General features: G+C 47.4%; 3 protein-coding genes across 3 annotated transcripts; 2 read left to right on the top strand and 1 right to left on the bottom strand.

Moving 5' to 3' along the window:
• Positions 1-34,593: 34,593 nt before the first annotated feature.
• On the bottom strand, positions 34,594-37,456 carry LOC309601560 (proliferating cell nuclear antigen). Its single transcript, XM_082334624.1, has 6 exons — positions 37,190-37,456; positions 36,537-36,634; positions 36,043-36,110; positions 35,666-35,860; positions 35,239-35,362; positions 34,594-35,113 (listed from the first exon to the last, which is right to left on the bottom strand). The coding sequence occupies exons 1-6, from the start codon at positions 37,408-37,410 to the stop codon at positions 35,031-35,033; spliced, it is 789 nt and encodes a 262-aa protein (XP_082190750.1). The 5' UTR covers positions 37,411-37,456; the 3' UTR covers positions 34,594-35,030.
• A 748-nt stretch (positions 37,457-38,204) lies between these two features.
• On the top strand, positions 38,205-59,452 carry LOC309601550 (phosphatidate cytidylyltransferase 2). Its single transcript, XM_082334613.1, has 13 exons — positions 38,205-38,331; positions 49,924-50,066; positions 51,043-51,139; positions 51,550-51,647; positions 52,659-52,798; positions 53,220-53,278; positions 54,046-54,128; positions 54,997-55,084; positions 55,418-55,486; positions 56,124-56,276; positions 56,584-56,703; positions 57,320-57,423; positions 58,111-59,452. The coding sequence occupies exons 1-13, from the start codon at positions 38,269-38,271 to the stop codon at positions 58,250-58,252; spliced, it is 1,359 nt and encodes a 452-aa protein (XP_082190739.1). The 5' UTR covers positions 38,205-38,268; the 3' UTR covers positions 58,253-59,452.
• Positions 59,453-80,283: 20,831 nt separating this feature from the next.
• Positions 80,284-101,070, top strand: LOC309601532 (rho GTPase-activating protein 25-like; the record flags this gene model as incomplete). The annotated part of the gene is made up of 11 exons (XM_082334577.1): positions 80,284-80,650; positions 87,933-88,126; positions 90,362-90,449; positions 90,874-90,993; positions 93,629-93,836; positions 96,339-96,471; positions 97,441-97,514; positions 98,090-98,211; positions 98,966-99,165; positions 99,683-100,266; positions 100,860-101,070. Exons 1-11 carry the CDS (start codon positions 80,590-80,592, stop codon positions 101,068-101,070), a joined length of 1,995 nt encoding a protein of 664 aa, XP_082190703.1. The 5' UTR covers positions 80,284-80,589.
• Between the last annotated feature and the right edge of the window lie 6,419 nt (positions 101,071-107,489).

Here is a 107,489-nt window from a genome sequence, read left to right as displayed (position 1 = left end):
TCCTGCTTGACCAACCTGGTCTCCTTCTATGACAAGGTGACCCGCTTAGTGGATGAGGGGAAGGCTGTGGATGTTGTCTACTTGGACTTCAGTAAGGCCTTTGACACTGTCTCCCACAGCATTCTCCTGGAGAAGCTGGCTGCTCACGGCTTGGATGGGTGCACTCTGCGCTGGGTTAAAAACTGGCTGGACGGCCGAGCCCAGAGAGTGGTGGTGAATGGAGTCAAATCCAGTTGGCGGCCGGTCACCAGTGGTGTTCCCCAGGGCTCAGGGTTGGGGCCGGTCCTGTTCAATATCTTTATTGATGATCTGGATGAGGGGATGGAGTGCACCCTCAGTAAGTTTGCAGATGACACCAAGTTGGGTGGAAGTGTCGATCTGCTGGAGGGTAGGAAGGCCCTGCAGAGGGACCTGGACAGGCTGGATCGATGGGCCGGGGCCAACTGCATGAGGTTCAACAAGGCTCAGTGCCGGGTCCTGCACTTGGGTCACAACAACCCCATGCAACACTACAGGCTGGGGGAGGAGTGGCTGGAGAGCTGCCTGGCGGAAAAGGACCTGGGGGTGTTGGTCGACAGCCGCCTGAACATGAGCCAGCAGTGTGCCCAGGTGGCCAAGAAGGCCATCAGCATCCTGGCTTGTATCAGGAATAGTGAGGCCAGCAGGACCAGGGAGGTGATAGTGCCCCTGTACTGGGCACTGGTGAGGCCGCACCTCGAGTCCTGTGTTCAGTTTTGGGCCCCTCACTACAAGAAGGACATGGAGGTGCTGGAGCGTGTCCAGAGAAGGGCAAGGAAGCTGGTGAAGGGTCTGGAGCACAAGTCTTATGAGGAGCAGCTGAGGGAGCTGGGGCTGTTTAGTCTGGAGAAGAGGAGGCTGAGGGGAGACCTTATTGCTCTCTACAACTACCTGACAGGAGGCTGTAGTGAGGTGGGGGTCGGTCTCTTCTCCCAAGTAACAAGCGATAGGACGAGAGGAAATGGCCTCAAGCTGCGCCAGGGGAGGTTTAGGTTGGATATTAGGAAAAACTTCTTCACCGAAAGGGCAGTCAGGCACTGGCACAGGCTGCCCAGGGAAGTGGTTGAGTCTCCATCCCTGGAGGTATTTAAAAGAAGGGTAGCTGTGGTGCTTGAGGACATGGTTTAGTGGTGGACTTGGCAGTGATAGGTTAACGCTTGGACTCGATCTTTTCCAACCTTAACGATTCTATGATTCTATGAGTTTTGGTCACTAAGCATAGCTTGGTTTCCCATAGCCATGGGGAAAAATTAAGTCATTATTGCCATTAATGATTTTTAAGTTAAATCAGCACTACTTACTCTCTGCCCACATACTAAACAACTGTATGCAACCCTGCATTTGATTCCCACACATTAAGCCAACCAATTACTAATTTATTAATTTCACAACGAGCCTGGAAGTGTTTATAGAGACAGGCTTGTGTTTAACCAGACTTGCTAGTTAACTTCCCGTACTCATGCTTCAGGCAGGCTTAGGTGAAAGTGTTTACAGGCACAGCAGTCATGATCTACTTCCTCATAAATGTGCATTGGTACATCTCGCTCGCGGCTCGAGAAGATAACGTGATACCACAGGTTCCGTCCTCTGACTGCACAGGGACAGTTCGTAGAGACAGGACGTAACTAGGACCTGTTGAAACCCAGCTGACATCTAACCTGTACGTCATAGAACATGTTACCATGCAGAGACGCAAGATGCAATTTAGTCCCTTCGCTTTGAAGATTTTTCTCCATACGTAAGTGGTTAATTAAGAATGCGTTAAATATATACTAATGCATTAAATATCCCTACAAGCAACAAAACTGTTCAAGAAAGCTAAGTAATTCTTCTCCAACTGAAGTGACAGAAATGGAACAGTCCACTTAATACAGAACTGATTGCTCAGAAAAAGCAGAAAAAAATGATCATATTTTGACAGAGTTCACATTACTTATAATAATGTTTATGCCAATTATAGTTTATTGAAGGAAAGCTTTTTCTTTTCAGCAAGACATGCCTTTTACAAAAAAGTATTTTGGCAACATTTATTGGAATACTTTATTGTGATTTTTGCCAGTAAAACAACCTTTTTTTAGCCAATATACTGTGGTTTCAATGTTGTACCTTACTGGTTCCTTCATCTTCAGGGCTCTTTTGCAGATGTCTATATAGCACTAGTTTAAAAAAAAAAAAAAAAAAAAAATCGCAATTATTCTTACTTAATTGGCATAACTTAAAATGCAAGAATTCTTTGCTGCTGCTGTAGTCAGTACCCTGGAACTGACAGAAGCGATTTAATGAGGAACTTCTAATCAGGAACAGTTAACTTTGAAGAAGAAACAAAAGACTGATAAAGAGGAGTCTCCCGGTCACAGGGCTGAGAAGTTGCCACACAAGGATTAAGTCAGAGGATTGTTGGAGACACCTGGCCTGAGAGAAGAAACAGGAGGACACCACAAAACAGTCTAGCAAGGAACTACCAAGATAAGCAGGAGAAAACAAGGCCGCTGATAAAGCCGAAGAACCATGAGTGAACTATCCTAATTAACCCAGTAAAAACCACAGCTCCAGCAATGAAGCCCCCGGCCCAAGCAAAGACCCCTACCCACTGGGCATGCTCTGTAAGTTTAAAACACACTGTACCTTTAAGTGGAGACGAGGCTTGTGAGAACCAATAGAAGCAAGGATGAATAAGTGGAATTGTGAAAACACTGATAACAGCTACTCAGAATGTATAAAATGTCCCCGCATGTTAACCAAGGTGTGCTAGCTTTGTGGAGTTACCACCTAGCACCCATCTCCGCGCAGACGTGAAATAAATCGATATCTCGACTCTGTGTGTTATTCGGCTTTTTTGCACACCGGGTAAAAGAACCCTGCTTTTTTGGGACAACACTACTATTTGGAGTAGTATCATTTAGGCATACATTTTGCCCTCAAACAAAATTTTCCATTTGAATAATTAAGAGGAGAAAAGACCAATACAGATAGAGTCTCCTTTGAAGGTACCCACATGCTGTGCTGTCTCCATAATAAATCTATTACCTGCCATTCAACAAAACATTATCTGTCACAACAGCCTCCAGAACAAAAACAGTAATTAGATTCGGATCTTAATACACTCGGCACGCTGTTCTGCGGTCTACAATTCAGCAGGTTTAGAAAGCAAGGAACAGTACGCCTAAGCGAGATTAAAAATTGGGCCAATACTGATCATAAAATCTTTACCAAAACCAAACAGCCAAGGAGGAGAGCTCAGATAATACTTTGGGTTTAGGTTCATTTATACTAAGAAATTTAATAGAAGGCTTAATGGACAGATTTGCTTGATTTGATTGTGCCTTATTAGGCATCTTCATGAAAAGCATTAAATGTGTTTAATCCCTTCCAAAGAAGGGGAAGACTCATTAGCAATGGATGTTTACAAGTACCCAGGGCTCAAGATTACAGGAGTTCTTCCACTTCTGCAGAAGGGGCTTTTTAGATCTATGTTCTTACGAGAAGGATCACGTATCATCTCCGAAAGAGCTCAGGCTTCCACCCTTTGCTTTTTCTGATATTTGCAAACAAGACAGACAGACAATGAAAACGTCAGCTCGTTTGAAAGCCTGACTCGGAGCTGACTCAGTTTATAGACCTCAGTACGCAACTAGCAACCCGGAAAAACTCAAGCCGTAGGGCCAGTCAACACTAAAGATTATTATTTATACCAAGCCAGATTTTCTGTTTTCTATGTTCTGAAATGAATACAGTGCAAATTGAGCTGTTCCCATTCAATTTTCAGTTTCTGGCTAGAGCAAATAGATAGATACACTATCTTACTACAAGAAAAACACAACACTTGGGTATTAAAAAAAAAAAAAGCCACCCCCTTGTACATGTAATTTTTTTTGTTTGAGTTTTAAAAGCATCTACTAGTAAGTTGAAATAAACTACAGGTAACCAGTGTCTAACAGTCTGAATAAACCAGAACAGAGCCCTGTAAAATTATATTGATAATAGCTATTATGCTCAGCATAATCTCCCAAAATTCCGCACACAAAATTAAATGGTACCCATGTAAATACATACTTCCAAGATCAGCAAATGACTGATAACCGCTATTGTTCCCATATATGAAAGGTCACAGAACAGTATTAGAATATTGCTGTTATGTCTTGCAGTCTGATCCTACAGAATAGGGACCTGGAGCTCCAATTTCTTCCTTGTCAGTCTGAATCCCAATCATTCCTTTGGTTTGGCCTTTATACAATAAAATGCTCATCAGGAAACAGCACTCTCTAAGCTTTTATCAAAAACTCCAGTCTGTTAAAATATGACCAAGCAAATGCTTCGTGCATCAGAAACATCTAGCTCAACTTTCAGAAACAATTCATTTTGTATAAAACATGAAAAAGTTAAAAAAAAAAAAAGCGGCTATAACTTGTGAAGCAGCTGGTGCTTTCTAAAGCACATCATTTGCAAAAATAAGGATGTGTTTTCTTTGCTCAGGTATGGTAAGGGTCTGAATACAGGATTCTCCACACAAAGGGCAAGTAATAAACAGAGCAAAAATTGTAGAATTTATGAATTTATTTTCCTGACATTGGGATTCAAAGACTCCGTGGAAATTCAAACCTTACCACAGCACAGTCCATTAAGCACTATTAGCTCTGGGACACTTTGGTTTTATTCAGCCCACAAAATAAGAAAGAGGTTGCTAACTTTGCAGTGCAGCATTTTATTTCCATTCCAAGCTTCTAAATAAAAAGTGACAGTCATGACATGGAGTCACATGCCTATTTTTATGAGATACTCTATATGACCTTGAATACTGAGAAGAACATATCCACACTTTTTTCTTTAAAAGCACAACAAAACAGAGACACTAAGCTATATGCCTAAATACAAGACAATACAGGTTAAGTGATAAAAGGAACAAGGCCAGGAAAAAAAGAAACCCTTCTAGCACAGAAGTAGTGATCTAAAAAGAAAGTGTTCAATAACACTGTGCTTAATGGTAGACTCCAGCAGTCAAAGATTTCCAGCATTTCCTTCCCATTGCTAACACCAGGTCAAAAACGACATCCAGAGCACTAAAAGACTGGGATAAATTCACTAACGGCACATTAACCGCCTCATCATATAAACACAGCTAAGAGCAGGCTTAATAGACCAAGTGTTTAAGGCACCTTCCTATTAAAGCTTCCAAACTGCACTTTATTCTCTTAACTTTTACAGTCTTACAAGCGTACTAATAGCCAGCGTGCCACTAAAATAGGCCTTACTGCCCTAGGCTACCATTTCATGGCCACGCAAAATAAAAGTAAATCCAATTAAAACGTGTTGCTACATTTAGAGCCCAAACAACTCGAAGCATCCACACACGAGGTTAATGCCCAGGAATGTAAGTGCATAAACCCCCCCGAATTTGCTTTTTACTTACTTTCCTGCTATGCCATCACTGCTGTCTACCGTGCATTCTCAAAATGCTTCAGCCAACTGTTTGAATGACACAAGCACTGCAATAGCTTGATTTAAAAATAAATTCAGACAACAGATTTGGGGGACATGCAGCCATTCGAAATCTGTTTGGTGAGTCACTACATTTCAAAACAGTCAAAAACAAAATAATGGTGAGTTGATCTCTCCTTCACCATTTATACTAATTTGAGCCCATACTTGAAGCAATTTTAATCTAAAGCAAGCATAAAGGAAACGGGTGCCCAATTAAAACAGTGCCTTTTATCACAAAGGAGATAACAAGCAAATGCTGGCTAAATCCAAACACACATAAACAAGTTCAGTTATTGCTTTCATACCACACAGAGCCTAAAACTTAAAAAACACTCCCAGGTACTGTGCTGCTACTTACAGCTCCTCTAACACAATTATAACTGGACTAATCTGCTCACATCTGCTCTTAAAAACACAACTATCAGACAGAGCTTGTTTTCTCAGGCATTTTGCTAACACAAGTACAAAATCAAAACATCACTCATTCAGAGGAGAAAGATTTATCAGTCTCCATAATACACAAGCTAAAATCCAGCTATCCCATCATTCTAAGGTGCACGTGACACTCTTACCAATACACATCAATTTTATTACATGCTTAGTAACACAGGTTTTGGGGGAAGAATAAAATATCCTAACCGCTTGAATGTGGTAAGAAGAAATTCCCTTTCACCAGAATAGGACAAAGTTTATTCTCTCATGAAGCAGTTTTTTTTTAAATTAAAACAAACAAACAAACAAACAAAAACGTAAGACCAGACACTTGGATGGTAAGTGCATTCCCCTCCTGCCCTCCATAACCAGCACTTTCATCTTCTGGCCTGAGAACTGAGACACAAGGAGATTTAGATCACTGAATTTCTAATTATAAACCCGTTAAAAGACTAGTTTTACAATTACCTCAAGCCCAGCTATTCCTCTGCAAATAACAAAATGGAGTCGTCGGATAGGAACAAAAAGTATTTCAATACGTTCCCGCTGCGCAGGATGGAGACAACCAAAACGTGTGCTTTGGGACTCCCTCGCAACAGCCTGGCTGGGACCTCGGCGGCCAATTCATCCTTCCCACAACCAACCCAGAGTTTTCAAACCCCAAACGGCCCAACTCTACAGCCAAGAAAAGACTCACAGCTCTCTGCAGACCCAAGGCAAATGATGATTCACTATTTACTAGACTGATGACATCATTGAGTACCAAGAAATAAATTCATCAAACCTCTGAGAGAGCACTGAATTAGAAAACCATGGGAGATGCATAGCGCATCGCTAGGCACGCTGTATTTCTGATGCCATACACATTTTTATTGCTATGTTTGGCAATAAAAATTGCCAAGAGTAATGTTGAGTGCAAGGAATAAAACTAGAGCAGGAGATTTCTTAACTAGAAGACTAGTTCTCCCTCCTACTTCCTTTCCCCACCAAGTGCCAACGATGTTTCAACACCCCTTTCCCAAGGAGGTAATTCTACTCCTTTCATGGCCAAAATACCATGGCAAGAAATCCACATTTAGATTCATCTCTAATAGAAGAACATTCAAATAGCAGGCGTTTCCTTCCCATAACCTGAAAATGGCCAAATATCATCAGATTCTTTTTTGCCTTCAAATAAACACTGTCATAAGACGGCTCATAACAACTAAAAATATTTAGCCATAAAGAAAATACGCTTCCCAGTACTGACAGAAGTATTATGTGCAGTACCACGAAGTTAGCACAATGTCTTAATGCACTTCACCCCGGGAACGGCTAGAGAACATGGCAAATAACTTTCATTTTAAATGATTGATTTTATTCCTGCCTTACACTACTACATCAGGATGCTTCTCTCTTTACTCATCCTGACTGTCAATATTTTCTTCCTGCAGCTTTTAAGTAAAATAAAACACAATGTAACTGCTGTCAGACCGTTTCACAACCACTAAGGTTTCATAAATAAGAACACTTGATAGAAATAAATTTTTCCAGCAATACACGAACCATCACCTTCAATGGAAGAAAAACCATTCTGTGCAGCCATCTGCATTTTCTCTTGTAAGGATAAACGCATAAAGAAGGGTTCGAAAGTAAAATAAATCTATTGAAGAAATGGCCTACACGGCTTCACCAAGGGCAGATCGTGCCTGACAAATCTGGTGGCCTTCTACGATAAAGTGACCTGCTCGCTTGACATGGGGCGAGCGGTGGACGTTGTCTACCTGGACTTCTCCAAGGCTTTCGATACGGTTCCCCACGGCCTCCTCCTGGAGAAACTGATGCATTATGGCCTGGACAAGTGGTCTGTGCAGTGGGTGAGGAATTGGCTGGCAGGCCGCACCCAAAGGCTGGTGGTAAATGGCTCTTTTTCAAACCGGCAACCCGTCACAAGTGGGGTCCCCCAGGGATCAATATTGGGCCCAACACTATTCAATATCTTCATAAGTGATCTGGATAACGGGATCAAGTGTAGCCTGATGAAGTCTGCAGATGACACCAAATTGAGTGGGGAAGTAGACACTCTGGAAGGGAGAGCCACCCTGCAGGAAGATCTGGATAGGCTGGAAGAGTGGGCTAACAGGAACCTTATGAAGTTTAACAAGGACAAGTGTACGGTCCTGCACCTGGGAAAACATGATCCAGGAGTGCAGCTCAGACTGGGATCCACCTGGCTGGAGAGCAGCTCCGTGGAAAGGGACCCAGGGGTCCTGGTGGACAGGAAGCTCAACATGAGCGAACAGTGTGCTGCTGCGGCCAAGAGGGCCAATAGGATGCTGGGTTGCATCAAAAAGGGCATCGCCAGCAGAGATAAAGAAGTCATTATCCCTCTCTACTCGGCGCTTGTCAGGCCACACCTGGAATACTGTGTACAGTTCTGGTCCCCGCTATACAAAAAAGACGTGGACAGGCTGGAGGGGGTCCAGAGAAGGGCCACCGAGATGATCAAGGGTCTGGGAAGCCTGCTGTATGAGGATAGGCTGAGAGAGCTGGGCTTGTTCAGCCTTGAGAAAAGGAGGCTTAGAGGTGATCTCATCACCAGTACTTAAAGGGGAGCTACAAAGAAGATGGAGACTCCCTTTTTACAAGGAGTCCCATGGTGAGGACAAGGGCTAATGGGTACAAGTTACTCCCAGGGAGATTCCAATTGGACACGAGAGGTAAATTTTTCACAATGAGAACAGTCAACCATTGGAATAATCTCCCCAGGGAAGTGGTTGACTCCGCTACGCTGAACACGTTTAAGACTCAGCTGGACATGGTGCTGGGCCATCTCGTCTAGCTTGTGCTAGAAAGGTTGGACCAGATGATCCTTGAGGTCCCTTCCAACCTGGTATTCTATGATTCTATGATACTATTTTTCTTACGTGGTTCACACAAAGACACTGACAGGAACAGCTACAGCAGAACAAGGTCTTCCAAAAATCACCTTGCATGGGACACTGGTTTGTAACCTGCTATGAACTGGAAAAGCTCACGAAGGCGTGGGTGCCAGTTGACTTCCCCTTGTACGCACAAGGATCAGAAGAGGTTAACTGCTGCAGTTCAGATTAGGTCATTAGAGCAGCTTAACAGCCACTTCTGGAGGAATCCATACTGAAGATAGGTAAAGTTTCACCCATTTAGTTTTCAACGGTCTCCAATCAACCTAAACAGCACAACAAAGCCACTTCATGGCACAATAAGAAAGTCCATTATATTGAAGAAGTTGACAGATTTGGCTATACCAGGAAGAAAAAAAAAGCAACATACTGACAGAATCAAAGAAAGAAAACTCAACTTGGTTTAATTTAAAAACCTTTTAAATAGTAATTGCATACAAATGCAGTATCTTCTACAGAGTCTTCTAAACAAATGCAGGGAAAATCCACAGTCATAGTTTTCTGTTAGGAAAAAATAATCCTCAAACACTGCCATTATCTTAAGCTCCCCCTGAAGAAAATAGTCTCCAAACAAATAATACCAACAAAGACATGACTTTTATTTCTCCACTGGAATTCAACTCCCTATTAGCTTCAACTACAGAAGACAGAAATTCTCATATTAGCAGTCTTTAAAAGAAACCCATACACATACATCACTCGGTACGGCTTTAGGGATGTACACGCAGGTCTACCCGTGGCTCAGGGAAGGTAAGAGGCAGGTAAAAATTCTCCAAACATATCTGGCTTCAATATAAAAACAAGGCTTTTGTGGGCTAACCCTAAAAAGCTCCCTGACCTCACTACTGAGCAGCCATCCATACAGGGGTACCAGCACCACCGAGGGGTCACTGCAAGGCTGGGAGCACGCAGCCAGTGATGGATGGGGGCTGCTTAAATTGGTGCTGTCGCCAAAGGAAACATTCATCAACCTGCAGCCCAAATTATCCTACTATTTGTAAAGCCGTTTTTCCTTCAGATTTGTTTCTGTACTGAAGACGCAGAATGAGCCAGAGGCCCGTACTCAGAGAACCTTATTTCCATCCAGCTCCTTACATCTACTCAATGTGAGAGCCAGGTGCCTTGAGAAAGCAGTTCACCAAATCTAAGCCTAGCTAAGGGCAGGGCTTCCAGACAAGTGACAAATTGGGATGGATTTTAAACCATACGAATGCGGCCTATTAAGGAACAGCAGGAGCACAACCTGCCCTTGAGAATCGCAGTCCTTACCTCCTTCCCTTATCCCCAGGGCTCTGACAAGACATTTTCAACTCCTATTTCCATCTTTACTAAAGCCAAAGGCTTGTTTAAATCCATGATAAAAGTCTCAGGGCTTGTTTAACCTCATTGCTAGCCCAAGACTGAATTTCTTCCAGTGCATCTCCATGTTAATATTGCTCTAATTTCAAGCTATCTGGATCCTGACTCGAAGCTAGGAATAAGGTTGTAAGAGCTCATCAACTACTAATCCAATTGTTCTACATATCTCAAGGATTATTTTCCAGTTTACTAACCTGAGCTACTTGTTGCAATAATCCTTTATCTATAGTGAAATCATTAGGCAGATCAAGGTGTGCAGCGTTGTTAAGTCTAGCTCTGGCAGTGTGCAGCACATCAGTAGCTTATCACTCCAGTATTTGTTGTGCTTCTCTGCTAGGTTTTACAGCCTGTATCAAACTCCAGCTGCCAGTAAAACCACTATCCAAATCAGCTTTTTTTTTTTTTGTAAGCTTAAACTGGGTAATTTAAAGCTTGCTCAAGTATGGCAACAGTGCGCTGCAGTGAGGATACACGGACATATTAAGCTCCCTGTGAAAACGGAGCATTTGGTATTTTTATTTCAGCTGGTCAAGTTCAACAGCAACAGGGATCCCAGCATTTACCTGGCACTGAACTCATACTAAGAGAGTCAGCTACACAGGGCAAATGATAAGATGGAAAAAATTAACAGGCAAGGTCCTTACCTTGTCTTAAATACATCTGGGGATCTCCCTTTCCTGCCAGAATCTTCTCCTGGCTCTGCCTGCAGCTCCCTTTCGGGGTCAGCCCCTGCCTGCACTCACCTGGCGAGGTGAAGGGACACGCTGCATGGGACCCCAACCTGCCTTAAGCGTTTGCCTTCCCAGCCTACAAAATGACAACGACGGCTCCGAAATGAAAAAAGAGGAATGAAACTGTAAAAGCCTCTGCCTGCGTTCCCATCTTTTATGAAAAAAGGCAAAAGCTACTAACAACAGAAACACACATCATAGGTAGGTAGTCGTTATCTGTTAAGAAAACCTAATCGAAGACTTTCAACAAGCTTTGTTCGGGCATTTTTCTGCGCTACCTACATCACTTATTTCTACCCAAAATGTACCTTAAAACAAAAGAAAACCACGCACGATACTGAACGGGGCTCGCGAGTCAAAAACAGAAATCAGAAATATTTACTGCCTCGATCTGCACTGAAAAAAAAAAAGCAAACAAACAAATAAATAAATAATTAAAAAAAAAAACCTCAAAGCGTATCACGAGAACGGGATCAGACAAGAAAGCGAGCCCACCCCTTCAGGACCAGGGGAGAATTAACCTGCATTTCTCCATCCCATTTGCAAGCTTACAACTCTGCCACCCATTTTGTTTCAGATCAAAGAAAAAAATAATTAAAAAAAATAGATGACATCAATGGATCAAAGAAAATCCCCCACATGCACCCCCGCGGACAAACCCCCACCGGTGTCCGTGCCCCGCAGGGCCGGCGATCCCGCCGCAGGTGCCCACCTCAGGCACCCCCTCGGCCGCGGCCGCCCAGGCCATGCCCCAGGTAGGTGCCCCTGCCCCTTCCCCTCCGCCCAGCACCGGCTGGAGGCGACGCCGAGGCAGAAAACGCCAGCACGGAGAACATGGAAGGGTTTAAAATATAAATATAAAAGGGAGAGGAGGAGAGGTAGGGACGGCGCAGGAGCCGCGCGGCCAAGGTAAACCCCGGCCGGGCAGCCCCGACCCACCTTCCCCGGGAGGAGGAAGGGGCGAGCCCCGGGTGCGCTGGGGATGGAGGCCGGCTCTCAGGCGGCGGCGGGGGGCCGGGATGGAGGTGACAGCAGGCGGGAGGCGAGAGCAATGACCGCGGCGGGTTAAGGGGAGAGCGCCGCGGGGGAGGCGCCGACGAGACTTCCCTCAGGGCGGGCGAGCCGCGGCGCCTTGCCCGCGGGAGGAGGAGGACGGGCTCACCTGCCATAGCGGGCTGAGGGCGGCAATGGTGCTGGGGGTTGCGACTCCACTCCGCTCGGTCAGCAGCGAGGAGTGTGGCGGGGCCGGGGCCGCCCCGGCAGGCAGAGCACGGGGTGGGCCGGGCCCCGCTCCGCCCCCGACAAGATGGTGCCCGCCGCCCTCCCGCCCGCGCTTCTCCTCTCAGGGCCCGGCCGCCATGGCGGCCCCGGGGGCGGGCGGTTCAAGCGCTAGGACGGGCCGAGGGGGGCTCTCGGCCCCGCGGCGCGGCTCGGTGCCCCCGGGGCGCTTCGTCTGGGGGTGTGGAGTGTGTCTCTCCCCAGTCCCCGGGGAAAACGGCACTCGCCTGGTGTCAGCACAGGCTGCCCTCAGCCCTGGCCCTTTCAGGGGTTTGGTTGGGGATTTTTTTAGGGAAAAATCCAACTTTTATAATAGGAGAGTGAACTGGGGGGGGGGGGGGGGGGGGGGGGGGAAACAGGAAGGCTACAGAAGTTGAGCCCCCCCAAAAGATGACACCTCCACCACACACACATCCTGCTTCCTAAAATCTCACTTTTCTGAGATTTTCACAGTTTTATGGCTGGGGGGACGGGGCAAATCTGACATGATCCTGCACCAGCACATGGAGTTGGGTGTTTTCAGATATACCGCAGACATCTGCTGCTTCGATACCCCATACCAAAGATGGACGCCATCTCTCTCACATCCCTCTCTGCAAAACCTAAAATTCCTAATGGGTTTTGATAACGTTAACTTGCTTTAATTTGGCTTCTGCCCTTTCCAGTACATGCAGTTCTCGGACATGCTGAGAGGCAGCTGGCTCATGAAACCTTCTGCTGCTCAATGCTTTTCTGGGAAGCCACCTCTGGTAATTGCTAACTTTTCTCCCCCCAACGAAACCATGCTACAAACATGAGCCTGCTAATTTACAGTAGGTGTCCTTGAGATAATATTGACTGATGCTGAGCTTTCTCCCCCACCAGCCCCCTTCATTATTTAATTAAGGTGCATCATAGCTGTAAGTCAATAGGAAAGCCTGTGCTCCCTAGACCAGTGACACTAATTGTAATCCATTGCATCATTTTACCAAGACCTGCAATTCTTCGTTGATTTTTCAGGTCTTTGCCTTAATGGTTGCTGTTTGTGCAGAGTTCAGCTACCAGGAATGTTTACAGAGTATTTGTTCACCAGCTGTCTGACCCCTTCCATCCCACTGCCCCTATGAAGAGGGTTTCATCAGATCCCATTAAAACCCAGGAGCTTATTTTAAGACTGTAGACCCTACAAGGCCTCTGGAGCATTTGTGCTTCTTATCCTTGTGCATTTTTTCCACATTCACTGCAATACTCTCCTTGTTAAGCTTCTAAAAGGCTTTCAAATGAACCATGTGGAGAACTATATAGGACACGGATAAGTCACAACACACCTCTTCTGCTGCTCTACATTATGAATATTGAACCCTTAGCATTATTCAATACCTGGCCTTATCCCAAACATATACAGAATTAGTGCAGCTTTTAAATATTAATAGCCTTTGTTAGGGTAGAGGAGCGTGGAGCCATGATGTAAGGGACATTTTAGTAATGCAAGATTGATTGAGACTGCAGCAGTTTTGCTGTTGACAGGAGTTTGTACAGGAAGATGGATCGTATGTATTCAGTGATGCAGTCTCCCTGCGAGGACTTTCTGTGTCCAGAAATCATTGGCAAAGACACAGCTTTTTTTTTTTTTTTTTTTTTTTTAAGTGTTATAATTTTCTAACCTGCCCTCCCCTGGTGGAAGATGGCAGAGTGAAATACAGGTAATATGGCAAGAGATCTGCAAGTGGGAAGTTCAGACACGTGCATCAATCAGATTGAAATTTAACAGACAAAGAGACCTTGGGGTCATGATAATCCCAAGGACAAACAGGGGAAAGATGATAAAGGTGGATTTAGCGCTCCAAGAATTGAATTTGACATAGCTAGACCCCCTGGAACCACAGGCTCAAACCCAGCAAAGCATTTTTCAGGCCTTTGTTCCTCTTAAATAGATAAATTACCTTCCAGGTGGCCTTCCATGCTGTAAAGTTTCAGAAAATACCCTGGCATTTCACTCTTCAGGGAGCCAGAGCTCATTTTATGCCGTCACACTGTCCTGCTGTAGAAGTAAAAATAATTTTACTGTGATTATTAGCATATATAATTTCTGTTATTAAAACGTAGCAAAGAGCCATGAGGTATTTATGAAAACATTCAGTCGCTTTCTGCCTGAATGATTCACAGGACCATAAAAAAGTTGGAAGAATTGGAGACACAGGATATGCATGTGCATGTCCTTCATAACAGTGCTATCAAGAGAAATTAGCAGTCATTAATCATTTAGTGCGCAGACCTTCGAGATCCTAAAGGAGGAACCTTCCCTTTGTTCTTTTCTTTGCTACATCTACTCTAGATTATCTGAGCTCCTCAAAGCTCACTCAGGGATTTACCTGAACAGGTGAGGTGTTGCTGCCTCACAATAGAAGTCACAATAGAAGGCTTATTCCAGTCTTCCCAATTCAACCAGTGTAAAATACCTGTCCATCAAAAAATATATAGCCTGAATTCCTCCTGTAATTGCCTTAACTGGCCTAAATTCCTGTTAACGCTGACTTTCTTCAGCTAAAACTACAGTCTTGGAGTCCCAATTCCTCCCTCTGTTCTTTGTACTAATCAGTCATTGTGCTTGCTTTCATAATGCAGGATAAATATTATAGTATTAATGTAATCACAGTAGTAACAATTGGCGAGTGCATGAGCAAATAGTGCTTTGTGATATTTGCCAGCCTGAATCACTGCAACATCTCCACAACAGCGTGCAGGTAGGGACTTGATTTTGTGGTGAGGTTGTGCCCACGTGGAGCTAAAAGTCTCCATAAGGAGATATTGTTGTGGGACAGGCGAGCCTTTAGCCCAGGCTGTGTGTCCTTCTCTGCAGCCAGAAAACACAATGCTATTGCGATAGTCTGAGGTAACCTTTAATGAGTATGTTCCCCAACCATGCCAGCTTTGTTTTGTTTGTTTCTTCATGGCTTTGTGCAAATAAAATGGTAAGGACAAGACTACAGAAGGTCAGGGTTTTCTTGAGATGCAGCATGTACGTTACTGGCATAAATTTAAATGCTGAAATGTTTTTGGCTGGCATCTCTTCTGTTTACTCAAAATTTCCATTTTAAACCAAAGTGTTGCCTCAATTGGGATGTGAATCATTGATCTGAGTACAGGATCTCCAAAAGACCAAATCAAAACTTAATGATCCCTGGATATAAATGGATGTGGTTTTGGGTCTGGGATCCATAGCTCATTTCCAATTCCCTATATTGTTTTCTTGGTGTGTTTTTTTTGTTTGTTTGTTTTTAAACAACATAAAACAAGGAGATAAAAAAAGTTTGCCTCATATCAGATAAACAATATTTTATGTGAATCCCACAGATGGAGTCCAGGAGTTAAGAACAACCCAGCACGCAGGTATATGGATAACAGGAATATCTTTTACTGAATTACACAAAATAAAAATGAAACCCCTAGTATTTCAACAGCTGCCTAGGAGCTTCTCCTGGAGAAGCTGGCTGCACATGGCTTGGATAAGTGCACTCTGCACTGGGTTAAAAACTGGCTGGACGGCCGAGCCCAGAGAGGGGTGGTGAATGGAGTCAAATCCAGTTGGCGGCCGGTCACGAGTGGTGTTCCCCAGGGCTCAGTACTGGGGCCGGTCCTGTTCAATATCTTTATTGATGATCTGGATGAGGGGATGGAGTGCACCCTCAGTAAGTTTGCAGATGACACCAAGTTGGGTGGAAGTGTTGATCTGCTGGAGGGTAGGAAGGCCCTGCAGAGGGACCTGGACAGGCTGGATCGTTGGGCCAGGGCCAACTGCATGAGATTCAGCAAGGCTCAGTGCCAGGTCCTGCACTTGGGTCACAACAACCCCATGCAACGCTACAGGCTTGGGGAGGAGTGGCTGGAGAGCTGCCTGGCAGAAAAGGACCTGGGGGTGTTGGTTGACAGCCGCCTGAACATGAGCCAGCAGTGTGCCCAGGTGGCCAAGAAGGCCAATGGCATCCTGGCCTGTATCAGGAATAGTGTGGCCAGCAGGACCAGGGAGGTGATAGTGCCCCTGTACTGGGCACTGGTGAGGCCGCACCTCGAGTCCTGTGTTCAGTTTTGGGCCCCTCACTACAAGAAGGACATGGAGGTGCTGGAGCGTGGCCAAAGAAGGGCAATGAAGCTGGTGAAGGGTCTGGAGCACAAGTCTGGTGAGGAGTGGCTGAGGGAGCTGGGGCTGTTTAGTTTGGAGAAGAGGAGGCTGAGGGGAGACCTTATTGCTCTCTACAGCTACCTGACAGGAGGCTGTAGCGAGGTGGGGGTCGGTCTCTTCTCCCAAGTAACAAGTGACAGGACGAGAGGAAACGGCCTCAAGCTGCGCCAGGGGAGGTTTAGGTTGGATATTAGGAAAAACTTCTTCACCGAAAGGGCAGTCAGGCACTGGCACAGGCTGCCCAGGGAAGTGGTTGAGTCTCCATCCCTGGAGATATTTAAAAGAAGGGTAGCTGTGGTGCTTGAGGACATGGTTTAGTGATGGCCTTGGCAGTGGTAGGTTAACGGTTGGACTCGATGATCTTAAGGGTCTTTTCCAACCTTAACAATTCTATGATTCTATGAAAGAAAACTCCCCAAGAAAAGGCAGAAAAAGTTAGCAATTCACCACCAGTGATGTTTTTGCTGCTTCTTCTGGAATATGGAGTAGCAACTGTAAGGGGAAGAGAATGCTGAACTGGGCAGACCCTGGCTTTCTATTCTATAAGATAAAGAAAGCAAGAGTGAATAACCCTTCTTAAAAATGCTGTCTACCACCACCTAGTGGAAGACACCGCTTCAGGTTCCTTGACCTACATAAGTTTATAGTTTATCTTGGGGACAGTCATGACTTGATTGCTGTTCCTCCCCAATGCTATATGGAAATAGAGTTAGAAAGAAATAATTTTTTTGCTAAGAACTGTTTCTAAAACTGAACGACATACTTCCTGGTCTGTCATCTGAGCTAAATACTCAGTTTTGTCATCTGCAAAATGGAGGTAGGAAGACCCAGGAAGAATTTTATGAAGTTTAATTAGCGCAAAGTGCTCTTAATAGCAAATAGGGCTTTTAGTCCAAGGATCTCAGACTACTTTGGTCCAAATACTCAAATTACTGAGGCTTCAGTGAGCAGTCCAAGAGGCAGATGTACTGCTGTGCTTGCTGTATAGAAAGATAAATAGCAGGGGTTGCAAAGTTACAGTTGCCTGAACTCACATAATAAATCAATAGGTGAGCAGGAGAAAAAAAAAAAAAAAATCTGTATAGTTGCAGAATTGTTAGATCCCAGCTGCTTGTATCAAGATGGTTTTACCTCTGGTAGCTTTTGGAGAGAGAAGACCTTCCTTCACCTTTGTATATGCAAAATATTTTGTAAATGGAGACCAGATTCTGGCAGCCAGCACAGCACAAACAACCCAGAAGAGCTTCCTGTGCTTCTCAGACCACAGTGGCCACACGGTATTCATCCAAATGTTATCAGTGAACATAGGGAAGGAAGAGTAATAAAGAACACTTACAGTAACACTAACTCAACTGGACAGGTCGTGATTTGGATGAGAAGCTAATTTTCATGATGTTGCTATGTCTGGTACCTCAGGGGCTGAACCAAATAAATGAGATTTAACTTGCTGAGTCAGGAGGAAGGTCTGTATTTGGCAGAGGAAGGAAGAGATGGGCTTAGTCACCTCTCAGAGTTCATTCCCAGTCCTCTTTTCAAAAGCACGGCCCCTGAAACTAGCCAACGGAGAGTCTGTACATCTTGGGAAGATTGGGAGCAGGAGGGGGCCAGCAAAAAGGCATGCATTTACCCTCCCTGTTTTCTTTTTCTGCCAGGTTCCAGTTGCCAGTACTGCTGAATTGCTGGAGCCATGTATCCTGACTCTGAGATGTTGTGGCAGCAGAAAAGGCACTGCAAGAGCCCGTGGCTGACAGCTCCTGACATTTTTGCTTTGCCAGTGCACATTCACACTGGCGTTTTGCTTGCAGCTACCCGTCAGATGGAGCCTATGTCATTTGGAGATGACAAGCAGGAGACAAGCGGGGTTTTGCCACCTTGCATCAAGTTCATGCGTGGCTGTTGTTCAAAGCTGTGGCAATAAATGGCAGCTTCTGTTGACAGATGTGTACAGACAGGACCAGAGCAACTTGTTTCCACTTAATCTACTTCCAAAAAGGGTGTGGGCATGGTGCACAGAATTTTTAAGTCCATTAGAAGAATTTTGTAGCACAGAATAAAAACAGGTTTTCTTAAGCCACCTCCACTGGGAGTTCAAATGAAGGTCCTTTACTTTGCAAAGAACAGGCAGCAGCACCCTCGTGGTTGCTTACTCATATCTCAGCAGAGAAGTGATAGCAGAGAGAGAATCCCTGTTTTAACCTTTCATCACTTGAATCCACTTGCAAGCAATTCTGAAAGAACATCCACAATGTGCTTAGAGAGGAAGGATGGTCTTGCATGTGGTCATTACTTTTATCCGCTATCTCCCCACGACTCATTTAATGCCTCATGTGAGCATATAGTAACAAAAACACACAGTGATGTCAGGAATGATAGAAAAATGGTTGCTGCAGAATCAACCTCCTCTAGCAAGTGGCAAAAGACAAAATAATGAGCATGGTGCTGATGCACAAGATCGAAATATGCAGCACCACAACAAGCCCTCTACAAAGCTGCTTCTGAAATTGAACTGTCTGAATCACGCTTGGCAAACACCGGGAGTCGTCATGCACACACAGCTAGAAAAAGAACTCCCTGAGGCAGAGGGGAAACCTGGGCCCAAACCAAAGCTCAACGGACAACTCGAGAGCTGGAAACTGTGGCAATACTTTTCAGTTCTTTCTTTGCCCGACAGCCAAACTAACACTTGTCACAGGAGTGCAAACCAGGCAATTATAGCAAGCGTGGATGCCACAGGGCTGGACAGGCTCACTATTTATAGCTCCCTACCGACAGAGCTTTCCCACTGTGCGGCTGCACACAGGTTAAGGTACAGTCCAGGCCTTGAAGGGCTCACAGTCTAATTAAAAATAGAAAAAGGAAGGAGTAGCAGCCGCTTTTATGATGAGAGCCAAGACTCAGAGATGAAAGGATAAAAAGGAAGTCCACAGCAGAGCCTGGAACAATGAACTCCAACTTCTCCCCCACAAACTGACCTTTATTTTCTTAACTCCTTCCCTGCCTGAAGTGCCACCTCTCCGCGACTCATAATTAGTGCCAAACAGTCCAATACAGTGTCACTGAAGTGTTCTCGCAAGCTCTGGCCTGTCTTGCCACTGTTAAATTATTTTCCCTGCAGCAGAGGTGGGAGAAGGGATGTGCTCCTGCTCTTAACTCCCTCCTGAGACCTGGGCCCATGCCCCACTGACAGGGTGGGAAGCATCAGGGCAGGACAGCATCCCAGTGCGCTGACCCTGCTAAAGGGATGATAAACTCCCAGGAGCAGAGCAGGCTCTCAGCTTCAAGTGTTCAGTGTCTCAGCCAACTGCAGAAGCAAGGCAAAGATCGTTTCCTCTGTTTCATGGGGAGGATTAAAACATGAGCTGTTTGTAAATTGAACTTTAAAGTGTCTTAGCAATTTGAAATGCAGTCACTCAACAAAGAGAAACCTTTACAAATACATTTTTTGTATTTGAAGTTATAGGCCAGTGAATGGTCTCCTTTTAGCCATACATTTGAACTGGCCATGTTACAATCCTGCCTCTGTTCTCATGCAATGAAAGGCAGAGAGGATTCACTTGACCAGCAGTATACAGAGAAAATAAGACATTTGTCTAGAAAAGAACCACTCAAAATAGCAGTGAAGAAGTCGTGCTGCAACATGAACTGTTAAGAGTTGAGACAAGAAAAATGAACATTATAGGAGGTGGCAGACTTTTTCTAATGACATATTAATGAAAACAATTGCTAGAAAGTTATATGGTGATGCTAATTAGTATTTGTAGGTTTAAGGACCTGATCTCTTTCCCTTTTACACTAGATACACTACGTACATAAGAGTAAGAAATAATCCTTGCTGAGATGAGTTCTCAGCTTTCTTCAAGGATTCTTTCTAAATCCACCTGACTTCTCCTTTGCTAAACATGGCTTATAGCTCAGAAACTGATGGTTTTGCATGAGCAAACTCTCCCCTGGCAGCTGGGTTTTGGTCGATTGGTTTGACCACTTACGTTAAACATGATGCAACACGGTATGACAAACGCAAGCGAACATCAGGATGGAGTGCAATGGAAATGCTGCATCTTATCTGACAGGTCAGTGGGAGGGAGAGGAATTATTTGCCCTGGTAACAGCACATGGAAAAGCAGAGAGGCGGGGGGTAGGATGCATTTGCAAACATCTCGTGTTCCCTAAACTTTTTACAGCCCCTCATTAGACTTTGCAATGTCCTAAAGTAGACAGCTATTACTATATTCATTTTCCGTCTTTCCCCTCCTTCAAGAAGCTTTTCAAGCTGGGGAAAGAACCCAGAAGACCCGACTGCGGATATATTAATTTCCCAGCAAGACCATGTGTACCACGCATTTCCCACTGACAAGGAAAGAAAGGTTAAAACCTTGCATGACAGGTTAACAGCATGATTTGCAGCAACAGCTTAAATAAATGGTTGCAGGCACGAAAGACTAGCAGGCAGCTAATCCTTTAAAGACTTAAGAGCAGCTACTACTTCAGTCCAAGTAAATATTTCAAAATAAAGTTAGAAGTGACTAGTGGATTTTTTCCTATAACAGCCCAGGCTGAAATGGTGATTCCTCCACAGAACTCACGCTTTCAGTGCCAAAACTGCTATTTCACAGGAGCAGAAAGAATCCTCTCAAAGAAGATTCATTGCAATTTTGTTCCTTACTGTAATTGCAGCAGGACTGGAAAAGCTCTATGTGAATCTCATAGGTCCGTGTTACTGTCAGAGAGGCAAGCTCCAAGAGCAGCCTTTACGCTGCTCCAGAGACGGAGGGCAGCAGCATGGCTCAGTATCCAACACAAGTACAGTGTAGAGAAAGGAAATGTTTGCTTCCTGATTCTTGGCATAAGGAAGCTCTGTCTGTGCAGGCCACAAAGACAGACCTCCTAGTAATTGCCTTACTTCCAATTAAAAGAAGTTTCTTAACACCTTCCTAGACAGAGGTGAAAGCACAGAAGAAAAGGCCTCAAGGTAACAAGTACCTAACCAGCACAAACCAAGGTCTGCCTGAGCCTGGAGAAGCAAAACAGTCAATGAAATAACTTGGAAACAATGATTTCTAATCCACAATTAAGCTTCCCCCCCACACACACCTTGACCCTTGGCTCCATCTCAGAACAAAGCCAGTTCTCTTGGGTAGGGGGAATCTGCCATGGCCCGCTGAACTGTCTGGACTATTTTTAGTTAAATCCAGCATTCCTAAAAACCTCAAGCTGCTTGTGTATTAAGGAAGGAGAAAGGAAACACTGTGAACATGCACATCCACGTTTCACACGGGAGTGCAGAAGACAGCACGCCAGCTGCCTTGCAGCATGAAATCATAGCTGGGCTGAACGCGGAGCTCTAGGAAAAAGGTAAAGAACATTTCACCAGGTCGAGAAGGCAGAAAATGAAGGCAGGATTGCTGACTTCCCCAGGCTGGAAGAGGCAAACCCAAGGTCTCTGCTAGGGGTTGGGAGGCCAGAGAGATGTGAGGGCCAGGCAATTTGCACTTACCGGCTAAACAGATGAGCTGCAGCTCCAGAGTACAGCAATGAGAAAAGTGCCAAGTGGCAAGACAGGATCAGGCAAGGAGTCCTGGAGGTGCTCTGCAGGTAGAGATCTTGCTGGGAAGAGCAGGACAAACACCCCAAGGGAAGGGCCAGGAGAAAGCTTAAGGAGCAGTTTAGGGAGAGGCAGAAGATGTGAGGGACAGTTGTAGGAAAGGGCTGAGGCTTGGGACTTTTAAGGACTAGGCATGAGGGGGAGGAGTATGGCGAGAGCATGGAGAAACTCGTTTAGACCATGGCGTAACTGGAATGTAGCACAAATCTGATTAGAAGGGACAAAACTGTTGTGCCGAGTCATTTCTTCCTGCCCTGCAGGGTTTTTACGTCATCTTTTGTGCTAAGCAAAACCCATATTGCTGGAAGAGTAGCAGTACAGCACTGAGCCTCTCAGTGGCAAATGTTGCTGAATTTGGCTAATTGCAGTTGACAGAAAGCAAGCAAACCCCAACCGCAGGGGCTTGTCTAAGTGTGCCTGCATGATGGGTACCAGAAAAGCACTAGAGAGGCTCTTGCAGATTGTGCTGTTTGTTCAAAAAAAGCATTTGTTTTATGGCTGTATTTATAGCACAGGGTTTGCAGCCAGCGTGCTCCAAGTGAGTCATCACATTCTTTCTCCCTCATCTCCGCAGATGTTTTGCACAACTTCTGCTAAAATATTTTCAGCGCTAAGATCAGTAACCTGCTGGCCAGCCCCACCTCCCTACAAACACCCTGCTCTGCGGACAAACAGAAGAACATCCAGCCAGGCCTCGAGGATGAGGTTAAAAGAGTAAGAGGAAATACAAATCACTGCTGAGAAAAGATGAACAAGGAGTTAGAAACTCAAGTTCCCTCTTGCTACATCGCCACGGGACCAGCGATGGCCCTTGTTCTTCTCCCCATCCCATGAACTTCCATCAGCACAAGCACATGGAGAATCTCAGAGAAAAGGATCAACAGTGATACCAAAAAACACATATAGCGCAAGTAAAGTTGCTGCCTGGAGTACTTACACCCACTTTCCCAGGTTCGGGCCACAGCGCCTGCAGCTGCTCCCCTGTAGAAGGAATGACGTCTCTTCACAAGGCTCTTTATATGGACAGATGCAAAATCATGAGCCTGTAAAAAGCACAACATTGCTGGCTCCACAAGCCTTAAAACAAAGAAGAATTGAGAGATCAGGATAGGGTGATAAGCCCTTCAGGGCTGTGGCTTTACTTGGACTCAAAGCTCACACACAATCTCCAGGCTGGTGAAACACCTCACCACTCTGTCACTTCAAGCAACCTACAGAAGCACAATTTTTGCCTCTTCAAGAGTTTATTAGAACCATTTGCATAATGCTTTGGATAATTCTGGCTTTTCCTATTGCTCCTTTCCACTGCTGAGTTTATCTCCATCCCTCCTGTTTTTGCCATGAGCCCCTTTCAGGCAGGCATCCTTCTATAGGTTCTCCCAAAAGGGGCATTAGCTGTGACCTTGGAGATGCAGCATTGGATGCGATGCTTGCTGTAAACCCTCGCTGTCCTCAGCCTTATGCAGTGCCTGAGTTGGCAGAGACCACTGCATTGCTTTGAGCAGCATCTTTGGGTGTGAAGCCTCTCCTGGAAGCCCACCGAGGTCTCTCAGCCGGTGCATGGGCAGCAGGTTGACTCTTTAGCTCTGCACTCGAATGTCACCACTTGGTACAAGTCTGCTGCCTGACTTCCCTTCTCAAGGGAAACTGGCTGTGGGAAGTGTTAGAAAATTAATTACACGTGGCATCTTTGAGCCAGGAGCCACTGGTGGCCATCTCTCTCAGCTGGTGGCATTTGCACCACCAACAGTGGTAAGAAGCCTCCCGCAGAGGAGAGGAACAGGCCCCATTCTGCCTTGGGGAGCACAATATGCTATTAAAAGTGAGCCATTGCAAATGAGAAGCAGAGGAAGAGCCATTTTGGCTTTAGCATCAGTTTCCAGGGCTTGTAGTTAATGTCTGCAGCTACCCAAGACTGTTTCCACTGCTACCTTGTTTGTTCCCCCCAGTTTATTCACCTAGATGTTTCAAACAGCTTGTCTACATAAGGGAAGTTTCCTCTGATGTGAGGATGCTTGGGAACTTCAGTTAGCTTTGTTCACTCCAGACAGTCAAAAAAAATAAAATTAAGAGATTTACTTAAAATGAGTCTTTGCTTTTATAAATAATGCATTGGGGGGAATTCCTCTGGGACTGCTGGTAGCTCAGGCTAGAGGACTCTAGAATCACATTTCCAAGTGTCTTTCCAGCAACTTTATGGTATTAAGTACATAATCATATAAATACACCGTACAACAGCAATAGAAGAACATCACTGATCATACATGAATTCAAGCACTCAAACTAGAGGAAAAGCCTAAAATCTGGGTGCCTGTTCTTTCTCCAGAGCTTCCGTGCATAGTAATACCCCATCAGGCTATATAAACACTGACTATTTTTTTTTCTGAGACAGCTGCCTTGCCAAGTGCCCAGAATGGATGATGCTCAATAAAGGGAATAGCTATTCAGTATTATCCTCATTCATCAGTGTTCGTCCAGTGCCTTATTTGTCATTCAAGCCCTGCTCTAGAACCAGAAACTTCTTCACAGGCATTTTCTTATTACCCTCACCACTGTAGTGCATCAGTTGGTTCTCCCCAAACCCACAACACCCGTGATTTTACAGAAGGGGAACTGAGGAGCAGAGCCATTAACTGCGGGGTTCGGCAGCAGCATCTGGCACCTGGATAGGCACCTGAAGGATACAGCTACACAGTCAGCGAGTTCAGGGAAGGCAGCGAAGCAGCCAAGCCGGCCGTGGAAATCACGCATGCAGGTACACAGTGCAGCGGGAGTGGGATGAAAATTAAAAAGATCCTATTGTAATGTATCAGCACAGAGGCACCAAAACAACAGCAGATGGGCAACAGCCCCGTTTGGGAGCAAAGCTTCACCCTTATGTAATGTTTTAACAAATGAAAGAGCCAACAGCACCGATTACACTCAAACCTACACCAGAGCAGCACCACTGCTACAGTACAGACCGGGTTCAGAGCAACAAAGCGTTTGCAGTAAAATTTTCTAATATCTTGAAATAAATTTAAACTCATGCTATTTTGCAAGACAAAATTGAACCCTGGCTATTAGCTACAGTACAGCTAGACAATTAATAAACATTTGAACACCTAAAGACACATACTCTGGAGGAAAACCATGCTTAGAATGCAATGTGTTAACTCAAAGAATGAAGTCATCTGGATCTACATTTTTCCAGTGGTCAACATACCTTTTTTCTTTCCCAGAAGTCTCCTTTTTTCCAAATTAGATATAAAACAATCCCTGTAGAGAGGAAAATTTCCCTGTGGCCATCCCTCAGACAGCCAGCCCTGTGACCAATACAGTGTGGACTGTTCTTATTTATACACTGTGCTGCCTGAGGACTTTGCTTCTGTCAAATAAAAAAAAAGGTAATTTAGTTGCCTTTCCTCCAGAACTATCAGCATGTTCTTCTCCTATTCCCTACATTTACTTATCCTTTCAGTCCCCATGAGGCACACCTGACAATTCTGGAGTATCAGCACCAGCCTGCAAGCTGTATTCAAACAGACACTACTCCTGTTACGTTGCACAGCACAAGGAACTGGATATTTGGACCCCAAAACAAAGCAATTAGAAGTCTGGGGTCTTTCCACATTTAATAAGGACTGCATGCGAGGTTCAAAAAGCCAATCCCGACCTTCTGAAGCAGCATGTTTTCCTGCCGCACCCAGGGGATTCTGGATTGCCGCACTACAGAGGGCAATCCCAGGTCTGCCCCAAAGCCAGCTGAGGGTCCTGGAGAGCAGATGGAGCTGTTCCAAAGCTGCTGGCTCAGCAAAGCCTAATGCTGACTGGAGTGACTACATTAGCAATTGGAAGCAGTAGGCAACAGCAGATTCAGCTGAAGCCTTAATCTGGTTGCCCAGAACAGTTTTTAGTGCACGCTGAGATCTCCGACCGTGAAAAAGACAAGCTTAAGATTTGTACACAGAATATAGTGAAGTTTATTCATATTAAATACATCTACTTGTCACATACTTGCTCTCCAGGACAGAGTTCATTCCTACTTCAGGAGACAGTTTTTATTTTACATAAAATAGAGCTACCAGTCTGTTTTCCCTGAATAACATATCACTGAAACTAGCAAAACAATACAAATGGGATTTATTCAGTACAAACTATACAGAGACTTTCTTTTTACTGGTCTAGGGAGTTGTGCACAAGGACAAAATGATTCCAAATATGCATACAGGCAGCTGGAATTCAAGTGTCTCCAATATCCACACTAGTCAAAATCAAGATTTTTTGTATTTAGACACTTGAGTCCTGGTCCAGATTCCAATTCCTCTCCCTGTATCCACTTGGTTTGTTTAAAATAATAAGCAAAATCCAACAACAGTCCTTTTAAAGGATAAGCAGATTTTGCCAAAAGTAACAGTGGCGTGGGAAACAGCTTGCTTCTGAAGAATGTATTTGCTGAGTAAATAAGCTTGGTCAGTCTGACCAGAGGAGTTGCGTAGCAATGCACTATATGTAAGTTATTTCGTGCAAGTGCAGTTTTCCCCCTCTTGTACACAGGTATCTGACTTTGTTACTCCAGACAAGCACAGGACAAGTAGGTTGGAAGCATTTCTGATGGACAGAGAGCAAAAGGAGAATTCAACTATAGTGTTTGTCTGCAGAGGTAAACCTAATGATAACCACAATCTCACTGAAAACTAAAAATAAACTCTATAAAACAGTTGGAAAACAAATATCTTTGCTGCTGAAACTGGCTCATCTATTTTTGGAAAATTGCTAGAACTGCCTTGCCCAAGAAGAACTCCTTACAAGCAACCAGCATTATGTAACCAAAAAGAGGAAAAATACAACAAATCACATGTTCTTCCCACCTAATGTTGCAATCCTTTTGGTCAATTCCATGTTCGAGCCCCCACCCCCCCAACTGAAAAACCTGCAACACCTCAAAACCAGGAACTGGCATCTTGTGACTGATATACTTCATCTAGAATTTTACAGGCCCCCTTAATATCCAGGGTAACTAACAGCTCTTACTGCCAACCTAATTACAATGCAATTAAACACATTGTTCAATCATCAAAATCTGGGATATCATCATAGGAATAGCCACGGTAGCCTTTGGAAGCATAGTATGCAATACGCAGGTGGTAGAAGCCTGGGAGAAACACGAGGATCCCAATGATGAGCACGGGGATAGCACGGTCCGTTCCCTGCAGAGAAGAGAGATGCAAGTGCAGTAAGAAGAGATCTGGGGGAGTGTTGTCTTTCCTTTTTCTCAAGTCCTGCCTCAACTATTCATCCCCAAGGCCTGGCTAGCTAACAAAAAAATTAAAATTCATCTTAAATCAGAAATATCTCCATTTTCTTCAGCATGAGCTCTAAGTCCTCTCCCTGGCATCTCCTCCTTGCCATAGGAAACCCTCAAGTCAACTTCTCCTTTGGGTAGGAGGGGTGGCTCCTTCTAACAGTAATCACATTACAAAACTGCCAGCCACAGGCTGGGTGCTGCATGCTTGGCAGAGAGCGAGCTCTCCTATCTGTGCCTGGACTGCTTCCGATACAGCCAAAACGCTGCTGTTTCCACAACGATAAGCAGCAGCTGCCATCTGCAAAGCAATTCCGTACAGCACAAGGTAAAAGAAGTGTGCCAGAGAGGAGCACCAAGTCAACTGCAAACAACAGATCCCCTTTCAATGGATCATAAATACAGAGATATGAGAAAAGTGGTGCTGTGTCCTATATAGCCATCTGGTATCTCCTACAGAAGTCACCGGATGATCTTCACTAGAAGAGTGATCATCCCAGCATGAAGTTTTTCCAGGACAGCAAGCTGACCACTGCAGGGATGTAGCAGTCCCGATCCAATGTTGGGGGAGGTTTCGATACGATCCCAAGGACGAGATTAAGACACAAACGAGGTCAAATGCCGTACAACCTTTTGACTTTATTTTGGCGAACGAAGGGGTGAGGACCGGGTAGGGAGATGGGGGGGGGGGGAAGAAAAAGCAAAAAAGAGAGAGAGAAAAAGAGAGAAAAATAGAAAGAGCATGCTCAGGCGGGTGAGAAAAGAGCCACGTAGGGGAACTAGCTACCGCCACTCCGAGTCCAGCGTTGTCCTGTCGATCAAAGGTCCAGTCGGTCCAGCCTCTGTGTCCGCAGCAGCAGCTTCCAAGGAGTGCGAGAGGTAGGACGAGAAGAGAAAGAGAGGAGCAGAGGGCGAAGAGAGGCCTCAAAAGGCGCACGCGGTCCTTTTATAGGGCCATGCACATGCGCAGAACGGGTCTGCGTACGTGCAGTTTGCGCTTCTGCTTTTCGCGCCCTGGTCTCTGCGCAGGCGTGCGTACAGTCCATGGCCCCGCCTTTCCTGTCCTGGTCTCTGCATGGGCTGTGGTGGTTTCGTCGGGGGCTGGATGTCGGACCCAGAAGATGGCGGTAGAACGGCAATGTCGAGACAATTCTGGTTCCATAACAGTCCTCGACACCACCCCGTGGCTCGACGTTGCAGTCTTCACAGTGGTAGGAGAGGTGGGAAGGGAGAGAGGGGGAGAGAGGGGGAGCAGAGGGGGAGCAGAGGGGGAGCAGAGGGGGAGCAGAGGGGGAGCAGAGGGGGAGACAGAAGCAGAGAAAAAGGGGAGGTGTGGAGGAGAAAGGTGACATGGGACATGGTAAGAGAGTGCTCAATTGCAAACAAACAGGAACATTGTCCAATGTAAACACTCTTTTTCCTTAACCTTTCTAAGTTTAACAATGTTCAACTTCACAGAACAACCCTGAGAAATCCATTGCGCGAGGTAGTTCACCATTATAACAAGTACAGAACAACCAGTGAGTATGACATGGGTAGGAATATGCAATTTTTTTTAAATTTTTTTTTTTGAGGTCTAAACAATGGTTATTGTGGTGGGTTCTACCCAGATGAATGGCACGGATTTGTTTTATGCCCTCGGGTGAGGTGGTAGGTACGAACTGCATATTAGATACCACATGTCGTATTAGCTGAACAAAACAGGGTATTATACAGGGCAAAAACATTAAAGTGGCAAACGCACATAGCAAATATAACAGCAACTGTGTCACCCAGGGCGCCCCCGGCAGCCAGGACCATAGATTACCATTCCAACCGTTCCAGGTCTGGACGGGGACGTGGGCTATTTTTCTAATGCCTTTGGTTAATTGGAGGGCTACTTCGCCTACATCGTCTATTTCTAAACAACAGTTAGAGACATTTAATTTCCCACATACCCCTCCTTCTTCAGCCAGTAAATAATCTAAAACCATACGGTGTTGAAGGATTGCCGTGCGCATTTGTTGAGACTGTTGAGTTAAAAGATCTATAGCATTGGCGGTTTTATTGGTAACCATTTCTAAAACCGCTTGTAATCGGATTATACAGTTCAAATTATAGATTGGTTCCCTTGCCCCTGATATCGGTTCATCGGGGTTCCAGGTGGCAGGCCCGTAATGTTGGATTATTCTTTCAGGAGGCTGCTCATTTTCCACCCTATTTTTGTGTTCCACCTACGTTCACCTCAACAGCTCGCTTGCGGCAGGCAATCCTTCCATCTTCCAGATTATTGTACAATCTTATCCCCAACTGAGAGCCACCCGTTTGTGGAAGAAGGAAGAATAAAGGCCGGATAATTCCCACATAACAGACCCCTGACCAATGCGCTGGCAGTTGTTTATAGGCAGTATGTCCACAAATCCAATAATGGCCCCTTTTAGCTGCGGCCCCGTTGGCAAATGGCCCCGCCGCATCCTCGGGGAACTGGAAACACATTGTTTTATCGTTGCCCACGGGGCTAAAAAAGACGGTTGGGTTATTATTCATCCGGCCAGTGCAACACCAGGCCCCAAAGTTGTTTTTCCATTCACAGGTTTGCTTGTAGATGTGGTCCCTAGATTGTTGGAGAATCAACGTTTCATTTTTATTTGCCCAGTACCCTTTGAATCCTCGACTGCGTCAGGCACTATCAAGCCATGCCCATATGGAGATACCCCTATTTGCATTTGCCAACTTGTTCGTAAGAGTCCATTGGCACTTGCTTTCTCCCACATAGACCCCTCCCTTTTGAGTACGATTTAAACAATATTGCCCCACAGCAGGAAATTGAACTGGCCACGTTCCACTATCACCCCAAGTGTCATTCGTGGTATAATTACTCACAATTTGGGCTGGGGTGAGGGGTGTGGACGTCCACGGCCAACTTGACAGCCCCAGAGGTCCCCCACAAACCCAGCAATGACTTAAATTAAAAGCTCGGCTTACAGCTTTGGCTAACAATACCAATTCATTGTCCTTAAAGGGATCAAACGGGTCGGGGGAGGGTGAAGGAATTAGCCCTCTGCCGCTTTTTTGCCAATATTTGAAAGCAAAGTCAAACTGAGGTAGAACTTGTGTTTAAAACAAGATAGATATTCCAGAATAATATACATATTAACCAGCTCTCATTTTGCAAGGAGATCACACTTCCAGCAGGGAGATGTCTGAGGTCCAGCTATTTCTAGACAGGGACAGTAGCAAATAAACCCAAACCAGAACTAAACAAAGCAGCTTTTCAACCAGATGGATTTTTTTTTTGCAATAGATCCATTTTGAAAAAGAAAAACACCACTAGAAACTAGAATGAAATGGAGCTGTCATTCCTGAGACAGCTCAAGTCATGACTCAGAGGGAACATGACAAGGGGATGGAGTGGTTAGTGGATGAGGCAACCAAAAAAAACAGCAAGGAGCTAAAAAGTTTAGATCACTTGTCTGTCCAGCTGCAAGGGAGGCAGCATTCAGGGTAGAGCTTTTAGTTACGCCAGAGCCATACCCTGCAATTTCACCACACAGCTGAGCCCTGTGGTTTTGCTGCCAGCAGCAACAGTCCCGGGGAGAGGGGCAGAGCCAGCTTTCTTCTGCGCCTTGGAGCCCAACTTCTCAGGAGTTGAAGCCTGGATCTGACCTGCCAACACATCCCTGACTCACTGCGGAGCCATTTAACAGGGCCTGACAACTGCTCCCAGCAGGACCTATGTGTTAGGTGTCCGCTCGCCCGCAGCCTTGAACCTGCACTGCAGCCCAGGGCTACGATTCCCAGAAGTGAGGCAGAACATAGGCTTCCCACACTCTCCAACTTCCATAGCCTTTTTATTTTCTGAGAAAGTATGGAATAAAGAAAAAGTACCTATCCCAACTGTTCCAACAGGAAGGGACAAAGATGCTTTTTCCATAACACTATTTGGCATCTAAGGTAATAGCATCTCCTCAAAATATTTAGTCTCCACTTGAACTGAAATCCTTTGTCTCCCTCTTGCTAATCACTGGTACGTTCCCCTGCCATCAGGTTTGTTCCTCCTGCAGTAGATTTGACTTTTATAAAAAACCCAACACCCTCTGATCTTAAACCCCCCCACAGTCAAACCTTTAACTTGAACTTCTTGTTTTTTTTGTAGCAAACCCAGGCACAGACAAAACATTTTAGCCCCATCAATAATGGGAATATCACGCACCTACAGGGAGGTAACACTCACATCCTCAGCTCCTTACACATCTATGTTTTTCAGGTCACAGTACTCAAATACCCCCAAGGCTTCCCACATGCCCAAGGGGCAGATGTGCAGGAGGGGAAGAAGCCAGAAGAAATCAGCGCATCTGAAATGTGTCAGATTTCCTGACTCTGCCCCATTTTACTCTCAGGTACCACAGGACTTCTTAGTGACTGTCCCATTATTTACCAGGCTATTCCTAGTGGCTTCCTAGGAATTATTTCCTATTTACCACTTGCATAAGTTGTCCCGCCCTTCCCATTACCTTGCTTACCAACAACAAAGAGGCTATTAAGGACAAATGCAAAAAATACTCTCAGACTTCTAAGGGCCAGGTTCAAGTCCACTAAGCTTTACTCTCCGTGTGCTCTACATTGGTTCAAGATCATAAACAAGCTCAGTAGGGAACTACCCCAAAGCTGCAGGCTGCACTCCCTGCCTCATCCAGCTCCAAAACATTAATAAAAACAGTTACTTACTATCTGCTGATCTAAACCCATCTCTCCCACTGCCCCTTCTCTTCCACACTGCCCCAGCCACAGAGCAACCCAGGAAGTTTATTCCTGATAACAGTAATCTCCTTCCAGGTTATAGCAGCAGCCTCTTGCTGACTCAGCTCCATTCAGTTATTTTCAGCGTCACACTCCAGATCAGCAGCTGGAATCACAGCGTCCTTGGGCAGGCTGGCACAGAGCACATCCTGGTCACCCAGGCCCACGTCACACAAGACCCACCGGAGCTCATCTGTCATTTCAGGGCTGCATTTGTAGATGGTTTAGGAAAGCATGTTCATACACATCATACTTTATTTTAAAGTCAACTTTCTAAAGGATGATCTGGACATAATTAAACTGTCAGATACAGCACAGCCCTCCATTAGGGCTAAGTATGTGACAGACAAGCTATAGCCAGAAAATTATTTCTAGCACCTGATGTGTTAATACTGGTCCAGATGACACACAGCTGGGGATCTACTTCATCCAGCTGCTCCAAACAGGGAAACTGCAGGAATTGCAATGGTTCCAGTTCTTGTAAGTTAATAAAATACACACTGGATTTAGGGCCTGAAAAGCCTGATCTCCTTAAGTTTAAGAATTCTCTCTTCCCCCCCCCCCCCCTTCTTACTTATTTTCTCCTTGGTAAGAAAGTCTAAATATAAACTGTAAAGGCTCACTCTCAAACATGGAGAAACACATACAGCATTTACTAAGCCTCCCCAGTGTGTTTTTTTTTTTTAAAGGGAACATCTTAATTTTGATTATTTGGATATGGCAAAGTAAACATTCAGCTGCTTTAAGGATTTATCCAGAAAGCAGACAGTACGCAAGTCAAAACACAAGTGCATAGATACTTATGTTAAAGGATGTTTCTTACAACATGAGGCTACTCAATTTGGTCATTACAGCTGTAAAAATAAGCAATTAAACCATTTGGCTTATTTTTACAGTGTGTTTATGAGTAGAGTAGCACAAAAGAGTTTGGTAATCCCCACTGCAGCAGGAGGTTGCACCAAAAAAAAATCATCTGCTTCTATCACTAGCCCAGCTTTATGCACATTAAAACCAGAATCCTTCTCTATTTCAGCATCATGAATCTGAATCTTTTATTCTTTGCTGAAGCACATCCTTACTTGCTGTACTTGTGGGTACCACAACGGCAATCCAATCTGACAAGAATCACATTTGGAGTGAAAAAAGCCTCCTGGTTACCTAAGGTATCCACTACTACTGTTCTGGGCAATAACTCAAATTGCTGAGAAACTTTAGGGCACCTAAAGATCTTGCTTTTGAGGTGTTTTCTTAATGGTAAGCTTAATGGTAAGCAAGGTAAGACAGTTTGAGAATGGTAAGCAAGGTAAGACAGTTTGAGAATAAATAGGGTATGCTCTGGAGACACAGGACAAAGCTCAATATAGGAGCTGAAAATCATGCAGGGAGCTACCTGCATCACAGCAGAAGAAAACCAGTCTAAACCACCTCTACTAATAAAAGCAATGCTACTGCCAATGAAGAATCAAGGGCAGGGGCATTAAGAAATCCTGTCCCCCAGGCTTTCAACAGGGAAAAGTTTTATCACAATGGTAGCCATATCATTCTGACACAGCAGAATTTGTTTCTTAATCAGTACTACCACCTTGTGAAACTCTTCTGCTCAATCAGTTGGGTTTTCCAACTGTCAAATTTACAGGCAGTTTATGCTCAAGACACTCTTGTATTGCTGACTGGTGGGAAGTACACAGCCTCCTAAAAACATAGACATACCCACAGCACTTAAGAGCCTGTAAGTACTACTTACCACATAGCACTGATCAAGTCAACTGCATTGCTTTTCAGTGTTTCTTCATTTGTGACAAAGTGGAGTCACTGAGGTTCCAGACAGAGGGTAAGGATTTATGGCTAGCTGGTGCAATACAGTAAGTAAAGAAAAAACCTAGTAGCTGCCTGAAACTGTTTTCAAATCCTTTTTTCATGATCAAACCTTCAGGGTGAAACATTCTGTAAGCCTTATCTTCATCAACAATAAATATGAAGACGACCACAGATATCCTTGATTAAGAGAGGAGTTGCTGGTAGCACAGGTGAGTGCACTACACTTGTCAACAGAACCATGTAAAGTGTGAGACAGGCACCCAGTGAATGCAACATCCACAGACCTGTTGAGGAGTAGCTTAACATCAATAAGCCAGCAACAGTAGAGCTAAAAACCAGGAAGGGTTCACACAGCTTGCCATCAGACCAAGGAATTTTTAGTCACTACCACACCACAGCATGTGCCTGTACTTTCAGACTTCACCGAGAGCCAGAGCAACAGCTACAGGAACAGTCCCTGCTAGAGGCAGCTCTGGCTTCTGCTGAAGCTAATGCATTTTAAAGGAAAACCCATTTCATAAACCTCCTCTGCTTAAAGGAAACAGCATCACAGACCAATTAGTTATTCAAACTGTAACCACACCCCTCCATTTCAACACATCTAAGTGATCAAAGCAGAAGCAGGTAACTCCAGCACAAGAAAGCACAAGCTTGCCTGTTACAGTTCCTTTGAAAAAGGAACTAGGGTACATTAGCATGGTTTGACAAAGCAGACTCATCCATCCACATTTAAACAGGATAAAAACCATGACATTTTATTTTTGAAGCTGAAACTTGGAAAATGGAAATAAAGAATATATTGAACAGCAACCCTAGCCAACTACAGCTCCACAGGTGAAACTCCAGGAAACAATTTTTACTCAAGTTAAATATGGCACCCCTTCTCTAACACAAGTTGAGAGAAGTAAAATATTTCACCTTAAGACAGCATCTAAGAGATTATTGGAAGAACAGGAATAGACTAGAAGAAACAAAATTTCCTATTTCCAATGACACCAGTATAGCAAAACAGTCAGTTGAAAAATATTTACAGAGGTATCTACACAACATGCCTAACAGTGCTCACGGGGTGCTCCAATGCACTGAAATTGCTAACACCACCACTTCCTTCCCCAAGTCAGCTGTCCTCTCCGAAGAGCTGACCAGCTCTCCCCCCTCAGTCCTACTCCAATTAAGAGCCTTCTTGTTGGTCTTCGATCTTTGGAGCCAGGTAGTATTTTAAGTGTCCCATATCCGCAATCTTGTACTCCACAACTGGGAAAAAGAAAAAACAGTATTCAGAAGGCTCTTCAGAAAAGCCGTTCAGTCAAGAGTTCTTAATGCAGTTCTAACGTGGCAGCGTTCTACAAGATTTTTCAAGTAGAGCTGCTTCTACTTACCAAGAGGAACATCTGCAGACATGCTGAGCGTTACTGTCGGTGACAGGGGAGTGGCTTTGGTAAAAAAGTTCAAGTACCTCAGAGCAAAGGTCAATTGGACTGGTTCATTCATCTCTATTGTAACCTAGAAAACCATCAGCCAGGTTAGACTTCAAGAAATGCAATCTGCAGCAAGTTCTCTCAAATAATTCAGATATCTCATGCAAAGGCAGTCAGCGCTACTCCCTGCTCTTTCTGCTGAGCACTGCTTGCAGGCCCCGGGGGTAAGGACCTGAAGTTGGCAACGATTTGTTGACTCTAATCTGTAAACCAGAGAAATACATGATCCAATGACCCAGGTTTAGCCCCCAATAGGTCAGAGAATTAGTCATATTAGTAGAAGCCTCAACACTGAAGACACCACAGTAGCCATGAAGGCTTAACTTACAGCTTCTTCCTCTTTATCCACATTACTGGTCTGTGACAGCTTGATGTTTCCATTTCCCAGCTCTCCGTTAGCTGAAAATTTCACACCATCTTTTGCACAGGAGATGACAACTGCATCACCGATGTGGCTGAGATCTCTACAGATGCGTGCGAATTCAGCAGAAGGCATTTTCACTACACAACTGTATTCTTGTTCCTGCGAAGGAAGCGTCACAATCAAACTTCTACCAAGAAGCTTGGTGTAGTCACTACACTTGAGTTTATATAGTCTTTCCAAAAGAAGTTATGTTACAAGCTCAAACTCTAAGTCTAATGTGAACATGGGAAAACACACATTTCTAAGAGACAGCGTAGTCGGTCATTCAAGCCACTACTTACTGGAATTCCAAGCTGTTCCACATCAAGATCCATTAACTTCATCTCATAATCAGAAACCTTTTCCTGATCTAAGGAAACAAAGCATAGTTTGACCAAGTGTTTCCAAGAAGTTATCATCCTGAATTTAAGTTCCCCCCCCCCCCCCCCCCCGTAAAAACACCTCAATCATGACAATAAGATGCACCTTGTTTAATTAGAGCTAGAAATCTGATAGTGACCCAAACAGCCTTTTGTAGGCTGTAAGAGGACAGAAACCTCCCAAGGGCATCTGTATGTGGCCTAAGGAAGAGTCTTTCTCTTACAAAGAAAGTATTGATCAAGTTGATTAAGCTTACATTTCCAGACTGTTTCAAGAGTTTAAGCATCAAGTGACCCCTCCCATTTCTAAAGTATTTCTTCCTGCTTCCCTCTGTCCCAGCATCAGCTCGGTCTATGAATACTACCTAAAAAAAAAATATCACAGTAGCAACTTAGTTCCCAAATCTAACACTCACTTGGTGCTTCAAACACTAGAGCCAATGTATCCGCATTGTCTTCTGCTCGGAGAGTTATGATGTCTTCGTTTCCAGCACATTTCAGTATTTTGGACATGCTAGGGGGGAAAAGAGGTAGATCACTCACAAGATTACAAGTAGACAGCAGGAACACATGCCCATTGCCCACTACAGAGTATGAAAGCAAGGCTAGGAAGAAGCGGTCAGCACCCTCAGATGCAGCACAGGGAGCGGTGCAAGAGGAACAGAGCTCGGGCTCGAACCCCCGGCACATCCCGCTCTCAGGGCGGGAGAGCTCGGGCCGGGGCGGACGGCGAGGCGCCATGGCGGACGGCGCTCAGCCTCTCCTGCTCTCCCGCCAGGCTTTCCCGCCACAGCGCGCCGCGCGCTCAGCGCCGATAGTGACGTCACCGCACCGCGAAAAACGGCGCGAGAGCTCTGAGGAAAATTGGGGAAGGACTAAGATCTGAACGACCCCCACCCGCCCCAGGAGCCGCTCCCCAGGGACGGCGAGGGCAAAGGCGGCCCCTCGCCCCACATCCTCCCCTCACACACCCCCTTCCCCAGGGCCCGGCAGACCCCGCTCCCCTCAGCGGCTCAAGCCCACTCCCCCACCCCCGTCCCAGCGCCCGGAGAGACCCCGCCGCCACCACCTGGAGAGGTTGACACCCATAGCGATGTTGCGGTCGCAGCGGTAGGTGTCGAAGCCCTCGGAGCGCAGCGTCAGCTGCACCAGGGAGACGTGCGAGGAGTCCATGCTCTGCAGGCTGATGCCGCCCGAGCCCAGGTCCCAGCAGGCCTCGGTGATGAGGTCCTTGAGGGCCTCCAGCACCCGCTTAAGCACCGAGCCCTGCACCAGCCGCGCCTCGAACATCCTCGCAGCAGCGGCGAGCAACACAACACACCACACTAGAGTGCCACTGACCATCAACAGCCTTAGTCTGCCAAGCGCCCCTTTTATACCCTCCTCACGCCCCGCCCACCGCCGCACCGCAGCCAATCGCCAGCGGCCCTCCCCTCCCTCAGCGAAACCCTGTCCACGCTCACATGACAGGTGCCCCCTGCTCTCCGGCCAATCCCGGCGCTGCTCCTCCTCTTAATCCCGCCCCCTCGTCCGGCGGGAGCCAATCACCACGCGGGTTACACCCCCTCCGTGGCGCGAGCCCGCGTCCTACCTCGCCGTGCGGCCATGACCGGCGGGGCCTATCGGGGACGGCGACCCCGGGAGGCCGCGGTCGCCCCGCGCCCCGGCTGAGTGGGGGACTCCCTGATCCCTGCAGCCCGTCCTCCGCCTGCACCGCAGCGCCGGTGCCACACGCAGGGCCTGTCCGTAGGGATAGCTCGGCGCGCCTCTCCTCAGACGCTAGTTCCTGACAGGAACTCCAGGACTGAGTGAAAGCCAGCGACAATCTCCTCTTTAAGACAAATCCGTCACGATTCTGCCAGCGCCCGTGAACTTTCCCGAGCGCGATGCGACGTGGTCACCCACCCTCCCCCCGGCGGCACCTACGCAGTTACGCCCACCCATCATGGCGCCGGCGGGCACACATCCGGGCACACCTGGGCGGAGCCAGAGTTGGGCGAACCCCGCCCCCGCGTCCATCCCGCCCTGCCGATTGGTTGTAGTCGGCGCCCTGCCCTCGCTCGCCCCCTGGTGGCCGTGGCGGGGGGGTGCAGCGGCAGCGGTGCCGGAGCGGCGCAGAGCAGCAGCAGTGGCGGCTGCGGGGCCGGCATGAGCGAGCTGCGGCAGCGGCTCGGCCGGGAGCCCGGCGGGGCGCGGGAGCCCGAGGAGAAGGTGGGTGCGGGCCGCGGAGCGGAGCGGGGAGGCCGGGGAGCGGGGCGGCGGCGCTGGTGCCGCGCGGGGGATCGGCGGCGGGGGGGGGCGCGGGGCCTGCGGCGGGCCGGCTGCGCGGCCTGCAGAGCGCGGGGGTCCCTCCGCCTCCTCTCGCCGGGGCCGCTGCTGCGACCCCCGTCCCGCCCGCACCGCGCGCCTCCGGGGCCCCTCTCTTGGTTTATTTTACCCCCCGCCACACGCACCCCGGCAGCCCCAAACCGGCCCCGAACGAGCAAAGCCCGGCCCCGGGGGGGAGTTTCTGTCCGTGGCTGGGCAACCGGTCCCGGATCCCCCTTCCCAGGAGCGTGGAGATCTGGGCGTAAACTGGTTTTACGGGACATCTCCAGTGGGGGTGCAAAACCCCGCAGGTTCCCTTAGGGAAGGCTTTGGTATCTCGTAAGTCATCCCTAAGTAAATACCCCTCCCTGCAGTGGGGTGCCTGGTCTCCGTGGATAGTTTAATGAGGTTTAACGGTTGCATTTCTCCAAAGAAGAGCTGTGAAAAGAAAACCCGACTCTCTTTTCCTGTAACATTTCTTCTGTTCCAAACCCAAGCACAGTTGGATGCTCCGAGCTTGGCAGTTGCTCCGTGAGTCATGTTGTCACCCTTGTCGTCTTTGCTCCTGCCCCTCCCCAAAGAGGAAAGGAACAAGAGGAATAAGCAGTCAAGAAGAACTTTGTAAATAATATTTGCAGGGTCACAGAGAGCAAAAACTGGAGGGGAAAGTGGTTCTTCACTGCGTTGGTGTTTAATGCACGTATCTTGGCAGCAACCCCGTACTTGTCCATTTGCCCTTAGTAGCATCATACTGATGTTTCCTCTGTTAATACATGAAGTATGCAATTCAGAGAAGCATGAAATCATCAGGCAAAATATCTTTTGTAATTTAAATGTCACATTTAATGCTGTTTTGAATGCCAGTTTAACACCTGCTAGGAACTGCACAGTCAGGTTTGAGGAAGCTTTAGTGTTCTGATGTGATTAGAGAGGGAAGTGGGACAGAAAGTGCTGACAGCATCAAGAATGGGTTGCCTTGATGCAGATCTGAAGTTTCTGCCTTTTTTGTAGCTGTCCTGGTTTCAGCTGGGATAGAGTTAATTTTCTTCCTAGTAGCTGGTACAGTGCTGTGTTTTGGATTTAGGATGAGAATAATATTGATAACACACTGATGTTTTAGTTGTTGCTAAGCAGTGCTTACACCGGTCAAGGACTTTTCAGCTTCCCCTGCTCTGCCAGGTGCACAAGCAGCTGGGAGGGGGCACAGCCAGGACAGCTGGCCCAGCCTGGCCAAAGGGCTATGCCATACCGTATGGCGTCATGCCCAGTATATAAACTGGGGGAAGAAGAAGGAAGGGGGGACGTTCGGCGTGATGGCGTTTGTCTTCCCAAGTAACTGTTACACGTGATGGAGCCCTGCTTTCCTGGGGATGGCTGAGCACCTGCCTGCCCATGGGAAGGAGCGAATGAATGCCTTGTTTTGCTTTGCTTGCGTGCACAGCTTTTGTTTTACCTATTAAACTGTCTGTATCTCAACCCATGAGTTTTCTCACTTTTACTCTTCCGATTCTCTCCCCCATCCCATTGTGGGGGAGTGAGCGAGCGGCTGGGTGGTGCTTAGTTGCTGGCTGGGGTTAAACCATGACAGTAGCTTACATGAAGCTGTGTGACATCCAGATTTACTGACCTCTATTAAGAGAGCAAGAAGATGGCTCCTATTTTTTTGTTGTTGTGCATAGGGCAAAGCTGTTATTTTCTAGATAAGGATGTTTGTCTCAGTTCGAATTTACTTTGCAGCAGAAAATCTTCAGGGACTTTTATATTCCAGAACTTTTGTGGGAGTTGGAAGACGTCCCTCAGCAGCCTGGAAGGACTAGTACTGCTTAACTGGTATGCAAACAAACTCCCTCTGCCACACTGCGATCTTGCTTTAGCTACTTGTGATGTGTTCCTAAAGAAGGTCAGAGGGCTGCTATTTTGAGTGCAATCTTGTTACCTCCAGGCAAGTATGCTTTTTACATATAATGCGCCTTCTGAAGGGCTCCTCTGATAGTACCTTTGAGTCAAGGACTTGAAGTGTCCTTACTAGAGAGAGGGAACATGTATGTCATAGTGCTCATCCTACAGCAGCTCAAACGAATTGCAAGAGTAAAAAAAAAAAAAAAAAAAAAGAAAAAGAAAAGATGTTTCCAAGCAGTGAAGAACAGCTCCTCTGAGGTGCTGAACACAATGTCTCTTAACAATAGAAAGCAGTTATGGGAGGCAGAGAATTTCCCCAAACTGTTAAAATCAAGCCTGGTAGGAGGTTACCTGGTAACAGTAATCCTGCCATTAGTAAAACCCCACAGCATCGTGCTTTCCGTGGCAGCAGACCTCAGTGGCAGATTTTTCTTTCCTCCCCTGAGATCAAGCCATTGTGTTTTTAGTGCTCGGGAAACGCCTGGCAGAGCCTGGGAATAACATCGGTGTAAAGCCAACGCAGCAAAATTACCTGTGCGTGTCCTATTTATCAGTGGACCTTGCCTGCCCAGTGCGTTGCCTGCAGGTACAGCTGTTGAGAGGGGAGATTCCCATTTCTGCTTTGTCATTCAGTTAGCCTTGCCAAGAAAAATAATTTAGTAGCACATATTGTATTCTACAGAAACCCCTGTGTCTTCTGAAAAGAGCTCTTGGCATATTAAAAGAAACAAGTTGAAATGTAAACATCAAGGCTGGTTTTAAGATTAGACCCGGAAAGTTGTTATTTTGTACTTGCTCCCACTTTGCTGTTTTGATAATGGAAGGAGAGAGGCTGGTTTCACTTTCTGGCCCTCTAACCCTTGCACAATGTCGCAGCTTTGATGTTTTCCTCCCCGCTGGCACAGAGCAATGCTTATAGCTGAAACTGCTGCTTCAGTCGAGACCGTCGCGCCAGAACATTTTAAAATCGATTTTTGTTAAAACTGTTGTGCAACACACAATCTTCGTCTCAAAGGGAACAAGGCAGCATTTGTTTACTCTGATCAGTGAACTCCCTCTGATCTCTCCAGTGAAAAAACAGGGAAACTTGCACTGATGTTATTTGTGCTTGGTACCCATTTTCTTAGCCCAAAGGACGTAGATGCTGCTAACTATTCCTGTTAATGTGTAGGTATCTGAGATTAGATGATTGAAACAAGTTCTACTTGTTACCTTACAGATCCCATTCTCCCTTGGTCTTTGTAGGCTTGTTCCATTGCTTTGTAGACTCATTCATTATCTAAAACTAGAGGTCAATGCCTTCTCTCCTGTGTTGTGTGCATCCCATTAAATCACATTTTCTCTTCCAGCTTCCAAAGAGAACAGGAAAAGTGGAAAAGAAAATCATTTCACGATGCATGCAGATCTCCTGAGCACTTCTGCTGGTTTAATGGGATTCTAAAATCGTTTCTCAGTAGCGGTTTGTACTTTGTGTGACTCGACAGTGAGGACAGAGGGTTTTTTCCTTTTCTGTTCTTCTTTTGCTAGGACGTTGCACTACTGGTTGTCTGAAATCCAGGGGGAGTCTCGGACATCCCATGGCCTAGTCCCTGGAAGGGGAGGAGGGCAGGTCTATTTAGAGGCAGGCTTATCTGGGCTGCAGATCACACTGCTAAGTCACTCGTGGCTTTGTTTACCCACCCCGTTGTCACTGGCAGTCAGCGTCTTGCTGGAAAATACTGTCCCTTTTAGAGAGGTGGCAGCTGCAAGAGCAAATGGAAGCAGTCCCTGCGGCCGCTGTGCTGGCAGGCATTTTTGTGCAGTGGCCCATGCAGGTGAATTTTTCCACTGTGCAGCGTTCAGCACCTTGTTGCACCCACAGCAGCTAGGGATGCTCATTTCTTATGGGAAAAGGGGTGACGGTGATTGCAAGAGCGTTGCTTTGCAGATACGAGGTCTTGAAGTGCAGGCGTGAAGTGTGCAAGGGTGAAATGTTTCCGTTCAATGATGAGGACTCTTCTTCTTTCCAGCCTGGTTTTGCAGTGGACTGATGATGTGACTTTTTATCTGGCTACATCTGTACCGTGTGGTTCTGGGATCTGGGAGCTTACTGAGTTTCCTCTTGCCACTGCAGCGGTCTGTCCTCGCTCCCGACCGCGTCTTGTTATTGTGTACAGTAAGGTCAGTATAGCGCAGGGTGATGGAGGCGGGCTGTGGCTCATCCGTGGCTCCCGACGGATATTCATGCTGTCTCTGACCCCGCCATTGCAGGTTGAGGTCAGGGCTCTTGCTCAGTGCTCAGACGAGCTGTTCTGTACGCGAATGGTATCTCTGCTTGCACTTCCAAAGCCGTGTTCGTGCAATGATATGCGGGGGGTGATTCTTGTGAATGGAGGGACGTTTGGTGCTGAGAAGAGGGACGTTGTGATGTTTACGTTTCTCTTCCCAGCGGGGAGAAAAACTAAGGACTGATTGTGCTGTCCATCAACCGCATACCACATATTAGGTGGCAAGAAAACTGTTTTATCCTCCTGCCTGCTTTAGATGAGCAGTGATGTGTACCAGGGGTAGACTACCCTTGGAGATAAAACCCTTAGGAAACCAACTTACATGAAGATGCAGTGTTTCCAAGCAAATCCATATTTCCTTTCTGAAAAAAAAAGCATACTGCTACTTTTCTTTGTATTGGCCAGGACGCATCTGCAGGAATTTGGGACAGAAAATTATTACTGTGCCTGTCAATAGCTGTATTGTTTTCCCCCAAAATGTGGTCTGTGTTAGCATGTGTCCCTCCTGGTGATCTGCGTCACCTGAGTTTTCTCTGATTTATGTTTTCAAGGATTATAAAGGACCATGAAGATTCATAGGCTTCTCTTTAGAAGAAGTCGTGTGATAGTCTGTAGGTTTATGATGATAGCTGTGACTTCAGAAAACTACTGATTTGGGTTCATCAGGATTACATCTAAATGTACTGGTCCAAGTCCTACATGGCTCCTTTCCTTGATTAGTTCAAATAAAGCCAACGGGATTGACTGGTAGAGAAATGTGAACATGATTGTGGTGCCACCTTATAGTCAGCAAATTAAATAGACTGGTAAGATTTTTTTCCGATTAGGTTTTAGAAAAATATGTTTAACTCCAGAGGAATTGAGGGTCAGAAGCCATCGGCCTTGGCGTGATGCAAGGTCTCATTTCGGAGAACAAAAATAGACTTTTCCTGCACAAACCTTGTGATGCGAATAGTGTACCCGTTGCTGCAGAGCTGTTTGTTCTTCCTCTTGTTTCTCACAGCTCTTCCAAATAACAACAGATCAAAATGTCTGTGCAGAATCGTGCAGATGCAGCTCCAAGCTGGGGCAGCCTCTTTCAGACACTGGTTCCAAGAGGTGCTTAGGAGCTTTGCTTTCTTGTTTCTGTAAGTGTTTCTCTGTCTCTGCAGGGACAACAAAGTCTGCCGGTTCGGTAAATGCCACGATAGCAGAGGGATGCCGGTTAGATCCAGGAGAACCCAGCACTGAAGTCTGTCTCCAAAATATCTCTGTCACGTGTTTCAGAGGGGGAGGCAGGTTCCTTTCTTAGCGGTAGGAAATTCTGGGGGAATGCCAGAGCCAGCAACCTGTATTTTTGTGCTCTTTTGTATACAATAGCTTCTCAAAAGGACTTGGAGCCTGATGCATTTACCTTCTTGATTTCCTGGAATAAACAGACCCCGGTGTGGGTGCTGTGTTGGGGGCCAGGCAGAGGATTAGCTTGTGCTGAGTGAGTCACAGGGATTTGCGACTTCGCATGAATCATATTTGCTGACACTGAGATCAGGCTCTTTTATCAGATTGTTGTTCTGCGAAATGCAAACTGTGCATACCTCCGATCATGTCCCACTGGCGAGCTGAGCTTGCTTGTGTTCAAAACAAAGCGGGCAGCTTTCAGAACATGAGACGGCCATGGGAGTTTTCTTAGTTGTTTCAGCCACTATGCAAACATTTTTGCTCTTTGTGATGTTATCTGCCAATGGTTTCCATTTTTAGGCATGCCCTAATTTCTGTGCCTGCTTTCAACTGGAATATGTTTTTTTTGGGATGAGGAAGGGAGTCCCATATAAGCATAAATGAAAACTGAACTTTGTTTTTTTGAGACAACAAATTAAGCAGTCACCACTAGATGCCAGCTTGGTGGAATATCTTGATGGAGGGACATAAGAAACTTGAATTTAATTGCCCTGCAGATAACTTCACAGCCCAAGAAGTTCAAGCACTTTCCCCTAGACCAGCACCACTTGCCCACTTGCAAAAAGCCAGTGCTTTTTTGGGACCTTAGTACAAATCAAGCCTGGATGCTTGTTTGCTTCTTCCTTCTAGTGTTAATGGTCTCCAGACTTGCCTCTCTTGTTTCACCCTTCTGAGCTTGTAAACCTCTAAAAGAGAATATCCTGTAATTAGGGAGTAACGGGACAATTTTTTGCCTTGATGTCACCTTGGTGGATCTCCCTGAGGTGGGGTTGGCTGTGGCATGGCAGCCGCCGGAGAGAGGCCACTGGGTTTGTAGCCATTTGACTAATTATATTCACCTTGATCCTGCAAATGTGCTCAGAGGTCAGAATAGTAGAGGCTTTAGTACAGTTGGTCCCTGTTGTTCTAGCTGTCAATTTTATTGCCTCAAAAAGGAACTATATTTTTCTCTTTAGCAGTGTATTACCATTTTCCGTCACAGCTTTTTGTTAAAATCTGGCAGGAAGTCTAAATAAAACAGCCTTGCTTCAAGAAAGGTGCACAAATAATGGGATTTCTTGAACTAATTTAATCTACCAGCATTGAATACTTAACTGTACCTTCGTATTGGGCAGAAGATTTTTGGCAGGGAGATAGCTGACTTGTTTCTATGACAACTGAGATCATGTCATGGATACTTGGGCAAAAAAAAAGAGTGCTCACAGCTTCCGCTGCAAGAAAGCCATTTAAAATGCGAGCACAAATTTCTTACCACATGCTTGCAGGAGTTAAGTTGTTTAAAGAAAGCTAAGACAACTCATTTCTCCGTGTATCTTTCTTTAGGGTGATAAAATATTTGTTCACAAATGTTCCTTAGATCTTCTGATTTCAAAAATACAACAAGCAAGTAGGTACCTGGCTTGTGTCCTCTGTCTGCTCTGGTTCATCAGTCAGGAGAAACAGACCTCGCAGAGATCTGTGGGTTTTACTCTCTCCTCATCATGACTTGTGTAGAAAGGAATGAGTTAGGATAAAATGTACGTTGCTATCTTGATTTTATTCCCGCATTACTTATTCCCTTGATTCTTTAAGAAGCCTTCAATATAGAGATGATAAATTGCAGAAGGAGCACTGGGCTTGCCTACGGTGCTGGACAGGCAGATTTGCACAAAAAAGAGCCCTTCAATTTATTAACTCCATGTTGGTAACAAAAGCCAGTAAAAGCTACAGCATCTGATTGTGTTTTAATAGACTTAATGCTTACCTGTAAAAGAAATGGAAAAATAAAGCCAGATTCCAAGGTAACTGGAGGGAAAGTTTGCTTTGCTGTTAGTAAGGGGTTTTGTTTCCCGGCTCTGCCTCATGCACGTAGATTTCTAACATCCTGGCACGCGTTTGCACTGAGTGCTCTGCCCTCCTGCCTGGGAGGAGAGAGGCAGAGGGAATATCAATGACTGAACTAACGGGAAAAATTGGTGAGAGAGAGGTGTGGTAAGAGAATATGGAATTAATACAGCTGGAGACAGCTATGTCCCAGTGCAGGAGCACTAGTGGAAAGTGGTGCGATTGCTGAAAGGTCATGGGGCTGCGTTTTCATTTGTCTGGGCAGCATCTGGTTCAATGAGACCCTGCAAGATGGAAGCTTTTAGGTACCAGTGTCGTGCTGTGTTAGTTGCTACCTCAAAGTCATAGTTGGTTCAGGCACAATCAGATGTATGTGAGGATCAGCCTGTGGCTAAATAGCTTCGATTTTAGGAAGAACCTAAACAACAACCAAAAAAAGGCAGAAAAAAGGTCCATGGAAAGGTAAAGGAGAGAGTATGGTCCAGTGGCTAGGAAAGGAGACAAGTCATGATTTCTGGGTTAACTTGCTGCAAGTCTGCGTCTCTCCAGGATTTTGTTTCAAGGTCAGAAATAGGAGAAAACAGCACAGAAGAGGCATCAGAAACCTGCTGTTTCTTAGGGGAGCAGCAGAATTGGTGACAAAATACCATCTATTAGAGCCAGCCTCCCTGAAATGCTGTTTGTACTGGCATTGCGGGACACAGTTTGCAGTCCGTGGCTTAACACAGCCCAAACCTGCCCCTTGCAGTCACAAGCTCTTTGCAGAAGCACTGACTCTGTAATGAGCTTAAATTTTCACCGGCGATAGCCCTCGGCGAGCATCACTCACTGTCGTCTGTGCCGGTTTGCACTCTTTGCTTGCTGCCGCAAGCTGCTTTGCGGAAAGCGTTGCTATCTGATGATTATCCTTTGGGGACGGGGATCTGTCTGGCTCGGTTGGAGGACTAGCGAGATAGCAGTGGAAACGTGCGGGAGGGTGTTACCAAGGCAATGCCACAGCTGGATTAAGTAGCCCAGACCAGGGCGCATCGCGCTCAGGCTTAAACAAGTTATTTAGCACCCCGCTCAGCTGCTTAAACTGGTGATTTGTAGGCTGATGGTTGCAATTTGCATAAAAGGTATAAAAATAGTGTCAATCACTGAGTCCTCTCCATAGCCTATATCTGGCACAATGTCCTATATAATCTCAACATTCCATTTCGGAGAGAGATCTAAGTAGGGAGAAGAGCTGATTCCCGATGCTGCTCAGTTGTTTTCAACATGAAGATGTTAAAATGTATGTTAGCCCTCACTTTGACTGGCGATTTCTTCCATCGGTTAAATTGTTTTTTTCCACCTCCCATCAGGCTTAAATTGAGCAAGCAAGATGTGACAGGAGTGAGTCCTACATTTAATGTTGAACCCTAACAACGTCCCTTTATCTTGACAAACCTCTTCGTTGCCTTCTTTGTACTCTCTGGAAATAACATGGCAATGTTTGTTGGAGCTGTGGGGATTGCGTGTCTGTTGCACAACCTCTCCTATTCCCACTGCTGAGGATGAAGTGGGGAACAGCAGGATGCGTGCGCCGTTGGACTGATCCAGTGAGGCTTTGCTCCTGCTCTTGGAGACCAAAACACTTTGCAGCACAAGGATTGGTTTGGCGTTGCACTGAAATCAGTGGGTCAGGTAACTGGTGATGTGGTTTACATCAATTTAGCTGCAATGTCGGTGTCAGTGCAAGAAATCATTGGCTGGGCTATGGCAGAGATCGGGACTGCCCATTCCAGCAGCTGTGAGATTAGCTTGGTTGCAGCATCAAATTCCTCTGTCTCTTGAGCTATGCAGTTGCTCTCATCCTTCATGTTCTTGGCCAGGAGTGGAAGTGAGGAAGGCATCAAGTGCTCTTTCCCTTTCTTTTGGTCTCTGAGCGCTTTGCGAAACTTCTGATCCTCTGGGCTACAGGCAAGGAATAATTTGCCTGCTTTGCACTTAGCCCTGCAATGTTAGTGCTTTGGGGAATAAAACGCAGGGATGCTGGCTTGGATCTGCTTCCTCGTTTCAATGCCTAGTCCTTTTATCGCATGGCTGGCAAGCTGTGACCTGTATGAGATTGACTGCATTAGAAATCTGCTTGAGGTTTTTGGGTTTAGCCTATACAGATGATGGTGGTTGCCCTGAGTACCTAAGCACTTCCTTGCCCATTTGATTTGAATCAGTCACATTAATTTTTCTTTTTTAGAAATGTGCAACAAGAGAAGAAAAGCCCCCATTTCCTAAAGGTAATCTAGAAGACCAGAAGGAGAAACTGCATTTGGTCAGGCTGGAGCCAAAGCTTTTCTCTGTTATTTAGATTGCTCACAGGGGAATTCTTCAGAGAATCCTTTTCGTGGAGAAAGCATAGAGAAAGCATTGCAGTGGGAGACATAGACTGTAGCTAAATACAGTGCACTGATTTCCCAAAACCTGCTCAAGAACAGGGCCCCTGACCTGTGCTCTGCTATAGGATGCCAAACTCATGGTCTTCAGGGAGTTTTATCATTTCCAGTCTTTTTGCCTGTTACCATTTGCAGCTGCCTTGTGGATTTGATCTTTTGTGTGTTCCCAGCTAAATGGCACTAAACCTCTCTGAAGTCCGAGGGACAAGTGGATGTTACAGGTCAGTTAAAAAACAGCTGAAAAAAAAGCCAAGTTGCATTTCTTTGCCAGCTCTCCCAACCCACGTGAGTGCTGGCAGAGGTGTTTGGTTTTGCTTTCCTCATCCTTCCCAGTCGATGGGAATGGAAAGAAGTGAGCGTGGAGCAAGGTGAGGAAGAGGTGACGCAGGGTGCAACTGGTGCGATGGCCGGTGCTTCGCTTGTCCCCAGAAGACATCTCTGACAACACCTTCATATTTTTAGCTGCTTCCACCTGATGGTATCTAGCTGTCCTTGTCCACCAAACCCATCCCAGCGAATGCTTGTTTTGGTGGGGGTCCCCCCTCTCCGAGCACAGGGCAGCGCTGCCTGGGAGCCCAAAGGGATGAAGTCGCTTTGTTTGCAGAGCTCCCAGCGTTTGTCAGCTTGGCTCCCTCCTTGCTTTTCCTGCAAACATGCTCTCTTTTTCCAGGAGTTCTAAAATAGCCCATGGTCTGAGGCCAAATGCATGGGCTCTGCCTTGCCTGATGCATGAGCACTCCCCAGGGAGCGGTGTTTTCCTTCCTTGCTTCAAGGACTGAGGAGCAGGATGAAGCTCTGCTGCTGAAATGAGGGGCAAAATGTGGAGGTTTGGATTTGTTCTCTGTTCAGGAGCTGGATCAGAGGAAAAACTGCTGCTGGAGAGAGGGCATGGGACTGCCTGGGAGCCAGGAGGTCGTTTGTAATCCTTTTTCCATCACTGGCCTGTTGCAGAGCCTTCAGTAACCTCCTGCCTCACCTGTATTTTTTTACCCTCTAAATACAGGACTTTGCTCTGAGCTGAGTGCTGGAGCAGTACAAGGGGTGAGGAAAGCATGTGTATTTCTTTCCAGTACATCAGGTTTCTTCTGTGGCCAGAGAGGATGGTTGGGCCTGAGCGATAAGCCATGCTCTTCCTCTTCAGCTATTTGAGGATGGGCTTGGTGTTATTTTTAGTGCCCGCATATAAAGTCAGCACTTGAAAAGTCTGTCTGGAAGCCTTGAGCCTGTCTACTTGGAGGCCTGCCTTTCTGTCTAATTTGGGCAATGTTGCATACTTGGAGACCTGCCTGGGGATTGGGAGACCTTGTAAAAATCCCTGCTAACAAGCCTGTGTCCCTTAAGCACTTGCTGCACTTGGAGATACTTATTAATCAACTGCAAGGCGTCTTTAACTGTTCAGAGGGAGCAGATCCTTTTCTGTAGCTGCTGCTGAGACTGATGGGTAAACCCCATCGTGCAGGTCACCTGAAACACTTGATGTTGTTTCTCATGGGTGTAACCCCATGTAATACCCAGAATATTTTCTTTTCCTCTTTATCTCATTTATGCAGAAGCAAGTGGTGGTAGGTGTTGCATCCAGTGGGCTGGTCTGAGTTTCTTCAAAGAGTGCCAGCACTGTGTCTAGTAAAGCTTTGTCTCTCTTTAACTTGCAGGAGTCAGAGTCTGAGAACAAGCTGGATGGAGAGACAGCATCAGATAGTGAAAGCAAATCTGAATTTGGAGGATCGCCCCTGGTGCCGACATCAGATGACACTCCAGAAGTCCTGAACAGAGCGCTCTCCAACCTGTCCTCAAGGTAGCACTCACTGAGCATCGTTCCCCTCTGCTGCCAGGGCCCCCGCATCTTCACTGTGGCCTTCCTAGCCCCAGCAGCATGGCGGTGGCCGCTGGAAGCTGAATAAGCAGCTCTTGGAAGCGTGCCCCCGAGGCCACAGGAAACAGAAGATGACAGTGATGCTAGCGGGGAGAGCAGAGTGCAGCGCTCAGGGCTGCTGTGCGTGGGAGAGGACCGGTGGCAGAGGAGTGCTGTGGGAGGGCCGCCTCGCTGCGTGCTTGGTCTTGGCAGGTGAAAAGAGGCCTGGGTGGGGCAGAAGACACTTGCATTTAGCTTTGACAGCACTCTCAGCAAAGACTTCAACTGCAATGGTTTTTAACCACTAGTGTGACCTACTTCTGCAGGAATGCATGAGAAAAGCATGCTGATAAGGACAAGATTTAAGAACAAACCAGGAACGTTCTCTACAGATTGCTTTGGGGGAAAAGCATATTATTCCTGTCACGGGAGAAAGTGTCTTTCCTGGGTGTGCTGTGAGGATGGGAGAGGCTCAAGGCAGGATCTGTTGGAGAGTAGCGAGGGTACAACGTGCCAGGGCCCATGTCTCCTCTTGAAAAGGAGTGCAGAGAGGGGTAATATGGTCCCCATTTTATTTGAACTTATCATGCGGCTTGTCCAAGGTGTGGGAAACCTGTAGCAGAACAGGAACAGATGCTCTCCTGTCCCGTTTCAGTGCCCTTGGAGATGCTCTGCACCTGGCTAATGCTTTCTGCATTTAGTGAAGTTCATAGCAGGGAAGACTGAGCTGAGCTGTAGCCTTGCAGCTGCTGCAACCAGGCCTTCATCAGTGGATCAAGGTCTCTCTGCAGCACTGAAAGGAAACTTGGGGTTTCCAGGGCTCAGTTTCCATCCTGTGATGTGCAGAGAGCAGAAATGCTGTCATGCTTCTTTGCTTTGTTTTGACTTTCTCTAACATCTTTCCTTCTCTATGGCCTAGATGGAAGAATTGGTGGGTAAGAGGCATCCTCACGCTGGCAATGATCACCTTCTTCTTCATCATCATCTACTTGGGACCCATGGTCTTAATGACGATAGTAAGTGCTCCAGAGAGATGCCCTGACATTCAGAGTGATAAGGGGGAAGGCTGCTGGGACCATTGCTGGGGTGGGCAGCTCAGGGCCTCATATTTTAGAGGTCCTTATTCAGCTTGCTGGATTTCTCTCTCCATGGAGAAAGCCTGGAAGGAATCTTTGACCGCCTGCCCTGGCAGTCAGCATTTGGCTGCAATTGAAACTAATACAAGGGGTTGTTAGAAACCTCCTACAGAGGAAAGGGGAGGGCAAAACAACATGGTGAGCTTCCCATGTTGGATTAGGAGACTCCTGCCAGACTGATAGTGACTGCTTAGGTACCTTTTGCTCTGCCCATGCATGTTTTTTATCTCCTTGAGGAAAGAGATGTTTAACCAACATGTATTACAGCTTCTGGATGTCTTTTTGTGCAGGTGATGTGTGTCCAGATCAAATGTTTCCATGAGATTATCACTATTGGCTATAATGTGTACCACTCATATGACTTGCCCTGGTTCAGGACGCTCAGCTGGTGAGTAGAATCATAGAATCATGGAATCGTTTAGGTTGGAAAAGACCTTTAAGATCATCGAGTCCAACTGTCAACCTATCACTGCCAAGTCCACCACTAAACCATGTCCTCGAGCACCACAGCTACCCTTCTTTTAAATACCTCCAGGGATGGGGACTCAACCACTTCCCTGGGCAGCCTGTGCCAGGGCCTGACTACCCTTTCAGTGAAGAAGTTTTTCCTAATATCCAACCTAAACTCGAGGTGCAGCCTCACCAGTGCCAAGTACAGGGGCTGCTCCCCTCCCCGGGCTTGTGTGCAGCAGTAACGCTTCATCTCATTGCAGACAGGCAGCAAGGAGATCATCTGGCTACCTCCAAACCAGAGACCAGGGGATTGCTGTGTGTTGACCAGTGTTATGTGTTAGCAGCTCTTGTAAACGAAAAACCCCCACAAATCTTGATAGATCGATATCTTGAAAGAGCCTGTATTGATAAAGTTTGTCCTGTTGTTAATGAAGCGCAGAGATTTGAATCCCATGATCTGTGCAAGGGACAGCATTGACAGGCGTCACCACTTAGAGATGGACATGGTTGCTTGGCTGGGATGGCAGTTTTTAGGTGGTTGTGAAACAGGGCTGAAGGTTGGGACATAGGGGCTGGGGAAGAGGGCAGGAGCAATGCTTTCAGGAAGCACGGAGCGTGTACTTGGAGCGTGTACTTTTAGGATGCACAAGCTCGCAGAGGCCTGTTGAGGAGTGCCACCTAAAGGCAGAAAGTCCTTGTGCATCAGAAGGCCAAAACCGAACCTGGATGGTGTGATCCATCACGAAGTGGAGCTGAGTGATGCAGCCACTAGTTTAAATGAAGGTGACATTTCTAAACTGGGGGAAATAAAGTTCTGGCTGTCACTTGAAGATAGCCTGTTTGCAGTGTACCAGGACAATGTAAAAACCTTAGGGATCAGTCACTTTGTGTGTTTCTCCAGAAGCCTTTTAGGGCTCCTGCTAATGAGCATCTGCATCCTTCACAGGTACTTCCTGCTCTGCGTAAACTACTTTTTCTATGGTGAGACTGTGACAGATTATTTCTTCACCCTGGTTCAGAGAGAGGAGCCCCTGCGAATTCTCAGCAAATACCACCGCTTCATTTCTTTCGCGCTATACTTAATAGGTAGAGACCACATTTTCTGTTGGTTAATCTTGTCTGGGCTGGAGGGAAGAAATTTCCTTGAACTACTCTTGTCCCGAGTATTGTGTCCAATGCAGTATCTGTAGCAAGTTATCTCTGCTCTTCAGTGATTCTGTAACTTGGTTGCATGGTTAGAGTAGTGGTGGCAAATCTCTTACATGAGGCTCTGTAGAAGAAAACTCCCTAATCTGTGTGGGACAGCCAGGCTTGATTGTTCATCTGTCCAAGTGCTGCTTGTAGGCAAAGGTATTTTGTGACTTCCAAAGTAATGCATTTTTCCACTCCACATTGCTGCTTTACTCAAATAAAGAACCTAAGGAGCTAGGCAATGTCATGGAAAAAAAGTATTTCTTACTGTTGAAGATACATTCCCACCATTTACTTTCCTTCTGTCTCTCATCAGGTTTCTGCATGTTTGTCTTGAGTCTGGTGAAGAAACACTATCGCCTCCAGTTCTACATGGTAAGGTTAAATGCAGGGCCTGGCTGCCCCCAGTTGGAGGCAGAAGAATGAATAGTGTAGGCTGCTTGAAAATGTTGTGTAGAGGAATACGTGTCAGTAGATGCTTCTGTGCTGGTTGTGCACTGTAACGCTGCCTGGAAGAAAAGTTACTGTGAGCAGACTGTATTTTTAGGAAGGTGGCTCTGACCGAATTTCCCTGCAAACATGTATTGTCTTCTCTCTGCTCTTGTGGATGCTGTTAAGAAACTTTCTGCAAGCTGAGAGGACTGCACAAGGCTATTTGACTCTTGTACTGAGGGTAGATGGCCACCAGGGTTAATTGGCTATGTGCCCCTTTTCCCAAACATCAGTAAGGCATTGCTCATGTTTGACTGTTGATGCAGCTAGTTTTGCTTTCCAATATATTCAGCACACAGGGATATGGCTTGGATATCTGTCAGTCTTCTGCTCTTATATAGTCAGAAGGCTGAGTGAGATGTATGGGATAGGGGTGGGCTAAAGAGCATTTGGTCCAGCAGAAGTCTTCCCAATGAAGGTCACCTCTTCAGCTCTTGAGCTGAAGAACATGCCCATAAATTACTGCGGGTGACTGTTCCCTGCTCTTCATGACTCTTGGTGTTTGCCATGGTGAAGGTGCATGCTAGAAATGCACATGTGCATGAGCCGTTCTCTGTCTGAGAGGTAGCTAACAGCATCTGATTTCTGCCAGCGATGCGTACGGGCAGGGTCTCTAGGCAGGCTGGACTGCATGCTGTCTTCTCTTCCAGTTTGGATGGACCCATGTGACGTTGCTAATTGTTGTTACCCAGTCGCACCTCATCATTCACAACCTGTTTGAAGGAATGATATGGTGAGTTGCTGTGTGTTCTGAGTTGCTTTGATTTCTGCAGCCTGAAACGAATGACCGGGTTTTGAGTTAAAACTGTTCTTTTAAAAAAAACGGTGGCCAAGGAGAAGGTGCTTCCTGTGAGGGACCAACCTGTTCAGAATAGAAAAGCAAAAGACTGAGTGATACCTCAGCAACTTAGGACTTGCTTTGTGCTACTTGAGCAGTATAGAGAGTTGTTGTAAAGAAGCATCTGAAAATTGCTGTGGGGTGCAGGGACCTTTCAGGCAGTGCTAGGCCTGTGTGGATGCTTGCTCTTTATACCCACATCTAGCAAATGGATGGGAAAGTGCTGCTCGGCACTTGATTTGGGGCAATGCTGTCAGCATAATGGTAAAAGCAGCACTGTGAAAGGAAGGCGATTGCAACCCGCCACCTTACTCTGGCTGCTGTGCAGAGGGGAAGCCCCTTTGGTGGTCTTTCCAAAACCAGCAGGGCCAGGAACTAATTTTGGCCACTTTAAGATTGCGTGTTCCTCTGCGTGCCACAACCAGCCCAGAATGCTTTGGGAGCAGCCTGCTTACAGCTAAATGCAGCCTCTTTGGGGGGGGAAAGGGGGTGACTATCTAACAGCGCATCACGTGTGGCAAAAGAAAATGTGCTTAAAACAGGCCATTCTGGGTACCTGACCTGCTTTTTAGTCCAGAGCACTAGAGTAATCCCCCAGATTTTCCTCGGAGCTTCAAGTGGTTGCTCCTTGCATTGCATTGGAGGGGGAGACGTTGATGTGATGGCACTGCAAAGCATCTTATGAAGGCACTGCTTATTTAGTTAAGTCTTGGAATTGTCTGATCTTGGCACTTTCCAGTGGTTTGATTCTTCTCCCATCTAGGTTCATCGTCCCAATTTCCTGTGTGATCTGCAATGACATCATGGCGTACATGTTCGGGTTCTTCTTCGGCCGCACCCCACTCATCAAGGTTCGTAACACTTTGGTGGACAAAACATGCGTTTTGGCTTCTTTGAGTCTTAGTCCTGTGTTCCCTCATCTCCAGTTTTGTGTCTTTTTGTGCATCTGAAGCAAGCCTCCAAATTAAACTTGGTGTGCGTCCCGATCTTCGAGGCTGTGAAGTGAAATGAACCATTTCAGACTGAGATGTTAGTGTCAGGTTCTGACCAAACACTTATTTGTTGGTTGTTGGCACCAATTTTTATTTGCCTCAGCAATTCACGAGCGAAGAAAGGCTGCATAGGTGTGCAGTGGTGTGCGGAGATGTACAGTTTGTAATTCTCCCTCTCTCTCTCTCTGGCAGCTGTCCCCAAAGAAGACCTGGGAGGGTTTTATTGGAGGATTTTTTGCCACCGTTTTGTTTGGATTGCTGGTAAGTAGCAATCATAGTTCTTATTTCATTGGCCTTTTCCCTTCATAGGGTGACAGAGTTTTGTCTAAAAAATGCAGTCAAGCTTTAAGCTCTTGTCAGAGACACATTTTCCTTACTGACCAGGATTTGAACTGGTCCATGGCTGTGCTTTGTGCTGTCTGCAGATCCTGCAGATGGAGGAAGTTTTTAGTCCCTGTTAGATCCTGTGACATGTTCGTTACAGTAATTGTCCTTGAAACTTTCTCCTGCTGCTGTTGGATGAATGCTGTGTGTCTTTTCAAGGGCTGTGTGGGGAATTCAGTGCTCTTGAAATATTCTTATCTGTTTTTATGGTGATCTCTGTCTGGTTGTTTCCTTCCTCTCAGCCAAGTGGTGCAGCCTATCTCAGCCTGTTCGTACTGGGCTCTGATCACTGCTTGCTGAACAGATGCACTTACTGAACGAAAATGCTTACTCTGCCTTTAGCCAATTACTGCTTCTCAGGAGAGTAATCTTCTTAATGAAGCTGGGAGTGTGGCTCCCTCGTCACCATGCCTCCTTGAGTGGCCTTTTCCCTTGAGACTGGCTCTGCCACATTGCTCAGGAAAATATTAATCCTGCTTTCTCTTGCCGTGTCTCTTTTTCTCTCTCCTTGAAGCTGTCCTATGTGATGTCTGGGTACCGGTGCTTCACCTGTCCGGTGGAGTTCAACAACGACACCAACAGCTTCACAGTGGACTGTGAGCCATCCGAGCTGTTCCAGCTACAGGAGTACAACATCCCCTTGGTGCTGCAGTCTGTGGTGGGCTGGGTAGGACTCTCTCTGTTTATTGGATCTCACTTATTGGGATAGGAACACCAAGAAAAGAGATCAGGGCTTTATTTTGATGGTCTTTGAAGGAACATGACAAGGGATGATGGTACATCCAGAAAAAGGGGGAATTTAGTGGTGCTCCATGTTGCTTGAAGGCCCAAAGGAAGTGTCCCAAGTCTGGTGGGACATTAATCCACTTGAAAACCAACTGGTCTAAAGCCTGGAGAGCACAGAAAGAGGGGCAAGCGATGGACAGTGCTATTCTCGTTGCAAATCCCTCTCTGACATGTTTTCCTTTCTGCAGAAGACAGTCCGGATGTACCCCTTCCAAATCCACAGCATCGCACTGTCTACTTTCGCCTCCCTCATTGGGCCGTTTGGAGGCTTCTTTGCTAGTGGATTTAAGAGGGCCTTCAAAATCAAGGTGAGGATGGTCAAGGTAATTTACATTTTAGAAAGGAAAGACTAAATGGTTGCTACCCCTCTAACCAGTCCCTGTGCTCCAAGGAGTGGCAGGCTGTGAGCTTTGGGAAGGGAGAGAAGGTTTCTTCAGTCACAGATAAAATGCTGGAGCAGGATCTAGTTTTTTTGACTGAATGGGGAGAGATGTTAAAATTTCAACTGTGATATTCTAAACCCTGCTTTGGTGCAGAACTTGAGGTAGAGGAAGAAAGACCCAGTCAGGAAATTTTGTAATCTGAGGCTTCCCTTGATGTCTTGCAGGCTGTTTTTACGTATAAACAGTCTGTGTTTGGTTAAGAAGCCTTGAAAGGCAAGACAGCGTTGCAAGAGATAAACATTAGCCTTCCTTGACCTTTGAGTGACAGATCTGAGTTAAGCCTTGATGTCCCTCAGGCTTCATAAAGGAGAAACTTTTAAAACCAGGGAGAGATTAAACAAAATGTCTTCTTAGTCTGACTTTTATCTTCTGGGAAGAATTAGAGCAAGGGTATGAGTGTCGTGCATAGAGGTACATAAGCAAGTACCTCTTATAATGGGCATTTGAGATTGCTAAATACAATCCCTTCTGCTTTGCACAGGACTTCGCCAACACAATCCCAGGGCACGGAGGTATCATGGACCGCTTTGACTGTCAGTACCTGATGGCTACCTTTGTTAACGTGTACATCGCAAGCTTTATCAGGTATTTATTGCTTTGCAGTGAAGTTTGGGGGTCCTGTCAAACTCAAGTAACGTACAGGCTTGTAATAAGAGACAGTTGTTATCCCCGTTAGATTAACATCTAAAAATACAAGACAAAGAAAGAGAGGAAATGGAGGCTTGAAGAAGGGAAGCATCTTTTAGCAGGTTCATGCAGAGCTGGAAACACAACCCCCATTTCCCAAAGTCTGTTATTCCAGTCCCTCTGAAACTCCTCCATGTCCCTTCTGCATCCCTGTGAATCTTGAGCAGGGTTTCCAGAACTGAACAAACAGAAAAATCCAGTTTTGTAGCATTAACAAGTATTCTGTAGCCAAGCATAGAAGAAAGCCTGTAAGTGCATAAAAGATGTACTGAAGGAGCTGAGGTACTGTCTCTATGTGGCTGCTTTGATTTTTGAGGGGGAGCATCTGCTGATAATGGAAGATGCACAACCCTTTTGAAACAGATGGGTTTGGGGTGGTGTTTTTGTTTACAGTTCAGCATCCTGTGCCTTTTGAATCCATTTTCACATCTCAAATGGAGTTAAGCTCCCTGGGTAGAACTGGTAAAGGAATGGGCAACAGGGCTCTTACTTTCAGCCTGTTATTTTGATGAAATTGCACTTGGGTTCCCAGATCACTGAGATTTAGCAATGTGACTCATTAATAATGATGCTTTTGTGTTTCAGAGGTCCTAACCCAAGCAAACTGATCCAGCAGTTCTTAACCTTGCGGCCAGATCAGCAGCTCCACATCTTCAACACGCTAAAAGCACACCTTGTTGACAAGGGTATGTTAGGTACTTTGGAGGACGCACAGACAGCCGGGTGATTGGAACAGGACTGAAAACAGACAAGCCTCCTCGAGGAAATTCCTGGCTTGCCTGATTTAAGACAATAACAAGGCCTCATTTCACTGTAATTTTTCTTCCTTTCTTGGTAAATGTTTGCATTTGTGGGTTTTTTTAATAATATATTTATATAGCTTTGGTTTAAATGAGCAAATCTTGGGTTTGTAGCTGAAAAGGAGTTAAAGCTTGGAAGGACTCTTGGGTGAAGTAGGAGGGTATGACTGTCCTCGTGGTCTGTTCTTAACCTTCGATGCATGTGGGCAGAGCTGAACTTTTCCTGTGAGTGTGTTTATGCAGGGAATACACAAAGTGTTGTCCGTACAACCGCCTCTGCGAGTGGGAGCCAGCAGGGAAGGCGAAGCCGTGCAGCTCCCCTGACCGTTGTGCCAGGCTGCGTTCACGCTGGCAACTCTGGGGACCATCATTTTCTCCAGTGGGAACTGTGAATGCAATGTCAGTTTTCCCAGAAAGCCACGTTTATGCCTGTGTGCAGTCTCCTTGCAGACTGCAAGGTGAGCACAAGGCTCCGTTAATTGGAAGAGGATCGTGTACTAATCCAGCCATGCTTCCTCTGCCCAGCCAGGCATGTGCATCTATTTTCACTTGCTGTTTTTTGCAGTGCCTCTCACATTCCCCCCTTATGGCTGATATTTTGGCAAATAAGACTTTTATAACTGATTAAACCAGAAAGACTGGGGACAAGGAGTCAAGAAACTGGTAGTTGCTTGTGGGAATGTGGGAGGTTCAAATTGCTTCAAAACTGAATCAGGTAAATAGGTTTTAAAGAACATTGAAGTTTTATTGAGTAATTCCTGCCAAGTAAGAACAACCCTTTAAATAATTTGGTTCATTTTTCCTCTATCAAATAACCTTTAAGAAACACTGAACCACACTTTTTCATTTCTCGTTGGTTGGAAACTCCGCACTGGGATATTTTAACTAAATTGGAGAGCAGTTTCCAACTTGTTTTTTTTTCTGAAGTTTGCTGGTTGGGGCTCCAGCACCCTGCTGGTGCTGTCAGCTGGGTATTTTGTTTTTCTTTCAGGGATCATGTCTATCACCTGTTTATTACTTGAGTTCTAGATGTCATGCTGCTGAGTTTACCACGGTCTGTGTTGCATTTCAGTCTGGGTTCATTTACCTGCAGGCTTCTGTCCTGCTTTGCTTACTAAATCTTGTCATAAATAGTTTGTACTTAATAGTTGCAAGTTTTATCTAAGTACTTTCCTTTATTTTGTCATACTTTTTTATTATTTAAAAATGAGAGCCCTAAAGATTGTAAAACTTTTTTTTTTTTGTGATCAGATAGTGAAAATATCCCTGGTTTACACCTTATGCAATGTTCCCAAACACAAGGTGACTCTGATTTTACTTCTTTCCATAGTTTGTGCATGGGAGAGAGAAACTTTACCTTACTTTAACCTGGGGAACAAGTGACAGGGAAAGATAATGTTGTCCCATGTACTACCCCAAAGGCATATTTTGAGTCAGTATAAACATTGATTTTCTGTCCCCTTCCAATCTCAAGGGCTCAAGTTAAGGCGATTATCTCAGCCTTCTGTGCAGATGTATTCTGTGGCAATGGGCGGGCTTCTATCTCCTTCTGGTGAGTTACTACTGCGTACCCGGCCCTCCTTTGTCCATTCAGCACGAAGCTGCTGCCATCTGTAAAAAGTTCCAAGTCAGCATTCTTTAAAGGTTCATCTTTCAGGTCTGGTCTGCTTGCATAGACCTGCTCCATGGTAGCTAAGCAATCATGTTGCAAAGGCTCCTGTTCTGCAGCAGGCAGTAGGGTAGCTGGATTTAACAACGACACTACTTGAAGAGTGATGTCATCTTGTTCTAGAAGGGTGGCCTGGTATTTAGCCAGTCTGCTCGGGGATATCCAGTGGTGTCCCTTTTGGTCTAGGATGGTAGCCACTGCATGCGGGACAAAACCGGTGATAGGCTGTCCCAGCGTCAGCTTACGAGCTGCTTCAATCAACTGAGCAGTGGCTGCCACGGCACACAGACAGGCAGGCCATCCTTTACTTACTTCATCTAATTGCCTTGAGAAGTAAGCAACCGGCCTTTTCCAACTGCCAAGGGTCTGCGTTAGGACTCCCAGTGGCACCTGCTGCCTTTCATTTACATACAGCTGAAAGGGCTTGGCCATATCAGGTAGGCCCAGGGCAGGGGCTCCCATTAGTGCCTTTTTAATATCATTGAAACCCTTCCGGCATTCAGGGGTCCATTCTAGCAGTTCTGGACCTGTGATAGCAGCATATAAAGGTTTGGCCATAAGTCCAAAATTAGGGATCCATATTCGGCACCATCTGGCCATTCCTAGGAACCCCCTTAGTTCTTTCTTGGATTTAGGGACTGCAATTCAACATATTGCCGCCTCCTGTTCTGCTCCCAACTCCCGTCGTCCTCTGGAGGTTTCAAAGCCCAAGTACTGAACCTTTTCTTTAGTGATTTGGGTCTTCTGTTTGGAGATTCTATATCCTGCCAGTCCCAAGAAATCCAACAGATCGATAGTGGCTTTCAAACAGTCCTCTTTTCTATCTGCACCAATCAGTATATCATCAACATATTGCAGCAATGTTATATTTTGATTGTTTCCTTGCCACAGTTCCAATTCTTTTACCAGCACGTTACCAAACATGGTAGGGCTGTTCTTAAATCCTTGCGGAAGTACGGTCCAGCACAGCTGTACTTTTCTCCCCATCCTTGGGCTCTCCCATTCAAATGCGAAGAGCATTTGACTCTGTTCATCAATTGGGATACAAAAGAAGGCATCCTTTAGATCTAATACAGTAAAATGAACATTAGTCTCTGGCATGGAGGTGAGCAGAGTATAGGGGTTTGGCACCACAGGATGTACATCTACTGTAATATGGTTTATTTCACTCAGATCCTGAACCAGTCTATATTCCTGTGACCTGGGTTTCTTTACAGGTAATATAGGAGTGTTAAATCCTGATTGACATTCTCTTAATAGTCCGTGCTTTAGAAAGGTGTTGATTCTTCTTCTTCCGTCAGTAGGCAAATTTGAGCCTTCCATGCCATCTCCTGAGGAATATGTAACTGGACAGAATTTTTAGAGAAGGTAACTTGAGCATTTAATTTGCATAAGAGGTCTCTCCCCAATAACGGTATGGGACATTCTGGCATATAGAGGAATTCATGTGTTAATTTGGTATTTCCAATTGTATACTCCATTGGTTTTAGAAGCGGTTTTAAAGTGCATTTTCCCATTGCCCCAATAATCGGTATGTAAGTTTTACTCAATGGCCCTTTACAACTAGTAACTACTGAATAGGTAGCTCCACTATCCACTAAAAAAATCTATAGTTTCGCCCCCCAGCCTGACTGGAACCAGGGGATCGGCTGAGGAAATTTCTAAATTAGTATTATCCTCCCCCAGTCCTCTTCAGTCTTCATCCAAGTTTCCCAACAGGATTCAATCGGCTTCCTTCGTGTTCCTTGATCCACTTCATTTCGATTAGGGCATTCATTCTTCCAATGTCCTTCCTGTCTACATATCGCACATTGATTTGGTCTCAGCGGGGACCATTCTGGCAGGGCACGTCCCCGCCCCATACCACTCCATCTGCCCCTCCCTCTCGTGCTGTTCCCATTTATTGCCGCTGCTAATAGGGATGCCTGCATTTTCATTCTGCTCTGACTTTCCTTCTTCTCTTTCCCCTCCCTATTGTTGTATACCTTGTATGCTATCTCTATTAATTGCGAAACCGGCATAGCTCCCGCACCATCTACTTTCTGCAATTTTTTCCTTATATCCTGAACTGACTGTCCTATAAACAGCATATTAAACAGTCTGATTCATTTCATCATCCGGATCCAAATCTGTCCGTTTCCTAGCTACTTCACACAATCTCTCATAAAAAGCTGACAGACTTTCCTCTGATCCCTGCCATACATCATATAACTGGGACATATTTTTCAGTTTTGGCACTCGCTGCACTCCAAACAATATTAATTGTTGATATTGCTTTAACTGAGCTCTTCTTCCTCCCCCCCCCCCCGTATTAGGATCCCATTCTGGATCCGTCTTAGGCATATAGTTCATCTTAGGCATGTAGTTCTTGGGATCTCCCTGTCTGTCCCTCCTTCCCCCCTCCTCCCTAGCTTTGTCCATAACCATCCTTTTCTCTTCAGCCTTAGAAGAGCCTGCATATCTTCCCAGTTTGGATTATGAGTCAGCAAAATAGTTTCCAAAAGCTGGTGCATCCCCTCAGGGTTCTCCTGGTATGAGCCAACAGATTGTTTCCAATTTAACAAGTCTGAGGTGGTGAATGGGACATGCACAAAAACCGTCTGCCCTTCCACCCCCACCGCCTGTCTCAGTGGAGCTTGTACCATGGGTTGTTGTCCCCATGTTCTACTAGATATTGGGCTAAAATTTTCATCCTTGTCCCCACCAGTTGCCCCTTTCAAATTTTTGTCCTGAGTGGGTAGCACAGCAGTTGTACATTCTCTGCCTCATCAGAATCGCCAATACATTTTTTTCTCATTCACACAGTTTCCACCACAACCGTTATTCTTATCCTTTTTTGTTTCTTCTGCCAAAGCATATATTCCACTACTATCCATATTTATTAGCTTACATTTCTTGTGGATATACCATTTATTATGCAGAGCAAAGAACAAATCTACATATGGCACCTTATCCCATTCTTCCATTTTTCTACAAAATAACATCAGTTGCAAGATGGTATTATATTTCAAAGATCCATTCTCTGGCCATTTCTCCCCATCATCCAAAACATACATAGGCCACCACTGTCTACAATATCTTTGCAATTTTTCTTTAGTTAATGGGTCCCCACCAAACTTATTCTAATACTTCAGGATGCATCCGAGAGGGGAACAAGGAGAAATCTCATTGGAAGTAGTCGTTCCCATATTGTTAGAAAAGAATTTCTTTACCCACGATTTCATACACTCAGCTCCGACCCTCTGTCGGCAAAGGCGAAAGACCCCTTCCTTCACCACACATCTATGTGTAGAAACGTAAAAAAAGAAATAAACCGACCACTCACTAATAGACTATTCCCCATTTTTCCCCCGTACAAATATCTCTTTTATGCGTTGCACCTTTGTGTCACTTACCGCCCGACAGTGGAGAGGAGCCGGAGGAGTCCCCGATCAACAGGTCGGTGTGCGCTGGAGTCCTTCTCTGTCCGCTTCTCCTCTGTCGGGACCGGCAAGACGATCCAGGCAAGGCTCTACGGCTGTCCCATCTGGGTCGCCAGAAAATGTTGTCCCAAAAAGCAGGGTCCGATACCCAGTGTGCAGTGACCAATTCACACACTGAGTTGAGATATTTGTTTATTATCCCTTTTGCGCATAAAGGGGTGCTAGGGGGTAAGTCCACAAAGCTAGCACACCTCAGTGTACCAGTTGTCCATATTTATACACTTCCCGTTTATGCAACAACCTAAGGCTTATCAGTTGTTTCTTTTTCTTTTCATCCCTTTTGCTGATTCTCCCACCAATTTTATCTTAGTACTTTTTATTTAGAATAACGACTCTCATCCGTCTGTAACGACCCTTGATTCTTATCAGGCTATGATGACTCTTATCAGTTAGTAATCATTTTCGAGTATTCCTAAGATAAGCAATAGTTAGTCATCAATAATACAGAAGTACATTGCTGTTTTCAAACAGTTGCTGACATCTTATACACAGACACCCCCCCGTATGGAGACATGTACATGCTGCAAGCTAGCTAAGCATCGACAGAAAATAAAACACCTGAAAATACTGCGTAGTTCATATTCCATATTCTGATTCTGCCATTGCTTTCATTTACCCTGAGTGAGCGAGAGTGTGTAAATACATTAACAGATATCAACCCCTCTCTTACATTTCTATAGGACTCTCTCTGTGTGGTAAGCTCTGCTTCATCTCCCTAAGCAGGAACCAGGGGCAGAAGGTTGTGCCCATTGTACTGCAAACACAGGTATTTGATCGAAAGCACAGATTGCGGAGAAGAAGGGTTTGTTTCCACAAAGTATTTTCAGCATGGTGCTGGCAAAGTTGCTGGCTTCTGGCGGGAGTCAGGACTGCTACGATGGCGGAGACAGTTCAGGATTGCACTGGGTTAACACCAGTGGTGTACACAGAGGCTTTGCTGGACTAGTTGTGGAGACCGTTCCCTTCCAGCTTGAATTAGGCAGGGATTTATTTTCTGTCGACTTAGAGGATATTGGTCCAAGCCCCTAATTTGAAAATTGGAGGGGAGAATTAAGGTGCTTCCATCTTGCTTTGCCCAGGGAGAATATTTGGTCTGCGTTTCATGACAGTTTGGCTGGGTTTAGCTAGGCAAAGTGAGGGCATCTGCAAGGAATACCTGGACTAGGAATACGTGTGGAAGTGACAGCGTTTTGTGTAGTCCCTGAAAAGTAGTTTGCCCTGTGGGGTCAGACAAGCTGGTGCTTTTCTGGATTCTCCCTGCCCATTGCCAACATCTGCTAAAATCCCTTGTAGTGCATTGTTGGGTCATCAGAAGAAGCTATAGTGTTGATAAATATTACAAAAGTGTACTGCTCTTTCTATTAAGAATTTTTTCATACGGGTCTCTAGTCTCCTGCTCATCTTGCTTTAAACCTTTTGTACCTCTTTAGTTGTAATTAGTGGGACAAAAATCAAATGCAAAGCTTTTCTGCATGCTTTTAATTTGAAGTATCATTTGGGCCTTTTTGAAGGGTGTAGTGCTGGATGTGGACACTGGAGGGCAAAGCAGTTGCATTTAGTGGCTTCCTAGGGCTGGGAGAGAAGGAGCAGCAATAATGTGTGCGGGTGGCTTTCCTGATGAGCTCGCAGCTTTATTCTTGCTTCCTTCCTGACTGGAAGCTAGCAAATGTGATGCCAATCTACAAGAAGGGTTGGAAGGAGGATCCGGGGAACTACAGGCCTGTCAGCCTGACCTTGGTGCCAGGAAAGGTCATGGAGCAGATCATCTTGAGTGCCATTATGCAGCAAGTGTGGGACAACCGAGGGATCGGGCCCAGCCAGCATGGGTTTATGGAAGGGAGGTCCTGTTTCACTAACTTGGTCTCCTTCTATGACAAGGTGACCCGCTTAGTGGATGAGGGGAAGGCTGTGGATGTTGTCTACTTGGACTTCAGTAAGGCCTTTGACACTGTCTCCCACAGCATTCTCCTGGAGAAGCTGGCTGCTCATGGCTTGGATGGGTGCTCTCTGCGCTGGGTTAAAAACTGGCTGGATGGCCGAGCCCAGAGAGGGGTGGTGAATGGAGTCAAATCCAGTTGGTGGCCGGTCACCAGTGGTGTTCCCCAGGGCTCAGGGTTGGGGCCGGTCCTGTTCAATATCTTTATCGATGATCTGGATGAGGGGATCGAGTGCACCCTCAGTAAGTTTGCAGATGACACCAAGTTGGGTGGAAGTGTTGATCTGCTGGAGGGTAGGAAGGCCCTGCAGAGGGACCTGGACAGGCTGGATCGATGGGCCGGGGCCAATTGTACGAGGTTCAGCAAGGCTCAGTGCCGGGTCCTGCACTTGGGTCACAACAACCCCATGCAACACTACAGGCTGGGGGAGGAGTGGCTGGAGAGCTGCCTGGCAGAAAAGGACCTGGGGGTGTTGGTTGACAGCCGCCTGAACATGAGCCAGCAGTGTGCCCAGGTGGCCAAGAGGGCCAATGGCATCCTGGCTTGTATCAGGAATAGCGTGGCCAGCAGGACCAGGGAGGTGATAGTGCCCCTGTACTGGGCACTGGTGAGGCCGCACCTCGAGTCCTGTGTTCAGTTTTGGGCCCCTCACTACAAGAAGGACATGGAGGTGCTGGAGCGTGTCCAGAAGAGGGCAACGAAGCTGGGGAAGGGTCTGGAGCACAAGTCTTATGAGGAGCGGCTGAGGGAGCTGGGGCTGTTTAGCCTGGAGAAGAGGAGGCTGAGGGGAGACCTTATTGCTCTCTACAACTACCTGACAGGAGGCTGTTGCGAGGTGGGGGTCGGTCTCTTCTCCCTAGTAACAAGTGACAGGACGAGAGGAAACGGCCTCAAGCTGCGCCAGGGGAGGTTTAGGTTAGACATTAGGAAAAACTTCTTCACCGAAAGGGTGGTCAAGCATTGGAACAGGCTGCCCAGGGAAGTGGTTGAGTCTCCATCCCTGGAGGTATTTAAAGAACAGATAGATATGGTGCTTGAGGACATGGTTTAGTGGTGGACTTGGCAGTGCTAGGTTAACGGTTGGACTCGATGATCTTAAGGGTCCTTTCCAACCATGACGATTCTATGATTCTATGATTCCCAGCAGTGCAGTGAAAGGGTGGACTTCCAAGCCTGTTTTGATCCTGAAGGGTAAAGCTACATGGAAAGGATTTAGCATCCTGCACTGAAGTTTAGTAAACTGAATGGGAACAGTGCATCCATTTGAGAAGTGGAGGAGGAAGATGGGGGTTGTTAAGATTATTTGCAAGCTGGACAGCTGATCTTGCTGAGAAATACTGGTGAGCACCGTAGCATGTCCTCCATCAGGCTGAGAGCTGTGGCTGGCAAACCCACTTCCACAGCGCTGGTGTGAATATATGTGACAGTACTGCTCAGCTCTTGGCGACAGCATGCTGTCTGGGGGAGCGTTGGTGGGTTTTCCCCATCAGCCCAGCCCCTGTGAGGGGCTTTAGTTTGCTGTAGATATTTCAAGTTAGACTTAGAAAGTTAGAGGAAAAGAAAAGCTGACGTTACCAGCTCTGGCTGTCCCTAAAGGAGTTAAGTCTGATGCCGAGGGACGTGTAGCAAGACACATTGCACCTCTTTTCATTGCATTAAGCCCTGCAGGACCTTGGTCATGCTGCAGCTCTCCCAAGAATTTAGGTTTGGAGGGAGGCTGATGTAGCTAGTGCTGCTGGAGGGGCCAAACTGACACCAGCAATGTCTAGGTATGGTGGTGCGGGGATGCTCACGTAAAGTTTCTCCAGCTGCAGGGCTCGAGCTCAGCATTACACAATAGTTTTTGTTCACCGTGGGCTCTGCAACCGGACAAGTTCCTCCTGCTTGTGCCCAGCAAGAGGGAAATAACTGTGAGAGCAGACCAGCAAGGGGGCAGGTACTGTATCAGCCAGCGTGTGTGCTTGGACCAGAAGGAAGAGAAAAGTAGGATTTGGCTAATGCGAAGCTTACGAGTGTGTTACTGCTGCCTGGCAGGGGACAGGCTGGTATGGAAACCACCTCTTCACAAGCAGTCACTGCTTTTCCAGTTGGAGCAGTCAGAGAGGGATGTGAGCATATTTAATGAGCAAAGGGATAGTATGTGGCTAGAAAGCTGCTTTTGCATAGCGTGAGAATCATAGAATCATAGAATGCTTTGGGATGGAAGGGACCTTTAAAGGTCATCTAGTCCATCCCCCCTGCAATGGGCAGGGACATCTACAACCAGATCAGGTTGCTCACAGCCCCATCCAGCCTGGCCTTGAATGTTTCCAAGGATGGGGCATCTACCACCTCTCTGGGCAACCTGTTCCAGAGTTTCACCACCCTCATCATGAAAAATTTTTTCCTTGTGTTCAGTCTAAATCTACCCTCCTTTAGTTTAAAACCATTACCCCTTGTCCTGTTGCAGCAGGCCCTGCTAAAAAGTCTGTCCCCATCTTTCTTGTAGGCCCCCTTTAAGTATTGGAAGGCTGCAATAAGGTCTCCCCGCAGCCTTCTCTTCTCCAGGCTGAACAACCCCAGCTCTTTCAGCCTTTCTTCATAGGAGAGGTGTTCCAGCCCTCTGATCATTTTTGTGGCCTCCTCTGGACCCTCTCCAACAGGTCCATGTCTTTCCTGTACTGAGGACCCCAGAGCTGGATGCAGGGCTCCAGGTGGGGTCTCACCAGAGCAGAGTAGAGGGGCAGAATCCCCTCCCTCGCCCTGCTGGCCACGCTGCTTTGGATGCAGCCCAGGATACAGTTGGCTTTCTGGGCTGCGAGAGCACATTGCTGGCTCATGTCCAGCTTTTCATCCACCAGCACCCCCAAGTCCTTCTCCGCAGGGCTGCTCTCAATCCCTTCATCCCCCAGCCTGTACTGATACTGGGGATTGCCCCGACCCAGGTGCAGGACCTTGCACTTGTCCTTGTTGAACCTCATGAGGTTCGCAAGGACCCACCTCTCCAGCCTGTCCAGGTCCCTCTGAATGGCATCCCGTCCCTCAGGTGTGTCAACTGCACCACTCAGCTTGGTGTCATCTGCAAACTTGCTGAGGGTGCACTCGATCCCGCTGTCTATGTCATGAAGATATTGAACAGCACTGGTCCCAGTATGGACCCCTGAGGGACACCACTCGTCACTGATCTCCATCCGGACATCAAGCCATTGACCACTACCCTCTGGATGCGACCATCCAGCCAATTAGCTATCCACCGAACAGTCCGCCCATCAAATCCATATCCTTCCAAATTAGAGAGGAGGATGTTGTGGGGGACCGTGTCAAAGGCCTTACAGAAGTCCAGATAGATGGCATCTGTAGCTCTTCCCTCGTCCACTGATGTAGTTGCTCCATCATAGAAGGCCACTAGGTTGGTCAGGCAGGACTTGCCCTTGGTGAAGCTGTGCTGGCTGTCTCGAATCACCTCCCTGTCCTCCATGTGCTTTAGCATAGCTTCTAGGAGGATCTGTTCCATGATCTTCCCAGGCACAGAGGTGAGGCTGACAGATCATAGAATCATAGAATACCAGGTTGGAAGGGACCTCAAGGATCATCTGGTCCAACCTTTCTAGCACAAGCTAGACGAGATGGCCCAGCACCATGTCCAGCTGAGTCTTAAACGTGTTCAGCGTAGCGGAGTCAACCACTTCCCTGGGGAGATTATTCCAATGGTTGACTGTTCTCATTGTGAAAAATTTACCTCTCGTGTCCAATTGGAATCTCCCTGGGAGTAACTTGTACCCATTAGCCCTTGTCCTCACCATGTGACTCCTTGTAAAAAGGCAGTCTCCATCTTCTTTGTAGCTCCCCTTTAAGTACTGGTGATGAGATCACCTCTAAGCCTCCTTTTCTCAAGGCTGAACAAGCCCAGCTCTCTCAGCCTATCCTCATACAGCAGGCTTCCCAGACCCTTGATCATCTCGGTGGCCCTTCTCTGGACCCCCTCCAGCCTGTCCACGTCTTTTTTGTATAGCGGGGACCAGAACTGTACACAGTATTCCAGGTGTGGCCTGACAAGCGCCGAGTAGAGAGGGATAATGACTTCTTTATCTCTGCTGGCGATGCCCTTTTTGATGCAACCCAGCATCCTATTGGCCCTCTTGGCCGCAGCAGCACACTGTTCGCTCATGTTGAGCTTCCTGTCCACCAGGACCCCTGGGTCCCTTTCCACGGAGCTGCTCTCCAGCCAGGTGGATCCCAGTCTGAGCTGCACTCCTGGATCATGTTTTCCCAGGTGCAGGACCGTACACTTGTCCTTGTTAAACTTCATAAGGTTCCTGTTAGCCCACTCTTCCAGCCTATCCAGATCTTCCTGCAGGGTGGCTCTCCCTTCCAGAGTGTCTACTTCCCCACTCAATTTGGTGTCATCTGCAGACTTCATCAGGCTACACTTAATCCCGTTATCCAGATCACTTATGAAGATATTGAATAGTGTTGGGCCCAATATTGATCCCTGGGGGACCCCACTCGTGACAGGTTGCCGGTTTGAAAAAGAGCCATTTACCACCAGCCTTTGGGTGCGGCCTGCCAGCCAATTCCTCACCCACTGCACAGACCACTTGTCCAGGCCATAATGCATCAGTTTCTCCAGGAGGAGGCCGTGGGGAACCGTATCGAAAGCCTTGGAGAAGTCCAGGTAGACAACGTCCACCGCTCGCCCCATGTCAAGCGAGCAGGTCACTTTATCGTAGAAGGCCACCAGATTTGTCAGGCACAATCTGCCCTTGGTGAAGCCGTGTTGGCTTTTCCCAATCACGTGCTTCATTTGACTCGTGATGGCCCCCAGGAGGATCCGTACCGTGACTTTCCCGGGGATTGAAGTAAGACTGATGGGCCTATAATTACCCAGATCCTCCCTTGAGCCCTTCTTGTCGATAGGGGTAACATTTCCCTTCCTCCAGTCCTCTGGGACATCCCCCGATCTCCACGACTTCTCGAAGATTATGGAGAGTGGCCCCGCAATGACATCAGCCAGCTCTCTCAACACCCTCGGGTGGATGGCGTCAGGGCTCATCGATTTGTAGGGGTCAAGCTCCTGTAATAATTCACGTACTAACTCCTTCTTCACTGATGGTGGGTCTATGTTTGGATCATCCTGGATTTTCGTTCCCAACGCCTGGGGTCCAACAGTGTTGGTAAAGACAGAGGTGAAGAAAGTGTTGAGAACCTCTGCCTTTTCAGCACTGTTGGTGACTGATTCACCTCTCCTGTTTAACAGTGGGCCTAGGTTTTCCTTCTGTTTCTGCTTGCAACTTACATACTGGAAGAACCCTTTCTTGTGATTTTTGACATCTCTGGCCAGTTCCAATTCAAGCTGAGCTTTCACTTTTCTAACTGCATCTCTGCACGCTCTGGCAATGCCCTTGTAGTTCTCAGTGGACAATCTTCCACTTCTCCATCTCTGGTACGCATCTCTCTTGGTTTTAAGCAGACCCAGGAGCTCGTGGTTGAGCCAAGGGGGCCTCTTGCTCTGCTTACTTCCCTTTCTTTTATAGGGGATAAACTGGTTTTGTGCTTCCAAGGGAGCATTCTTGAAGAACTCCCAACACTCGCTGGCTCCTTTATCGTCCATGGAAGCTTCCCACGGAATCCCTCCCAACTGAGCTCTGAGCAAGCTGAAGTTTGCTCTTCTAAAATCTAAAACCCTTGTCTTGGTGCTAACCTTCAGCATGCTCAGCTGGATCCCAAACTCCACGGTATTGTGATCACTGCAGCCAAGGTTGTTACTGACCGAGATATTACAAAGCAGGTTTTCTTGGTTTGTGAATAGCAAGTCCAGCAGTGCCTCATTCCTGGTTGGCACATCTAACATTTGTAAGAGGAAACAGTCCCCTACGCATTCTAGGAACTTGATGGATGACATGCGAGCTGCTGTATTGTTCTTCCAGCAAATGTCTGGGTAGTTGAAGTCACCCATGAGAACCAGGTTCTGTTGACCAGAAGCTTGACTTAGTGTCCCAAATATTGCTTCATCGGCTTTATCATCGTGGTTTGGGGGTCTGTAGCAGATGCCCACTGTAAGGTCCTGCTTGGAGACGACCCCTCTGATTTTAACCCAGAGGCATTCAATAGAGCACTCACAATCACTATATTTGACTTCAATATGTTTGAGGTTTTCCTTAATATAGAGCGCGACTCCTCCATCTCTTCTTCCCTGCCTGTCTTTGCGAAACAGCCTATAACCGTCCATCGCGATTCCTCAGTCATGTGAGTTGTCCCACCATGTCTCAGTTACTCCTATGGTATCATAACCTCCTGACTGGGCACGGAGCTCCAGTTCCTCCTGTTTGTTTCCCAGACTGTGTGCATTTGTATACATACACTTGAGGTGGTTGCTCTTCTGGTTCACATCTTGGGAGACAGCTAAGGAACATTTGTTGCCGCACTGGTTGGCCTGACTTACTCCCCAGTTGGATGTGGTGGCATGAGCATTTCTGTTTTGGACCCCACCCCCTGAGTCCTTCAGTTTAAAGCCTGCCTCACCAAGTTAGCCAGCCTGTTGCTGAAGATTCCCTTGCCCCTTCTAGACAGGTGGATTCCGTCCCTCCCTAACATGTTATAGTCATCGAAGAACACCTCATTGTCGTAAAAGCCAAAACCCTCACGACGGCACCAGCCACGTAGCCAGGAGTTGATATGCATTATGTGCCTATTTCTGGCTACCCCCTTCCCTCGAACTGGCAAGATGGAAGAAAAGATAACTTGGGCACCAATGATTTTCACTTGCACCCTCAGGGCTTGAAAGTCTTCCTTGATTTTACCCAGGTTTCGGCTTTCGGTGTCGTTCATGCCTACATGAAATAGTAACAATGGATAGTAGTCCGTTCTCTTGATGAGTTGTGGCACCCTCTCGGCCATGTCTCAAACCTTAGCTCTCAGAAGGCAGCATACCTCTCGTGACTCCCTGTCAGGTTGGCAGATGGGTGCCTCAGTACCCTTCAACAGAGAGTCACCCACTACGAGCATTCGTCGTTTCTTTTTACGGCAACACTGAGTGTTGCTGGTACAGTTTCCCCTTGCAGGGGGCTTTGCAGACCTTGCTCATGGGTGTCCTCAGCTGTTAAGGCTTCATATCTGTTTCTGATTGTGATGGTGGAGGGTGCAGGTTGATGTGGAGTCCTGCTTTTGTGAGTCACCAGGATCCAAGGTGCCTCATTCTCGGTGGTGTCCACCACAGGAACATGGCTCTGAAGCCACCTGTCTGTCTCCTCTAATACTCCGCGGCCTTTTAACTGTTTCCTGCAGTTCAGCCACCTGAGGTAACAGATCATCGACCTGTGCGCACCTTATGCAGATACTTACCTCTTCATCAGGAGAAGGGTTTGGGCACTTGCTGCAACCTACCGCCTGTACTGATGTTTCTTTTCTTACCAGATCTGTCTGGGTGGATGCATCAGATGTCTCAGGGGCTTTCTCTGTAGGAACAGTGGTTTTAGCCCTGAGGTGAGTGCCCACCATTTTGCCAGAGGCCTAGAGCATTTCCCTGGGCTGTAGACCTACAAGCAGGTTGCAGAGCCCTCCCTGCTCGAACTGCCGCGCAAACTGCTGCGCCACGCCCTTCTGACGTGCCACGCCCTGGTCACTCGCGCTCCCTAGGGGTCGTTTAAATCTCCCGCCATTGCTCCTGGCAACACCCCTGCCGCGTCAGTCGTGTGTCAGCCTCACTCACGAGAGCTGCCGGCTCCTGACGGGTCCCTCTGCTCGCCCTCGGGTTTCCCCGATAGTTCCCAGGGTCCTCCTTTTTACCCTTTTTAAAAATGGGTGCAATGTTTCCCTTTTTCCAGTCCCCAGGGACTTCACCTGACTGCCATGACTGTTCAAATATCATGGAGAGTGGCTTGGCAACTACATCAGCCAATTCCCTCAGGACTCTGGGATACATCTCATCGGGACTTATGTACGTTCAGGTTCCTCAGGTGGTCACGAACCTGATCTTCTCTTACAGTGGGAGGATCTCTGCCCTCCCGATCCCCATCAAATGGCCCATTGACTCATGAGGTGTGAGGAGAGAGGTTGCCAGTGAAGACTAAGGCGAAAAAGTTGTTGAGTACCTCAGCCTTCTCCTCGTCTGTTGTTACCAGCTTGACACTTCTGCTCATCGAAGGGGGTACGCTTTCCTTAACCATCCTTTTCTGGTTGACGTACCTGTAGAAGCCCCTCTTATTATTCTTTGCGTCCCTCGCCAGGTTCAGCTCCAGCCACGCCTTGGCCTTCCTGATCCCATCCCTACACATCTGGGCAGCATCCCTGTACTCTTCCCAGGATACCAGTCCCTTCTTCCACTGCCTGTGCATTCTCTTCTTGCTCTGTAGTTTGACCCACAGGTCATGGCTCAGCCATGCCGGCCTCTTCCCTTCCTTGCCTGATTTCCTGCACCTGGGGATCGAGAGCTCTTGTGCCCTATGGAAAGCATCCTTGAAGACCTGCCAGCTCTGTTCTGCTCCCTTGTCCCTGAGGGCCATTTCCCAGGGGGTCCTGTTGATTAACTCCTTGAAGAGCTGGAAGTTTGCTTTCCTAAAATTCAGGGTTCTGACTATACTCTTCACCCGACCCTTACCTCTCCAGACTGTGAACTCTACCAGTGCATGATCACTGCAGCCGAGGCTGCCTCCAATCCTGACATCACAAATGAGCTCACTTGCATTGGTGACCACCAGGTCCAGTACTGCATCCCCTCTGGTAGGGCTATCTATTACCTAGCTTAGGAAATTGTCATCTATGCACTCCAGGAGTCTCCTGGATTGCCTACCGCCTGCCGTGTTACTTTCCCAGCAGATGTTGGGGCGGTTGAAATCCCCCAGCAGGACAAGAGCCTGTGAGCACGAAGCTTCCTGTGGCTGGAGAAAAAAGGCTTCATCAATAGTCTCCCCTTGATCAGGCGGCCTGTAGTAGACCCCAACCACAAGGTTCCCTTTGTTGCCTCAGTCTCTAATTCTTACCCATAAGCTTTCAACCTGCCTGTGGCTATTCTTCAAGGACACTTCTTCACATTCTATCCATTTCTTGATGTAGAGGGCAACCCCTCCACCCCTCCTACTTTGCCTGTCCCTTCTGAACAGCCTATAGCCTTCGATAGCCGCACTCCAGTCATGGGATTCGTCCCACCAAGTTTCAGTGATGGCAGCTAGGTCATAACTTTCTAGCAGCACGGTAGCTTCCAGCTCCTCCTGTTTGTTGCCCATGCTGCGTGCATTGGTGTAGAGGCACTTCAGCTGGGCTGTCGTCTGTGTCACCTTCTTGGAGGAACACCCCTTGGTTCCCTTGAGGAATTTCTCTGATATTTCCCTGTTGGCTCCTATTACCTCAAGAGTCCCCTGCTCATCCCCGTAAGACTTCGACTGTGCTGCGGTGTCTCCAGCACGCCTCAGATCAACAGGCTGAGGGTCCCTGCTAGCATCCCATCCCCCGCTAGTACCCTGTCCCTCTAACCATGGTGTGCCATCCCACCCCTTATCACAGGCAAACCTGATATCGACCCCCTCCCCCTTCAAATCTAGTTTAAAGCCCTGTCAACGAGCCCCGCAAGCTCCTGAGCAAAGACCCTCTTCCCCCTTTGAGAAAGGTGAATCCCGTCGGATGCCAGCAAGCGTGGTGCCGTGTAGGCCAGCCCATTGTTGAAAAACCCAAAACTGTGACGTTGACACCAGCCACGGAGCCATGTATTAATGGACTGGATCTGTTTGTTCCTTTCAATGTTCCTGCCCGCAACTGGAAGGAGGGAAGAAAAAATAACCTGTGCTCCCGATTCCCTCACCAACCGTCCCAAGGCCCTGAAGTCTCTCTTGATGGCTTTTGGACTACGGGTTGCAGCTTCCTCTCCACCTACATGGAAGGTCAATAACAGGTAGTAGTCCGAGGGCCGTACCAGGCTGGGAAGTTTCCTGGTGATGTCCTTAACCCGGGCTCCAGGGAGGCAGCAGACTTCCCTTTGAGGAGGGGTTGCCCGGCATATTGGACCCTCTGTCCCCTTCAGAAGGGAGTCACCTACAGCTATAACCCTTCTTTCCTTCCTCGTGGAGGTGGTCGTGATACAGGGGGTAGGCCTTTCTGACCTTGGTGGCACCTCTGGTGCAGGTGGACTGTCATCCACATCATCCATGGACTGGCTTTCCACATCCAGAGCCTCATACCTGTTGTACAGAGGCGCCTGGGAAGGCAAGCTGGGAAAGGAAGGGGTTCGCCTGCCGCCCCGAGCATGGACTTGCCTCCATTCACTCCTTTCCTTTAGGCTACTGCCTTCAGCCTGGTGGGGGAAGGATACAGGATCCCCTTGATCTTGTTTTTTTTCTGGTGGCTGTTCCTGTTTCTGTCTCAGGGAGGGCAGAGCACGGGTCCACCAGTCTATCTCTTTCTCAGCCTCCCTGATGCTCCTTAACCTTTCTACTTCCTCTCGTAGCTCTGCCACCAAGCTGAGCAGATCACCCACCTGGTCACACCTCACACAGCTGTTCTCACTACTGCCAACTGTTACCAGTGAAAGGCTCTGGCACTCCCTGCAGCTTGAGACCTGGACGGCTGCATGGTTTGTTGGGAGCACAGTTTGGGTTGCCACATCCATTCTGGTGGTTGTAGAGGACATGGCCTTCTGCTGGGTGGAGACCATAGCTGAGCTCCTTCTGAGAGGGTGATGACCACAGGCTGAACTTACCTTTTGAGCTGGCAGAGCTCCAGCACCCTACCTGCGCAAACTGCCGCACCGTGCTCCCTAGGGGCGGTTGAAATCTCTCGCGGTTGCTCCTGGCTACGCCCCCCGCCGCGTCAGCCTCGCTCGTGAGAGCTGGCGGCTCCCGGCGCGGGTCCCAGCACGTCCGCGGGTTTCCCAGGCTCCAGGAACCCCCCCTTAGCCTCGTCGCCTCGCGCTCAGCCGCGGAACTTACCGTTGCCGCCGTTGTGCTCCTCGCTGACTGAGAAGCTGGCTGTCCTGGTGAGGTGACTAAATGTTCATGACATTTGTTTGCTGGTGGGTGATTCAGCAATACAGATCGGATGCTGGTTTGCTCCACAGCCTGAGCACGCACGGCTGGGCTAGGTCTGTGTAGACAAGCTCTTGGCATGCTCTGATAGGAATTCGCTTCTCCAAGACTGGTTGTAGCCCAAATTAGTTTGCAGATCGGATGCACAGCCAGACCGTGGTCTGCAGTGCTCAGCGAAACATCAAAACCTAGTTTCTGCATACGGTGTCATGTCCTGTGCCGATCAGCATGTATTATGTAGATATTCGGGGTGATGGGCTCAGGAGTCTGCTGGCACTGATCTGAAGGGGCAGCCATTGCCTAGGGTTTATGGTACCCTGTGCAGCTCATGAAGCTGGAAATCCCATAGCATCAGCTAACACTTGGCACCAGGCTGTGAAATGCCAGTATCTTATATTCCAAGGCATGTGTCCCGTTTCCCATGTGTGCAGTGAGTTCCCCCGGCCATGGCCGCAGTGGGATCCTGGCATCTCTTCCTTCCCCGCCTCCTCTGACCGGCTTTGTACAATGTGAGGAGGGCAAAGCTGTGTCGAAAGCATCTGTACGGCCCATCCAGACCCTCCCGGGGACAGGCGTTTGTCACAAAAAGCATCGCGTGAAAGCTCCTGTGGTTCCTGCCCTCTGTAACCAGCTCCGGAGTTGCATTTTGTACTACTGTAATCTGTGTGCTCCTGTTCTCCAGACCTGATGTGTGTCTACCATCTGCTTCTTTCTCTGTGCATTGTTCTTTTGATTACTGTTTTAGCTACACTTGTAGAGTTGCCTTTCTTTGACCGAATGTCTGAATGTGATATATTGTATATTTTAAAGTATTTACCCTATTTATATACTATATGTTACTGTTAAATAAATACAAGTTCCATTATCTGTAGTGGGGTTTTATTCCGCGCTGTCGGCAAGCAGGGGAGATGCTGCAAACCTCCTTTCTGTGCTCTGTAAGGCAGATCAGTCTGTTTCAAACTCAGATTCCCCCATTCCTTGCCCCGTAGCTCTCCTTCCTCGGGGATCTTCCTAAGAGCAGACCTGATTGTGGCAAAGAGGCGCGTGGAGGCCGCAGATGGGCTGAGCACACAGGCAGGATTGGACCATCCATGTCCTGTGTGAGGGACACAGACGGCTGCATTTCCAGGGTGGTTTGTAGTGGAAGCTGTGATCAGATCATACAGGCCCATCTTCATCAAAGGTGAGGGAAGTGTTGGCACCGCTGCACCCTGCAAATCAGCTCATTTTACCCTAAAGATTTCACTGGGAATGTGAAAAATTGTTGGAATTCCACTTAGCATAAATTACTGCTTCATTTCAGCCGTTTCCCCTGACTTGTGTGGAGTTAGGACAGCCGCATCCTTCTGTTTACCCAGCAAAACATACTATTTTTAGCTCTCATGTTATTTTGACTGTTTTGACTTATCAGCGAAGCCAAACCAACCATCAGCAGCCCTCTTTTTGCTTCCTGTCACACTGTGTGGGCATTTTCAGACAAATTAATCCTCCAACAACAACAGAAATATGATGCCCTCTCTTTCTCTATAGCAACCTTGCAAAATTACTCTAAAGCCCCAAATCTCGCATTGCAACACATTGCCCTCGGAGGAGTCGGCCAGTTAAGCAGAAAATTGCTGAGCAGCACCGTGCAATGTTCAGCAGTCCTATGAAGCAATTAGATGCCATTACCGAGAGGTCTTGAAACATCCCTCGGTGTTAAATCTTTTGGAAAACGGACTATGAAATCTCTCGGCAAGCTGCTGAGCTGGCCGGCAGCAGGGCAGTGTGCGTGCCCGTGCCTCGCGGTGAGTCAGGCACATCATCTGACGGCCTCTGCAGCCGGCGTATCTGCATCGCTGCTCGCGTCTCGGCTGTTCCGCTGAAGATCCCTCCGTTTTTCTCCCCATTCTGTGCCAATTTAATTAAATCAAACATCGAAAACTGCAAATTCACAGTGGAAATCTGGCGCTAGCTGTGCTCCATACCCAGAAAGACAGTAAGCCTCAAACCAAGGCTGCCTCTGAGCGAGCAGGTCTCACGCAAGCCTCTGTCCAGGCACATTTTCCATGAGCTCCTGATAGAAGAGAGATGTAAAAACAAAACAAACAACTTTATGGGCTGAGTTTTGCCCTTTTTAAGTTCCCCATGCGCATTCGGTTCAGGAACAGGCTGCCCAGCTTGATTGCTAAAAACACCACCCCAGTCTTGTGATGTCCTCTCCCAAACCCGGAGGCAGCCAGCAGGTACCTGATGGGAGCAAGCAGGAGGCAGCCGAAACAGCTCTCTGGGTGCTTGCGAAGGGCTGTTTTGGGGTGCCAGAGAGGGCTGAGCTGCTGCAGTGTAGCCACACAGCGTTGGGCTTAATTGCACGATTTTGGGCTAAAACGCTTGCTGTTTCCTTTCTCGAGGAGGGGAAAGTGCCGTGTGACATCCTGTTCGCACAGGCAGGTGGGGAAAGGCGGCTGTTCACAGCCTGCTGCCAGGCTTTCGTAAAAAGAAACAGGTTGAAGAGAAAAAAAGAATCAAAATGCATGTTTCCCTAGAGCTCCTATAGCTTTCTGCAGACATTATTAAGAAGAGGAAAAAATGATGCTAAATTCAGGGCTCATTCAGTGTCCGTTGCTTGGGGCCCAGCAGAAACGGCGTTAATTCAGGCAGTTTGGGTCCAAAGCAGGCTATGGGGGTTAATCTAGTTCAGGCTTGGGTACGTGCTGGGCTGCTCCGTTGCGATAGCACAGCTTTCCACGCCGTCATGTTCCCTGGGGTTTCGGCAGCGGAATATGTGAGCTGGGGATCTCTGAGCTGGCTCTAGTCACTGCTCAGAGCAACAAATCCATTTTTCAGCTGTGATTAACCCAAATTAGCCCACCAGGGTCCACCCTGGCTGCGCTGCAACTGGGCAGTCAGCGCAGGCTCCAGCTCCTTCCCTGAGAGGCACATCCTCAATTTATGCTACAGCGATAAGAAAAAAGCCTTTGCAAGCAGCTCGGTGCTGGTGCATCCCAGGCATGATGGCTGGGCTGCAAATCGGAACGGGAACCGATGGCCGCATCCTCTTTCAGCTGCCTGCGCTCCCCACGTCGCTGTTTCTGCTTCTGTTCAGGGCAACTTCCCTCTCCGCAGGGCCTGGGCTTTCCCAGTATCGGGGGGAAACAGGGCTGGAGCCCCCTGTTAGCCCTTTGGGGCACGCTGCCATGTCTTGCAGCTGCCCTCGCTGCTTTTTGCTCCACTTGGGTGTTTGTGAATGCAACAACCCTTCCTTGCATTTATCCTGTGTCTCGCGAGCTGCATCTCAGTTTAATTGCGTTGCAGTCTGCTTTGCGGATGCACAGCCCTTTCTTTGGAGGAAAACCAGCATTAAATGACACGGAACAGGATACGCTCACTGTTGTGAGCAGGGAAAGGGGCTTTGCTTGATCTGGCGGTCCTGGTGGAGTCTGTGCCCACGTCCCCTGGCCCTCACTGCTCTGATACCCACAGCCTTTCCTCCAAGAGCAGCCTCATTTCATCCCCATTTTGCTCGTCCTGCTGTTACAAAGTGGGTATAAAAACCTTAAATCAGCTGTGGGGACTATTCAGCAGTTGCAATAAGAAAATGCAAAAGACACCCACGTCGCCCAGGCTGTGCACACGGGGATGCGTTAGGACATTCAGAGACGCCATCCTGTGGCATTTGGCCGTGGCCACCTGAGCCACAGCCTGCTCTGCTTTGCTACTGAGCAAAACATTTCCCGAAACTCCGTGCTGGGCTGCGTCCTTCAGCGAGCACTTTTCTAGTGCACCAACGGCACCGAGAAGGACACCCACTTCCTCAAATGCAACGAGCAGCGTGCGGAGAGCAACCCCGGGCAGCCACATTTCGGTGCAGGCTGGGGCCAAGCTGTTGCGGCTCCGCATCAGCCAAAGGGGATAGCAAAAAGTGGAGCAAAAAAGGCGGCATCACCTCGGCATCGTCGGGGAAGCAAGACGAGAGCTTTGCAGGAAAGCAGGGCAGGAAAGTACTTTTATGGGGTTGTTCACAGCCGCTCTCAGAGAAGGGAGGAGGAAGTACGTTGGCAAATCAACCCTTGCCGAGCCGTCGCTCTTCGTGGCGGGGATCGCACCCTGGGTGCAGGATCCCCACGGGACTATCAGAGCTTCGTTTCAGCCCATCTCCTAAGCAAACCCCCTTTGAAAAAAAAAAAAAGCCCCTCCTGATCCAAAATGTCCCTCAAGCTGCCACGGAACTGGGATTTCAACCTGAAAATGGATGCTGCAAAAATAGGTACCGTGACTGTTTCTTTATGCCCTTCTGTTTCTGCTTCAGCCTTTCAGGTGCAAGCCGGGTCTGCCGGGGTGCCTGTGGCCAAGCCCAGCTGCAATTTCGGCTACAGCCCAGACCCAAACCTGCTTCTGGCCTTGGTGGGGGGACCTGGCCCCCAGCTACCGCTTTCGAGACAGCAGATGGTTTGCAAATGATATGCAAGAAGTGATTTGCAAAGTTGTCACTGCAGGATGCTGTGGGAGCACGGCCAGGGCTGTGGCTCTGGGGCTGGAGCAGCAGCTGTCTCGGTAGGGTGGGGAACTGGGGGATCTGGCAGCGTGGGGCTGCTGCCCACCTAAAATCCAGGTTTGGGGGGGATTTAAACCACACGGGCTCATTCTGTTGGCGCAAGCCTTGCAGGAGGTGAAGTGCAGGCCAAGGGGCGGACGGAGCTGTGCAGGCTGGAGGAAGCAATCTCACTCTTGATCAGGTTTCTTCACCCACCCTGATGTCATTGGTTTCCTCTCACCGATGGTAAAGAGCCCTTTGATGCCCATGCCGGGCTCTGTGCCGCAGGATGGCTTCACTGTGTGATTTCCTGACTTATCTCCTGCCTCTGCCCAGGCTTTGCACGGCTCTCCTCCGCCATGGGATCTATCTCCAGCATGAGAACCACTTGAGAATGCCTTTGGGAAGGAGTGAGGGATCCCAACGGCGGGCTCTGTGGCCAAAATACCATGGCGGAGCCAATGCCTACTTTTGGGTCAAGAAATCAGGGAGGGGATTTGGGGGCGAGGATGCTGTGGTCGAGGAAGGGGCACTGAGGCAAAGGCCCTCCATGGTCCTGGCACTGGTGCCAAAACATGGTCAAGGCACGCATTGGCAACTTGGTTCCTCCCTGAAGCAAAGAGATTTGACCAAGCCAGTCTCTGCGGTGCTGAGCTCTTCCTCCCTGCACCTTGTGTCAGCTTGCAAGGTTGTCCTGGCTGGATTTTCTTGCAAAGGCAATTTGGACTTCTATCCGAAGCTCCCACCCATTGGGGTGGCCAAACCATTTGCTTCACACAAGGCCCCAAAAGAAGCACTGCTAGTCCCCGGCAGCTGCCACTGGGGCTGGGCTTGGCGATGCACAGCAATGTGCAGGATGAGAAAAAAGGAGAGCTTACCGCCTTTGGAAGAAGGGGCAGGTGACTCAGGGGGATTACAAGGATGTTGTGAGGATATGCAGGGAGAAGATCAGAAAGGCGAAGGCGCAGCTGGAACTTAAACTGGCCACCGCTGTTAAAGACAACAAAAAAAGTTTTTATAAATATATCAGTGACAAAAGGAGGGCCAGGGAGAATCTCCCTCCTTTGTTGGATGCAGAAGGTAACCTTGCCACGAAGGAAGAGGAGAAGGCAGAGGTACTTAATGCCTTCTTTGCCTCAGTCTTTAATAGTCAAGCTAGTCATCCTCAGGTTTTTCAGGCCCCTGAGCTGGGAGATGGAGATGGGAAGCAGAGTGAAGTCCCAGTTGTCGAAGAGGTGGCAGTCACTGACCTGCTCCTCCACCTGGATGCGCACAAGTCCATGGGGCCAGATGGGGTCCCCCCGAGGATACTGAGGGAGCTGGCAGAGGAGCTGGCCAAGCCACTCTCCATCATTTATCAGCAGTCCTGGTCAACCGGGGAGGTCCCAGCTGACTGGAAGCTAGCAAATGTGATGCCAATCTACAAGAAGGGTCGGAAGGAGGATCCAGGGAACAACAGGCCTGTCAGCCTGACCTTGGTGCCAGGGAAGGTCATGGAGCAGATCATCCTGAGTGCCATCATGTGGCACATGTGGGACAACCGGGGGATCAGGCCCAGCCAGCATGGGTTCATGAAAGGGAGATCCTGTTTCACTAACCTGGTCTCCTATGACAAGGTGACCCACTTAGTGGATGAGGGGAAGGCTGTGGATGTTGTCTACTTGGACTTCAGTAAGGCCTTTGACACTGTCTCCCACAGCATTCTCCTGGAGAAGCTGGCTGCTCATGGCTTGGATGGGTGCACTCTACGCTGGGTTAAAAACTGGCTGGACGGCCGAGCCCAGAGAGGGGTGGTGAATGGAGTCAAATCCAGTTGGCGGCCGGTCACGAGTGGTGTTCCCCAGGGCTCAGGGTTGGGGCCGGTCCTGTTCAATATCTTTATCGATGATCTGGATGAGGGGATCGAGTGCACCCTCAGTAAGTTTGCAGATGACACCAAGTTGGGTGGAAGTGTCGATCTGCTGGAGGGTAGGAAGGCCCTGCAGAGGGACCTGGACAGGCTGGATTGTTGGGCCGGGGCCAACTGCATGAGGTTCAACAAGGCTCAGTGCCAGGTCCTGCACTTGGGTCACAACAACCCCATGCAACGCCACAGGCTGGGGGAGGAGTGGCTGGAGAGCTGCCTGGCAGAAAAGGACCTGGGGGTGCTGGTTGACAGCCGGCTGAACATGAGCCAGCAGTGTGCCCAGGTGGCCAAGAGGGCCAATGGCATCCTGGCTTGTATCAGGAATAGTGAGGCCAGCAGGACCAGGGAGGTGATAGTGCCCCTGTACTGGGCACTGGTGAGGCCGCACCTCGAGTCCTGTGTTCGGTTTTGGGCCCCTCGCTACAAGAAGGACATGGAGGTGCTGGAGCGTGGCCAGAGAAGGGCAAGGAAGCTGGTGAAGGGTCTAGAGCACAAGTCTTATGAGGAGCAGCTGAGGGAGCTGGGGCTGTTTAGCCTGGAGAAGAGGAGGCTGAGGGGAGACCTTATTGCTCTCTACAACTACCTGACAGGAGGCTGTTGCGAGGTGGGGGTCGGTCTCTTCTCCCTAGTAACGAGTGACAGGACGAGAGGAAACGGCCTCAAGTTGTGCCAGGGGAGGTTTAGGTTGGATATTAGGAAAAACTTCTTCACCGAAAGGGCAGTCAGGCATTGGAACAGGCTGCCCAGGGAAGTGGTTGAGTCTCCATCCCTGGAGGTATTTAAAGAACAGATAGATATGGTGCTCGAGGACATGGTATAGATGGACTTGGCAGTGATAGGTTAACGGTTGGACTCGATGATCTTAAGGGTCCTTTCCAACCTTAACCATTCTATGATTCTATGATTCTATGACCCCAGGTGGTCCAGAAGCTTGCGGGCAGGCAGAGGAAACAGTGCCATCACCTGCACTCATCAGTTTGCAGGACAGCGGTGGAAAAATCCTCACGTAGTTATAGAAGCATCCTGGATTTCTGCATTGCCCATCCTTAGGATAATTAATTTTTTTTTTGGCACAGAGGCTGCGGAGCGTTGATAAATTCAATCGATAGTGCAGAAAAAAAGGCCAGGGGACACTGAGCCTGCTGGCTGCTGGGAAGCAGAGAGGGTGGAGATGGGACACAGGCTTGAACCTGTGTTCTTACCAGGAATTGCTTTTTTTCAAGAAAATCTGCTTGTGAGGAAATCCTGGGTGCTTTTTGCAGCTTGCGGCTGCTGCAAGCCCATGAGATGAGGGGGGTGTGTGTGTGCAGAGACCTGAGCGCTGGGGCACAGCTCGGTGCATCAACTCTTCTCATGCTTTGGGGTTTCTGGCTGCGGGGACCAGACACTGCTGTCTTCAAGGGTGCAGCAGGGATGTGACTTGCTTGTGGAAAATATCTGCAAATTAGTCACCTCTGCCCTCGTTGGCTCCTCCCGGCTTCAGGACACTTCCCCCTCCTTGTCCCCAGCCATCACCATAGCACAAGCACCTTTTGTAAGCCCCAGGACAGTGCACTGGATCCTCTGTGCTTCCTCATGCTAAGAAAAATGCAAAGCTATTTATTTCAACATTGCAACACCTATTGTGGCACTTTTGCTTTTACTTTTTTTTATTGCCAGTACCTGACATCCCTCCTGTGAGGCAGGAGCAAAGGGGATGGCAGGGAGGGCTCTTGCCCAAGACAAGGATTTCGGGCAGGAGCCAGAGTTGATGTGGACACCACGGTGGCACCCAATGCAATTTCTCCTGCAAGTCACGCCTTGGCAGGGCTCCTCTTTTCAGGGAGCAGGCAGCAGGACATGGGCACCCTGCTACGGCTGGTCCCCAGGGCTGGAGGAAGAATGAGGATGTTTTGGAGGAAATATTCAGCTTCAGAGGCGGTTATCACAGGAAACGCTTCGGGGGGCACCGCATTTGCTCTTAGTGGTTCTTTCCTGCCCTGCGAGAGTGGCAAGGAGGAGCGGGGCCAAGTGCGGCAGGGATGTATTGGTGAAGGAGGAGACGATTGCAAGTGATGGACCACCCTGGTGAGAGCCAGGGAAAAAGCTTCGCCCCAGCCCCATGTAAAATTTTCAGCGGGTCATCTCATGTGAGCTGGGCATTGCACTGGCCACAAAAGGTAGAAACTTGGAAAAGTGGTAAGCAAGGGAGCCGCAGCCTTGGTAGTTCTGGTTTTGTGAATGCAGAAAACTTTCCACTGGGCAAAAATAGCCTCACTGTCTGCAAAGCCAAGCTCCCCACAGCAGCTCCCTCCCCACACCTCCACACGAGCCCTGCGGTGGGGACAGTGGTTGGGGAGTGCTCTCATCATGGGTAAGAAGGATCCTGCAAACTGTTATTTTGGCCTTAAATGAGCCCAAAGTACAGGGAGAGCTGTCTCGTGCAGAGGGAAAATACATCTGCACGTGCACATGTATGTGCATGAACATGGCTAAGCCATGGGTAAGCACAGGCCTCCGCTTGCACCTTGAGTCTGGTGTTTCAGGAGGGCTGATGCTAAAGAAAGGGGACCCAAGTGTACCCCTCTGAATGCACATTCCTTATGCACCTGGGAAAGGCTGCAAAGAGGGAGAGAATAAACCTTATTTCCAGCAAGAACTGGGCAATTTAAGCTCAAGGCTGAGAGCAGGGGGAACCCCTAGGTAGCAGTGCCTGCCGGGTCGCTTCGTTTCCATGGTGCAGAGCCCTGATGCAGCCATGATGGGCTTAGAGATTAGTATCTCTGATAAAAGGTAGTAAAACATTGCATTTTTCATAAAAGACACAATTTCTCCTTCCAAGACTTGTGCCGCTGGAATATCAGTGCTGCTGGGCTGAGCTGAGCTTTTTGGGGAAGGCTGAACACGCAGCTGATGGATGGAGATGCATCGCTGATCTCCACCCATTTGGGTGTGAGTATGGACCCTGCGAGCTGCATTGCAACAGCTTCACTTCAGATTAAGCCCTTGTGGTCATGGGTGCTTGGTACGGAGACCTCACTCTGCAAATGTTAGTGCTAATTAAACAGAGCGAATATCAGCATCTCTGTTTCATTGACGGGGAGATGAGGTCCTATGATCAGATAGGAGAACACACAGCAAAATTCAGGAAGGCACCAGAGTGCTGGCTCATGGGAGTGCTGTTTTCTGCAGAACGGGGCTAGTTTGGAGCCAGCCCACTCGGGATTTGCTCTTTGGCAACGGACTGTGGTTTCTGCAGAGCAAAGCGTTCGTGGGAGGCAGGCAGTGCCCTGCACCCGGTAGCCTCCATGCTCCACCCTTGTGGATCATTCCCCAAAAATCCTCGCCCCTGAGAAGTTGGCAGCAGCCACAAGACATGAAGGAACATGATTTAGGGAGAGGAGCAATGCTGCTCGTGAGCAGTTTGCTGAGAATCATATTAATATTTATGAGATTTGAGTAATGCAGATGTTTTGGCAAAGAGCAAAGAAGCTGCCTGGAGCTTGAAGTGCAATTTGGAAACTCTGTTTTGGTTTTTGCATCAGGGTAATCCTCAGTACCAGCATTTCTCAGGGGAGCTGGCTGGCAAATCCCTTTCAAAGGTCCTTGCTTACAACCACATCCTCTGCAGGGGGCATCCCACATCAGCAAGCATTGAGATACAAGCAGCATCCTCGCTGTGTTTCGAAGGCTGATTTTTGGATTCACGATCCTTTTTGATTTTCGGAAAGGGCTTTGCAGTCCTGTAACAGGTTTGTAGTGGAGAAGTGAGCTCAGAGTGCCCTACCCAAGCCTGGCTCCAGAGGGTGAAGGCAAAACACAGCAGGGTTTCTTGCTCCGGGGGATCTCAGAAGGGGAAGCTGGGCACACTCTTGAACTGCAGCACCCCTGACCTCTGAAGCAACTGCTAACTGCTCGGCACTGAGTGCAAAACGTTTTGTAGGCTCATGCTCCCTGTGGCCGTCTGTGCAGTGGGAGTACCTGCTCAGGTGTGAGATGCCCCCGGTCCCAAACATCACAAGGCAGCGGCAGGTGACGTTTAATTTTCTCCTTTTTTAAGCTTGTCCTGTGCACTCAGGTCCATGCCAGGATTCATCGACACTCATATCTAATGCAGCTTTTGCAGCTCTCTGCTCCACTGACTAGCTCAGGGGAAAAGTGGGCATCTGGGGGCAGAGATATGGGGCTGCCGCAGCTTCCCCCATCCCTCAGCATTGCACAACGCCTCCCTCATGGCCCTGGCTTGGCTTGAATGCCCTCTGCCAGCAAATGCTGCTGGGCTCAGGGGCCCGAATCCTGCACCACCCTCACTGCAGGACCCAGCCAGGTGCCATCAGCTCCATTTTAGCAGGGGAGATGTAAGACCTCAGGAAATCACCATATGCAGAGACCAGTGAAGCTGAATTCCCCTGGAGTCATATAATTATTTTTGCCCTGCGACCATAAATGCTAACTCTACCCAGCCAGGTTGGCGCTGGGGTCCTGCAGTGCCCGGTCCAGAGGCAAAAATCAAAGTGTCCTCTCTGGAAATGATCCCTCCCAGGGCATTTACTATCACAGAGGCATTTAGAGATGCCACAGGGCCATGCTGCCGGTCCCTGGCACAGGTCAGTGGCACCAGTGGGACTCATCTACGCAATGCAAACGGGAGACAGGGGATACTGCTCTGCCCAGCCAGTAAATCCACACTGGCATTTTTCCCCCCCTTGGAGACTTTCCAGCCTCATTGTATGAGGGCTGCCCCATTGGAAACATCAGGCAACGCTCTTCCAGAGCAAAACTGCAATTTCTAAACAGTTTGTTTTCAAGCCAGGCTGGGTCATTCTGCTGTCGCTGCTGCAGGCTGTTTGGGGTGGGTATAAAAAAAACCCCCACACTCCCATTAAAAAAAGCAGCTAATGATTTTCTTCTCACTTGCAAGACAATTACTCCCACGCAGGAAAAAGGAAGCACATACTGACAGATACTGCAGCCACTTCCTTCAGAAACTCTAGCCAGTTTGCTCAGCACAGGCAGAGGGGCAGAGAGCTGCTCTTGCTCTTGTAGCTTAAACAGGCCCCGGGGACGCAGGTCTGCTGGCAGCTCGTCCCCGTGCATCCCCGCCAGCCCGTCCCTCTCTTTCCTTGGCAGCCCGCTCCAAGAGCGTGATGAGCGGCGAGCCAGCGGGCGCCCGGCCAGCCTCCCCCAACCCACTGGAGCGGCCCCTGAAGATCGGCTGGCTGAAAAAGCAGCGCTCCATCGTCAAGAACTGGCAGCAGCGGTACTTCGTGCTTAAGGGCCAGCAGCTTTACTACTACAAGGACGAGGATGATGTCAAACCACAGGTAGGACGAGGCCACTGGGCTTTGCTGGTCCTCAGTCTCCCCCTTCTTGCAACTTTTTTCATAGGGAAATGGTTTGGGATGGGTTTGGAGTAGGATATTAAAGAGGTTTTCTGCCTTTGGGCAGTAACAGAGAAGAGAGATCCTGATCAGGATCATCTATGCACTTAAATTCTTAAAGTGCCTGCAAGCCCTGCTGGGGGCTTGGTCCCTCTGTGCCCAAGCAATGGGGTGCTGGAAAAAAAAACCAAAACAGTTACCAACTAGAAAGTTGCTATCATTCTCCAAGACAACAGAAACAGGCTGGGGAGAAAAAGAGGTCAGTGCACCACTGTTTTTGTGATGGCAGGTACAGCAATGGGTGCACAAGATGACGGGAGCTTTGAGAGAGGTTTCAGCCATGCCCTTGGTGGGAAAGGCATCTTATAGGATGCTTTTAGGAAAAAACAAGCAGGACTTTCAGCATAGCCTGGGTGTGAGGATCTGCCCAAGACAGACCTCACGGCAGGGCTGTGGGCTGGAGAGATGAGAGTGAAGGGCAGCTGCTTCCTTAGGACCTCTTGCCACGGGAAAGGGCAGCTGGAGGGATAAGGAAAGGAACTCTCTCCAGCCTCCGGGTTTGTATCCCATCCTGGCCCAGCCCCATCCTTTGCAGAAGGCTCAGTGGTGCAGATGCAGTTTGTGTTATTCGGCTGCCGCCCTGGTCCACCCTGCACGGCCAGAGGAAACCTGCCCCACTGCCTTTTCCTCTAAGGGAAAATGCTTGAAATCTGCTGAATGCTCCGGTGCATGTCAGTTCTGATGCTTTTTGAGATCCCCAGGAGGGCACAACGTGCACCCAACCCTTTGCACAAAACAGGAGTGTGATCACCCACTTGGGCATGATTTAAACATCTGCACCGGTGCCCAATGTCCGCAGCCCTCTGGCAGCATCATCCCATCTTCAGCCCCTCCGGGTTGTAACAAGTCCTCTGTCTCACCCGTATAAACTATTTTTCAGGGTATGCATTGTAGTACACTTGCCAGGAAGAAATCGGGTTGTTTTCCCAATTTATATGGATAACTTTTTAGTTTTTCAACCATTTTCTCCATACCATAACTTTTTGAATATCCACCATCTTTTCCTTGTTTTGAGAAATTTCAGGGAAAGGTCCTCCCCATTGCCAGAAAAACCATTCTCTGTACAAATTGTTGCTGGTAGCAAAACTAATCTCAAGATAGAAAACACTCATAAGGGGAAGGTGATCAGTAGATCCTCGGGGTGAAAGCACAGGGCTGAGCCCAGTGGGATCCAGGTCCTATTTCTGGCTTTACCCCATTTCAGGGGTGACTGGGAAGATCAGTCTCCCCAGGTGTAAATGGGATGTAGAAACAGAAAGTGCTGTAAAAGCTTATTGCTATGCATGGTGCTTTTGGCAGCTCTCGCCGTGACCCTGATGCACCATCCTGGGTCATTTTAAACCTCTCTGATCCCATCAGTGATTCTGACTGATACAGCTGCAATTCAGGCTTTTGGAACGCTGACGGTCCTCACTGCTTGCAGGAGCCCAATGGTTTTCAGGAGGCTGAAATCACCAAGAAACTTCATTTCTGTGGCACAGCCTCGTTTCCTGCCCGGGGAGGCCTCCGGTGCTGACTCACGCGCTCGCTCGGCCCCCACATGCTCCCCACCCATCCCCTCCAGTGGAGACTGAGTTGCCTGTGTTTGCCATGACAGCTGGAGAAAGGAAGGTCCAAAAGAAATGGCTGTTTTCCACTTTGCTTTTTTATTTGTCCTCCCTTTTTCTTCTTTTTCTCTACTCCTCTCCTGCAAACTTTGGGTTTGGATTTTGGATTTAAGTGATGCTGTGTTAAAGGAACAGTTTTCCTCCTCTGGTGCAGCAGAAACAGGGTGCTCCGGTGTTTTGCCAAGTCCCTTCTCCTTTGTACTTTCTTCTTCCACTCCCAACAAGAGTTAAAAAAAAAAAAACATGAGAAGGGAGGAAAAAATGGAAAGAGCAAAATAACCAGTTTTCTTATTCTGAGAATCACTTAATCAGAAAAAATGGCATTTAAGAAGTGTCCATCATTGTTTGAAAAGTAATTTTTAGCATATATATATTTATATAAAAAAGAGGCCACCAGGTCCTGCAATCTGTTTGAAAGAAGGACTTTGATCCTCAGTGCTGACACATGGTAGTGTCAGCCTCGCAGAGATGGGACACAGGTATTTGCAGCTCCTGCTCTGCTTTGTCCTAGGGTTGCCTGTCTCTCCAGGGAAGCACCATCAAGGAGGTGGCCAGCAACCCAGAGGAAGGAGGGAAATTTATCTTTGAAATCATCCCAGGTGAGGATGCTTCACTCCTCTTTGTTGCACGCTTTTGGGCTGGACTGTTCACCCAAAATCATTTGGGCAAGTCATTTTGCCAGTCGTTTTGCTCCCACTTCTTTTCAAGGTCCCCACAGCACTGCATTGCACATGAAAACTAATGTCTTGCTTTCAATATTCACATGTCAGGAGGAGGAGGGCCCTGTGTCAGTGCCCACGTCCCATGCTGAGAAGCCTTGCCAAGCTGCAACATTAAGCAGTTTCTGTTCCCTTCTTGCAGACCTTCAGCAAGGGTGAAATGTAAGAGCACTGCTTCATTTCACAGCCAAATAAACATTAATGGGGAAATTTGGAGCCAAAAGCATTTAGCAAAGAAAACAAGAAGAACGTGTGTTTTCTCCTCCAATCCTGTGTATAAATGATGATAAATGTTTTTTTGCAGGGGTCTCTGGAGACCAGAACCGGACAGGGCAGGACACCTGCGTGCTCATGGCTAATTCCCAGTCTGAGATGGAGGAATGGGTTAAATCCATCCGACGAGTGCTGGGGTCAGCGTCAGGAGGTAATGGGGAGAAGGGACAGCTCTTGGAGAGGCGATTTCCTACCATCTCCTCGTGCTCCGCAGTACTTTTGTGCAAGGTTTTCAAAGCTGGGCTCATAAATACTTGAAACTGGAAAACAGAGCTGTAATGTGACTGTAACTTGTAATGCCTTAGAAATGTACTCCTAGACCAGACCCTGCAGTGTTGGGTCTGCTGCAAACATGGGCAGTGTTAAGGAAATGGCAGCCAAGCATGAATGAAGATTTCTGGGCTGGTTTCAACCTCTTTTGCAAACTTTCTCATTGACTTATTGACTCCAGAAAATGTTGTTCTTGAAAACAACTCATATTCAGGGATAAAGCATTGAAAAATCTTGCCTTTCACCTGCCAGTTTCCTTGCTTTGCTTTCCTTCCAGCTTTTCTTGCTCAGCCCAGCCCTTCTGCCCCCATTTTCTCTGCAGAGTCTGCCTTGGCCATGCAATCGCCCTCCCCACACACAGACAAGGTTTGCGGAGACAGGATCCTTGCTCCCAGCCCCCTCGGGCATGCATTTATGCCATTACAAAATTGTGGTCAGGGAACTATAAAACATGAATCTATCAGAAAGGAGCACACTGTAAATTTGCCACCACAGGCGAAGCCCGCAAAGGAAGCAGCAAAGGTCATTCCAGCCACTTTTCCTATAAGGATGAACTCCTATAAGCAAGATCCACCAATGAAACAGGGCTGGGAATCTCTTTAGCTCTCTTCCAAAAGAGCACTAATCTGGATGGTCATCCTGAGCCTCTCCTCCCTCCCTCTGTGCTTTGCCCTGACTATTTATATAATTTTTAATAGGTTCCATGCCCTTCAGCTGTATAAGACAAGCATGATGGAGCTCTGGTCTCCCATAGCTCCTGTGTAAATATAAACCACAGCAGTTCGGAGGCAAGCAGGCGTTGTCAATTTGAGCTCTTTCGCTGTGACCCTACCATAGGCACAGATAAGCTTCACCTAGATGACAACACAGCTGGATTTTGTCTGCAACCCTGGTGTTTTCTGCCTCTAAACTGAAACATGCTGTGCCCTGGGGCAGGCAGCATTACTCATCTGAAATTAGGATTGCATGAGCCAGGAATTTTCAGGGCATTGCCCCACCTGGCTCTAATATTTAATAACAACTCCACATCTGATCCTTGCTTAAACTTAGGAGGCTGCCAGTTTCTTCCAGCTAGATAAAGTGACCTTATATGATAGAAAATGTAAATTTATAGTAGTACAGAGAGCCCTGAGGATAGCAGAGAAGTCAGATGCCATGGAGCTGCATTTTATGTAAATACACAGGTTAACGGATCCCAAAAATTCACGCTTTAGGGTTTTGGCTTCAATGCAAGCTGAGGCAACATGTGCTTTTAAAGCAACCCACTGTATGATGGAGGTTTTGGCAAGAGCCCACCTGGAAGCAGCCCCATATGACCCAGCTAGTTGTGAGCTTGTTGTACACCAAAAAGCAGAGCAGCTGCAAAGTATGAAGCAACAGCAAAAGCATCTCCAAAATCTGAGGGGTGCTGCAGGTCTGGCTGCCACCCTACAATGACAGCCACCTGCAGGTGGGCTGGCATGGGCATCGCATTGGCCCTGGGGAGGTATCCCCAAATTAACAAATCTGCCAGCCTGCAGATAAATAAGCAATTCATTATCAGCTACCAAAGCAGAGGGGCAAAAAAAGTTATTTGCCTTTACTGTGCACAATGACAGGTTTATATTCATTATTTAAAAGTGTAAGCAAGTCATAAATGAAAAATCCCCATGATCAGGCAGGTGCTGACAAGCCTCGCGGTTCCAGATGAGAGTGTTTACTTGCATTTTCCTGGTGTGGAAGATACACAGCAATTATTTCAGCCTTCAGAGCACGAGGTGAACACATTGCAGGCACCACCAGGGCAAAAATATGGTAGAGGACCATAGGACCTCTAATGGCAACATTAATATCCCAGAGCCAGTTCAAGTTGGGATTTGTCTGCTCTTACCATGCCCCAGGCTCCAAGGAGGAAGAGTTGGGATGCAGGCTGCTGCCTTCCCACCTTCGAGCTCTTCTTTTGCTGTGAGTTCAGGAGGAAAAAGCCATTGCTCCGAAGGAAAGGTACCACCCGCTGCAAAATACTGCTCTTCTTTGCACAGGGGAGTTTCTGGAGGGTGAGAGGAATGGGGAGGGGGAAGAAAAGCAACTAAATCAGTAAGACTTCCAGCCCCAAATCTCTGCAAGGCTGCTTTTCTTATTTCTTGGTGGTCTCCTGTGCTTTCTATATCCTTCAGGTAGGTGTAAGGAGCTTGCCTTCTCTCCCTGTGCCCTCGCATCAGCCTTTTTGCTGTTCCTGTCTCCCTCTGTATCAGCACCCTGCTCCAAGGCAGGCAAGCAGCATGGCAAAAAACAAGGCTCACTGCTTGGTTTTAATCATTTTGAGAACTGTTAATTATTTGGAGGAGGAACAAGGTTTCATTTTGCTATTACTTCTTTGGAAGAAGTTCTGCTTTCCCCCAGTTTGCAGACTTCTTGTAGCTCCTATGCTATCAGAAAAGCAGGTACTGCTGTGACATTTGCATGATGCACTTTGGCAGGTAATGTGCCTTTAGCAAAGTTTTTGGGCTCCTCTAACCTCTCTGTCCTTTCCCTAGTGGTGTTTGGCCAGCGCTTGGCAGAGACCATGGCCTATGAGCAGAAACTCGGGCAGCACCAGGTCCCCATCCTGGTACAGAAGTGTGCTGAGTTCATCCGGGAGCATGGTGTGAGTGAGGAGGGAATCTTCCGCCTCCCCGGCCAGGACAACCTGGTGAAACAGCTCAGGGATGCGTTCGATGCTGGGGAGAGGCCATCATTTGACCGGTAATGCTGGATTCCCCCTCTCCTACTCAACTAGATCTCATACACCCCAAACTCTGGGGAAAAGCAGCCCAGAGAGCCCAGCAATGCCCTGCAGGAAACGTGGACCCTCCAGAAGGGCTTGACAAAGAGAGAGGATTCAGCAGAAACCCCAAATGGAGGCAAAAGCAGAATCAGAGGGTGCTGAGATGAGATTTATGGAAATAAAGGAAAGCATTTAGGAAAATCCTGGCCCCGTGCAGCAATTATTATTTGCAGGAGCAGCCAAGGAAGGAGGCAAAGGGAAGAGCCTACATAGCCCATCAGCTAAGGGTAGAGGTTTAGAGAAAGCAGAGCAAGTAGAGGATTACAAATAAGCTCAGAGAACACCCTGATGCACACAGCAGAACCTATTTCTTTCCCTGCCAGCCCATAGCCATGATATTTTCCTCCTGTTGCTTTTCCCTACACCACCATATAGAGATGAGAGAGAGATTTTGGCTGCTGCAAGGCTGCATCCTCCTGACCCCTTCCTCTGCAGGACTAAGAGGAAATGGCAAACTCCCTAAAGCTGAGAGCTGCCTGTAGGTCTCAGAAAGGCTTTGAAGAGAGATATTTGTTACTGCTACCTCTGTCATGCCCTATGCAAAATGAGAGAAGAAAGGTAAACCCCTGGTGCATCTCTTTATAAAGCCCTCCCTTGATAGCTTGCAGACCAGCTGCCCCTGCAGATGCCTCCTTATCTCTAAAGAGGTTTCCCACCTGTCCTCACCCCCAAGTCAGAGTTTAACCCCTTGCTTTTGGCCCCAGCTGCATAAGGCATTGCCCGGTGTCCTCTGCTCACTCGTACAGGCTGCTCTGGGGCTTTACCCGATGGTTTGCACTGGTGAAAGCAATGACCCCTGTGCTGCGATAAAGGAAAAGTGGGTTCTGCCTTTCCACAGCACCTAAAGTGAGGCTTTTTGGTTTAAATCCTGCCCTGCCCTGTCCACTGTAATGGCAACAAGGAGTGTCCAGGCTGCTGCATGTGTATGAAGGTGCTCGAGACTGGCCGTGGTGATGCCCCATCTATACCGACCCAGGGAGCTCGCCCATATGGCACCACCTGAGCTCTGAGAGCTGCCAGCAAAATCTGGGGTGCTTGTGGGAGGGGAGCACCCAAAACCAGGAGCTTCCCTGGACTTCTGTGCAAAACAGTTTGCCTAAGCGGAGTGCAGGGGCCTTGTCTCTGTATTCGCAGGCCTGTTCCTAACCGCAAAACTTTTCCTATTTTTACCTAGCTTTATGCAGCTTTGTTAGGAAAAACCACAGCACTTTTACCTAAATAATCCCTACGCTGTGCAAGGTAGGGCCACGGCTGCTCTGGAAGCGTAACCATCCTGGCTGTTGGTTTTACAGCTGAATGTTTCTTGCTTTCTGGGTGCCAGAGTCCTGCTGAGAGCTTTCCTGTTGTAACCTGTATGGGGGTCATAGGAAGGTGAAGCCTTTTTTTTTTTTCTCTTTCCCAGAACTGTGTTTTGCAGTGGGGCATGGGGAGGGAGTCTAGCCCTTTTCCCAGCACCCTGCAATGTTAACCCTGTGCTGCAGGGTTTGGTATGAGCGTTGCTGCAGTCATCTCAGGGTGACTGCAACCCCCATGCACTTCAACCAAAACATTTTCTTAGTGAGGAGGAAGGCCAGTAATGGGGTTTCCAGTGAGCTGAATGCTGAAAGATGCTGGCTTGACCTTCAGTGCCATCTTCGCAGCCTGTTTGGGTTTGCACAGGCACACTTGTGCGCACAAGCACGGCAGGATTGAGTGGGGAGCATTAGAAAGCTGCTGTTGCAGCCCAGGCATCCAGGATGCCTAACGGTGTGTATTTATAGGCCCTACAAAAATACAGCTCTGAAAAAATTCCTCTATGGTTATGTGCATTTGTTAAAAATAATAGTATTTTAAAAACCCCAACCAATCCTAAAAATAAATGACCTGGGGATTTTTGCTAGAAGTTTATAACAGTTTAGCGACTTCAAGGTAGGTCAACTTAGAGGCTTACAATCTTGACAGTGTCCTTTTGACGTAATGATGTAAACTATATGGTATGCAAAGCTGCAAACATCTGTCCCGGCAGAACATCTTCAGTAATTGCTGTTAATCTTAAAAACCCCAGGCAAGCTTTGCCAGCTCTGCACAGAGTGGGGAGTGCCTGCCAAACACATGAACACCAGACAATATTTGCATGCAAACCCTCGTGAGTCAAACGCAGGCTGGGAAGGCTCAGCCCGGGTACGAACACTGGGGACCTGCCAGCCCCACGGTGGGGAAAATCTCCACCAAGCATTTATTTGCCTGCCAGGTGGGGCCATTCCCTGGCTTGGGGTGCCCTATGGATTCCCTCCAGCTTGGTTTGGCCTCCCTATTTATCTCTCTCTGTCTCCTGCATCTATACACAGAGCTTAAATATAATCTCATGCTCCTGGAGCAGGGCTGGGTTTGCTCACCAGCTGGCTGTGAGTTTCACGTGAGTGGCTCTTTGCACGTTGCAGGGATACGGATGTGCACACCGTGGCCTCTCTGTTCAAACTCTACCTGCGGGAGCTCCCCGAGCCAGTCGTACCCTGGATGCAGTACGAGGATTTCCTGCTGTGCGGTCAGGCGCTGGATGCGGATGAGAGAAAGGTAGAGATGCATTCATTTCTCTCCTTCTGGCCTTAAAATTAGCTGTGCTTCAGTGCCAGGGCTTTGTGAGCTGGAGATGCCAGGTGCATTATAAGCTGTGTAATTGCTGAGCATTGAAATCTGGAAAAAAAAAAAAAGGAAAAAAAATTTAAAAGAGAAAATCACCCAAAGCCAGTGGGGTTTCCCAACTTGACAACATGGATTTATCCATTTTAAAGCTTAAATTTCTGGAGCAGATCTAAAATCTGCTCAGCACCTCTTTTCTTTGAGCCCTTGCAGCAAACAGCAAGTGCAAAAACCAAGAGAGGAAGGAAACACGACCTCCTGCAGCCTCCATCAGCCTGAGCTGAGAGCGGAGCAGGTGGAGGGCTCTGGGTGAGACCAAGGAAGGAAGTGGAGATTTGGCAGAGGGAGGACAGATGGGAACTGTCTTTTCCTAACTATATATTTGGGTGGGAAAGAAGCCCCCCGACTGAAAAAAAAACCCCACTCATGGATGCTGTTCCTATAAACAAAAAAATAAGGCAGATATCCTTGGTAGCATGAGCTCCGTGAACTGCAGTGTTCAGCCCTATATTTCAAGGGCAAATGTTTCTTGTAGGTTGTTTCACTTCAGGATCTTTGGGGTTAAAAATGTCCTAAATGTTTTATATACAAGAAATGCAAGGAGATTAGGCATGATCAGCTCTTTCTGAAGAGCTCATCACACACGTGCTGGGCTGGAGAGGACTCTGCTCTTTCCTTTGTTGTGGCAGCAGCAGTGCTGGGCAACGGGCTGCCTCTTCTTGCTGAGCACTGTACAAAAACTTCTCCATGTCCATGCTTGGTCTGCCAGAGAAATGTAATTTCCCAGGCGAGCAACTGCCAAGAGGTGAGACCATATAGGGATGGATGGAGTGACCAAGAGCCACTCTTGAGTCCATATACATCTGTGAATCTTTACAGAGCTATTTCTTAACTTGCATTTAGGGCCATCAGGAACTCCTGAAGCAACTGTCCCTCCTTCCCAGAAACAACTACAACCTCCTCAGCTATATCTGCAGGTCAGTCCTCTGCACAAGGTATAAACAGCTCAGATTTGGTGTTGGTGAGTAGAAAGATCATCCCAAAGGCTGAGGCTGACTCCTCTAGAGAGCCCTCTCAAGCCATGTTTTGGTTCCCCTCGAGCACCAGATCCTGACTTTTGTAAAGGGAGAATTTCAGCCATGGGGATAAACACCTCGATGATGTCTGAGCATAAATGCCTACCCTAAAACTCACTTATGAATCCCTGAGAATTAAAATCAAATGTAGTTTTTCTAGACAAAGCCTTGTGCAACAAAACTGTTGGGTTTCACCCAGCCTGGGTGATTTTCCTGTGGTTATTAAATATTAGATGGGGGTTTTCTGTTCCTTTTTGATTTTTTTTTGGGTGAGCAGCTCATCACATGGTGGTTTTTCTACTGACACCAATAATACCCAGCTCCAGTTCGCAGTTATAAGGCAACTATATGTTTCTGTCCTTGGGACTTAGAGGAAGACCTGGATGGATTAATCAGGGTTTTATACCAGTGGGTGTGCAAGGCTTTTTGCAGTCTTCCTTCTCTGACTTGAAATATTTCCCCTTGGATTCTGGCAGGTTTCTACACGAAATACAGTTGAACTCTAGTGTCAACAAGATGAGTGTGGATAACCTGGCAACAGTGATTGGAGTGAACCTCATCAGACCCAAGATAGAGGATCCTGCAATTATTATGAGAGGTAAAATAATTGACATAGGAGCACCTGATATGCTGAAATACTCAGTTGCATCCACAATCTTGAAATTAAAAATTTTCTACGGTAGACCCATGGATATAAGCCAGACATGTGCCTGGGCACAGTAAGCACAGCAGGGTAGAGTAAAGCCATGTGTTAGGCTATAAATGTGCTAATGGTGACAAAACCCCCTCAGGAGTTGCACTGTGTGTTCTCTCCATAGATTTCAAACTATTCAGGAATTTGGTGAAGTCACCTTTTTTTTTGCTTAGAGCAGGAAGGTGTGAAATTCTTCTTAGAGAAACAAAGAAAACTCAAGGAAAGTTTAGCTGAGCCAAACTGTAACCCCATGGGCAAGGACAGATGCGGCAGAACTAACAGAAGAAATATTTTAAGGCCAAAGACTGCTCTGCTCTACAGACATCACATGTAAATGGTCCAGATATTCATACGCTTGTTCATATAACTGATGCTTGTAGTTTGCCTGTCGAGCCAAAGAAGCACAATTTGTGGCTTGGTGCAGCTAAGCAGACTCCCATCTTGGTTGCTCTATGGTCTACTACTGCTGTTCTGGAGTGATATAAAAATCCCTCCCTTTATTTGGTTTTATGATAGTGCTCTTTGTCTTCACCTGCATTACTATTACTATTACATCAACATTTTGGACACCAGAAAGACCAACAAGAAAATGCAAGCGTGGGTGGAAGAAAGCCCATCGCATTGGGTTTGCTGCTGACAGATCTCTAATTTCTTCCAGGCACGCCACAGATCCAGAAAGTGATGACTGTGATGATAAGTGACCATGCAGAGCTCTTTCCCCCGTCCAAGGATGTGCCACCCTCCCCACCTGCCCAAAAAAATGACAAGAAGGCCCCCATTCCGCGCAGCTCTGTGGGCTGGGACTCTGCAGAGGATCTTGCGGTGCCCAGGGTGGAGAGCTTGATCCAAAGGCAAATGGTAAGGCTAGATCCTCAGAGAAATAATAAAACATAAATTTAATACAAGTGTGATTAATTATTATGGGATCTAACAGGTCAGTGAGCCACTAAGAGCGCTTTCTATTAATAGGGTAAAGAGCTGTAACTGTCATCCCTGGAATATCTACATCAGGAAAACGATGTAGATAAATTTTCCACTTTCCTGTGGAAAATCTACTGTTCTGGGAAAAATGAAAACTCCTAAAGTTTTTTAGTTAAAAGGCAGAATAGATGAAACCTTTTCAGTTCATATGCTGGTGAAGTGAAAACACTGAGGATTAAAGGCTTTTCTCAGAAAGAATCTCTGCAAAAAGTTCTTTTTAATGGAAAACATGGTGCAATCCAAAATAATTTTTTATGGAAAACTTGTGGCCATTCCTGTTTTAGCATGTTAAAATGTGCCTTTTGTGAATACCGCAGTCACAGCAATCGCTGCAACCTGTCTCTGCTCACAAAGCAGGACGAGGCTGTCCTAATGCCACGGGTCTGTTTTACAGAGAGCTGACCTGAATTCCAGCAGTGCCCCCGGACCAGCTGCGAGCTCAAGTGCACCCGGAGCAGATAATGGGTCCAAAGATACACTGGGAATGTGGAAAACGCAGTCAAGGAAAAGAACACAGACTTTATCTAACAGGAAATCTTTCCTGACGGCTGCTTCTCTGGGGGAGAAAGGCAGCAATGACAAAAATGATATATTTGCCAGTGACTTTTGGAAAAGCTCCCCTGGGAGCAGCATGCGATCCGTGGTCCCTGATGGACATAAGAGAACGTTGTCTCATGATCTTTTTAAGCTGCTTGACCTTCACCGGGCTTCAACCTACGATAACGTTCCTACCTCCCAGGCAGAAAGCGGGGAAGGCAGCAGCTCCAGCCCCAGCCCTTCAAGCAGTGGCTCTGATAAGGGATTTCTACCCTGCCCCAGTCCCAGCCATCAGCCAAAGGAAATAGCCAGTCCCACCAGCAGCCCTGCCGAGGTCTCCAAGCCTGATCAGGAGAGCAGGGAGTTCCTGCAAAACATGATCCTGAAGCTGGAAAAAGAAATGGAGGTACAGAAAAATGACTATGAGGAACAAATTAAAAGGTAACACGCTGCACAGTGCTGCTTTCTGGAGAGTATGAAATCTTCAGCTCATGTTATTCTAACACTGGTATTGCACAGATTTATTTACCAGTAATACTGTACAGTATATAATAGTAATGACTAATAATAAAATACAGTATTATAGTAGGCTATCTAAAAGTCAATGCTCATGTGCTGTACTCTCCTGACATAGTTGCTGACGTTATATTACTACAATATTAATACTCTATAGTTCTTATTACATCACTGTATGGCACTATAATGTTTCTGCAATAATTACACTGTCATAATTCTTGTTATTACTACAATATTGTACCATTATACTATCCAGAATTCAGTCGTAGCATTACTACATTATTAGTTGTAACCATCAGTGTTACTATAGCTTCACATATTGTTATCATATTATTATATATCACATGTATTGATTTATTGCATTGTGTTATGTGGCCATTGAGGGTCAGGGGATCAGGACAGAACTTCTGGCTTATTTTATTGCTTAATGACAGAGAGGGCAGACTCCTTAAGAGCCAAACGATGACTTCCCGGCACTCTTCTGATCCAGTCCTTTCACGCTCTGTTTCTCTTTGCAGTCTCGAGAAGGAAAACTATGAGGTCTGGGCCAAAGTGGTGAGGCTGAATCAGGACATTGAGAGGGAGAAGAAGAAGTCTGAGGAACTGGAGCTGAAGTTGATGAACGTGGAGTGCTCATGGGAGGACATGGAGAAGAAAAACAAGATGCTTGAGGAGGAGATAAAAAATTTAGCTAAATCCACGAGCAAAACCGATGCCAAAACCAACTAGGAAAAGACACCCAGCTGTGGACAGACATAAAATGCAGCTGCATGAATCCACAGGAATTGCCAAACAGGTTCAGAGCCAGGGACTTGTATCGTCCAATGTTCTGCTACTGACCACGGGCTGGTTCAGAGGAAGGAGCATGGAAGTTAGAGGCTGGTTTATGCTCTGAAACAGGAAATTTAAAAAATATTCTTTAGCTTCTTTTGGTGTGTTTTTTTCAACGCCTCTTTCAGCTGCTCAAGTTACCTGTAGAACAGGCCGATACTTCTTGCTGCTCAATCAGAATATCTTGCACTCAGGAGTTCAGGTTAAGGACACATTATGCCTTTAAAAAAATCAACCAGCAAGCATTCTTTCTGCCAGCCGGCTGGCTCCTTGCTGGACACCCACAGTGCTTCTGAGTGGAACAAAAAGTCCATAAATCCTGAATCCGGGGAGACAGAAAAGCCCTGAGGTCTGGCGTGGCACAGCCTGTCACGCAGCGTGCCTGGATGGTGGGCTGCAAATGCTGTCAGCACCGCGACTGAGATGTTCACATTAACACATACAGTTGATCATTGCTCTTATAGAGCAAGAGAAGCCCAGACAGCCCATCGGGTCCCCTGAGAAGAGGTCTCATACAGCATCACTCGCTGTGCTGTGCCAGGCTTATCAGTATCAAGGCTCCAGGTATAAAATTGCAATATCATAAAAACCTCTTTAGTTAAGTGGCTGTTCATTTATTTTAAATCACCGTTCCTTATAGCCATGTGTATACAAATCCAGCACAGCTGCTGACGAGGCTTTGGAGACCACTTTCACACATCCATACACGAAGCTCTTTGTGCAGAGGGAGTCCATCAGCAGCTTTACCCAGTACAGAAAATGGGGCTTCTGCATTTTTCCTGATAGACAGTTTTCAAAGAATGACAGATCTGGACTTATTTACCACCTCTGCTTTTGTTTTTCATCATTTCATCAGTGTAGAACAGGATTTCCTCAGCCACCTTTGTGGAAACCTGGGTATGCACCCCAGTGATGATTCTGGGTCTTTCCCTGTCACTTGCTGCCATCAGCGTAAAGACTAACTGGACCTGAAGGTCTCACGGTGCCAGTGTGGCTATTTGTACACTTGTCTGCTTGTTTTCCCACTGCCTGACAGCAAGTCACCCTTCCAACAGCACCACGATGCTGCTGAAGCTTTTGGTGTAGGAAAGAAAATAACAAGACTCTGCAAGAAAACCTTTCACTCCTCATTTATGTTAAGAAGGGGGAACAACACCACAGAGCCTCAGCCCAGCCTAGAGCCTTCATGGGAACAGAAAAGGGAAAAACAGAGATCTGCAGGAGTTTTCAAGCAAGGTGTCTAGGACCAAACGCATGCCTCTGTGCCAAGCATGGTGAAGTTAATGCAACAACACTGGGTTACTGCTGCTGAGGACTTGGCTTTGGTGATATGAAAGTTCAGCTCAAGACAGGCTGCAGACCTGCTTGGCAGAGCCTGCTAAGAAAAACGAACTGGTGAGGGAAAGGGACACAGAGGAAACTATGTGAAAAAAAGGGGAGATGGGAGCAGGAAAATGTAATCAGAGAATAGAAGTCAATATTGGATATACAGGACTTGCTGCTGTCAGTCTTGCTGGGGGGGACTTGTCTATCCTTAAAACTGAGCCCAGACTCCTTAGTCTCAAACTTAGATTCAGTTTGGTGTATTGAATCCACCTTTGCTCAGCTGTGGATATAAAGTACAGCTAAAGGAAAGGTTTGTGAAAGTTGAGCTGCATTTAAGAATCCAACCCATAAATAGCTCATGGGGTTACTGCATGGGGCTATTGCAAAATCACAGTGCCTTCCAGAGGACCCACAGCCAAGGTCCTCTGCTCTTGAAATGATAAATTCTGATTAAAATGTTTAAAATCTGATTAAAATGTTTTAAATCTGACACTTGGTAACCTGAAATCTCAGTGAGGATCACAGTACCCCTTTGCATTGGAGCAGTGGGCCTGGACCAGCTGGTGCAGAGCCCTGCAGCCTGCAGCCTTGCAGAGGGATGGGCATCACAAAGAGCCCCAAGGAGGACAGCGTGGCCTCCACCAGGCTTAGCCACCTTCAAAGATGAGCTATCCAAACCTCACCTTCCCCATCACCTGCATGTCCCACATGCTATGGCATCCTGAGATGACACATTTCTTGTCTCCTGAAGTCTCTTTCAAGCACCACTAACACCATTGGTGCTGCAAGTCAAAGTTCCCACCATACATCTATGGGACCCACATCTTCCTGACGCTCAAATCAAGAGGTTTCCAAAGTGCCTGTGAGATGCATTTTGCCTGCCATCATTTCAGAGCAACCGTTCCCATTCATGATTCTTTTCTGTGATTTCAGATGACCTTGACAGAGCTGCTTCAGTCTTTATTTAACTTTTTACCTTTACAAGGAACTCATTACTAATCTGGACATGAGGCTCAGGAGTCATTTAGGGAGAAACTTCTCCATTGGGTCTAGGAGAAACATCATGAACATCTTGGGCTGGAAATGCCACATGCTCCTTTCTGCAAAGATCAAAAGTGTGAAGAGGCTAATAATTCCTTCACAGCCTGCAGTAGACTGTAATAATGTGAAAAGGCTTGGCTGAGGCTCAGAAGTCTCCGCGATTAGGACAAGTGCACGTTATTTTAGTATAAACCGCACATTCCTCTACTTCCGCTGCAGATAGGCAAAACAACCTCTATCAACGCATGACTGTTTCTGAAGATCAGAGTAACTTCTTTGAAGATATTCTGCCCATTAAAATTTGGAATGTTTATAGTGGTCATATTTAAAAGATAGCCTTTCCAATAGAGGTCAGGTGGGCTGGAAATTCCTAAGTGCATGGGAATAGTGAACAGCCTCAGGGAGCGACATGGGCATCTTATGAGCTGGTATTGCTGCTGGGTGCTGTAAGATAAAGAGGGTTCTCCTTTTTTAAAAAGTGAGCTTTTTCCAGAGACAGAAAAGCATGGACCTGCCCATGCCAGACCTGTGGAAACTTTGCAACCTTTTCAGCCCCGAGGGTTTATCCTCTTGGCTCAGCCATGCAAAGCCCAGAGCTGGACCTGAGTACTGGCAATGCCCAAATACTACTCTGGATTTAATGCACTTTCAGATCTTCTGTTGGAGACACCAGAACATGAGATCCCCGAAAACTGACTGATGCATGACCTACATTTCCTTCCTCCCTCTCTTTTTGCAACCAAGCCGTGAAGCTTTTTGGGGAAGGAGTAGCAGAGAAAGTGTCTCCTGTTCCTGAAGCAGGGGTTGCTGTTCCTCTGTTCTACAGATCTGAATGCATCTAAAACTGTTAAACCATGCATTATGGGGTGAAAATATGACATCTTTTAGGATATAATTTTAGTCCTGCTCTCACTGCCTAGCATTCTTTGCATTAGAGCAAAAAAAATCTGTTTTGCTCTTCTTATATATTTAGTGCATTCATTTAGGAATTCACTTCACTTCATTATATCCAGGCATTTGGTAGGCGTGAGAGGCAAGAAAGTAAAATTATCCTTCCCACATTATTCTCTTTGGATCCCGAGTCAGTCACGCTTATGCTGACTTATCCCCTCATATTTTGTCAAAGTTGCATTTTTGGCATGATAGTAACTTTCCTTTTTTTAGCTTGGCTACTGCATAAAATAGCAAGTTGTTGTGGGGGGTGAGGCAGACGTGCAGGAAAAGTGTCCGGCCATTATTTAGGATGGCTTATACAAACAAAAGAAAAGCAGTGAGAACATGTTGTTCCCCTCCAGAATGAGAATAATGCAGTCCATCCTTCCTTTACATGAGAGCTGAAAGATACCCCCAAAACAGGCTACTTTTAAGAAGAAAAGACTGCCAAACTGAGACTTCTTGTATGGATAATTGTTCACCAAGGTGGGGAGAAAAAAAAATCCTCAGACTTTCAGCCAAACCCTCCCTGGAAGCAGTCCCACTGTCCTGCTTTCTTTGTGTTTTCCTGCCACCTTGCTGCAGCACAGGGATGCTACAAAGCCAGACCATCAAACTGGCCTGGAGGAAAAATAACCTGGCAATAAAGGAGCATCCTGATAAAGTGAGGGCCAACATGGGGGCAGAAGGAAGCAGCCAGGGTAGCAGGGACAGGAGTTGTCTGAATAAGCACTCCTTTGGAGAAAATGCTCATCTATTCTAGCACAAAAAACCCCGCAAGTTTAGGAAATCTGAGTTATTCAATCAGATAAATGCCCTGAGTGCTTGCATGGCGAGTACTGCACAGAAGGTTCCAGCTGGGACGGCTTCTTCCTTGGATAATTCACATTGCCAACAGCTCACCACATGCATGGTCTCCACCGAGAATAGTTTACCCTTCTAGCTTTTCCTTTACGAGGGTTTTGTCAGTAGGTAATTCCCATGAACAGAAGTGCTCAGCAGTTAATTGGGAACTTGTTTTTTTAAGAAATAAGGCTTATAACTTCAGCCAAATACAGCAACCAGGTGAGCGATATGAATTTGGGTGCAATTTTCCTAACTGTAAGGCTGTGGGGCAGAGCAGAGAGACCTTAGTGGTGCTGCCACTGCAAGACTCCAGGGTGTGCTCAACCTTTAGCAAACATCAGAGAATTTACCAAGCTGAAAAATCCAACAAGCAGAGAGCTCAGCGAGAAGGAAGCATCCCGTTTACCGCCTGAGTCCATCATGTAAGGAAGCTTCACAAAAAGCCATTCACTTTTCATGCGTAACCCTGTCCAAAAGGCCTCCCTGTACTCCCATGCCCAGCCAACCCTGGTGAGCCCCGTGCGGCAGAGGGGAACGACACTCCCAGCGCCGTCAGCGGCCACTGGTGTGGCTTGTGAAAATTTGCTTTATCACGCGTAAAAACACGATGTGATATTTCGGCCCTCTTAACACAATGTACCGATAACAGGAACTGGCAACAGGGGAATGTTCCTTTAATCTCATCAGCTGGCCGAAATGCTGTTTGCTGCATCCAGGAAGCTATTTCCAAACGAGCACATTTTAAAACCAGCCAGCAAGGCAAGGGCCAGGCTTTGACCTCTTATTAAAGAAATGAGGATAAGCATCAGCTTGGCATCTGCTTTCTGAGCATGTGAGAGGTACATTTTTCCTTTCCCCGGCAGTGTTGCCTTGTTTCTTTCCTCAGCTCCCCGATAAGGGCCAGCACAGGCTGCCATCCAGCCAGAGAGGCTCCCCTTGCACTCTGCATGCTCTGGATGAGGACCACGCTCGATCCCTAGGGCCAGTGCAGGTTTTGAGTCTTTTCAGTGACACCTTTACCCTGTGTCCCCCTTCCTGGGACTCAGAGGATGGATTTTCTAATGCTGCCAAGTGTTCCCTTTGCATGCACCCACCTTTCTGATGCCGCTAAAAATCCAGTGCTCATTTTAAGTGCTGAACTCTATGGAAATGCCAATCCAAAAGGAGTCAGGAGGTCAGCCAAGCACCCCAAGGACAGTTGTTCCCAACACAACAGCTACAGGCAGTGCTGAGGAGTGAAAAGTCAAATTTCCACTGGAAACTGGAGTATTTTCACACCCTGGGAAGGGATGTTTCCACTGGGGGAGTGGGAACATCCTGCTCCCTTGCTACCTTCCTCCTATCCAGTGTAAAGGCGGCTATGTAAAGAAGTATGAAGTGGGGATAAATCAACATTTACAGTTTGCAGAAGACTTGGGATACAGGTTTAGAAACGCATTAGCTCCATGGGACTGGATCTTTCCCCTAGCTGGCAGTGGAAAAGCATTGGCTTGGGGTCAAGGATAGCACAAGAAGTTATGGAAAAGCAACAGCAGATTACATTGCTGTCATCCACTCTGACCCGCTTCTGCTCACTCACATATAAAGCCTCACTGATAATGGCAAGCAGGTTGGCTTTTAAAAATAAAATTGTAGGAGAGTCTTCCATTTTGTAAGGCTGCTCAGAAATCACATGCAGGAACACCAGCCAGGGCAAGGCCTCCTGGCATCCCATCACAACGTGGAGATAGAACTTTAATGTGCTTTGCATCTATAGTGGCTTTTTAGGACACTGGTGTAGGGCTCAGAGGGTTAGACTGCTTTTTGCTTGACTTGCCCCATGTCTTAGCTCCCCATCCTCTTTTAGCTTCAATACCAGCAAGCAAGGAGCCCATTGCCCATGAAGGTGAGCCTGCACCAGTGCAAGCCTTGCAGTGCCTTGGCCAGTCAAGGCAAAGGAGTTTGCAGCAGTGCTCAGCACTCACCATTCAAGCCAAACTAATTAGGTCTTCTGTCCCGATGAAAGTCCAGTCATCGAGGTCACAGATTTTTGCTCTCCAAAACTCAACACAAAAGTAATGAAGCCTTTGAAAATGTTTGCAGAGCACATATGAAGCAGAGCCAGACAAAGACTTGGGAGTCCTGAATCCCAATCTACACTATAATATTTGTGATAATGACTAGATCGCTGG

Source organism: Platalea leucorodia (genome assembly GCF_965183815.1).
Source record: "Platalea leucorodia genome assembly, chromosome: W".
NCBI lineage: Eukaryota > Metazoa > Chordata > Aves > Pelecaniformes > Threskiornithidae > Platalea > Platalea leucorodia.
The sequence above is the reverse complement of the archived record's forward strand: the minus strand, read 5'-3'. Positions and strand labels throughout refer to the sequence as shown.

Coding starts and splice junctions, on each gene's coding strand:
- LOC309601560 (XM_082334624.1), bottom strand. CDS start 37,410: ATGTTCGAGGCGCGGCTGGTGCAGGGCTCGGTGCTTAAGCGGGTGCTG. Junction 36,111..36,536: donor TCTAGTGTTTGAAGCACCAA/GTGAGTGTTAGA, acceptor TTGTTTCCTTAG/ATCAGGAAAAGGTTTCTGAT. Junction 35,363..35,665: donor TGGATAAAGAGGAAGAAGCT/GTAAGTTAAGCC, acceptor ATGGTTTTCTAG/GTTACAATAGAGATGAATGA.
- LOC309601550 (XM_082334613.1), top strand. CDS start 38,269: ATGAGCGAGCTGCGGCAGCGGCTCGGCCGGGAGCCCGGCGGGGCGCGG. Junction 54,129..54,996: donor CTGTTTGAAGGAATGATATG/GTGAGTTGCTGT, acceptor TCTCCCATCTAG/GTTCATCGTCCCAATTTCCT. Junction 57,424..58,110: donor TACATCGCAAGCTTTATCAG/GTATTTATTGCT, acceptor TTTGTGTTTCAG/AGGTCCTAACCCAAGCAAAC.